This window comes from Panicum virgatum, chromosome 1K, assembly GCF_016808335.1.
Source record: "Panicum virgatum strain AP13 chromosome 1K, P.virgatum_v5, whole genome shotgun sequence".
Lineage (NCBI taxonomy): Eukaryota > Viridiplantae > Streptophyta > Magnoliopsida > Poales > Poaceae > Panicum > Panicum virgatum.
Genome location: NC_053136.1, coordinates 9,038,876 through 9,180,926, shown reverse-complemented (window position 1 = coordinate 9,180,926; position 142,051 = coordinate 9,038,876). Strand labels below are relative to the sequence as shown.

At 46.0% G+C, this 142,051-nt stretch overlaps 9 protein-coding genes, 7 long non-coding RNA genes and 1 pseudogene across 19 annotated transcripts; 11 read left to right on the top strand and 6 right to left on the bottom strand.

Moving 5' to 3' along the window:
* Positions 1-3,739: 3,739 nt before the first annotated feature.
* On the top strand, positions 3,740-5,514 carry LOC120684916. The gene is made up of 3 exons (XR_005679419.1): positions 3,740-3,961; positions 4,044-4,452; positions 4,528-5,514. It is a non-coding gene; the product is annotated as an uncharacterized LOC120684916 (long non-coding RNA).
* A 2,828-nt stretch (positions 5,515-8,342) lies between these two features.
* LOC120684687 (UDP-glycosyltransferase 73C1-like) lies at positions 8,343-10,181 on the bottom strand. The gene has a single exon (XM_039966605.1). The coding sequence runs from the start codon at positions 10,022-10,024 to the stop codon at positions 8,522-8,524; it is 1,503 nt and encodes a 500-aa protein (XP_039822539.1). The 5' UTR covers positions 10,025-10,181; the 3' UTR covers positions 8,343-8,521.
* A 10,527-nt stretch (positions 10,182-20,708) lies between these two features.
* On the top strand, positions 20,709-22,890 carry LOC120684612 (transcription factor NIGT1-like). The gene is made up of 4 exons (XM_039966509.1): positions 20,709-21,072; positions 21,207-21,854; positions 21,980-22,056; positions 22,190-22,890. Exons 1-4 carry the CDS (start codon positions 20,940-20,942, stop codon positions 22,547-22,549), a joined length of 1,218 nt encoding a protein of 405 aa, XP_039822443.1. The 5' UTR covers positions 20,709-20,939; the 3' UTR covers positions 22,550-22,890.
* Positions 22,891-47,110: 24,220 nt separating this feature from the next.
* Positions 47,111-49,571, top strand: LOC120684526 (3-ketoacyl-CoA synthase 11-like). The gene is made up of 2 exons (XM_039966408.1): positions 47,111-47,313; positions 47,808-49,571. The coding sequence occupies exon 2, from the start codon at positions 47,816-47,818 to the stop codon at positions 49,373-49,375; it is 1,560 nt and encodes a 519-aa protein (XP_039822342.1). The 5' UTR covers positions 47,111-47,313; positions 47,808-47,815; the 3' UTR covers positions 49,376-49,571.
* A 5,673-nt stretch (positions 49,572-55,244) lies between these two features.
* On the bottom strand, positions 55,245-60,986 carry LOC120684433 (serine-threonine kinase receptor-associated protein-like). The gene is made up of 7 exons (XM_039966321.1): positions 60,619-60,986; positions 59,539-59,674; positions 58,674-58,755; positions 57,345-57,520; positions 56,596-56,733; positions 56,367-56,506; positions 55,245-55,733 (listed from the first exon to the last, which is right to left on the bottom strand). The coding sequence occupies exons 1-7, from the start codon at positions 60,734-60,736 to the stop codon at positions 55,498-55,500; spliced, it is 1,026 nt and encodes a 341-aa protein (XP_039822255.1). The 5' UTR covers positions 60,737-60,986; the 3' UTR covers positions 55,245-55,497.
* A 963-nt stretch (positions 60,987-61,949) lies between these two features.
* Positions 61,950-62,884, bottom strand: LOC120684373. The gene is made up of 2 exons (XR_005679280.1): positions 62,512-62,884; positions 61,950-62,418 (listed from the first exon to the last, which is right to left on the bottom strand). It is a non-coding gene; the product is annotated as an uncharacterized LOC120684373 (long non-coding RNA).
* A 229-nt stretch (positions 62,885-63,113) lies between these two features.
* Positions 63,114-66,659, bottom strand: LOC120684249. 2 transcript variants are annotated; one of them, XR_005679236.1, is made up of 4 exons: positions 65,894-66,659; positions 65,630-65,743; positions 65,157-65,236; positions 63,114-64,585 (listed from the first exon to the last, which is right to left on the bottom strand). It is a non-coding gene; the product is annotated as an uncharacterized LOC120684249 (long non-coding RNA). The 2 variants fall into 2 exon arrangements; XR_005679248.1 differs by lacking the exon at positions 65,157-65,236 and having other exon boundaries at positions 65,894-66,634.
* Positions 66,660-67,516: 857 nt separating this feature from the next.
* LOC120684092 (26S proteasome regulatory subunit 8 homolog A-like) lies at positions 67,517-71,493 on the top strand. Its single transcript, XM_039966180.1, has 9 exons — positions 67,517-67,836; positions 68,653-68,750; positions 69,082-69,306; positions 69,380-69,442; positions 69,522-69,685; positions 69,828-69,984; positions 70,082-70,180; positions 70,269-70,379; positions 71,010-71,493. Exons 1-9 carry the CDS (start codon positions 67,620-67,622, stop codon positions 71,148-71,150), a joined length of 1,275 nt encoding a protein of 424 aa, XP_039822114.1. The 5' UTR covers positions 67,517-67,619; the 3' UTR covers positions 71,151-71,493.
* Positions 71,494-85,224: 13,731 nt separating this feature from the next.
* LOC120651194 lies at positions 85,225-86,691 on the top strand (annotated as a pseudogene).
* A 4,635-nt stretch (positions 86,692-91,326) lies between these two features.
* Positions 91,327-92,118, top strand: LOC120683999. The gene is made up of 4 exons (XM_039966115.1): positions 91,327-91,434; positions 91,541-91,715; positions 91,790-91,919; positions 91,994-92,118. Exons 1-4 carry the CDS (start codon positions 91,392-91,394, stop codon positions 92,042-92,044), a joined length of 399 nt encoding a protein of 132 aa, XP_039822049.1. The 5' UTR covers positions 91,327-91,391; the 3' UTR covers positions 92,045-92,118.
* Positions 92,119-92,124: 6 nt separating this feature from the next.
* LOC120651184 lies at positions 92,125-93,425 on the top strand. 2 transcript variants are annotated; one of them, XM_039928599.1, is made up of 3 exons: positions 92,125-92,549; positions 92,648-92,762; positions 92,900-93,425. In XM_039928599.1, exons 1-3 carry the CDS (start codon positions 92,350-92,352, stop codon positions 93,227-93,229), a joined length of 645 nt encoding a protein of 214 aa, XP_039784533.1. In that variant the 5' UTR covers positions 92,125-92,349; the 3' UTR covers positions 93,230-93,425. The 2 variants fall into 2 exon arrangements, with proteins under 2 accessions (XP_039784533.1, XP_039784541.1); XM_039928607.1 differs by having other exon boundaries at positions 92,126-92,549; positions 92,633-92,762.
* Positions 93,426-95,864: 2,439 nt separating this feature from the next.
* On the top strand, positions 95,865-97,133 carry LOC120683937. The gene is made up of 4 exons (XR_005679016.1): positions 95,865-96,299; positions 96,414-96,523; positions 96,648-96,699; positions 96,866-97,133. It is a non-coding gene; the product is annotated as an uncharacterized LOC120683937 (long non-coding RNA).
* A 28-nt stretch (positions 97,134-97,161) lies between these two features.
* Positions 97,162-98,478, bottom strand: LOC120683842. Of its 2 annotated transcripts, XR_005678974.1 has the most exons (3): positions 98,433-98,478; positions 97,628-98,350; positions 97,162-97,548 (listed from the first exon to the last, which is right to left on the bottom strand). It is a non-coding gene; the product is annotated as an uncharacterized LOC120683842 (long non-coding RNA). The 2 variants fall into 2 exon arrangements; XR_005678964.1 differs by having other exon boundaries at positions 97,628-98,472.
* A 20,727-nt stretch (positions 98,479-119,205) lies between these two features.
* On the top strand, positions 119,206-119,781 carry LOC120651177. The gene is made up of 3 exons (XR_005665977.1): positions 119,206-119,354; positions 119,436-119,501; positions 119,628-119,781. It is a non-coding gene; the product is annotated as an uncharacterized LOC120651177 (long non-coding RNA).
* A 3,083-nt stretch (positions 119,782-122,864) lies between these two features.
* On the top strand, positions 122,865-124,333 carry LOC120651173. The gene is made up of 2 exons (XM_039928580.1): positions 122,865-123,144; positions 123,254-124,333. The coding sequence occupies exons 1-2, from the start codon at positions 123,012-123,014 to the stop codon at positions 124,303-124,305; spliced, it is 1,185 nt and encodes a 394-aa protein (XP_039784514.1). The 5' UTR covers positions 122,865-123,011; the 3' UTR covers positions 124,306-124,333.
* A 1,753-nt stretch (positions 124,334-126,086) lies between these two features.
* Positions 126,087-129,413, bottom strand: LOC120683763. Its single transcript, XM_039965868.1, has 7 exons — positions 129,305-129,413; positions 128,289-129,080; positions 128,005-128,162; positions 127,226-127,387; positions 126,925-127,086; positions 126,606-126,830; positions 126,087-126,500 (listed from the first exon to the last, which is right to left on the bottom strand). The coding sequence occupies exons 2-7, from the start codon at positions 128,683-128,685 to the stop codon at positions 126,435-126,437; spliced, it is 1,170 nt and encodes a 389-aa protein (XP_039821802.1). The 5' UTR covers positions 128,686-129,080; positions 129,305-129,413; the 3' UTR covers positions 126,087-126,434.
* Positions 129,414-129,925: 512 nt separating this feature from the next.
* Positions 129,926-130,268, top strand: LOC120651172. Its single transcript, XR_005665974.1, has 2 exons — positions 129,926-129,989; positions 130,194-130,268. It is a non-coding gene; the product is annotated as an uncharacterized LOC120651172 (long non-coding RNA).
* The last annotated feature ends 11,783 nt before the right edge of the window (positions 130,269-142,051 follow it).

Here is a 142,051-nt window from a genome sequence, read left to right as displayed (position 1 = left end):
AAGTGTAACTTGAGGCTGTTTCTAACCCACAGGCCGACCGAAACACACCAGAAGTCTCGCACGAAAGCGAGCACAGAAGGTACCAGCATGATACAATCTTACAAAAATAGCCAATTATATTAAGACTTTTACAAAACAGCTTAAAATTTAAAATTTACAAATGAAAAGATAGTAGCGGAAAAGAATCTAACCTACAGAGAATTTTTACTATAGAATAAATTAAATAAATCGAGAACTACCGAAACATGAAGAAAAAGCGACACATCGAGCCCACTGATATGGCACCTAGTTAGCTCCTAAACGTGAAATAGGGTAAACAACAAACCCTGAGCAACTAATACTCAGCAAGACTTACCCGACCAGTGGGTATAACTTAGCCCACATATCTAGATATGCAAGGCTTTTGGCTGGTGGTTATCTTGCAGAAAACAGCGACTAAACTAATTCCTCATTTTCCTTATTTTAGCCCAAGTTATATATAAATTAACATAGTCTAATATTTGCATAACCAAATATAGAGAAAACATAGTGGAGCAATAAATACTAAATCATATGCTCATCAACATAGGTATAACCATTATTCCATCACAACACTACGCTGCGACGCAGTGACCAAGGTGCTCATATCCGAGAGCAACTGACGGCGAATCGATTCGATTTAACCTTGCAAGGTGGACCTAACCAACACGGCACGCGTATGCCCCGTCGGACCACGCGCACCAACTTATCCCCTCCCTGTCTCGAACTACAGAACCGCCCCACCTACATATAGTCAGCCGAGCCCTACGAGAGACCACCAAAAGTAAACTCATGCATCCCGATTCTCCGCGGCCACTCGACTCGCCCTAAGGGGTGGGTAGAAGTTCTGTACTTCCGAAGCAAGGCAGTACTCGGCTTATCGGTTTCGACTACCTCCTACTCCCGGCATGCGGTTAGTACAGTTCAAACATGATCAGCAGGACCAACAACGGCTCGGTCCTTAACCGACACAGGCGGAACTACACTTCTCCCGCCCGGTCTCAGATTCTATTCTTTATTTCATTCCAAGACTTTCATTCATAATTAGTAACTCATATATAGAAATATAAAACTATCATATATCTCGCGAGTAACCAAGAATTACTCGACTTCTACCGAACCCTATCTAGCATAGCATTTCTATCGTCCTATACATACTAGTACAACTCAAGGACACCTAGGGTTCATACAACTAGTGTTTCAAACAACTCCTAAACATAATACACAAGTAATAAATACATATCTAGGTGTCATAATTTAGATTAATAGGATGTGCATCGGGGCTTGCCTGAGGGTAACACTAAGTCAGTGCTAATATTATTTCCGGCCTTGGGCCCTTCCGACTTTGGGTCGGGTCTTTGGTTGCTTCAGCGGGTCCTTCCATCTTCTGGCGATATCCGTCGAACACCGTCTTGTGGGTCGACTCCAACACCGCGTGCTTCACATCTACACGTGTACCTCTAGCGCACCTAAATGAGGTGCAATAATGCATATGCATGAATATATATATATATATATATGAAATATTGATTAATGCACATGCATATGACACAAATTAGTGCAACTAAAATCCCCTGCTTACAAAAGAACCATACTAAAAAATGAAGTAGTTGGCGGACTGTCCGCTATGCAGCAGCGGACTGTCCTCAACTCAAACTTGCCGACCTACCAGACCTACCCACGTCTCTGGATAAACTTACGACTATACGGTGGACGGTCCGCCATCCAGTAGCGGACTGTCCGCAGTACACCTCTGCCAACTCGCCAGAACCTACAACATCTCTGGATGAATTTCTAGACTGGCTGGCGGACTGTCCGCGCCTCAGTAGCGGACTATCCACAACACACCTACGCCAATCCACCAGAGACAACGACGTCTCTGGTCGAATTTCTAATCCTAACGGCGGACCGTCCGGCCCCCCATGGCGGACCGTCCGCAGTTCACTATGCCCAACCACTAGAGACGACGTCTCTGGATAAAATCCTAGACTCTATGGCGGACTGTCCGCTATGCAGCAGCGGACCGTCCGCAGCTCAATCTTGCGAACCCCACCAGGGACAACATCGTCTCTGGACGAAATCTAATCTGACCGGCGGACTGTCCGCACCTCCCAGGCGGACCGTTCGCGATGCATAACTTTTGACCCGCGCCACAGGCGGCAGCAAGTGCGGCGGCGATGGCGGCGGCCATTCACCGGTGCCGGAGACACACCGCGGAAGGAGAAAAAGACTGGGGAGCACAAGGAACTCACCACGAATCCATTCCTGCGATCGGTTCGGGCGGAGGATGACCGGAGAAGCGGATCGACGGTGGAGCAATGCTTCAAGCGTCTCCAATGGTGACAGGCGGTGGCGGGGGCGATTCCGGCCGTAAGAAACCGGTCTGGGGGTCGGAGAAGGTGGAGGAGGTGCCGGGGAAGGTTCTTGCGCGAGGAATCGAAGTTTGGTGGCCGGAGGAGGGAGATCGACGGAAGGGGGCGACGACGGCGCGAGCGCTCGAGCTCGGCTCGGCTCTGGACGAAGTGAGGAGGAATGACAGGAGGGTCCCACGTCCATCCAGATAAATATCTGGGCGTGGCCGGCGCGGACCGTCCGCCGATCCCTAGCGGACCGTCTGCGGGTTTTTTTTCCTGGGTGTTACAGAGTGGTTAGTGGTTACTGTAACTGGTTACAGCCTGCGTCCGGCTGCGTCCGGGAGTCTGGGACCTGCACATTACCACACGTGTGTGTTTCAGGCACTGTCAAGAGCATTGTTTCCTCGAACATGTCTGCCGTGGCACCGGACGATGATCCCTCGCCGAAGTTTTCAGTGAGCGACGGCAGCTCAGGATCACATGACGCGCGCCTGGCGGCGGATGAATCCATTGCAAGTTCGGGTCACATGACATAGCAGGAGACGACAGGGGAGGGGGAAGGCCACGAGATCTGCCGCGCCGGCGCAGCAAAGGCCTACCGTGTCGGAGTGGCGCATCGCGTGGCACGCGGTTCGTTACGCGTTTGTCCTAGACAAGCGAGAGGCTATGATCAGGAGAACTGGAGAAGCGTGCAGGCTTGGTTTCGGCTCCCTTCGGCCGGGAGGCAATCCGTAGCGGCGGCGAGGCCTGATCTGGACTTATCCCAGTCGCATGATCTCTTCTGCTCCCGTAATCCTAACCAATATTTTAAATCTCCGACTAAGGCTCTTAGCTATTGACCTTCTCAACAGCTAAGCGCAGCTATAGCCGGAGATAGGTGCAGCTAAGAGCATCTCCAGTAGATTTGTTAAAATGGATACCTATCCCTAAAAACTGCCAGAATACCTAAAATCAAACTCCAGCAGATTTGGTATATGGATACCTATCCCTAAATTTTTTAGCAAATTATCTAAATTTCTCTCTCCTTAACCCAAATATGCCAAACCAAAGCTTGGATTGCTAAATCTCCTTTTCAAGCGCGGGAGACCCCAACCATCGTTTCACACAGCCGTGTTCCCCTTCCACCCTGACGCCGTCGGCGCCGCAGCCCCCGTCCTCCCCATCTTCGGCGGGCACAAGATCCATGGAAGGGGACGGGGACCTTCCTGCGGCCCCTCCGCCGCCATTCCCTTGGTCTGGCTGAGCTCCGGGCGTCTCCAATCCGAGGGTACAGCGACGCCTAGGGCTCACTGGCCGCCTCCATGTCCGGCACGCTCGCTGGTGACTCCGGTATGCCCGCGGCTAGCACTGAGGAAGGGGCTGGGGTGAAGCAGGGAAGGAAGTGGCCGCCGCGCAACCCTAGCAGGGCCTCAGCCGCCTGCAAGGAAAGGAGGACGGTCGCGGAACCGACTCCGCTTGAAGCTCCGCCGGCTAATCCGATGCGCTTCTCTGAAGTTGATGCCTCCCTATCTCAGATTTTTCCCTTCTCCATTTGCTTCATCCACCACCATGGCTACTGCACAACAGGTGTTTGGTGAAATTCCTCAAAGGTAAAAGTTCACCCCCCTGTTGCCTTTCTTACTGAAAAGATGCAAATGAATTCTGAAATTTTGCAATCCTTTGTGCCTCCAGTGTGGATGATGAGTCTTTTCTCAACATATGTGAAATAAATGAAGGAACATTTGATGATTTTGATGCAAATACAATGGATGATGAACTTGGCTCTGAGGATGAACTTGGTGAATTGCCCAAAAAGAAAGGTTCCAGGGGAGTCAATTTCACAATTGATGAGGATGAGACACTTGTGAGGGCATGGGAGGCCATTGCTCTTGATCCTATCACTGGGGATGAGCAACCTGGAGCAACGTATTGGAAGCGCATACATGATCACTTTCAGCGCAACAACAAGAGTGGTGTGTTTCGGTCTAGGATTTCTCTCACTCATCGATGGCAAACAATTCAAACTTCTTGCAGCAAGTGGGCATGATCATTGGACCAAGTTGATCGTCTCAATCCAAGTGGTGCAAGTGCTCAAGATAAGGTGAATTTTTTGTGCTATTGATTTGTTCACATGGATTTGCCTTGCTTTAGTTGTTCTAATGGATTTACCTTGCAGGTAAACATTGCTCAACAACTATACAAGGGCAAGCCTAAGAAGAAGGGTGGAAAGCCAGGGAAGACCTTTGCCTTGCACCATTGTTGGGTCTTGCTTGAGCATCATGAGAAGTGGAGGACAAGAAACAATGACATGCCAACTAAAAGTAAGAAATCAAGCAACTCTGGCTCTCCAAATGAAGATGCCTATGTGGGAAATGACCTTGATGACTCTGATGATGGTAACTCTGCTGGAAGACGAAGCCCCACTCCTAGTTCGGCACCATCAAATAAGAGGCCACCTGGTAGAAAGACAGAGAAGTTGAAGAAAGTAGGTGACAGTACATACAAGGAGTCCTTGGACACCATGATGGCAACTAGGAAGGAATTTGCTGCTGAGAGGAAAGATTTTAAGACTACAAGGTGGCTGGAGATCAAAGAAATGGAGGAGAGGAGGGCGGCGGCAGAGGAGAGGAGGGCATCGGCTGAGGAGAGGAGGGCAGCGGTTGAGGAGAGGAGGGTGGCTATTGAGGAGGCGGCCAAGAGGCTAGAACAAGAGCAAAAGATCATGTTCATGGATACAACTCATCTTGATGCAAAAGGAAGAGCATATGTTGAGCTTATGCGTGATCAAGTCTTGGCGGCAAGATCCATGAGATGATTCAACATGGGAGGTTACATGGGTGGATTTGGTTGCAATGGGACCTCCTCTGTCAGTGCTGGCCATGGTGGTTTTGGTGGCTATGGGACCTCTTCTGTCATTGGTGGCAATGGTGGCATTGGGACCTCTACTGACATTGTTGATGATCCAAGTGGTGATGAAATTGAAGAACACAATTGATGCATGATGTGTGCTTTTGGTTGAACTTGCATTTTGCAATTTATTTGCATCATTTGGATTAACTATGCATGCTGAATTTTAATTTCAAAATTATGTAATTCTTAGTGTCGTGAATTTGTGTTTGATGTATGATCATTTCGTTGAACAATATCATTGAACTCATTTGCAGTTCACTTGTGGGCTTGTGGCATGGTAAAAAAAATTAGGTATCTAGTTATACCAAATCTGCTAGAGGAGAGTACAAAACCATAGCCTAAATCTTCTCTATCCTCTACCTAAAAGAAAATTTAGGTATCAGTTTTACCAAATCTGCTGGAGATGCTCTAAGCCGTTTAGCTGATTTTGCAATATATATATGGAATACTATCATCACAATCTTCTGAGTCGCATGATGGAGCTTCAGGCTGCATTGGGTCATATTGCTAGTTGAGGAACACCCAGCTCTGATCGACCATCGGACTCACGCAGCTGCCGGCGCCGGTCACCTCCACACGAGCCGCCGCTAAAGGGCTCAGACGCCGCTCGCGGTCGATTTGCCCGATGCCGCCGCCGCCGCCCGCTCGATGCCGTCGCTGCCGCAGGTCGCCTCCATGAGCTGCCGCCGAAGGGCTCAGCCGCCGGCCATGGTCGATCAGCTCGATGCCGCCGCCGCCACTGCCGCCAGTCGCCTCCTCTTCTTGCAGTTGCAGTTGGGAGTGAAGTGTTTGTAAGCAAGGCCTCTGGGTGCTTACAAAGTGACGAGTTGCCAGTTGGGCCGGCTCCTTGTTGGACCTGGCAGGCCGCGAGTCACGATTTAGCTGCGCTAAATGCTGGGCAATTTAGCGGCTATTGCCAGCTAAATAGAGCTATTAGCAGCCAGCTTTTATTAGCGTAAAAACCTGCATAGCTTAGCTGCTTCCCTCGCCAGCAGCTATCTCCGGCTATAGCTGCAGCCATAGCCGGAGATTTATAACTTTGATCCTAACTAACACTCGAGTAAAATTATGTTTCGTGTCTCGCTCGATTTTTTTCCGTCTTGATCTCTTCTGCTCCCGTAATCCTCCTCTGCGGCCTAGTTTTGTGTCGCTGCCCGGCTTGAGCCCGCTAAGTGCGGAGGAGGTAAGCCGGTTCAGTTGTTTAATTTTCAGTCCAGCACTTTGTTTTTTCTTCTCCTGGACCATGTAACAGTCAAGTCATGCAAAAACAAAGTGATACTGCGTACAAACAAATTTGCGGGTTTATATTCATCGGATTAAAGGGAAAAAATCCTTAAGTGCCACTTCAACCACCTTGCTTTTTTATAGTTAAATACTTGTCCCTAGAGTGTGATTTTTCTAATTTCATGAATTTAAATATGGTATATATGCTTTTTGGCTCAGATCAACTCATCAACTTGTACTGTTTTTTTATGTTTCCTCTTCTTCTGGCATTAATGTGTTTAAGTAACAATTTTAATATTAAAGTTGTTTTTTATTTTCAGTGTGGCATTTTTTGGGTCAGACCAAATTAATGGAAAATTTGTAATGTGTTTTAGGTCCATGAAAAAAATACTCTTTTTATCTGTGGTCGACGAATTTCTTGTCTGTCTATGGGAGTTGCCCCTTGCTTTTTTTTAGTGATATGTAGCTAAGTTTTTAGCTGGCTTCCACCATGCAAGTCAGTGGACAAAACCGACTGATTTTTATCTTCTCATCACTCAAATATTTGCACCTGCCAATGCCGCGTGGCGCCATTCTACTGACTTAAAAAATTGAGTGACGGCATTATATATTTTTACTCGATTGTTAGGGAGTCATTTTGCGAAAACAAATACGTACACGCAGAGACTGAATTTTTCTAGAAGTTTTTGTCCACATGCATGTTCCAATGCCCAAAAGACAAGAGAAAAGGTGTTTAATTTGTCTCTCCTTTTTGCACAACTTATGAGCGTAAGATGCCAAAAGGACCTTTGGGGCACAAGATTGATGGCATGGTTCCGAAATTGCAGTTTCGAAGAGAACGTCTCGCGGCCCGGGAGTCTCGCGTCGTTTCTGTCAGGTGCAAGGGCGAATCCATCCCGCCACCAAAAAGCTTCACGGATCTTGAGCTATAAGCCCTCTTTGGCAGGGCTCCTCCACCTGCTCCTCGACGAGCTCTGTCTCTGAAGTCAGGTTGCAAGTGATCGGCTTTGGTCGACCCAAATACTGACCTATATACTACCCAATCATCTATTAATTGGTTTTAGCCTTCTAGGTTGGCCTGATAAGATCTCAAATTCTGAAACCAATGGAACCGGTTGACCCAGGTTGACCCAGTGGGTCAACACCTGCACGCCTCCTGATTCCAGTGCGCATGCGCTGTCCGCTTGCTTTTAGCTCCTGTGTGCATGCACTATCTCTACACAGCACACTATATTATCACATGCTCGCGGAGCATACATCATCAATACACAGAGCATAAAAATATTTCAAACTGAGATAACTAAGAGACACCATTGAGTTTCACAAAACCTGAATTCCAAGAGGCAACAAGTACAGAATGAAAAATACATTAAAATACACCAGACGAATGGATAGTAACACCACATTTTGAATTTTGGGTACCGGGTCCTTGAGCCGACCCACGGAAACCTGCATGGCGACTCTGGAGCCATTCGGCGGGATGCCTGAGGAAAAAAAAATGGCTCCCCGCGGCTCGCTTGTTGGTTGCTACTTGCTAGTCTTGTTCCCGCGAGGAATTAGAAGCCGCAAGCGCAGAGGTTTGGATCCCCTGTGACTGATTTGCCCACGGCTTTCGCATAGTTCCTAGACATCAACTCCGTAAACAAGGACCTTTCAGACGACACAGACTGATGACTGTTGCGCCCAGAACGCTTGCCAATAATCGGAACAAATGCGGGCAAAATGTATTTGGACAGCTTGAACGAGCGATCGGCGGTGACGAGCTCCCCGTGGTCGCCGTACTCGACGCGGAACGTCGTCAGGCGGAGCACGCACTTGCAGCCGCCAAGTACTAGCATGCTCAAGCTCAACATCGGATGGCTCAAATTTGCTTGCTCAGCTCAAAGCTAGTGCTCAAGCACAAAAATGATTTCAGCGATGAACTTGACACTGGTAAAAACACTGGAACATGCATGTATGGGATCATGGCATCAACAAATCATGCATCAAAGCCGAAAGATTCAAGAAATGTAAGACACAGCACCCCAATGATCTGATCACTCCTGTGCTTTGGCTTCACTTTGCACGAAGCTCTGTATCAGCCGCGTCAGGTTCTCGTACGAGGACCCTCCTTCCTCCATGGCCCTGCGCGCTTTCTCCCCGTACTCCCTGACCTTCCTCCTCCTCTCGTCGGCCTCCGCCCCTCCGCCCATCAGCGCCGACACCGCCCGCGCGACGCCCTCCCGCGGCACCGCCACGGCGTCCTCTTCGAATATCATCACCGGCGCCGTCGCGCCGACCGGCACGCCCACGCCGAGCACGTCCACCACCAGCCGCTCGTTCAGGAACTGGTCCTCGAAGTGCGGCCACGTCGCCACCGGCACGCCGTGCGCCATGGCCTCCATCAGCGAGTTCCACCCGCAGTGGGTCACGAACCCGCCGACGGCGCGGTGGGACAGCACGGCGAGCTGCGGCGCCCACCCGCGCACCACGAGGCCGCGCCCCGCCGTGCGCGCCTCCAGGGCCTCCAGCCACTCCTGCACCTCCGGCGCCGCCGCCTCGGCCTCCTTCACCACCCAGATGAACGGCCTGCCGGAGTCCTCCAGGCCGTGGCCGACCTCGCGCAGCTGCCTCGGGGACTTGCGCGCGACGCTGCCGAAGCTGACGAACACGACGGAGCCGGGGGGCTGCCCGTCCAGCCACGCGGCGATCGCCTCCCGGCGGCCGGCGGCGGCCGTGTTGCCGCGCGACGCCGTGGTCTCCGCGTCCCGGTTGCCGAGGCTGAGCGGGCCGACCACCCACACCGGCTTGCCCAGCGCCGCCTCGTAGCACGCCACGAACTGGGCCTCGAGGTCCAGGAACGTGTTCACGACGGCGCCGTCGGCCGTGCGCATGGCCGCCATGGCCTCGTCGCGCAGCGCCTCCGTCGCCGGGTGGATGAGGAAACCAAGGGCGGTGGCTTTCGTCACCGTAACCGGCACGGGCACTCCCGGCACGGCGTGCCTGTCTTCGTCGCCGCCCGCGGCGATGCGCTCGTGGAGCCCGTGGTTGGCGGCCTGGAGGTCGCAGAGGGAGAAGAAGCAGGACGGCCCGTGGAAGAACAGCCGCGGGATGCCGAGGCTCGTGGCCACGCCGGCCGTCCACGGGTTCAGCCAGTCGGCGATGATGCAGCTCGGGCGCGGCGACAGCGCGCGCACGTAGGCCTCGAACGGGCCGGCGAGCTCGGGCAGCGCGAAGAAGAAGTGGAGGAACTGGTAGTTGTCGGCGACCATGTCGGCGTTCTGGCAGTCGTCGGGCAGATCGCAGCCCGGCGGCGGGAAGGGCAGCTCCACGAGCTCGAGGGGCAGCCCGGCGCGCGCGGCCTGGTCGGCGACGCCGCGGAGCCGCGCGGCGTTGAGCGGCGTGGTCACGACGCTCGCGCGCGCGCCGCGCTCCGCGAGGAGGCGCGCGAGGTCGACCAGCGGGATGATGTGGCCCTGCGCCACGAAGGGGACAAGGACGAAGTGCGGCGGCGGCAACGTTGATGCCGATGCCGTGGTCGTGGCAACTGCGGGCGCCATTGCCGACGTGCCCCGTACGAGCGAGTGGCAACGAAGGCCAGGAGCAGCCGGAAGGATAGAGAATGTTGGCCACTCGAGCGGCAGAGAATTCCGACTCAACTGGAAAAGGCTTCTCCTTGGAGCCACTGAAAAATTGGTAGCTTGATTTTGTTTTCTTGCTTGTCGAAGGAGCTAGCATTTCACTTTGGGGACATTCAGGCGACAGACCCCATGTCCCCATCAGCCATTCCACCATACAAATTGGCACTTGGTTTCTGTGGCAGAGGCATGGCCGCATGACATGGCTATGCTTCCCAGGACAGGAATGCAACCCCACTGATGTGTAAATCGATGGCCATGACCCATGAACCCTTTATTGGCTTCCAAGATTGCCTTAGTGGGAGTCTCAAAAAAAAAAAGATTGCCTTAGTGGGCAGAATGCAGCCATGCACCGGTTTTGATGAGGGCACAACTCATGCATCGCTGATCGCTCCAACACGCATGGCTTCAATCAGGCAGATTATTTCGCTGCAAGTTTGAAATGTTCCAATTGCATCAAAGCAAAAGAATTGGAAAGAGGACACCCTAACTCTTCTCCTGTACTGCGTACTTTGTACTCCTTCCATTTAGGAAATAGAAGATGTTTGGGATAGCGACACGGTCTCCAAAGTATAACTTTGACCACTTATTTTTATAAAAATATTTGTTAAAAAGTGATATATGTATATTTTTATAAAAGTGTTTTTTAGGACAAATCCATCCATATGGCTTTTACTTTTTCAAACTCAATAACTTAAAAGTTATTTATGATTTATATTCTTATTTTTTTTGAAAGAAAAAAAATTATATTCTTAATGTTTGACCCAAATCTTGTCCAAAATAACATTCTCTTCCTATATAGAGGGAGTACAAACAAAGTACAGTCAAGCTGCTCAATCAACTAATGCCAACTGTGGGACGCAGTGGCGAAGCTATATTCAAGTTAGGGGGTGCAGATGCACCCCCAAAACTTTCAAAATCAGTTATTAGAAATAAATTTTTACCATATAAACAGCTCAAATTTATATATCTACAAGGTAGCTGCACCTCCCCTCCAGTTTTATCCAGCTTCACCCCTGGTGGGACGTAAGGAACAATAGCAATAGGTGAGCTTGAGATAACGAACTGAGCTTCCATTTCCACCAAACAAAAGTGAGCACGGGAAGCTGTACCCATCCTTGTATTATGAAGGCATCAAAATGGTAACATTTTCAGTCCCTGGTCTAATAGCAATCTAAAGTCAGTTATTCAGATAACAAGTTAAGAGATCATGGCAGTCTAAGATGTCAGGTTCGAGTGTTGTTGACATAAAACATTTGCATGGTTTGCAGCAAGCATACACAACCAGAGTCGTCCAAGCTTTCTAGATAAAACATTGCAAAAAAAAAAAAAACTAGATCCCTCACAGCCTCACCCCTGAAACTGAAACAAGCCCTGGTCTCTGCTCGGGCTAGGAACCTAGAGGCTGTTTGCTCTCCAACAGCTCGAGATCAGGAGATGCCGCCGCCGACTTCGCATAAAAAGCAGCGGCTATTTGCCGGACTTGCAGCTGCATTCGCCACCGGGACGTCGCCGGCAGCCGCCGTGGCTCCAGCCGTCCACCCCCTGCCGTTTGCCTCGTGATCGCCATATCTGTTTTTGTTCGGAATTGCAGCTGTGTTTATCTAGCTGTAGGTGAGATACCGTTCTTTCTTGCAGCCAAAATAACCACCGTAATGTTTTGGCCATTTACATGTCGAGATATCAGCTATTGCTTCACTTGCGTCTCAGATGTCGAGATGGAAAATTTAATTGCTGCTGTGCAAGTCGGCACAAGTTTTTATATGTAAATCAGTACAAGTTGGATTCTTTATTTCAGAATCCGATGAAATTCATTCAATTAGAAATCAAATAGCTTTTTTTCCAGATTGAGAAATCAAAATAGCTTGAATCCTCTAGAGCTCTTCCGGGCTGAAACCACCCTTTCCAAAACACCTAACCCAACTCGGCCCACCTCCTCAACACGATACAAGCCCACACATTGTACCCCCATCCGTCCTTAAAAAAATACAACTCTCACTTTCCGAGAATTCAAATAAATTTTAAATTTAATAAACTTTATATTAAAATTAATAATATTTCTAAATAAATTCAGTATGAAAATATATTAGATGATCAATCCAATAGTACTTATTTTATAATATACATATTAATATTATTTTGCATAAATTTAATTAAATTTAAAATTATTTGACTTCTCGAAAAACAAGAGTTGAACAAGAGTTGCCCTTTTCGTACGGAGGGAGTACATGTTTTGGCTTAAAAAACGGACAGCCCTACTTTTATATCACTAACCTTCAGCGACTCAACTGCAACCATCTAGCCTACTTTTGGGTAAAGCCTTCGTACGGAGGGAGTACATGTTTTGGCTTAAAAAACGGACAGCCCTACTTTTATATCACTAACCTTCAGCGACTCAACTGCAACCATCTAGCCTACTTTTGGGTAAAGCCAAAGCTTGAATCTACGCATCCCTTACACGATTGACGTCACAATAAATCATTAGACCTTTCTCAATGCAAGTATCAAATGAGTTTTACTCACATTAAATGACATGCCACGTAGGAAAAAAATGATTGCATAACAAGAAGAATAGAGTTTTATGGTGATCAAATTAACTTGGTGTACACTGTTATCAAGTGATATGAAACTAGAATAAAACTCCATTGAGAGGATTTGAGTTTCATCTACATATATTCATCAACTTTTATTAGTTATAAGGATATTTGATTGTAACCAATCAATAATTAAATGTGACCTTTTATCTATAAAATTGTGCGATAGAACTGTATAATGAGATTTCATTTCCGTATTAAGCTGATATGACACTCTTGGTAGAATGATGCTATGCACTAAGATTGGCTTTAGTGAACCATGTCATCGCCATCAAGAGCGACCAGCAACCATGAAGAAGAGCGAAGGAGAAACCACGGCAAAAAGATGCTGAAGGTGCCATCGTTGCCTTCGACACCGCTGCACAAGTTTCCACCCATAAATAAACTTAGACAACGGCATGGAAGAGTAAATTGCACTGTAGGTACTTAAACTTATTGGCGTGTAACAGATAGGTACTCAAACAAAAAATGTAACATCTAGGTACTGCATCTAAAGTTTTGGCTTTCCAACGGTACTGTCGTGACCACGCGAGCGTCCGCAGCCGACGTGGCGCTAACGCCGTAGGCTCTTTTTTGAAAACCCCCTCTGATGAAACAACACCGGAGCCGCCGTCTTCATTCTCTCGGTCACCTCGAACTCTGCTCCCCTTCTCGCCGGCCGCCTGCCCTCAGGGTTGCCACCTCCTCTGAGCTCTGCCTGTCTCCTCGCCGCCGCTTTGAGAGGGTGAGGTCCGCGCGCGGGGGGGGGGGGGGGGGGTCATCCAGTGCGGTGAGGCGCGGCGAGCCGCGCTGCGCCAACATGGCCGGCGTCCGTCGATTGGAAGGAGCCCTAGCACCATATTACGGTCAGTGCCGCCAATGCTATTCTCCTATCATGATTATGGTCTCATAATGCTTCAATTTGATGTAGAGATAGGTTTCTTAGGGCATTGGTCTGAAGTTTAGGGTTTTCGTCACTGTGTAGGGCCTGATGATGAGGAGGTCTCTGTAGAAGTACATCATGGGGGATTTTTTGTGGTTCTGATAAGGATCAGGTTTATCTGGATGGAAAGGTGGATTGGTTTGACAATTGCAAAGTGCAGCAGTGGCGTTTCAGTGCAGTTCAAGAGATCAGTGTGTTGCTAGGTTATGGAATTGAGAATGTCACTGTTTATTAGTTGTTGGCTGAGATGGTTTTGCCTACTAGTTTGAGAATTGTAGATTCAGATGCAGAAACAGCCATCATGAATCAAGTTGCATACAAGATTAACAATTTTGTGCTCTACTTTGATATCTACAATTCATTTATGGCCTTTATTTCAGAAGCTGTGAGGCATGATGATGAGGGCAGCAACATCAGTGACATTGATGACAGTGTAGATGGGGAGTTTGTGGATAGTGAATATGAAGTTGATGCTAAGGATGATGATCTTTTCTGGGACAATGTTGATGATGGGGTGGTTGATGAGGGGGCAGCTAAGGGCATTGTAGTCAGCAAAGGCAACAAGAGAAATACCCCATTTGGCAAAGAGAACATGACAACAGAAAGGCAATGGGATGAGATATCAACTGATGAGGATGAGTTGGAGTTACCTGATTCTGATGAAGAGGGTAAGGTTGGGGTTAACTTGTCCTCCTTCAGGCCTGAAGAAATTGAGAACCCAATTTTCAAGATAGGAATGAAGTTTGCATCAATAGAAAGGCTATTTCAGAACACAGTATCAAAGAGAGGGTGGAGATAAAGATGCCATGGAATGACAAGAAAAGAATCAAAGCCCAATGTGATGAAAATTGCGAATGGTACTTGTATGCTTCTTGGGACTCAAGGATGAATTGTATTTTGATCAAATCTTATGTTGGGAAGCACACTTGCGTGAAGAAGTGGGAGCTGAAGAGGTGTACTGCAAAGTGGCTTGCTAAGAAGTACTTGGATATGTTTAGGGCTGATGAGAAGATGAGTCTGACCCATTTTGGGAAGACTGTTCAGCTGGAGCTAAACCTGACCATATCTAGGATGAAGCTGTGTAGGGCAAGAAGGCATGCATGGAACATCATTTATGGGGATGAAGTGAAGCAATTCAATGAGCTTAGAAATTATGGCCATGAACTTAGGAGGACAAATCCAGGCAGTACCTTCTTTCTAACATGCCTTGATGGTTTCTTCAGTACACTGTACATGTCTTTAGATGCATGCAAAAGAGGTTTCCTCGCTGGTTGCAGGCCTGTTATATGTCTAGATGGTTGCCACATCAAGACCAAATTTGGAGGGCAGATGCTAACTGCAATAGGTGTAGACCCAAATGACTGCATATTTCCTGTGGCCATAGCAGTAGTGGAGGTTGAGTGCCTAGCATCATGGAAGTGGTTCTTAGAGACACTTAAATAGGACCTTGGCATAGAAAACACAACTCCTTGGACCATAATGACTGATAAACAAAAAGGCCTTATCCCTGCTGTTCAGCAAGTTTTTCCTGAGTCAGAACATAGATTTTGTGTTAGACATCTGTACCAGAATTTCTCAGGCCATTTCAGAGGAGAGAACTTCAAGAATCAGCTCTGGAGGTGTGCAAGAGCTAGTACAGTTGTGAGGTGGAACCAGGAGATGGACAAGATGAGAGTTCTGGACAAGGATGCCCATGCATGGTTAGACAAGATGCCACCAAACACATGGGTTAGGGCTTTCTTTAGTGAGTACCCAAAGTGTGACATCCTCTTGAACAACACTTGTGAGGTTTTCAACAATTACATATTGGAAGCCAGAGAATTACCTATTTTGACCATGCTGCAAAAGATCAAAGTCCAACTTATGACCAGACACTACAATAAGCAGAAAGAGGTTACTGAGAAGTGGGGACACATGGTCATATGCCCAAAAATTAGAAAGAAGCTAGCTAGGCATGCAGAGATGTCCAACACATGCTATCCATTACCTAGTGGCAGTGGAATTTTTGAGGTTCATGATAGAGAATGGAAGTATGTTGTGGACATTGCAACTAAGAAATGTGAATGTAGAAGATGGGACTTGACAGGCATACCATGTAGTCCTGCAATTGCTTGCCTAAAGCATGAAAGAATTCCAGAAGACTCGGTACTGCAACCCTGTTACTCAATTAAAGCCTTCCAGAATGCATACAGCTGCCAAATTTTTCCATGCTCTGCGAAGAATACTTGGCAAAATGTTGGAGGCTCAGAAGTGAAGCCTCCTAAATATGAGAAGAAACCAGGAAGGCCACCAAAGGCAAGGAAGAAAGCACCACATGAAGTTCAAGGTAGAAATGGACCAAGGCTATCTAAGCATGGAGTAACAATGCACTGCAGTCACTGTCGAAAATCTGACCATAATGTAGCAAGTTGTGCAGCAAAGAAAGCAGGAGAACCAGCTGTCCAGAAAAGGAAAAGGTCAGCTGAGGAAGTAAGGCATGAGGAAGAACATGTCCAGGTATGTGCAACCACACTGCCCCTATTTTATTTTTGAAAATGCCCATCTTGACTACATTCTGTGTTTCAGGAGGTAACTATTGAAGATCATGTTGAAAAAGAAGCACTTCTGTCCCAAGTGGAGAACCCCATGTTGTCACAATTACAAGATGAGGTACCACAAGTCTGGAACATTTTTCATTTAAATATTTGCTAGCCAAAATTGTAACCTAATGGCCATTTTCTCATTTTAAGCAGGCTTCACAGGCTGGGAGGCAAACAACAATGAATTGCCCATTGCCTCACAATGCCTACATCAGTTCCAACCTCCCTCAAGCTAGGCAAGATCACCTTACAACGGGAACCAAGGCTGGTAGGATGGTGTTGTCGACCGAAACCCACCGGCAAGCAACGACGGGCAACACGAAGAGCCGGGAGGTTGCTAGGGCGCTAGAGGCACTGCTCCCTCGTCGACGGCCCGCAATTTCCGTCACGCGCCCGGAGGATGTATGAAAATCGGGCGTGCCACCTGACCTATACCCGATCAGGAGGGTGCAAACGTGCTCCGAACAGTTTCCTGCATACAAAGACACGTGTAAACGTAAGTCCGAGCCGTGGTCGGCTCCCCGGGACGACTCTTGCATCAGCTTTGAAGAGCCGATCGAGTCCCGGTGTCAGACGGGATCTAATTGTATCCGGATATGATAAATAGAGCAAATCACTATAAAACTGCTTCAGTTAAATCTAATTGATCTAATCCACGATAGTAACAGCTTCACTGCTAGATTAGAACATCCTACACGTGACTAGGCCTAGCGAACATAACAGACAACTAAACCACAACCTAAAACAGAGGCCTAAGAACTAGCAAGAGCCGATTCCCGGAACAATCCCTATCAAGGCTAAGATAAAGCATCTACTACGCCACCGGATCATCCAATCCGTTTGCAAGGCCTAACCTAGCAGATATTATGCCAACTCTTAAGGTAAGAGCAAACCATAACAGATCAGATCTACTAAACATAAAAAAAGCAGGGTGTTGCCCCTGTGCGACTAATTCTATGCGATAAGAACTAGCAAGAGATTGAAACGTGACTGCACAGAGATAACATGAGATTCGCAGATGATAAGCAACGAAGCACAACAGATCTACTAAAAGCTATGCTACGAACATCATGATAACTAGTACTACTCGCCATAAAAAACGCTTCAGTACGAGTAATACCAAGATAAAAGCAAGAACAATACTGCCCTGATCGCAAGAAGCGATCAGGGCAGCATGGCACTTATTTGGATGGAACCCTAAGATTAGGGGTGGCGATGCGCCGAGAGTTGTTGTTTGCGAGTCGTGATGATGCTCTCTTTCATGAATAACAAAGGATACATATTTATAGTCCGGAGACTTGGGAAACAATCTAAACTAATCTTGTCCCGATTGGACTCTATCTCTAATCTCAAACTAAATCTAAGGATACACGGCCAATGTGGCCCAGACGCTCACGCAGGAGCCGATTTACAAGCCTTCCTCATCTTTTGCTTTAAGCCCATCTTGATTTCGGCCCATAAATTAACCCTGTTAATTTATGGCGATAACAGATGGCTAGGGGCCTGTTGCTAGCTAAGAAGAATGACAACAACAAAAACAAAAACAACACCAAGAAAGTGAGGCCCAGGAAGTAGGAAAGACATGGAACTGCTGGCTGACCTCTTTTGTAGATAGGATAGTTGGCTTTTGTGCACCTAAATAGTTGCCTTTTGTGTAGCAACTGTACGTGCCTCTTTTGCAGCAACTTTTGTTGCCTTTTGTGCAGTGATCATATATCTATAGGTCATATGCAGCAACTATGGTGCAATGTAGTGATGGATGTGTCATGCAAGCACCAAAATTAGCAAGTTTCTTGCAAGCCAAAACTGATCATGTAATGGATGCTATTTCACTCAAGTGTTGCCTATTTCAATTAGCAACTATGGTACATTACATTCAGTTGGTCACAAATCCTACTTTCTGTTCACCAAGATAGAGTACATTGAGGTTTTACAAATCACTTTGGCATCAAACAGGCCATTTCATTAACTGAAACCAAGATACATTACATTCAGTTGGTCACAAATCCTACTTTCTGTTCACCAACAGAATGATGACACCAAGAACAACAAACACTGCAATAACAAGAGTGCAAACAACTCCAATTTGCCCTAGGGTTACTAGCTTTTTCAGCTTTGCATCTAAGCCACCAATTTCACATAAGATTGGCACAACATTGTCTCTCCCAACACCTGCATCCACCAAGCCAGCAACTTCAGAATTGAACTCAGGCACAGGTTGCTCGATCTCCACTCTGGTGGCTCCAATCATACCCTTGCAAGAAGACGGCCCCGGGCACCTTGGATTCAGGCCCAGCGACGAGCTCCAAGACCTCGTCGCCGCACTTGGGGCATGGCACCAGTGGCAGCCCAGTCTTTTGCCCCCATTTCGTAGGGAGGAGATGGTAGCTTGACCTCACATGACGACCTGGGCAGGAAGACGAGGTACCGTCCATGGCTGCTGGCGAGCTGCGACACGGCGGCGATGGCGGACGGCGGCGATGGCTCATGGCGGAGATGGCGGACGGCGGCGATGGCTCACTACGGTGATGTCGGACGGCGGCGATGGCTCACGGCGGAGATGGCGGACGGCGCGGCGATGGCTCACGGCGGAGATGGCGGACGGCGAGGCGACTAATCGAGATGGAGGCGGGTGGCGGCGCGGCACTGGAACAGAGGAGATTGGGGAGATGGAATGGGAGCAGAGGGTGACACTGAGAAATGCGGCGGGGGTAAACATAAATAAGCCAGTGATTGCCATCAAATACCCACGGCGTGGTCACGGCAGTACTGTTGGAAAGCCAAAACTTTAGATGCATTACCTAGATGTTACGTTTTTTTTGTTTGAGTACCTATATGTTACACGCCAATAAGTTTAAGTACCTACAGTGCAATTTACTCGGCATGGAACTATGGAAGTGGAGGGGAGCGAGTGATGGGACTAAGGATACAGAGACGATCAAAACATGCCGTCCATAGCCTATAAGAAATGGGAGCGGTAATTCTCTACTAATTATATATTTGTAAAATGTAAAAATAATAGTAAAATAAAATGATAAAGCCTGACGAAACAAAGAAGAAGAATAAAAGATTCAACGAATTGGAAGCTTTTCCACTGCCGTTCACATTGCGCAACGAGGCGACGCGGGAACTGACTCACCGACTATATTGGCTACGAAGAATTGTAAAAGATATTTTACGTGCATTTTGAAACTTAGATATAAAATTCACCTCTGACTTTTCCCAAGGTGAGCAATCCACGAAGATTTTATTTGAATAAGCATTTAGTTCTCGACACTAGATTTTTCTTTCCTGGTTATAGCTCCCCTTGTTTCCAAATTAGACCTCAGTGAACCATATCATCGCCATCATGAGAGACCACTAACCATGGACAAGAGCGGAGGAGAAAACCACGGCAAGAGATGTTGAAGGTGCCGCCGTTGCCGCTCCGACACCATTGCACAATATTCCGCCTATAAACCTAGACAATGGTATGGAAGAGGAGGAAAGCAAAGGAACGGACAGAACCCCAGACAATGGTATGGAAGTGGAGCGAGCGAACTGACAGCAAAGGCATGCCGTCCATGTTCCATAAAAAAAGGGATAATTCCCTACTAATTATATATTTAATAAAAAAATAAAATTAAAGGTAAAATAAAACGATAAAGCCTCACGAAACAAAGAAGAATAAAAGATCAACGAATTTATAAATGGATGCTTTTCCATGCGGTTCGTATCACGCAACGAGGTTGACCGACTACTACCTCCGTCCCAAAATATAAGCATCTGTTGATTTTTACTGATCGTGTTTGACCATTCTTCTTAATCAAAAAATTTGTGAAAATATTATTTATTTTGTCATGACATGTTTTATCATCGTATATATTTGAAGTATACTTTAATTGTTTTTATTTTTTGTCAATCTTTTTTAATAAAACAAATAATTAAACATAATCTATAGAAGTCGACAAATATTTATATTTTGGGACGGAGGTAGTATATTGGCTATGAGGAATTGAAAAAATATTTTACGTGCGTTTTGAAACTGAGAACTAAAATTCACCTTTGGAGAAAGATAAATGGAAAATGATTGGACTCGTGGAGATGCTCGGATTCCTCCCGAATCTTCCGGTGCGTAGTCGGATGTTCGGCCGTACCCGTAGCGCGTCCGCCCAGGCCCAGCTGCCGGTGGCCCCGCCGGTAGATTCCGCATCGTCCCGATCGATCCGCGGCATCCCCCGCTGTTTCGAGCCGATTCTCTCAGTGTCATTAAAATTTTAGCCAATTTTTTAATTGTCATTGACTCCATATATTATAGATAAAAAAAATTTCTTCAATACCATTTAATGACATTCAAAAAATTAGCAAAATTTTCAATGGAATTAACTCCCTTTTCTCCCCTCCCTCCCTCCCTCCCTCCCCGTCGGTCATACCACGCGCAGCCCCACCCACCGGAGCGGACCTGGAATCGCCGCCGAATATTCACTCCACCCCCTATTTGTGTCCGTCCTTATCCAATCCACCCACCCGTCAGCCCCTCACTAGTCACGCTCCCCTCCCCGCCCCGCCTGCCGTGCGGGAATAAGCGAAGGGAAGATTCGCCCCCGACGCGACGCCCCGACCCCGATTCCATTCCATTCCCCACTCTAGCCTCCGTGTCCTCTCCTCTTCATCTTCCTCTTCCTCCCCCCCCCCCCCCCCCCCCCCCCCCGGCGACGGCGAGCGGGAGCACCGGTCGACCCAGCGCGGCGCGGGAGGCCGGGATGGACCCGACGCCGCCGCGCTCGGGGCGCCGCCGCCGACGCCGCGAGTACCTGCTCGCGCTCGAGGAGGAGCGGCGCAAGATCCAGGTCTTCCAGCGGGAGCTGCCCCTCTGCCTCGAGCTCGTCACGCAGAGTACGTCGCGTGCCTCCCTGTCTCGCTCGGGGCGGCGGCTCGCTCGGCTGCCTCGAGCTCGGTCGTCTCCTCCCGTCCCATGCGTTTGCTCGGTCGGTCTGACTGCATCGCTCAAACGTGTTCATCTCGTGCAGCTATTGAGGGGATGAGGAGCCAGGTGGACGGCGGCAGCGAGGAGACGGTCAGCGACCACGGCCCCGTGCTCGAGGAGCTCATGCCGCTCAAGCCCAGCCTCTCCCTCTCCATCTCCTCCGAGGAGCACGAGAGCGGCGCCGGTGCCGGGAAGAGGGAGGAGGCCGCCGAGACGCCGCCGCCGGAGGCCACGAAGCAGCAGGCCACGCCGGACTGGCTCCGGTCCGTGCAGCTCTGGAGCCAGGAGCCCCAGCAGCGGCCGTCACCCCCTCCGTCCCCGCAGCAGCCGCTGTGCAAGCCGGTGGCGCTGAGCGCCCGGAAGGCCGGCGGCGCGTTCCAGCCGTTCGAGAAGCAGAAGAAGCGCGCCGAGGCGCCGGCCTCGTCGGCGACCACGGCGGCGGCGGTCGTCGGGGACAGCAGCGACGGCGCGCCCGCCGACACGGACGCGGCGGGGAGGCGGCCGCGCAGCGCCGACAAGGAGACGAGCGGAGACGCCGAGGACAAGGGGAGCGATAGGAAGGACGGCAAGGGCGGCGGCGAAGAGGGCCAGTCGCAGGCGCAGGCGCCCGCCCGGAAGCCGCGCCGGTGCTGGGCGCCGGAGCTCCACCGCCGGTTCCTGCAGGCGCTCCAGCAGCTCGGCGGATCCCACGGTCGGTGAACCCCACAGCTAGCAACCGCATTATCCTACCAGCAGCTCACCAACTAATTAATCTGCCTGATACAAATGACGAAACTAAGACTAATTAATCTCGTGCCGTGTTGATGATGTGTGCAGTGGCGACGCCGAAGCAGATCCGGGAGCTCATGAAGGTCGACGGCCTCACCAACGACGAGGTCAAGAGCCATCTGCAGGTCAGCCGCCTTATCATCTCTGATGATCACCATCATGCCTTGTTAACCATAACATCATCATAGCAGCGTCTGTTCTCTGAATCTCATCTCACTTCTCACATGGCTTTCATTTCGAAAACGTTTGATGGTTCAGAAGTATCGGCTGCACACGAGGCGGCCGAACGCGGCGGCGACGGTCCAGAGCACCGGCACCAGCACCGCGCCGGCGCCGCCCGTGCCGCAGTTCATCGTGGTGGGAGGCATCTGGGTGCCGCCGCCGCCGGAGTACGCCGCGGCGGCGGCACAGCCAGCCGGCGGCAACGCGCCAGGAACGACGACGACGACCGCCGCCGGCACGGTGTACGCTCCGGTGGCGACGCTGCCGTCCGGAGTGCAGCGGCCGCGGCAGGGCCCGCCGAGGCAGTCGAGCGGGTGCTCCGACGGCCGGCGCAGCGGCGACGCCAGCTCGGGCTCGCCGGCCGTGTCGTCGTCGTCGCACACCACCTCCGCCTGATCAGCACGCCTCGCCGCCACCTTCCCCTCCTTGATCCTAGTAGGTGACTAGGTGTAGATCGATCCGACGGTACATGCTAGACTATAGAGTGAGAGAGAGACGTAGTAAATCTGAGAGTGCTTTGATTTCATGGTGCTAGCCTAGCTTGCTGCGGCTGCTTAGCTCGGATCGCGATCCATTCTGGCCGGCCGCACATCTAGGTTTAATTGTCTGGTGTTCTAGCCATGTTGTTCTGATGCGAGGATAACACTGTTTGGAGCTTCGGATCAGGCCGTGTTTAGTTCGCTCAAAGTTCCAAAAAAGATTCCATCGCTACAGTAATTCACTACTGGAAACTTTCACTTTGCCGTGCCTAGCTCTTTACCGTGAGCAACATCACAGGCACATGGTAAATCCAATATATACCGAGTGCTGGCCATAAAAATTCACGGCAAAAATTAAGCATATGATAAATTAAATTTTTGCCGAGTGCGACAAAAAAACACACGACCAAAAAACACACGGCAAATTGAGTTTTTGCCGAGTGCCTAGCTGGCACACGGCAAAGATAAATTTTGCCGTGAGCCTAGCTTTTGGCACATGGAAAAGATCAATTTTGCCTAATGTCTTTATATGGCACACGACAAATCTGATATCTTTTTTTTCTCCTTTGCCTCCTAAACTTTTTCTTCTCTCCTCATACTATATTTGGTACCATGTGTTACAATATCGTACATTTGTTGGTCTTTTTGCTATATTTTGTTAATATATTTCCTTTACATGAATATTTTAGAATAAATCCAATTTGCATTGCAAGTGCTTCGGATACTGGAATTTCATAAAAGGAAAAATGGTATTCTTGTTGTTGAGTCCATTTTGAGGCCGTGTACATAAAATGAAAGGGAATTTTCAACATCTCTAACACGAAACATGAGCACCAACGTGTCGCCGAATTATAGTTAAATTATATAATAACCAAACAAAGTCTGAAAATCATGAAATTTGTCGTGACATCAAGATATCATATGTGGAGGTTGTGAAAAAAAATAAGAATGTTTCTCACAAGTTATCACATACACTGCTTACAGAACGAAGAATCTCCGAAGAAGTTTCATAGAGTTAAAAAAGGACTGTTTCAGATTTCGAGTCAAAGTGATGATCAAATTATTGTTTGACATCAAAACTTTTTGTTAATTTTAATTTGGTTCATGTGAAATTTTAGTAATTTCAAAAAATATTTAAAGTATATTGAAAAAATATATATACAAATAGTGTATTTTCAAATATGGAGAAAAGAGAAAAAATAACATTTTTGCCGTGTGTTTAATGTGGTGCACACGGCAAACTTATCCGGTCCAACAAAAAATCCCGGCCAGGCCCAACACACACCTCCCTCCCCCACCACAAAACCCTACCACCTCTTCTCCCTCCTACCGCCGCCAGTCTCCCACTCCTGCCGCCGCCCTCCCCCTCTCCCTCCTCTCCTCTCCGTCGCAGCCACAACCACCCCTCCCTCCTCTACGCCCCCTCCCGTCGCCCAGCGAGCACCGGCGGCGCGGCTTTGGGTAGCCATAGCGGTGTAGGCCGGGAGCGGCGATGGCGTCACAGCCCGGCGCGGGCAGGAGCAGCAACGGTGTCGTAGCCCCGGCGAGGACGGGACCGCCGATGGCGGCGCAGCCCTGCGCAGGCGAGAGGGGCGACGATGGCGCATTACGGCCCGAGCGCGAGCGGCGCCGGCGGCGCATCGTGATTTTCGGGTGAATATTTGTTCGTCACGATTTCAGTGTGGATTCATGAAATTGTTTGAAGGCTTTTGTTGCTAGGATTCTTGTGTGTATCTTTGATTCATTCCCCCCTCGAATCTCTCCTGAATCTGCTCGAATTTTGAGTTTTCCCCAAATCGCGTTCATGGAAGAGACGCTCGAATTTTCATTCGATTCACAGTGGTTTCTTGATTATTTTGCGATCTTTTTCATGGATCTATTAGACCTTGTGACCTTGCATCTATGGCTCAAATCTCGTTTGAATCGGTGGAGTATTGAGAAAGTATTTTTCGTTCGAATGTTTGGTGTTTGCTTGTCTTCGTTCGTTTAATTTTTCTGTTCGTGTGCTTCAAGGGTACACCGCGGTGGCGACGGAGGCCTGACGCGAGGCGGAGCAAGCAACATGAGCAGGGCGCGGTGTTTCGAGCGGCAACTGCTGCTCCGTCGTCAGCGGCCTCGTCTGCTCCGTCTTCAGCGGCGACTGCTGCTCCGTCTTCAGCGGCCTCGTCTACGGCCTCGACTACTGCTGCCATGCCACACAACACACATCACCCTGACACCCACGAATCATCAATCCATGCCTCCATGCAAGTGATGATTGCTCTCGCAGGCCCAATCAGGTTCGTCGTGAAGGCATGGACAAGCGGCGGCGGCTAGACGAGTAGCGACGGCCTGGCGAGCGGCGGCAGCGGGGCTAGCTCGGACGGACACCCGGCGTGGCCTGGCCTGGACGGCGGCGGCGATAGGGCTGGCCTCGACGGCAGGGCTGGATTTCTTTTTTTTTATTTGCTATTATTTTTTTGCCGTGTGTCAGAAAATGCACACGGCAACCTTTTTGCCGTGTGCCCGACAAAAGGCACATGGCAAACGACCTCTTTGCCGACAGTTGTATACCGTGTGCGCTTTGCCGTGTGTTACACACGGCAAAGCTTTTGCCGTGAGTTTTTCGGCCTTTGCCGTGAGTTTTTCGGCCTTTGCCGTGTGCTTTTGGCACACGGCAAACTAGACGACTCCGGTAGTGATTTTGAACGTTTGACCGCTAATTAGAAGTCTTAAGTGTGGATAACTGACAAAATCCATTACATAACCTCCGGGTGTAATTTCGAGACGAATTTTTTAAGCCTAATTAAATCATAATTTGATAACATCGTGCTACAGTAAATAATCTCTAATAATAAATTAATTAGGCTTGTTAGATTTATCTCGCGATTTAGAACCATCCGTGTAAAAAGTTTTATAAATAAATTTCATGTAGTACTTTTAAATGTCAAGATTCTGTTTCTAAATTTTTTGGAAAACGGAACTAAACAGGGCAGTGTGAATTCACCGGAATGAAATCGGTTGGTTAGAATGAACGCGATCATCCATTGATGGCGACGAGCAAACGGATGAGCATCCTGGCGTGGATCGAGACGAAGACGACGGGGCAACATGCAGCAGGGTTTGGCGCCGCCGCGCGGTGATCCTACGGGGAACGGGAATGTTCCCTCGGCGCCTCGAATATCCCGTGCCGCATCTCCGACCGGCGGAGGAGAGGAGAATCTCAGGCGGCCACCTTACTTTTGGAGGCAATTCCCTCAATGCCATTAAAATTTTAGTCAATTCTTTGATTGCCATTAACCCCACATGTTATAGACATAAAAAAATTCCTTCAATATCATTTAGTGGCATTCAAGAAATTGTCGAAAATTTCAATGGCATTCAAAAAATTAACTCTTATTTTGTACCCGGTGGTGGTGGTGATCCATCCAACGGATATTTTGCCGATGGCCCGTCCCTTTCGTCGCCGAGGGGTCGTCCTTTCGTCGCGAGCCGGCCGGATATTCCTCGATCCAGCGGCTTTTCGCCGCGCCCAGGGGCCGTTTGGTCCGGCGGCGGCCGGGCCGGGGCTCCTCGTCCGCGCCACGACACGACGCCACCTGCCATGGCCCCGCCTTCAAGTCCTGAGTCCTGCCTCCCGACTTGCTTGCTCCAGGGCGGCCACCTCCGTAGTCCTCCAGGCAGGCGAGGTCCGATCCTGTTCCTCCCTCTCCCTCGGAAGATCTGTGCGTGTGGACTTTCATGAAAAAAAAAGAATGGAAAAACGGATTGGTTACCTACTTACCTATGATATCTACGCTTTTTTTTGAAAAAAATTACCTACATCGATCTAGATGTGTTCATGTGTGCTTGTCATTTCTGAAAATAATCTAACATCTTGCATAAAAAAAAATCTAACATCCCTGGCTCAGATCAGTCCCAGTCCCTGCTGAGTGCTGAGCCTTCTGGTAGCGATTTCGCGGCCGTGCAAATTTTGTCTTGTAATTGAAATGGAAAAAGAATGAAACTAAAAACATGAAATTCTCAGATGATTCATTTGAACTTTGCTAGTTTACACACGGTTTCACTATATATAGATGAGGAAATAATATCCCCCCCCCCAAAATACTTTTTCTGGCTTCGCCCAAGCTTATTACTTCCCATGGTTTATATGCTATCTGAAATTTGAATTCATCACATGTGTTACTTCCCATTCCCCAACCCCTTAACTTTTTTCATAAAATGTCAGTGTACCTCTTTTCCGTTTTCTTCAATGGTACTTAAATGCTTGTTGAAATGTCAATGTATCATATGCCACATCAATCAATGGTGATGATGGGCGAGGTGGTTGTCGATGCAAGCTCCACAACGCCTGCCCTAAAATTTTGAACGCCAGTTAGTACTCGGTCACATCTGATGACCATGTATGTGGTTTATTGTCTCTTAATCCCTCCGTTCCAAATTATAATTCATTTGACTTTTTTAACCTCAAATTTGATCACTTGTCTTATTTAAAAAATTATGTACTTCTTTTGTGTACCTTATTTTATTAATAAAAATTCTTTAAAAATAATTTAAACTAGACTGTGTTTGCAAAAAAAATTGAATAAAATGAGTGCTCAAACTTGAGGTATCCCAAGTTCCCAACGCCCAGTCCTAAGCATCACAACGCCCGCCCGCCTAGAGATGGCAGCGGATCGGGTTCGGTGCGGGTATCCGCGGGTTTCGGTTTTTCGGGTTTCGGGTTTGGTGTTGGTTTTTCGCCCACGGTTTTCAGGTTCGGGTTCGGGTTCGGTTTCGGGTTCGGTTTCGGGTTTTGGTTTCCACCCGTGGATATCCAATGGATATCCGAAATAAATTATTTGGAATTAAAACTCATGTTTTATAATATGTTAATGATAATTTGTTTACTTAGACTATTAAATTTATTGAAAGTTGAGTCATGAAAATATTTATTATTTGTTGCATCTTGTTTATTCATGTGAATATGTGTATATTTATCTGCGGGTTTCGGGTATTCATTCGGATTTCGGGTATCCATTCGGGTTTCGGGTATCCGCGGGTTTGGTTTTGGTGATGGATTTCCACCCGAATCGGTTTCGGTTTCGGGTTCGGGTTTCGATTTCGGGTTTCGGTTTTGGGTGCACGGAGACTCCACCCGATCCGAACCCGACCCGTTGCCATCCTTACGCCCGCCTGCCCGCCCTGAAATCTGGATCGCCTACTAGTTAGAGGAATCCATATAGGAGCAGCAGCAATTCTAATAAAATGGAGCACTGTGCCGGGCGGGGCCAGCCCACGAAGGCACGTCAGATCTATTACACACCGGTGTCAGTTCGACATATGAACAATACATAACAGTTATTCATCATTGATTCTGCAGAAGGTCATTGATGTCAGCTAACATAAACAAGCGTAGCTCTAGCTTTAACCCAGCACCGTGACAGACCTTCAAACATTGTGCTTCTTCAACCGGCAGCAGTTCTAACCTGCGGCAGACGCAGGAATTCAAGATTGGATACATAATTAGCAAACCAAACTGTCATAGCATGTAAAAAATATAGATGCATATGAAAACAAAGGGTATGTATACATGTAGTTGTTTAATCCATTATCCATACAATATCTTGAAACTACAAACAAATAAATAAAACTTACAAATGAACTCGACGAGGCGGCTCTTGGAAATGAGAGAGAGAGAAAATTCATTCTCAATAAAAAGGTAACCAAGCAATCATTCAAGTATTGTCCCCCATGCCATTTATTACCTTATTCTTCATAAAATTTATAGCTGGAAATACCCTTTCAACATTTGATGTTGCAACCGGTAGCGACAACACTAATTTTCACAAGCTTGTACACAAATGAGTATCTAGCTTCAAACACTCGCTATTTCGTGTTTATAAGGATTCGAGGAATCAGCAAGATTCCAAGCCCTAGCTTCAGTTGGAGGAAGAGGAAGAGGAAGAGAAAATTGATTGGGAATCTCGATTTCATCAATCCGTTCTGCTGTCAAAAACTCACGAAGGCTCTGGATGTGGCCCTTGGGCATGTGGGCCTGCTGGAGTGCAGGTGCTGCGATTTTTTCTTTTTTTATATTTAAAAAAAATCAAAATTTTAAAAATATATGTTCGTTTCGAAAAAATTCGAAAATATACCCCGTCGCCCTCCCAAAGAGCGACAGGATCTGTTTGTAATTTTTCTTTAATTTGCAAATAGGTCCCTGACCGGGGGCGTGTGGGCGACTGCCCCCCCCCTCGGGCGACTGGGGGGCCTGGCGCCCCCCCTCGGGCGACCGGCTCTGCCCCCCTATATAAGCCCTTGATCCTCATTCCTTTCTCATTTTAGCCCAAAAATTCCACCAAAAATCCAGAAAAAAAAAGAGAGGGGTGACGAGAAGGGAAACGGCGAAGCCCTGCCGAATTGCGCACTTGTGATCTGCAGGTAAGTACATTTAACTTATGTATTTTTTCATTGGAATTGTAGAGTAATTTAATTTAATTAATGCTATAGTAGAACCATTTAAGTAGGAGTTTAATGATACTTTAGTTACGTAGTAGTAAATTAGTTTAGAAAATTAGTACTACGCGTTTATTATTACAATTGCAGTACTATTAGAGACGTGTTTATAAATTAATTACGATTTAGAATAGAATTTCGCATATGCAGTATAGAATTTGAGTGTCATTACGTAGTTATGAATACTTATATGTTGTAGTTGAAATCCATACTTTTTTGGTAGTGAAGTAAAGAGTATAACTCAATAAATATTCTGTGATATACAGATATGTCGAGCAAGATGCAGTTTCAAGTATTTTTTTGTGACTACAATGTTTTGTATGAGCCAAATGGAGTAGACCTTTCTGCCTTTAAGTGCACATCTAGCGCCATAGATAAATCTCTGGAGAGGAGTTTTGGTTCCATATATAAATGGCTTCAGCGTGGGTTCCGTGTTGATCCGGAGACACATGTGATGACCGTCCAGTCTCTTGTTAATTGGGAGGTAGAAAGTGATTTATGGGAATTGATGACGATACACAGCACTGATGACTGGCAGAAGTACATACAAACAGCTCTAGAGCGTGGGTGGCCTCTGACCATTTTTGTTCAAACTCGGGAGAAGACACAAAATGAAATCTAACATGGTGCAAATCAAGCAACTCCGAGTATTTGAAGAGAGACCAACTATATCGAGAAAGATGAGTCAGAATAGATAGAGAACCAAAACATCGGACCACATGACCTTGCTGATGAGGGAGAGAGGATACATAGCATTGTGGACGAGATGGAGGTAGAAGACCAAACCGCAATGGAGATGGAAGAATATGAGGGCTCATCTGATGACGAGCAGTACTCATTGCCAAAAGAGTGGAAGGAGCATGGTTTTAACAATCATGTTGTAAAAGACGTACGAAATCAGGAGTGGGAGTACAGAGGGAATGAGGTAGTGTAAGGTGCAACATATCCAAACATTGAAGCCGTAAAAGATGCTGTGAGACTATGGGCAATATCATTGAAACGAGAATTTAGAGTCGTAAAGTCTGGCAGTTAAGAATATGAGGTGAAGTGTGTGAATGATAGATGTCCATGGCGAGTACATGCATTCAAGAGAAAATGGAAGTCGAACTGGAAATGTTCCATTGTGACAGAGCACACTTGTTTGCTGTCAGAAATTCTTCCCTCGCATCGCAATATATCATGAGAATTGTTGCAAAGCAAATATATGGGTAGATTACGGACAACCTAAATTATGAGCCAAAAATGATTGTTCGACACATTGAGCAGACTTACCAGTACACCATTAGTTATTTGAAGGCATGGCGGGCTAATCAAAGGGTGTTCGAGATGCGGTTCGGCACATACGAGGCATCATATGATAACCTATCACGTATGTTATCCCAGGTTGCTGCTAGAAATCCTGGAAGCTTTTATGACACATACCTCGTACCAGCCGTGACTAGGGGGCAAAACATTCTGCAACGAGCCTTCTTTTGCCTATGTGCCTGTGTTAGGGCATTTCAGTGTTGTCTTCTGGTGATCCGCATTGATGGCACATTTCTGACTGGAAGTTATAAAGGTCAGATACTCACCGCAATCGGGGTAGATTGCAACAACCAAATAGTTCCGCTCGCATTTGCATTCGTTGAGAATGAGAACTTAGACAGTTGGTATTGGTTCCTTGAACGAGTGAAGGTTCATGTTGTTGCTGCACGTCCAGATGTGTGCCTTATTAGTGATAGGCATGCAGGTCTGCTACAATCAATACTGAAATTGCAACGTGAAACTGCGACAACGCCTCCATTTTGACCCGATGTCCAAAACAGGTGGTGCATTAGGCATATGGGGGCAAACTTCTATGACCACTTCAAGGATAAGGATCTTAAGAACATGTTTAAGAGGTTGTGCACCCAAAATCAACAGAGAAAATTCAATGCATTATGGCAGATGCTTGATCAGTTGACTGTAGAGGTAGTGAAGGTAAGGGCATCAGGAACAAGCACGAGTCAGGCTGCAGAGGCTAGGGATTCAATTGAGAAGCCATTTTCACACTGGATTCGAGGTGCACCTAAGGAGAAATGGTCATTCCTTTATGATATCAACGGAATACAGTATGGTATTCAGACAACGAACCATGCAAAGTGTTTCAATATGGTTATGCGTTCTTGTCGTGCCTTTCCTCTTGTGGGAATTGTTGAGTTCATCATGTATGGGTGCATGAAGTATTTCAGAGAGCGTTACATGGCTGCAATCATAAACATCAGCAACCCCCAAATTCAGTTTTGCACAAAAGTGACACAATATATGCAACAGAAGATTGAAAATGCCAAACTGCACCGCGTCATATCGACAGGTACAATGGAGCATAGATTTGAGATTCTATGCAAGGATAGAACTGGTCGTGGTATCCGTAGAGATAGGGTGGTACAGGAGAGTTTGATTACAGTAGATGGCAAAGTCTTCTGCTCCTGCATGAAGCCTAAGTTATTGCATTTGCCATGCTCGCATCTCATTGCGGCATGTGCAGAGTCTGGGTTGCAGCCAGGAGTATTTGTTTCACCTTACTTCAGCAAGGAAGCAGCTGTATCCACCTTGGGATATGAGGTATACGGGATTGGAATAGTGGGACCTTTCATTCAGGATAATGAGGATAAGATGTTTATTCCTGATCCAGCCACTAAGAAAGGCAAAGGCCGCCGTCAGACACGTCGTATTCGGAATGGTATGGACGAGTCCGAAGCAAGTAAGGCACAAAAGCGTTGCAGCCAATGTGGAGCATTGGGTCACAATTACAATAAGTGTCCTCAGAATGCACTTCACGATGCTGCTGACGTCGGTCCTTCCGGAAATCACAGAGATGGAGCACCTCCTACGTTTTAGACGACCATCGGCGAGAATTGCTCGTGGAAGGCACTCGGTGTCATGATCCACTAGTGTGCAGTTTGTACCTATATACTAATCATGCGTGGAGTTTTTATCGAATATATCTGCAATATGTAGTAATCGTGCGTCCAGTTTGTATCGAACCTAACTGTAATATGTAGTAATCGTGTATCCAGTTTGTATCGAACCTATCTGTAATGTATAAATATCGTGTGTCCATTTTGTATGGAACATATATGTACTTATGTGTTCTCATATATTTTTGAATGCAGGTAAGGAGATGGACTCCTTGCTAGACCCAGTTATCGACTCGAGCCACAGGTCTTTCTTTGCAGCAGTTGAGCACCGAGCCCTAGAGGTGCTACGTCCTCGTCCACCTGGGGAGGCGATCTCTATACACCACGATTGGGATGACAGGTATATAATGAAATATTATTGTTTATCACTTATGTATTCGTCGGTATTCCTTTGTTTCGACAATTTTGTTTATTGCATGTTACGTGAGTCCGGTCTACTGACTCTGGGCCGTCTTGTCGATGGTGGGACAATTCAGCTCGACCTCCCTATCGGTATGGAGACGGCCGTCTTCGTCGGTATGGAGATGGCGCTCGTTGACAGATGGAGGCCGGAGACACACACGTTCCACCTCCCGTGTGGGGAGATGACTCCTACGCTGCAGGACGCGGCCTACCTCCTCGGCCTCCCTATCATCGGAGAGGCTGTAGGTCCGCGTGTGGTGGCGGCCTCGTGAAAGGATGACCTGGAGGCCCGTTTTGCCCTGTTTGACCGCGTGGAAGAAGCAGGTCCGATCAACCCTCACCCGCGAGCAGCAAGTCCTTCGAAGACCTGATTCCTACAATTTACAGTACGTATTCATTGCATATTTAAGTTTAATTATTACAATCCACATGTTGCATTGTCAGTTGAAACCATTAATCTTAATTGTTTATGCAGCCTACCCTGTTGCCTGCGGATGCCGACGAGTACAGTTGTGACCAGATCACTGGAGGCGTACCTGCTTTGGTTGTTTGGTTACATCATGTTCAACAACACTCATGGCAACTCGGTCGATAGGATTCTCCTTCCGTATGCACGGGAGATTGCGGATGGGGGACGAGGATGTACAGCCCTACAGCTGGGGTGAGGCGGTACTTGCAGCCACTTACCGTGGACTCTGCGACGGCTACAGGAAGACACATGGGAATGCTATCCTTGCGGGGTGCCCACTACTGCTGCAACTTTGGTCGTACGAGAGGCTAGCCGTTGGTCGGCCCATCATCAGCCACGAGCCTTACCACGAGGCCATGTACGGCGACGAGGAGGACGACAGGCCCACTATAGGAACTCTCTGGATCTGGCGTCAGGTACGTTCGCAACAAATCTAATTTTGTTATTCATTGTTACACGATGCATTAGCGCACTTTTAATTTTACTTATTCGGACTGCAGAGGTCCTGGGCGCATGCACAGGTTAGACGAGCATATCCTGAGTTTGTTTCGGAGCTCGACATGCTGACGCCCGAGGACGTTGTCTGGGAGCCTTACAGCCCAGAGGCTGTGGCTACCCGTGCACCAGCAGGCCTGTCGTCGCACTGCTCCACGAATGCGAGCCTGTGTCTTACTACAGCCGTCCTAGTTTACGACATCGCGGTTGAGGCATATTACCCCTGGAGAGTCATGAGACAGTTTGGGCAGCGCCAGGAGTTTCCGGTGCCCACCGCGTTGGAGCGTGTCAGTCGCCAGGACCACATGTAATTATGAATGAACTTGGCTCATACATTCATGTCGAATCTAACGATTCTTCGTGATCCACTTTTGTAGGTTGTCAAGGAGTGGCTTGTCGTGCTCTGATGATTGGCTCACCAAGATGCAGCCGTGGGTGGACCAATGGGAACAGGCAGACGAGCACTTGGTCCATCCAACAGGACCACACACAGACAGCTCCTTTAGGGCTTACCTCACCTGGTACTTACCCCGGACTCGGGCTCGTCTGGTTTATGTTGACAGTCACCCGCAGCCACACCAGGCGAGGCCTCAGGATGGCTAAACCCGGCACCACGTGGAGGCACTAGCTGGCGCGGTGAGTCTCTTGATCATATTTGCATATATATATATATATATATATATATATATATATATATATATATATATATATATATATATATATATATATATATATATATATATTCATAAGATAATTCATGTGTTACTAACTGTTCCTTTACTCAATGGATGTAGTTTCGCCTTTGCAACATGATGGAGACGGACTGCTCGACTTACCTGACGAGGGTACGTGCACAACTTGGGAAGCCGTGTGCAGTATGAAGACAGCCACGGGTCGTCCCAGGCCTCGTCGTCGTTCCCGTGTCCGGCGACCGTGCACGGGCCGACGTCTCAGTACTACACAACTGCAGATAACGTAGATATCTCTTTAAAATTAGATCAAGTGTTGCTACATATTTACTAATATCACAAACAGGATACGATCCAGCTACTTCGTTCGGCCATACTGGAATGTTTAGAGGGGCAGCACCAGTTGGCGGACTGTATCCAGGGATGGTACCGGGCCACAGATACCGGCCTACACAGGTTAGTTTATGTTTCGTATTTCGGTTCCTACATGTCATGACGAAAGACACGAGCGTACGCTAACATCCGCATTTTATGCGTAGGATTCTACCTCGATGCGGGCGCCGGACCTTCTTTCTCCTTTCGACCTGGTACAAAACACTCTCTCAATACTCTCACTAATTTACCACGCAACATATGTTGGTTTACGTTTATATGTTACGCAGGGTTTGTTTCGAGTACGTTCGTTCCAGATAACGAGGGCGTCACCTTAGACGAACTCGACAGCTTGACTCCAGACTCACCTAGCGCGCACGCTGACCCCGATGTCTTAGGGTATTCACAGCTAGGAGGAGCACCATTTGGGATCTCTCAGCAGCAGACACCGCAGCCCTCTTTGCGTCCTAAGCGATAGGTGAGGTCTCCGGATCGTCACACCTACTCCGAGGGCCATGTCCGTGCCCAGCAGAGGGTTAAGAGAGTCCGACGCCGTAGGGGTGGTTAGATATATCCGATGTTTGTATCTCTGATGTTTATTTGTAATGAGATAGCTGTGGACCGCTTATTTGTACACTTCAACGTTTGCCTCTGATCACTCTCGTATTTTCCATTACATACGATAGATGGTATGTTTATGCTTCGATGCTCCATTACGACAAAGTACGATTCAAACTCGACATTATGTACATGTCCAGTGAATGCAAGTTAGGTACGAGACATACAAGCATAATACAACATTAACAATACGAAATGCGAATACATCTTAAACCAATGAACATCATATGTTATAGATCATGGCATGAAATCATCTAGGTTGTCATCCCAGTTGACAGATGGTGGTGCTGCAGGTGGTGTAGTATGGCTCGACGAACCTCTTGCCTTTCACTTTCTCTCTTTTTTGCATCTACGTTCATGTACAGGGGGAGGAACATCATGTGTTGGAGGCCAAGGTTTGGGGGCATGAAGTCATCCATGTCGTCATCCCAGTTAACAAAAGTTTGTGTTGCAAGTGGTGCAACATGACTTGACGAACCTCATGCCTTTCCCTTTGTCTCTTTTCTGGTTCTAGGTTCATGTAAAGGGGAGGAACATCATGTGTTGGAGGCCATGTTTTGGGGGGCATGAAGTCATCCATGTCGTCATCCCAGTTAACACAAGTTGGTGCTTGAGGTGCTGCAGCATGACTCGACGAACCTCCGGTCATTTGTTCTTGCGCATGCCAAGTACTATCACCCGAAGATCTTATCCACCTCCTTCGTCTAGTTTGCAGCATAAGTCCACCAAAGATACATACCAATTTACGGAAATTTGGTATCGATTTGATAATCAACTCCGTGTCCTCAGGGTAATCCTAGCATATAATTAAACAACAATATTACTGTTTCATAAATATGGATTCCAAATGACGGACGGGATTAGAACTGAATGAGAGTTACCTTAATGTGCATCTCATACACCTCTGGCCGCATCCATATCTTTCAAGAACTTTGTAAGAATCCAATGATATTAGGATGATTCGCTAGTTCACATACTCTCATGTATATCTTCCGACATTCTAGCAGGTGTCCCTTTACGTCTTGCGTTGTAATACCTCGAAATAATGTGAAATCTTTAAACTCTACTATTTTGGACAACACCATCTCTATCGTACCATCCGCTAACGGATCCAACTTCTTACTGATAACAAGATGAGTCATGATATTAAGTATTATACTATATTTTTCTTCGGTCCATGAAAATCCTCCATAATTGGAGGCAGTCATTGCCTTATGCTGTAATATTAATAAGGTACTGTCATAATTCTATTCTCATTCATAATTAATTTTAAAAACAAGTCTGTAATAGTACTGAAATTGTAATACTAAATGAGTGTTCTAAAGCACCAAATCTAATTCAGCTAATCCGCTAATTAAATTAAATTGTTAAACAATATCAATGGATTCGTACGGAAGTTACCGGTAGATCACAAGTGAGCAATTCGGTAGAGCTTCGCCACTTTTCTTCTCCTCACCCCTCTTTTTTTTTGAATTTTTGGTGCAATTTTTGGGCTCAAATGAGAAGAGAATGGAGGCCAGGGTTTATATAGGGTGGGAGACCCCCTGTCGCCCCCACACACCCCCGACCAAGGACCTCTTTGCAAATTAAAAAAAAATTCATTAAGGTCCTATCGCCCCTGGGCGGGCGACCGGTGGCTATTTTTGAAATTTTTCAAAACAGACATATATTTTTGAAATTTTTATTTTTTTTAAATATAAAAGAAAGCCGCGCAGGTGCTCTTTCGCCTTTTTGGGCCAGCCCAATACGGGATGGTGGGGCAATACCGCAATAGCATGCTGTTTTGCTCGTTTGGGCTCTACTATGCACAATTTGGCCTATTACTTGTATACATCTCCAACCTCTAAAAAAAAACTTGTATACATCTCCTATATATATATACACACATATATTCTGGTATTTTTCTTGCAAAATTGTTGGGCGTTCAGGTACACCCATACGGCCATACCCATATGCTGTTCCGCCCCTGGTTCTATTAGAATGGACTTAGCTTCTCAAACAGCACATGTGCATGCAATTGAGTAAACATAACGAGTGTTTGGATTCAAGTGCTATTGCTTTTGAAGTGTTAACCTGCAGCACTAACTTATTCAGATAGGAGTACTTACAGAGTGAGCTAATTTTTTTCTATCTCTATCTCTACTACTAAAAAGAACGATTGGGAGAAAAAACCTTGATGCGACAAGGACCCTCCAACCGATCGAAACCCTTCAATCTCGTTCGTCCAGCGCGCCTGTTCGCCACTCCAACCCGTCGCAGAACTTGCGATCCGTGATCCCCTCTCCCCCGTCCTATGCCCACACAACAACCGCCCCACTTCGCACGGCCCGACGCTCCGCACGCCATCTCCATCTCCCTCGCCCTTCCTCGACTTCGACGCCGCTTCAAACAATCTGTCGCCGCCGACCCGCTCCGATCTGATCGCCCTCCACCACTTACGATGAGCGCCCCTTGTGTGTTTTCCCGGCGCCCTCCACCACCGACGATGAGCGGCGGCATCATCTCCTTCCCATCCTCATCATCAGACTCGTTCGCAGCCTTCCTGCGGCCGCCGCGATCATCCTCTGCGCTCCGCGCCGCCGCGGTCTTCCTCGGCCCTTGAGCATCCGCCCGGCATCCACCACCACCGACGACGAGCTCGCGTGGCGCCGCGCCGTCACCACGTGCGGCGGCATCATCTCCTCCCGTCCTCATCGTCGGAATCGTCTGCACCGCGCCCATCCTGCACGCGCCATGCCGCCGCGCTCTTCCCCGGCACACCGGCACGGCGCACCCTCACTGGCGATGACTGCCTCGGTGCTATGGTGCCAGCTCCTGGCACCACCGCCCTCACGGGCACGGCCACCCCTGCACTGCTCTTTGACGCGCCGCCCTCGGCGAGGAGGAGCTTCTCGTGCTACCGTAGCCGGTTCTTACTCCAGTACTCGTCCAAGGCACGTGGAGCCGCATCCAGGGGCAATTCTATTTATCGCGCGCGGCTGACAGCCATCGCGTCGCAGAAGTTGCTACGGAGTTCCGCTGTGTTGTTCGGCTGTTCCGTACGCTGGACGTGGCATCGATTTTTCTTTCTTTTCATCCGGCTCATCTAATACTATTTCACTTTCTATTAGGTCGGTCCATATTAATTCAACACATGTTCTCGTATCAATTCGTCAGCTACTCAGTTCTCGATTTTCTACCCAGAAGGTGATATGGAATTTGCAGGCCTCATTTTATCATTATTTTAATTTTGTTAATACATTAGGATGGACCAATGACACGTAGGATTCTCGTTTCTTTCTTCTAATCCTAATTTTACTTCTTTAATTTGATTTAGGAGTTGTTTGATTTCAGGGACTAAACTTTAGACTATGGCACATTAAAAAGAATCTTGATATTTATTAGTATTAAATGAAGTTTGATTGTAAAACTAACTGTAGAATTCTGGGCTAAACTGCGAGACAAATCTAATGAGGTATATTAATTCATAATTAATAAATTGTACTGTAGCATTACTGTAGCAAATCATAGATTATTTAGGCTCATTAGATTCGTATCACAAATTAGCACTCATCTGTCAAAAAAAATTTTATAAACAAATTTTATTTGGTACACCTAAACAGTAAGATTTCTTTTGATGTGATAGGGGCTAAAAAACTGATGGAAACAAACATAGTTTTAGCTTTTGCCTTCGTGCATTAGGTACGGGGCGTTTATTCGTCGCGCGTGTTTTTTGCGCGCCGCTGCGTCGCCGGAGGCTTTCCCCCTATTCAATTGTACAATCTGTTTAGCATCTTGAAGTGTTAAACAACATTTAGAATTCTGGAACATTTTAAAGTGTTTATAACATTTATTCAGAACTTTTTCAAATGTTCTAATGTTTCTGTACAATTCTGAAATGTTTTACAAACATATATGAAATGTTTCGAAACAATTTGAAATATTATCCAAACAAACCTGAAATATTTTTTAATCATTCAAAATATTATGAAGTGTTTAACACTATTTATTGGAAACTTTTCATGTTCCAAAACAAATCAGCATGTTCCGGAACACTCTGAAATGTTCCAAAAGAAAGTCCTCAATGTTTCAGAACTTTTACCAAATGTTCTAATGTTCCAGTACAATTTTGAAATGTTTCTCCAAACATATCTGCAATATTTTACAACCATATTTGAAATATTTTGAAACAATCTGAAATATTTGTAAACAAACCTAAAAATATTTTTTAATCATTCAAAACATTATAAAGTGTTTAACACTATTTATTGGATAATTTTCATGCAAACACTGACAGCCTGTTCGGCTAAGCTGAAATGGCTAGGCTGGAGATAACCAGCTCTAGCCAGCACCAGCCAGGGGCAGACCGGCTGATTCTGCAACCATTCATCATCTTCTGCAGGCACACGCGAACTAAGCCAACCATTCATATGGTAACACTTTTGAAAAATGTTCAGGAACACTTTTGAAAACGTTCCGGAACACTATAGAAATGTTCCGGAATTTTATGAATTGTTTCGGATTACTTTCGAAAATATCCTGACAGACTTTTTGAAAACCATATTAACGCTCCGGAACAATGTTCCAAAACACTTGTGACAATGAAACATTATAGAAATATTCCGAAATTCTTTTGAAAATAATGCAGAACACTTTTTGAATTGTTCCGGAACACATTTTGAAATGTCCCTGAACACTTTTGAGAACCATCTTAATGTTTCAGAACAATGTTCCTGAGCACTTTTTTGAATTGTTCCGGAACACTTTTGAAAAACGTTCGGGAACACTTTTGAAAATATTCCAGAATATTTTTTAAATTTGTCTTAATATTTTGAAACAATGTTCCGGAACATTACAGAAATGTTCTAGAAAACTTTTGAAAATATTGCGAAACACTTTTAAAAAATTTCGAAACACTTTTGAAAATGTTTAGGAATACTTTTGAAAATGTTCCGGAACACTATAGAAATGTTCTGGAACTTTTTGAATTGTTTCGGAACACTTTTGAAAATATTCCGAAACACTTTTTGAAAACCGTCTTAATGTTCCGGAACAATGTTCCTGAGCACTTTTTTGAATTGTTCCGGAACACTTTTGAAACACATTCGGGAACACTTTTGAAAATATTCCATAATATTTTTGAAAACCGTCTTAATGTTTCGGAACAATGTTCCCAAACACTATAAAAATGTTCCAGAATACTTTTTGGAAAATGTTTCCCAAAAGTGTTCCGGTCTTAATGTTCTTTCGGATCTCTTTTGAAAATAATGCGGAACACTTTTTGAAATATTTTGAAACACTTTTGAAATTGTTCCGGAACAAAGTGTTCCGGAACACTTTTGAGAACCGCCTTAATGTTCCGGAATAATGTTCCTAAGCACTTTTTTGAATTGCTCCTGAACACTTATGAAAAACGTTCGGGAACACTTTTGAAAATATTTCAGAACATTTTTGAAAATCGTCTTAATGTTTCGGAACAATGTTCCAAAACACTTGTGACAATGTTTCGGAACACTATAGAAATGTTCACGAACACTATTGAAAATATTGCGAAATACTTTTGAAATATTTCAGAACACTTTTGAAAATGCTCAGGAACACTTTTGAAAACGTTCCAGAACACTAAAGAAATGTTCCAGAACTTTATGAATTGTTTCGGAACACTTTTGAAAATATTCCGGAACACTTTTTGAAAACCGTCTTAATGTTCCGGAACAATATTCCGAAACACTTGTGACAATGTTCTGGAGCACACTTTTGAAAATGTTTGGAATGTTCCAGAACACTTTTTAAAATGTTTCGGAATACTTTTGAAATGTTTCCGGAACACTTTTGAAAAAGAAACACTTTAGAGAACTGTCTTAATGTTCTGGAACAATATAGAAATGTTCCGGAACTCTTTTGAAAATACTGCGGAACAATTTTTGAAATGTTTCGGAACATTTTTTGAAATTGTTCCTAAACGCTTTTGAAATGTTCCGGAACACTTTTTGAAAAACCGCGGCATTATGAAAACAAATATATCTGTAAAGTATTAAACAATTAAAATTATTTACAAAATACCCTTAAACAATTTGAACTGTTATTGAAACATTAGGAAAATAAATTTTCCAGAACATTTACAAAATACCCTTAGGCCCCGTTTGGATGTAGGCATTGAAGCTTGAAATTCGGAATTGGTATTGAGGGCATCCAATACCAGCTGTTTGGATGTTCCAGGAATCGGCATTGAAAACTCTCACCAATACCGAATAGAATTCGGCGTACCACCGCACCCCCTCCCGCAATACTGAGCTCTCCACCTCCATATTGTCTGGAATCGTCCTCCCCGCATCTCCTCTCTTCCTCCCCCTATCCCTGAGCTCCGCCTCCGCTCCCTCTTCCTCCCCGCATCCCTCTCTACCTCTCCTCACTCCCTTCTCCCTCTCCCTCTCCCCGCTCCCCTCTCCTCTCTCTTGCACGCATCTTGCAGGGCCGCCACGGAGCCGCACCGCCTGCAGCATCCCATCGCCGTCGAAGAGGTGGTGCCCGGCGCGCGGCGTGTGGAGCGAGTCCCTCTGCTGGGTCTAGCAGCCCACTCCCCCCGCGTGCGAGGCCGCCGCCGAGGCCGCCGGATGAGGCTGGGTCCGCCGTCCGCGCCGCCCCTCTGCCGGGTCTAGCAGCACCCCTCCCCCGCACGCTCGAGGCCGCCGCCGAGGACGGAGCTCGCCCGCCATGGACGCCGGCCGGAGTTCGGCGCGGAGGACGGGGCTCGGCGGCGGCGGCGCGAGTCCAGGACGGAGGAGGACGGAGCTCGCCCGCCATGGATGCCGACTGGAGTTCGGCGCGGAGGACGGGGCTCGGCCCTTTCCATGGACGCCGCCGTCGAGCTCCCCCTAGGTCGAGCTTCGCCCGACATGGATGCCGCCGTCGAACTTCCACCCAAGGTCGGAGCTCTGCCTTTGGTCAATCTCGTACCATATTTCAATTCCATTCTTTTGCATCCAAACAGGAATCAGATTTGAACTACTTGCTATGATTCCAAAAGGCAATTCAATGATCATCCAAACAATGATATTGGCATTATAGCCATTTCAATAACACGGCTGCTTTGGTATTGAACCCAATTCAATTCCAACCCTCTCAATATCTACATCCAAACGGAGCCTTAAACAATTTCACTTCATTGGATATAGTGCAATGAAGCGATTAATTTGAAGCGCTTCCGCATGCCAAAACAAAAAAATTTTGAACCGTGAAAACAACTCAGAAGTACAGAACATTTCCAAACAATTTTTATCAGAACATTTCCCAATAAATATCACTTCTGAAGCAAATGGCAGACCTAACATCCAATTAGCTTAATGGGCCGGGGCCCCAGCTTCCGTTGCCGCTCGCACCATGCTGACGCGCGTGCGGTGCGCGCCCGCCCGCGGCCCGCCCATGCTTCTGCGATGCTGTCGCCTGAACTCGCTTAAAGCTACATATAGACGCCCCCCATCCCAGCAGGCAAGACGGACGCTTTTCTCTCCGCGTGAGCACCTGCAGTACATTAAAAGTGGAACGTATCTGCTCATGAGAGAAGGTAGGCACAATGCCCTCTACATGTTTTTTTTGCTTCCCAGGTTAGAACGATTGTAGCAGCCCTATAGATTGTTGGGATTCTGTGGATTAGCATGCCTATCTGTTAACGGAATATCTATATCTTGATTTCTATGTAAGCAGCCAATCGTTCTAGATTTTTTTTTGATATGGTGGTACCTAATATGGAGTTCTCAGATGGTACAAATATTTTGCAGCTGGATACGATCGATAATATTGCTTGTAGCCCAGGCAGCTGATTGATTTGCCATATTCATTTGCTCCAACCTGTACATGAATATAAATTCAAGTTCAGCGATGAGTAGCCCTGATAATGGGTTGGAACCCGCACCATACCCAACCCCACCCAAAATTAATATATTTAGATACCCAACCCCACCCAACCCAATTAGTTAATTTCTCAACTCTAACCAACCCGCCCCATTATAAGCGGGTAACCCATAAAAACCCATGGGTTCTACTATGCTGAGGAATTTAGTGGTTCTACACTTAATGTGGGGATCACATATATGTCTAGCTACACTACTTTGCACAGAGTATATGTCAGTCATATTGACTCATCTTTAAAAATTTCAGTCAATTTCGATAAAATTTTATAGTGTGAACGCGAGGTTTTAATTCCAGGGTCCGAGTCTTGATGTGGAGCTCACGTGTAGTTCTAGCCACGCTACTTTGCACAGAGTAGCTGCCAGTCGTACTGAGTCATCTCCAACAAATTTCAGTCAATTTCGATAAAATTTTATAGTGTGAACGCGAGATTTTAATTCTAGGGTCCGGCTCTTGATGTGGAGCCCACGTGTAGTTCTAGCCACGCTGCTTTGTACAGAGTAGCTGCCAGTCGTACTGAGTCATCTCCAATAAATTTCAGTCAATTTCAATAAAACTTTATAGTGTGAACGCGAGGTTTTAATTCTAGGGTCCGGCTCTTGATGTGGAGCCCACGTGTACTTCTAGCCACGCTGCTTTGCACAGAGTAGCTGACAGTCGTACTGAGTCATCTCCAACAAATTTCAGTCAATTTCGATAAAATTTTATAGTGTGAAAGCGAGGTTTTAATTCCAGGGTCCGGCTCTTCATGTGGGGCCCGCATGTAGTTCTAGCCACACTGCTTTGCACAAAATAGATGCCAGTCGTACTGAGTCATCTCCAACAAAATTCAGTCAATTTCGATAAAATTTTCTGATATAAACACGTGGTTTTAATTTAAGAGTCCAGCTCTCACGTGGGACCCACATTTATATATAGTTATACTATTTTGTAAAAAGTATCCATTTCAATCCACCCCAACCCGCCTCAACCCGCATTTATATAGAACCCGCCCCGACCCACCCCATTAACTAATACAACCAATTTTAAATCATCCAAACACACTCCATTTCAAAACCCACCCCATAAAACTCATTTCAACCCAACCCATTAGCAGGCCTAGCGATGAGTTTAATTTGCACGGAACCCACAATTTTTTGGGATTAACTCCAGATTATCCCCGCCGATATATATGTATTTGTTCATCTGTTTGATAGGGTAATATCTGATATATAGTTCTCAGTTGCCCTGATATCCTTTGATAGAAATCTTGAATGGAACCATGGTCCTCATTGAATTGCCATGTAGCAAATGAGTCGTCTTGTCGATTGGATAATCATACTTCTCTATTGGCATATCTTCTCCTCCTTTGTCGTCTATACCAATAACTTCAGGTACGTGCTGGTTGGCCACATCATTGAGATCTATAAAGTATAATCTTGTTTAGAAAACATTATGTGTTTTGTACTATAAATCTTTTTGCTGCCCGTAGTAACGCACGGGCATAAAACTAATTAATTAATATATATTTTTTTAAAAAGATATGAGTGGTAGCACTGGTGGAGCCCAGTTAGGACCATACTGGGCTCCGGCCCCCCTTGCTAATAACAAATTTCTGAAGAGTTTAGCATATATGTGTTGTATGCATGGTACGGTGTTTTTTTAGAAAAACTAAGGCAACCCGAGGTTGCCTGAACTTTATTGCATTAAGGAGACAAAATTACAAAGCAATTTACAGGGAGCGCACGCGGGCTCTGGAGAGAAGGAGAGAGAAGAGCCTAAACAATCAATTTAATGCTAAAACTGATTTACATTACGTGGGGAAAAAATAGCTCCAAGCTTCTCGCTTTAACTGACCTGCTAGGGATGAACACCTGTTAGATCAAAGGGAGAAATCTTCACAGCACCTTGAAATCATTAAGTTGGTTTCATCGATCTTCGTGTCGAAAAACTTTGGCATTTCTACATTTCCAAATATTCTGAAAAGGGATTTACCGCCTCCGTTCTGAGGGAAGCAGGAAGCGATGTAACGTCTATTCCGATGAAGGACTAGAAACTACTACTGTAGGGACAAGCAATGAATAGATGGAAGCGATCTTCTTCTACGGAGCGAAACGGGCATTGCCATCACTATGTATGTTACAGTGCAGGAGCCGTGATCTTGTACTTAATCTGCTCCTGTGTAGTAACCAAATGAAGAACCTGCACTTATGTGGAGAATAGTTTCGCCAAATGGCTGGGCAAATGGATCATCCGTGCTCTTGAAAGGAGATGAGATAATGGTCTCTTGAGGTTGGGGTTTCGCCTTTATTTGCTCCAAAGAATGCGTTTGTCATTGGTGGATTCATCAAGTTGAAAAAATGCCATCAAGGCCAAGAGTTCCGTTAAGTCCTGGCCTCCTGGGCTGCAGTTAATTGTGGCCGAAGGGAGAGCTATAAGGTTGTGACAAAAGGAACTCGAGCAACCGTTGAGGCGTCTGGGCGCAGGGAATGTGAAAATAAGGCAGGGTAATTTTGCATGGTTGCATGCATATCCCATACCCATACATCTCACTTCTATTGGGTCTCTGCTAGAGATGTGGAAATTAACTCAGCTAATGGAATATGTATGCTTTGCCAACTGGCCCCCCTTTGGTTTCCTGTCACGCTCCGCCACTGAGTGGTAGTATGCTAAGTTTGTAAAAAAACAGAAGTCTGTATCCCTAGGGGGTGAAAAAGTTTTCACACAGCTTTGACCACTAATTAGAGGTACTAAATGAAGTCTAATTATCGAACCACAACTATTGTTGTAGCTAATGAGGCCTTTAACCATACGATTAGGAAATGATTAGACGCGGTTACTGTAGTATCATTGTAGTCAATTACAATGAAACTTGGCTCATTAGATTCGTTTCGAAAAGTTACACTCATCTGTGAAAAAATTTTACAAATAAACTTCGTTTAGTACTCCATCCATGCATTCGTTTTTTTTTTGAAAAAAATTTCATGCATTCGTTTTTTTTGTGAAATTTTTTTCGTGTTGTCATCCAAACATGACCCCTGTCAGTATAGATGCCGAGGAAAAAAAAACGGTATTGAACTGTACCACCCGATACCACACATATGAAGGCCGTTTTTTGATGGCTCTGAAAATATTTTCATAAAAACTTTTCAGCCCTTTGACTACTAATTAGATATATTAAATAAAATTTAATTACGAAACCACCTCCAGAACTATAGTACTGTAGTAGTTGCTGTAGCTAACGAGGCATTTGACCGTACAATCCGAGGATGATTAGGCGTGGTTACTGTAGCATCACTGTAGCCAATTATGATAGAACTTGGCTCATTAGATTCGTTTCGACAAATTACACCCATCTGTAAAAAAAAAGTTTCGCAAATAAATTTTGTTTAGTACTCCATACATTCCATACATGCATTGTTTTTTTTTTCAAACACGGCCGAAGCTTCGCAGTGGAACTATCCGAGTGACAGTGAGCGTTTATCTCCCGCGCGCGCGGTCCCCACCTGACGACGCGTCCGCCCTCCACCGCCGGCAACAGCTCGCCGGTCAAAGGTGCTGCTTCTAGAATGGCGGCGACGCGGCTCCACGTGCGGGCAACCAACCGTCCCCTCTCCCGCTGGCCGCTGCACGCCACGGTCCAGTCGCCGAGCGCTGACGGGTGACGCCGTGACGGGACTGACTGGTCGTGGGGCGGAGGACGGACGTGTGGAAGTTTCCGAGACGCCGGCCGGGCCGCACACCCGGCACTCCAGCCACGTTTCGCTCTGCCCACAGCTGTCTCTGACAGCTGGCCCCCATCCATCGGCCACCCCGCCCCGGCTCCGAGCGGCCGGCCCCACGTGGCCGTAGCAAGCGCGCCCGGGAACGGGTACCGGCACGCAACGGAACGGAACGGAGCGAGCAGCGCCGCAACGGTTTACCCGCCCGCCCGCCCGCGTTCGGACGGAACGGAACGTGCCGGGAAGTAACGGAGCCGGCGCCGGCCCACATCCGGCCGCCCGTTCGGCCGCCCGCCACCCCGATCCGGCCGTCCATCGGTCGACGCCGCTCGCGCGTCCGGCCGACGCTGGCAGGTGGGCCCACGCGCCGGGTTCCCCTTCCCCGCTCCCCCTCCTCGTCTCCTCTCCTCTATTAAACCCCGGCTCCGGCAGGCGGCGGCGGGGAACGAGCGGCGGCTCCTCTCCTCTCCTGTCCTCTGCTCTGCTGTTCGGAGCAGCCTGTTCCAACCCGACTCCTCCATCTTCCTTCGCGCGAGGCCTGGTGGCCGATCGGCTGGCCGGTTCCGATCCGGCGGGGCTTGGTGCTCGAGGCGATCGCATCGTCGTCATCGGCCGCTCGCGCCGTTCGATTGGTACGCGTCGAGACACCTTTCCCTCTGCTTGTGCGGTCGCGCGGCGCGTTGATCCGTCCTGCTCCCGCTGTTTTCGCTTCTCCTCCCCTCGGGATGCCCGTGCCCGTAGCTGTGCTCGTGATTTGGTCTTGGGGTCACTAGAAAGATCCGCCCTGTTAGTTTGCAGTAATCTCTAGACATTTCCGCCAGGGAATAGAAGCATATTGTCTTAGATGGTGACAGTTCCTTGGGGAATTCCCCTGTTCTTGCTCCATTTCTTCTCTGAATTGCTGCTGTTTTGCCCAGAAAAGGCGGAAATTGCGGGAAATTTAGTCCAGGCCTGAGACCTATGAGTTTTTTTTGTTTCCCAACTTTTGTTAAATCTTTTGGTAATTTATTTGATTATTAACTCGGTTCTGGTAAAATTAGGAGGATCCGTTGCGTTTCAGTCATCCAGATTTCTGCGTTGCAAATGATTTATTTTGGCGTTTTTCTGACCGAAATCTGCTTCACAGGGGGCCATATGGACAACCCCGCGCCGCCACCGAATGCCGCGGCCGGCGCGCCGTCGCCGTCGCGGCGGCTGCCGGACTTCCAGCAGTCGGTGCGTCTCAAGTACGTGAAGCTGGGGTACCACTACCTCATCTCCCACGGCATGTACCTGCTGCTCACCCCGCTGATGGCGCTCGTGGCCGTGCACCTCTCCACGCTCTCCCCGCGCGACGTCGCCGACCTGTGGGCGCACCTCCGCCTCAACCTCGTCTCCGTGCTCGCCTGCTCCGCGCTCCTCGTCTTCCTCGCCACCGCCTACTTCCTCACCCGGCCGCGCCCCGTGTACCTGGTCGACTTCGCCTGCTACAAGCCGGGGCCCGAGCGCCGGTGCTCGCGCGACACCTTCATGCGCTGCTCCCGCCTCACGGGCTCCTTCTCTGACGCCAGCCTCGAGTTCCAGCGCAAGATCCTCGAGCGCTCAGGGCTCGGCGAGGACACGTACCTGCCCCCCGCCGTCACGAGCGTGCCGCCCAGCCCGTCCATGGACGCGGCGCGCGCCGAGGCGCGGGAGGTCATGTTCGGCGCCGTGGACGAGCTGCTCGCCAAGACGGGCGTGCGGCCCAAGGACATCGGCGTCCTGGTCGTCAACTGCAGCCTCTTCAACCCGACGCCGTCGCTGTCGGCCATAGTGGTGAACCACTACAAGCTCCGGGGCAACATCGTGAGCTACAACCTCGGCGGCATGGGCTGCAGCGCCGGGCTGCTGTCCGTGGACCTCGCCAAGGACCTGCTGCAGACGCACCCGGGGTCGTACGCGCTGGTGATCAGCACGGAGAACATCACGCTCAACTGGTACTCGGGCAACGACCGCTCCAAGCTCGTGTCCAACTGCCTGTTCCGGATGGGTGGCGCGGCGGTGCTGCTCTCCAACCGGGGCGCCGACCGGCGGCGCGCCAAGTACGAGCTGGTGCACACCGTGCGCACGCACAAGGGCGCCGACGACCGGTGCTTCGGGTGCGTGACGCAGGAGGAGGACGGCGAGGGCCGCGTCGGCGTGTCGCTGTCGCGGGACCTGATGGCCGTCGCCGGCGACGCGCTCAAGACCAACATCACGACGCTGGGCCCGCTGGTGCTGCCGCTGTCGGAGCAGCTGCTGTTCATGGCGTCGCTGGCCGCCAGGAAGCTGCTCGGGGCGAAGCGGGTGCGGCGGCCGTACATCCCGGACTTCAAGCTGGCGTTCGAGCACTTCTGCATCCACGCCGGCGGCCGCGCCGTGCTGGACGAGCTGGAGAGCAACCTGGCGCTCACGGACTGGCACATGGAGCCGTCGCGGATGACGCTGCACCGGTTCGGGAACACGTCCAGCAGCTCGCTCTGGTACGAGCTCGCCTACAGCGAGGCCAAGGGCAGGATCCGGCGGCGCGACCGGGTGTGGCAGATCGCCTTCGGGTCGGGGTTCAAGTGCAACAGCGCCGTGTGGCGGGCGCTCCGGTCGGTGAACCCGGCGGAGGAGACCGCCAACCCGTGGATGGACGAGATCGACAGGTTCCCCGTGGATGTTCCCAAGGTCTCCAAGGTTTCCAGCGACTGAAATGCTCTCGACCTGCCATTGCCGTTCCTTCAGTTCAGAGTTCGCAATTCTTTGTTGGGAATTCGTCATACCGTAGATCATCATCAGCTTCTCTGACTCTGAGCTCGGGTTATACATACGTGACATTTGTTGTTGTTTCTGTTCTGTATACCACTCGTTTTATATATAGCTAGCTGATTGTGCTCAGCCCTGACAATTGTGCCTTTTTTTGCGGTTAACAATCATTGACCCTTTTGCGGTTTTGCCCTTAGGCCCTCTTCCAAAAAAATTTTTTACGGTATCCGTCACATTGGATTTTCAGACATATGCATGAAACATTAATTATAGTTGAAAAAATAACTCATTACATAGTTTAACAGTAAACGACGAGACAAATTTTTTAAGTCTAATTAATTTATAATTAGACATTAATTGTCTAATAATAATAAAAGTGCTACAGTATCAAAATTCAAAAATTTTGGCCAACTAAATAAGCCTGCTCCGTTCGCACACTGCGTTGACGAGGTACAAATGCTCAATTTCACCCTCAGAGGCGAGAAAAAAATAACGGTCAATTTCAATTTGCTTATATTTCAAAATAATTTGTCCGGCTCTTTCAGCGCGAACTATCCGAGTGTGCTGCAACTGCAGTTAGGAGACCGGCCCCAAACTTCCACCATCTCGTCCCGGTGCTGTTACATGAAACCCATCCCTATTACACCAGACCACCCACAGAGCATTACTACAATCAAGAAGAAGAAGAAGAATTACTACACTCCTAATTAAAGAGAATAGTGGACGAAAGAACTAAAAATGTGTCATGTTGTGAAACATTAAGCATGGTTCATTGCAGGTGACGATCTTATGTTTTTTTAGGATGGGGGAGCATCCGCACCTGATTTCATTGATAGGCTTTTAGGCAAGCCAAAATGCTACAACATTTGAGTTTTAGCAATTTTACAATAGCCCAACACAACACCTAGATCAGAGAGGGAAACACGCACAATTCAAGATACAAAGCCAAGACACAAGCTAGAAAGACAACCACCGATCGTCGATGGGAGCCGCCACCGAACAACGTACTCGCCGAATATATTGCAGCCGTTGCACCTCCACACCACCCCTCGTAGCTACGCCGCTCCGCTGTCACCCTCCTTCTGAGGGTTAGGCCAACAGAGTGGGGACTAAAGGCGGCGGATAGGGCGCAAACTGAAGCTCACCAGAAATGACAACCTTCCCTTTGATGCTGATGGAACCACCTTTCAGAGCGCATCCAGGCTCCACGTCTCACCATCCAACGCCATACAAGGGGAGGAAGCCTTGAAGGGGGATGGTGAAAGAGGTGGAAACACCACCTGGCATAAGGTTTGGTGGCACCACCAACAAAAAAATCGCCGACGGAGCAGAGGCGCCGAATGGGGGACACCAATCGATTTATATGTGCACATCTCCAATGTTCAAAAAGTAAGCAGTGCGCAAGACAGCAGATCCTACTTCAGTACTTAACAGTATACCTTTAAAACCTTTGTAGTCACTGAGCCATACTTGCTTTCAAGTACTCCATGACTGAGGAGCAAGGAGCAATGGACCATAAATAACAAGAAGTAGTTATGTACTGTTAGGTCTACTGAGATTTGATAAAAGCAACAAGCTTTATGTGCAATTAAATGTTCTCGAAAACTTTCTGTGGTTTGCATTACACCGTACCTCTGGGAGGTCTCGCCCTGGATCTTTCAAGCTTTTACCACGCCGAGAGTTATCCTTCGTTGCCTCAGATCTAGAAGTAATCGATCCATCTGCTACACATCATGTATCTATCTCTATACTATAAAGATCGAAAATAATTGAAAACATTTCTCACCTAGAACGGGTCCACCGTACCCCTCACGCTGGACCCATCTGTCAGGATCAAGGGAGGTGGGATGAAGAGTGACCATAAAATTCACGAGTTGGAGAACGTTTTTGCCGAAAAGCAATTGTTTCACTTACCGCAGGCTTGCATACCCGCCCGCACCTACCCGCCGTGCTTGGAAAATACCCGCCCACACCTACCCGCCGTGCTTGGAAAATCAACACCCCACCGTCCAATACTCTTTTTTGTGTTCGAATCCTTATCCATCCATGGCGACCCCGACCGTCGTCTTGGTGCCCATGTGTGGCGCCGGCAAGTTATAGATAACCTCCCCAAGCACGCATCTCCCGGATCCATATCTCCAATTTCTTATTTTCCTCCTCAATCTAATGTGGGCTAAGATACTTATTGGGCCAATCGAGCAATCAGCCATTTGCCGAGGTCGGGCTTCGAGCAATATAAGAGGTGGGCTTCCAAGTACTGAGTGCCTAGGTCTTCCCTTACTCGGGCTTGTTTAGGTCTGTCATCCCGGTATCTTCCAGAACACGGAACCGGTGCCTCTACACCCCTGCGGCTCTGCCTTCTTCCTCCCTGCTCCCGATCACCGATGCATAAATACCCGACCACATTCCTCGCGGCCGCGAACCAGTTAGCATAGCAAAGCCACCCACCCAGCCAAATTCACCACACTCAAATCGCCAGGAGAGCGAGACCGCGAGAGCGCAGCACGTGAAGAGAAGAGAGGAGGGAGGGGCGCCAATATGGCTCGAAAGAATCGCAGGCGCACGAGGAAGATGAAGACGCGCAAGGTTAGCTCACTACGCGACGTGCAGAAGTTGGTGGACATGCATGTCGAGAAGGTGAACAACAAGGCCAGCATCATCGCTCTGTATGCACGGCCTCCTCCGTGCCAGCAGCGTCCACAACATCCTGATGAAGAGGGTTAAGTTGAAGGATGTGGTGGAGAGGATTGAGCAATCCGCTCGTCGACTCTCCAGACACGGTGCCCAGGGCCGCAGGCCTTGCCGACGCCGCCACCGCACCCCGCGCGGCTCCCGCCGACCCCATCCCCATGCTTGACCCCCAGTCTTGCACCTGGCGCAGCCCCTGCTGAATTCGTCCCCACGCCCGGCGCCATAGCTCTTGCCGACCCCGCCACCGCACCCAGCGCAAGCCTCGTTAACCCCGTCCGCGCATGTAGTGCAGCCCTCGCCGACTCCACTCCCAAGCGCGACACGCCAGTCCTCGCCGACCCCGCCGTCGCACCCGGTGTGGGCCCCCGCCGATCCTTTCCGCGCGCATGGCGCAGCCCCCGCCTCGCCGACGTCATTGCACCTCGTATGCTCGTCCAAGCCACTCGACTCGTGGAGGCGGGAGATGCCTTCGGCCACATCCAAATTGGCAGCGAGTCCTAAGGATTCTGGTGCACGTCCTGCGCACAGAAATCGAGGAGGTTGGCCAAGTTATACTAGTACTGATGGAGCGGCACACGCTAGCGGCCGCGCTTGCCAACCTCCATCATCAGTTCAACTATACACAGTGTTTAAAATAATGGGATAAGCCATCTAGTGTTTGGTGTTTGTAGGAGCTAAAAAAGGATTTATCGGGCTATAGCTTAGCTAACCCATTTAGCGGTTCTGTAAATATCATATGTTGAGAAATTGGCGCTCCTAACCTTGACACCGACTTCTCTGTGGACCTTATACCCACTACACCAAGAAGACCTTCCACATAGACACTAATACGAGAGACCAACTCTATATAAGAGGTTAACTCTTTATTCACCATAAACTTAGTACAACACAAGATTCTTACATTCTTTATGTGGCTACCCTAACATGATACTACTACACTACATGCCAACCTTGTTATCTCCCACTTGAGACCTCTTATGCTATGATATGACAAGAGAGGAGGGGAGCATCCTTATTTATAGGACTCCATGGCTCATATGACTTTGTCATGTGTACATCTTCTAAACTCTTCTTAATAAAATATCTAATTTTTTTATTTTTTATGCTTATATATCCATACAAATATCTAATTTTTAGAATACTCTACATTTCACCATGAAGAATAATAACCATGGGTCATGTATACTCTCTAATCTTCTAGAAGCTTCTCACAATTATGTATTTTACTTCAACACCATGCATAAATCTATGAGTAATTTTGAATATAAACATAAAATCAAGAAACTTTCATGTACTAAAGTACATCTTGAGCTTCATTTCCTCATCATTAACGAAATACTAAATTTCATAAATAATGAAGTTCAATACTAAACTAACAATAAATAAAGATTAATTATATGATTTAGCTAGCTAAATAATCCTTAATTAGCGGCTATAACATAACCGGCTATTAGCGGATCTAGCCTTTTTATTAAAGCTAAGAGATGGATATTCTAGCTTTTTTTTCTCCCAAAGGCTATAACCATCCTCTGAAAAAGTAGCCATGTAAGCATTCATTCGAGTTGAATCCTGGGCCAAACTAAACTATGGCCCCTACACTCCAATAAACAAGGCATAAGAGAGCAACCTTTTTTCTTTTAAAAGCTGCAGCCTGAGGAGCAAGACATGGCAGGTGGGACTGATCCATTTCTTTATTTGCGAGGAGTCAACCCCCAGCGACGTTTCGACTTCTCTCTCCTTGAAGATTCGCTTACTCCAGTGGTAAATTTGACTCATGCATACGCCAGCTCTGATGAGGATTCGCTTTCAACTTCTCACTAGAGAAGCCCTCAGTACACCCGAGGTCAGGTCTGGAACATGAGGGTGGAGGGTAAGGATTTCAAGCTCCTGTGAGTTAGAGCTGATTGGAGTTGTGCAGTTGACTGAGGATTTTGCTCTTATGAATTATGCAGTTATTGGGGGTTTTGAGCGTGAAAATTGGGTATTAGCGGCTGTTGATTGGTGTGTTTGAACTTCAGTATATTGGGTAAGTGGCTGTTCAGCAATATGCATGGAGTTTGATGCATTGACCGAATAGAAGTGGGTAGAGAGGGTAGCCCGGCTAGCTTAGATGCCAACCTCTGAAAAAGGAGGGCTGGAGTTCGAATCCCAGGCGGCGCACCTCGCTAGGAGTGAGGGCGTCGCCAGCTAGGCGTATCGTAGAGAGAATCTGGCTTACCACTTAAGGTTCCAAAGAACCTTAACCCAACCTCTGGTCTCCAATTGACTGAATTGAAGTGAATAGTTACTAAATAGAATGATTTGAACAGCTATGTTCCTGTTTGCTCTACTTAATGCTTATTCTGCCAGAAACGACACAGTGGACTGCCTCCTGGGGGCTTTTATACATCTTGTGGAAGATAGTTAAGCAACTTATCTTTACAGCCCACTAAGGCCCATTTGTTGGAAAAATTGTTGAACTAATATTTCGAAAATATTAAACCAACATTTTACAAATATTGATTCAACAATTGCAAAATGTTAAACCAGCATTTCAAAAATATTGAATCAATATTTTAAAAATGTTGAACCAATATTTTTTCCTCATCTTCTCCAGCGTTGGCTGTCTGCGGCGCGGGCGACATTGGCGGAGCACATGGCGGCCTGCGCATGGTGGAGTAGGGGTGACGTGTGGTGGAGCAAGCGGCGGCGAGCAGCGCGCGGCGAAGGAGCAAGAGGTGCAGCGGAGGAGCAGGCGGCGGCGGCGGTGGGAGGGGGCCAGGGCGGGGAAGAGAGTGCTGGGAGAAAGACAGGGAAGAAAGAGGAAGGACAGGGGAGAGAGGCAGGGAAGAAAGAGGAAGCTAGAGTTAGGGTGGATCCAACTATCCAAGGGCTGTCATCGTTTGCACGAATCTCAAACACTAGAACCGAAAGATTCATAGATTTTCCACTGCCTCCTCAGCTCCTCCTGCCATCCCACATGGGCCAACTGCGTGCAACAGCTAGAAGCAGAGAGGCCCATCAAACATCTTCCGGTGTGGGGTGTGGCTTGTTTGGCAACCCGACCCGACCAAATGGTTAGAAACGAAGTACCGAGCGATACGAATGCACACTACGTTAACAAGGCACAAAAGACATTGGCCAATTTCAACATTTCAACTTGCTACTCTTTCAGTGAGAGAGGAGAGAAAAACTGTCCCGACTGTGTACTGCATGCAACTGGGATTTTTTTTTTCGAACTCGATGCCACTGAGAGTTAGGATACCGCCCCCCTACAAAATTTCACCATTTCATCCCAGTGTTGCTACATGAAACCCCCCCGTATTACAACAGACCACCCGCAGAGCATTTGACAACAGCAGTCTCCCAGCGTGAAGTGGTGCATCAGCATCACAAATTCACGACCCCTCTGCCTGCCTGTCCCTGGGAATGTGGAAGCCCTCAATCTTGCGCGCGGCATCATTTACCTCAACCTTCGTCTTCCCGTTTGCGTTTGCAGCCTCCTGCTCTTCGCTGGTAGCTGGGCCCAGCTGCCAGATTCGGATGGTGCCATCTTCCGACCCTGATGCATAAGATTCGCCAACTGGGGAGAATCGGACGCAGTGGACTGGGCCATGGTGCCCCTTGTTACATGCTGTTTCCAAAGGAACACAACCATGAGTTTGATGGGAATAGTCACACAATAATGACTGCAATAGAATGTTCTATAGATTCTTCCATCACATTCCTCAACTACTTCAAATGAGTGTGAACAACTTGAGATTTAAATCTACACATGTGAATGCTTGGAGCGATCCCATAAAAAGAAACATAACCTATAGGTGAAACAACAATAGTTGCTTGACCACAGCTGTGAAGCAGGTAGACTCCAGAAACAAACTTCTTATTTTCGAAACACCTTATCAAAAAATCAAAATGTAAACCATACAAACAGGCGCTGATTGAAAACCCTAACTGGCACTGATTGAAAAAAGAGAGCCAAAAAAAAAGAGAGGCTGGGCTCCGAGCAGAATTTCAACCACTCTTAACTAAATATAATAAAAATGGACAAAGGAACTAAAGATTTGTCATGATGTGAAACATCAAGCATGCTTTCATTAAACATGACAACCTTTACGTTGATAATTAAAATGGAAAAAAGGCTGGAAAATGAAAAATTCTGACAAGGCAAAAGTTATGGCAAGAAAATTGTAAAAGAAGTTGTAGGTAACATGAGAAAGAGCCATCCTGCCATTTCTACAAAGCCTGTTGAAACAAATTAACGTACCTAATTCTTCTCCAGTGAAGAAATCGAAGACACGAACCCACATGTCTTCTCCACCAGTGACAAATTTGTTCCCATACTTTGGTTCAAGAGAAGCTGACTCCACTGCACATGGCATATTGTAGCTCTTAACAAGTCCATAGCTGCAGAATAACAAAAAACTTTCTGTAAGCAAGAAAGCCAAGTAGCCAACACATGTCTTGGCATTGCTAAAGATACAAAAATGCCTTACTGATTTGCATCCCAAAACTTCACACTTGAGCCATCAGTTGTTGTGATAAACCGACCATCTTGGCTTACTTCCGCACTGGTCACAGGTGACTTGGTTTCAAGTGTTTGGACAATTTTTCCACTCCTTACATCCCATAATCTGTTTAGAGGCGGTACCAATTAATCAAGAAGAACAAAAATACATATCTCAGATTCAACACATGTTTTAACAAGGTACTAAAATTATATTAATCAGTCTGTTCAGCTTACTGATGTATAAAATTATATTAATCAGAGTTCTTCAAAAAGTGCGGGTAAGTTTCTAGGAACCTTTAAAGGGTAAATAGTCAATTTTAACTCAGATTCCTACTCAAATCATAGGTGTGACAGATGGATATGCCCAAACTTATTTGCATGTTGACAGACTTTGGACTGTGAGATACTTCAGATGAAGGCTTTGCAACTAAAGATTATAGAGACTAGGGTTTGCTTTCTATGGAACTTTCCTTAATGCGAACATTTAATGATTGGTCAAAATGAAATGAATTTGTAGAAGGTGAACTGAGTGATGCATTTGCATTCGCAATTTAACAGTCCAACCCCACAGAACGGCCAATTATGCCTAGCAATCTGAATAAGCGTTCAGCACTTCAGCATGCCTATTTTGTATATAAAATCAATTTCTACGTGGCAGCACTAATCACAATAGGGAATACAAAGGGAAAATCTAGAGCTAAAAATTAATACAGTTAATGGTACATCCAGACAAACCTCACACCACCCATATCTGTGCAGGAACTTAGTATAGTTTGGTCACTATGAAGCCAAGTGACAGTTCTGACAGAACCAGGTGATTTCTCAATTTCTCTTGGAGCTGCATCCGGACGGTTCAAATCATATATCCGCAAAATCTTCTCGAAACCTCCAGTAAGCAACATGTGGGTATCCTGAAGAAACATTAGTGTTTTAGATTAGGTTTATGCATGCAGAAAAACTCCTGGAGTCAATGGGGGAAAAACTTAAATCGAAAGTTAAGAAAACAATTATGTAGGGATTTAAAGAAGTTTAGGATGATCTGTTGGGTAACTTTCTAGAATTAGTCATCAGAAAGTTATTTTCAAGATGGACATTTCTAGATCTTTTTTCACAAGTAATGTAACTGGCTTCAGAATAAACCCTATACAGAATTTCAGACTAGACAAATAATTCCAGAATTTTCAGACTAGACAATATAACCGATCTTGTACAGTTCAAATTTCAGAAGGTACCTAATTGGAGAACTAGCTATAACATAAATAATAAAAGTACATATTCCCAAAGAAAGTGAAGATGGACAATCTAACAACCTGCTAAATTAGGAAATTCCAACTCGAAACAAATGAGAAGCGAATCAAATAGGGAGCTAAATGGAAACAAAACTGTACAGTACCTTAGAAGATAAGAATGAAAGTGAACTGCATAAACTTACTTGCATGTACTGAGAGTTAAGGGCCCGTTTGTTTCAGCTTCTGGCTGATTTTCAAGGCTCGATTTTGAGAAATCCAAAAGTCAAAATCGAGCCTTGAAAATCAGCCAGAAGCTGAAACAAACAGGGCCTTAGGAGGACAATGCTTTGAAAGTCTGTGGGCAACTTCAAAGTATAATATCAACTAAACCAGTTTTAAAGAACTTGTGATGATCAGATCAGGGATGTTGACATCAGCAATTCAACATGATGCTATTTAAGGTCAATCCAATCCAAAAGCAGTAATTGCATGTGTTGATTAACTTTCAGGTGCAACTATAGTGTTTTTGGACACTTCCAGCCAATGATCGCTTAAATCCTTAATCCTAGTAACCCATGCAACCAAATAAGAGTCAAAAGGACAGCTATTTTTGCCATTATCAATAACTATATGATCAGTCAGATGCTAAATGTTTAGAAGCCAAAAATAACACAGATATCACCATCATCCCCAGCCAAGAAAAAATAATTATGAATCACTACGGGAAAAGAAGAACTGATGGAACGAGGCAAAAAGGGTAATAACAGCAGCCGATGGAAGGAGTTGGTTAAGAGAAAGAAACATGCATAATGCTTTAATATGGTTAGAGCATAACCTCAGAAAAAGCACATGCACGGACAATGTGCTTGTGTTCGAAGGAGTGCAGCACATCGCCTGTCAGCGCATCCCATATTTTTCTGAAAGAGAGAGATATAATCAACAACCTATTCCCAAAAATGGAACCATAACACTCTAGGTCATATGTGGAAACTGAACTTGCATGCCATTCATGTAAACGATCCAGTGAAGTTTGGACATTCCATTTTTCCATTCAGGTAGCTAGCAGAAAATCCATCTAGTCAGCATATTATTCTAGTTCTAGTCCAAACCATCCATTCAAGGAGTTTATAATGTGTCTATTGGTAGTGCTTAACTGCTTATTTCTCGTAATTTGTTAGAATCATATTTGCTTTTGGGTAGCAGTTATTAACTACAAAATTCAGAGATAGATAACAATGAACAAATGTGATGAAAGTTTGACAAAATTGAGTGACATACTGAAACCAAATAAGGAGCCCTAATTTCTTTTGGTGCATACTCTTAAAACATCATGTACTAAGTAAATAGAGACCACCATAAACATACTACCAAGAAATTCCATCGACACTTCACGGGCAGCCAAGCATACAATGGAACAAAACTGATTTATGCAAGCCATAAAAGGTGCTGTATCTGTCTTATTAACAATAGCTTTAGGTCTGCTCCAAGCAAACTGCAGCATATATTATAAGTTTGTTTACCAAGCCATCACAACATACAACATGCCAACTATTTTATCAGTAACACAGCCGAATTGAGATAACACAACAATTATTTCAGCCAGAGATTGATAAGCAGATGGTCAATTCAGATGGGTAACTACTGTAGAAAGATTATAATCAAGGTAACACCAAGAGGAGTTTGCGGGGTGAGAACCATACGCTGAGAAGTCAGCGGAACCAGAGGCAGCACGCAGAGCATTGGTGTCAAGACAAGCGCTCCAAACAGCACCTTTGTGGCCTTGAAATGTCCCAATCCAATCTCCAGTCTCACCATTGCGAAGCATTGGATTTGAATCTGAAAACAAAACCATGTTATCAATATCAGCACTATAGTGAACAAGGAACATTAATCCGACAATAAATTGATGCTCACACAATGCAGACTGTAATCAATATCATGGGCCCCAGTAATGTATTTGGCATGCACACACTATTCCCCAGAATTTATGACATTGTTCACTAGAATTCTAGAAAAGAGCTACCGAATAGATGATAAATTTTCTGAAGGTAATTAATGCTAAAAGCTATCAGGAACTGACCATTTAGCTAAACCAATAGTTATTATAGACAGCTCTCCCGACAAAGAATCTAAATTTAAACAAAGGCACGAAGCATAAGCACATGAATACTTATTTGTCCCAAAGACATCTCTAGTGTATGAACATTAGCAGGTAAGATAAGATACATCAACTCAGTTACGCTTTGTTAAATCCGCTACTGAAACACTGACTACTGTGCGAGGGTAGCAAACAGTAAATGTATATCATTTTTCAGTAACTCAAGGGTTTATTTTGGACTCGAACGCACTTACGAAGTTTCAATGCATCATGTATAACATATTTTGGAGGTCGATTCGAATTTCAGATCACTGAACTAATTTAACATCAGGAGTTATCAGTAGTAGCACCAAACGCGAAGCCAGCTAAATGCAGTGACAGAACTGAATAGCATCCGGTATTGAAAGCTTGATGATTCAACCTGACATTCCAAACAGATTCTGAACCAATTCAAATCCAGATTCTGAACCAATTCAAATCCAGATTCTGAACCAGATTTTTGTCCATGCCATTTAAGCCAGTAATTGATTGTTGTGCTATTATTATTAAACTAACTGCACTTTTCACATCCGGCACCATCGATCATAATCATCATGCAGTTCACATTCCACAATTATAACAAACACGCACCCACTATAAGAATCTAATCAAGCAACAGGTGACGGTTTCAGGAATTACGCACCCTTGCTGGCGCTGATGAGGAAGTAGCCGTCGGGCGTGACGGGGCTGTAGAAAAGGTCCACGACCGGCCGCGAGTGGCCGTGGCACACCAGCGGCACCGCCGCCTTCTTCTTGTCCATCCCTCCGCCGCCCGGGGATCCTAACCCTAGCTTCAAGGCCTCACTGCCACCGCGCAAAACCTAAACCAGCGCGGCGCACTATTCCTAGCACCGCGCAGAAAAGGAGCAAAATAAGGGGAAAATTGGGTGTCCGCGCGGGATTGGATGATGCGGATCTTTGGTTTGATATGTACACAGAAATTATTCCTGGGCGGTGAGGGTGAGATAAATTGCAGCGATGGGGGAATGGACGGAGACCTACGGATCGAGGGGCAAGGGGGCGTTTAGTTGCCAAAAATTTTCAACTCGAAATTTGTAATTTTTTTCTTTGAATACATGTGTAGAGCACTAAATATAATTAAACAACAAAACTAATTACACAATTTGGATGTACAGGGCGAGACAAATCTTTTGAGCCTAATTAATGCATGATTAGCTATAAGTGCTACAGTAACCCACATGCGCTAATGATACGGTCAAAGGCCTCAAGAGATTCGTCTCGCGGATTCCAGATGAGTTCTAAAATTAATTTTTTAATTAGTGTCCGAAAAATCCTCCCGACATCTAATCAAATCGTTGATGTGAAAAAAAAAATTAGTTTGGGAACTAAACAGCCCCTAAGCTAAGCTAGCTAGATGAAATGGACGAAGAGGTGAAGAGGGAATTTTTTTTATGTCAGCTGGTGTCGGGCTCGCCGGCTCGCAGCTCCGGCGGCCGCCGCGGGTGCCAGCGTCGACCACGGTACCGAAGCTTGGGTAGTTTTTTTTTAACCCTTTCACACTTCATTGTATAATTGTAGAATTTATTCATGTACGTAAAGACACACACCCCTACCTACATTACGAGACCTACAACTACACAACACTAAAACAAACGTTTCCGGAAGCTTGCGTAGTTGGGTGGCTGCCGGGATGAGCAGCGTTGTGCTCTGTTCAAATGAAAGTGCAGCACGCAGCAAAAAAAAAGTGGAAAATTCGGTGCATATAGCAAAGAAAAAGGGTTTTCGGTTTTCCCCGTGCTGTAAAATGGGTAAAACGATCTAACTTTGATATAAATCGATATTATTAATACACATGTGATATTCTACACCTTATGAGTAGCTATACCTAACTAATTACTGAATGAATTTTCAATAGTAACCACTGGGTCAGTAATTTGACTGCTAGATTAGAATAAACTAGTAGAATGCCCGTGCATTTCCACGGCGGCGTAAAATATTTGTAGGAAACATAGATACATAAACAATATTATAGTTTATAATTTTTAAAAGTGGTGCACGTTAGTATATCGTACGGAGATAATACTTGGAGCCAACAATAGTCGCACAATGCTTAAAAACAAATTTGCCGCCACCATCAAACAATTCTTGCTGCGGCGCCAGCCACCTACTGCTGGGCGCACTGCACCCTCTAGGCGCCGCCAGGCATGTCTGCCTCCTCGTCGTAGGCCTCCTGGTGCTATTGCTGCCGACTCCGCATCTATTCCTCAATACGTCATACGGCATTTTCTCCACTCGTCCAGCTCCATGTCGGTGTATTGTGTTTTAGGCTTCGGCAGGAGCACGGCCTACAGCTCCAGGGCCTTGCACTGCTCCGGGTTCAAGGAGTCCGGGAACTCAACCGAGGAGTGGATGTACGGCTTGCCCTTCATGAAGGGCCTCTGGTACATGGGCATGCCCTCGTCATTAATCGCCTTGAAAGAATCTGCACAATTTTGCATCAAAATTGAGCATCGGTCAAACGTACATACAAGGCAGAATGACACGATTTTGCAGTCTTGTGTTAAGAAACACCTACCAGGCCTCACAACTTCACCAGGATTTGATTTGATCAGCAGCTGCCTGTTATCGAAGTGAGTCAGAACAAATTGGAAGCCACATAGAGATTCAGTCAAGGTCAGGGTGTGGATGGCCGAACAACCTATGTCAGTCTCACCATCGAACTTCTTCAATATGTTAGATAATGGTACCAGAACAGTATGATAGATTTAGAATATTCAGTAGCAGATCAAAAATGTGTGCAGAAATATTTAGTATAGGTGAAAAGCTTGCTCTGCCCTGCAGCGGCAGTGCTTCATAAAGAAACAACCATTTAGAGCGGAGAGAGAGAGAGCTATAGTGGGTGACTTGTTTAGCTACCATTTAGTGCAGATTTGGGGCATCAAATAATTCAAAGTGCTCAGCCATGACTGTTTTCACCAAGCAGAAAATGGAGGTAAGGTGGGGCATGCCTCACGATACCGCCAAATTGGTTGGCGTTCTGATGACCGCTGAACAATAGTTATGAAAGGTGAGTTATTTTTTAGCAAAATACATTAATTATTATTTTTAGCAATCTGCCTAAATCCCGACTGGATGTTGTCATACCCCAATACTTTTTAGTAGCTTAGCCATTGCATATACACCACAATTTGTCGCTTTTTCACTGAGCGCGCAGAGAATATACATTGTACAAACTGAAACTTGTACATGGCTCATCAGATAGCCAGAAAAGAATACATTTGCATGAGATAGGGTTCCAGATTGATATTACATACAATGTTCAGGCTAGTGATTTGTTTGAATACAACTTGAGCAGAGAATATTTCTTTCTGGAATGGCGTTCACCTTTAAGATGGTACAGACTGAGACTTGCTGAGCTACATCCGGAAGGAATAAAAATGACCACATATTTCTATAAGAGATCACTACTTTGGCCAGGCTAATTTTTAATCAAACAAGCAGTTAATTTAATCAGAATATCTGATCGATCGGTAATTTCATTGTAAGGAAGTCCAGCCCAGTAGCAGAAAAGAGAGAAATCCTAGTGCAGTTGATGAGTTCATCTGCAGGATCAAAGAAAATTTTGATATGTGCGTGATTCGCATTGAATCATCGTTCACGTGTCTACAAATCTAACCACAAAAAGAACAATTTTCCTTTCTTTCACGTATTTACTTTCTATGACCACCCACCAATCATTTATGTGCTAAGTGATTGAGTATCCAGCTACTAATTTTAGCCAGTGGGAGTGTTTCATCAGGACTACAATTAGGAAGTATCATATCGATAATTCTTGCATCTCAATGCTTCAGTCCCAAGATTAGGAATTATACTCTAATTTCATTAGACATTATACTCTAATCTCAATTCCATCACCAGAGATCAGCAGGAGTATTTATTGCTGTATTAACAGCCATAGAGTTGGCCGAGCATTTTTTAAGTGAGATATGATGGCATTTCGGTGTCCATTCCTTCCCAAAGGATAGGACCACCTAGAATCCATGAGCCCCATTAATCACTGTCCTACATGCCCAAGGTTATACTTGGTAGGATTTTTAGCGCTTTGTGTACCAATGCAACGCATGGAAATATTAAGAGAAAATGGTTATTCTTAGTGTGCAAACGTATGTGCCATGGCATTCCAAACTCATTCAGGGCTTCATTAAGTTATTTATCCACTTTGTTTCAGGTTTCAATACTGCCTAAATACTTATCTGTTCTCTGAAAAGATGGCATCATGATAAGGTTAGAGTAACAACTAAGAACCATGATACTGTCAGAACACAAAGGTTATCAGCACAATATTTGATTGCAAGTTAAGGACCCATATAAGCTAGTAGATAACATGAAGAGGAAATCATTTCTCCAGAAAAATGAAATTAAGGGCACCACATTGCATATTTCTCAGTAAAAGAATATCATAATAAGATTATGTCTTCAGCAATATCTATAGGGCTAACTGCGAATTGTTCATAACTTTTGTAAAAGAGATTTGTATTACTTGCCTTTCTTTCAGCATTGGGTGTCAAGAGATGAGCACATCATGTAAGTCTATATCCTTATCTCTTGCAGAAACCGAATGTCTATAGCATACTTCCCCCATAAGCTATCTGCAGTGTAAGAAAATCAATGTAACCCTACTGCAGCAAAGGAGTTCTTGGGAAATTAGAAGGGCTGTGTAAATCATAGCATGCTGTCTTGGGACACAAAGAGAAACATGTAAACCTACTGTAAAAGTGGTTCTTCCAAGTCCAACAGTTCACAAGATTTTGCAATCTGCTAACAGATATACGTTGGAACAAATGACACGAATCCAAGCTGTACTTATAATATGTTATTTCATCTTGGACACCCATTTCTGATAACCTGCGCATTATTATACCCACTACCAAGACCAAATGGGCTCCATGTGGAATATTACATCAAGGGATGTATTCCCTTAAAAAATTCAATATACATCTTTTTTGCCATTAACGAAACGTTTGTGCTCATGTGGAATATTAAATCAAGGGCATCATATAGGATTTCTACCGAGAAACTAAAAGAAAGGGGCAGGTATTGCAATCATCATTTGGTATGAAAGGATTAGCTGCAGGAATATAGCAATATATTCAATTAACAGAGACCCAATCCAATTCACAAGAGAGGAATAAAGCATTCCATATATTGTTCCTCATATACCTCCATGTGAGAGGAGTAAATGGACAGTCTCGTTGAGCCTTTCTTGGCAGCATGGTGCGATGCAGTCCCACAATGTGACCCTACCCAATGGATAAAATGTGGTGATTACGAATGCGACAAGCAGAGCAAATCTCTTCAATTAACCAATGTTTCTTGATTTGATTTTGCTGAGCATATAGTACTCAAAACTATCTAAAGGGGCTGCAGAGGTCAACCTTACCTTGCTTGCCCGAAATCTACCCTAATTGGCTACTCAAGTGAGCAGTTTAACCACCCCCACCCCCTTCTCCCAAAATGCTTGGTAGTATTTAAATAAATTACTTCAGCTTGAGTGAGCATAATAACCTGGCTTCAGCTGATTTCATACCACCGAAACAAAAAGTAACAAATCACTAAACTTGTGCAGACCCAATTTCTATGCCACATGGCCGAGTAACAAGCAGCAGAAGGCATGACAAGAACTGCGTCCATACCAGGGCGGTAGGCATTCACATTGGCTCTGAACTCGATGAGCACCTGGCCACGTTGAGTAGGTCAGGCCTCATGCAGGCGACCATCAGGGGTGTCTTGCCTTCCTTGTCAATCCACTGCAATCAAGCCAACATTTGCCCCGCCAACAGCAGCACATCAGTAAAACCGATTCGTTCATAGGGGCACAAATTTCACATCAGTAACTCAACCGATTCGTTCACAGGGGCACAAATTTATCACCCAGACTGAGAGACTGAGTGACATACCTTGAGAGCCAATCCCGTCGACGTTGCCGTAGTTGACCTGCTGGTACAACAGCACCTCCTAGGACTGCTGCAGCCCCATCCCCCCGAGTCACCAAACGAAGCCAATCGTCGGAGGAAAGGGGGAAGCGAGGGTCCTCTCAATCGAAACCGTCTCCCCCGCAAAAATCGAAGCAAAATCGAAGCGTCGGGCCACCCCCAACCACCAGAGGTTCTTGCGGGCGGTCGCAGCAAGGCTATGCCACGCGCGTGGGGGGCATTCGGTGGCGGCGATTGGAACCCCGGCGGGGAAGGGAACCAGCCCGGAGATCCCGCAGTTATAGGGAAGAGAGGAGGAGCGCGACGACACGAGTGCGGAGGGCGGCGGCGGCGGCATGGTCCATCGGCGGCGGCGTCCAGCGAGCGACGGAGGGCGAGGACGGGCGAGGGAAGGCGTGGGACGGCTCCTGGCGTCCGGGCTGCGGATGGGACCGGAGCGGACGCGCTGGACGGCGCCCGGCGGCGGGGTGGGAGCGGAGGCGCGGGACGGCGTTCGGCAGCCTGGCGTGAATGGAGCGGAAGCAGAGGCGAGCAGCAGCGCCCGGCTTCCGGACGGAGAGCGGAGAGCGGAAGCGCGGGTGGAGCGCGAGCGGAGGCGCAGGGCGGAGACCGGCAGCCGGGCGGAGACGCGAGAAGGCAGCGGCAGCTCACCGGACGACATGGATGGGGCGGAGAGCGAGGCGCTAGGTGCCGAGCCGACGCCAGAGAGCGAGTCTGTTTGGGGTTGGGCGACGTGGGGACGTGGGAGGAAGTACGGGCGACTTTCTTTTGTCGGCGGGGGCCGAGATTTTGATCGCGACGCACGAACCACTGTCTCTTTAAAGGAGTAGAGATGTTAAACCTAAGGTGTGAAATAGTATTACCGTTTATTTCCATCACCATCATTATTAATAATAATATTATTATTTATGTTTTTAGGTTCTACAGTCCTAATTTGGTAATAGCGGAAAACTAAAACATGCATTCTTATTGTAATCTATATATTTTAAAGATGAAAGATCTAACAATTAATTTAGTTTTTACCTTTATCTAATATTTTGATTTGGGTATATTCTGTGCTTGGAGATACTTTCCGGACAAAACACATAATGATGAAATTTCTTAACTAACTCAAGTTAAAATTTAAGCCTTTGGTAGATCATGCTGGTCTGAACTTCTTTGATGCGGTCGTAGGCACTTGAGATAGCGACCAAACAGAGTATTACGAACAGAATGGTGGGGATATTGCTAGCTGCGAAAGAAAATAATCAATTAGTTTCGTAGGATGAGGATTGTAATCTTTCAATGAAAAACTACTATCACAACCTAATATACAGAGGGCCATATTTATAAATTACCATTTTATTTTTATTTGTATTTTTACTAAGGACTCTATAACTATCACAGAAAATGTTGTTCAACGGACTTTGACAAATTTACGGTTTTCACGTGTCAGTGAAAAATTTATAAGAGAAACAGTTCCGAGCTGAGTCGGGGTGTTTTATCTGGCGAGTTCCGAGTTCCGTCTTCGAGTCCGAGGAGGCGTGGCCAACTTCCTCCCCCACGCAAGGGGGCCGACCACCTCTATAAACCCAAGCGCCGACCGGGGCGAGACGGCCAGACCCAACCCAACAAGCAAACCCACCGCTTCTGCAATCCGGGCCGAAACCTTTCCTCGAACGCAAGAAGAACCCCAACCCCCGAGCCGGCGATGGCGACGGTGGCGATGGACATCTCGAAGCCCACGCCGGCGGCGTCCGGCGACGAGGCCGCGGCGGCGGCGGCGGCGAAGGGGAGGAGCGGCGGCGGGGGCGAGGGCCTCCGCCAGTACTACCTCCAGCACATCCACGACCTGCAGCTCCAGATCCGGCAGAAGACCCACAACCTCAACCGCCTCGAGGCCCAGCGCAACGACCTCAACTCCCGAGGTGAGCTTTCTGCCCGATTACGCTCGCGCACGAACCCTAGGATCGATGTGCCTCCCAGGCGCGCAAGGCTGGTGGGGCTGGTACTGGTACCCGATTGCGTTTGTGGAAACCCTAGCTTTAGCTGTGTATGAATCCTAGCCAAAGGCATGATTTTTAGACTTGTACTAGTTACTAAGGTTCGTCGAGCTGAAATGCTTTTGGCAAATTATCTGATCTGCGAAAGATGACCTGTTGATTACTAATTAGTGGGTTATATGGGCTGAAGCTTAGCTCCAAATGGATTTCCTTAGATGTTCAATTGCTTAAGCACAAGGCTGACTAATAGTGATAAGTTCAGTTCTTATTTGTGGATATCATGTTGGTGGTAGTAGTAATTGTTGTTAAGCTGTGTTTGGATGTCAAATTTGATAGTAAATTGTGCATTGCTATTGTTTGGTTGTGTTGTCTGTCAATGACGTTCTATCACATTTACTTCTGGGGTTGTTAGGAGAATATGTCACACCAGTTTTTTACTCCAGAGATTATCCATTATTATTCAACGCCTGCCATTAGTTGACATGGTATAGTTTTGGTATTGTGGTCGTGAAATGTATGAACATGGTAATATAAACTAAATTCACCTCTAGTGGAGCACTTGCAATGTGAAATTAATGTAAGTATAGCAGCAAGTATATAGGAATACTGGTTTGCACGGTTGTACCGTGATGCTTTTAATTAGGATCATCCTGTCTCTGTTTTAGGAGCAGCACACCTACTGCTTAATTTGTGTTATATGTTTCATTCTCTAAATTTGGCCTTGCAATTTCAACTTTGCAGTTAGAATGCTCAGGGAAGAGCTGCAGTTGCTTCAAGAGCCTGGGTCATATGTTGGTGAGGTGGTGAAGGTCATGGGCAAATCTAAGGTTCTGGTGAAGGTAATTTTTTCCAGTTAAACAATGTTTTTTATGGTTTCCAGATTACATCTTAATTTAATAGCAACTGGAAGTTAGCCAACTATGCAGAATAAAAATGTTTTGTAACTCCTGGTATGCTGTGTATGTTTTTTTTTGTTGTTTCAATAATATGGCAAAGCTCATATAAACTGTCAATTATGTTTATAGCTGTGGCTGATTGGATGTTCTAGTTGCCTAGTTGTTTCTAGTTTTTCATCTTGTTGTTGGACTCCCAGTCTGAGATCTCTAAACAGGAGTTCGAACTTCCTGGTTATTGAAGTGATATTAACTTTCTATAAATGCAATCGCACAGGTGCATCCAGAAGGCAAATATGTTGTGGATATTGATAAGAGCATTGATATTACGAAGATCACACCTTCAACAAGAGTTGCTCTTCGAAATGACAGCTATATGCTCCATCTGATCCTGCCAAGCAAAGTTGATCCATTGGTCAATCTCATGAAGGTTGAGAAGGTTCCTGACTCTACTTATGATATGATTGGAGGCCTTGACCAGCAAATTAAAGAGATCAAAGAGGTTTGTTTTGAACTTCGATGTGCTGTGGATGAATCAAAATATGCACGTTCTGATTTGTGAAGTCAACTTTCAGGTCATCGAGCTTCCAATCAAACATCCTGAGCTGTTTGAGAGCCTCGGAATTGCCCAGCCAAAGGTTTGTTTCCTGAAGACCATGTTAGCTGAATTGAACTTTACATGGAAAGGGAGAGAGACTAATCTTATTTATTTTCCAGGGTGTCCTCCTTTATGGACCTCCAGGCACAGGAAAGACTTTGCTGGCACGTGCAGTTGCTCATCACACTGATTGCACCTTCATCAGGGTTTCTGGTTCTGAGCTGGTTCAGAAGTATATTGGTGAGGGCTCCCGTATGGTTCGTGAACTATTCGTTATGGCCAGGTAGGCTGACTTTTTATTAACACTTCTTTTCTGTTATAGCTGAACATTAGTTGTTTGTTTGAGTTGGATGCATGATTTTCCATATACATTTTCTGTTCTTATCTCTCAGTGTGGCCTTAATTATCTGGTTAACTATTTGCAGGGAACACGCACCGTCCATTATATTTATGGATGAAATAGATTCTATTGGATCTGCTAGAATGGAGTCTGGAACTGGCAACGGTGATAGTGAAGTTCAGCGTACCATGCTTGAGCTTCTGAACCAGCTTGATGGTTTTGAAGCATCAAACAAAATTAAGGTATGCTTCCCTTTTGGTTCCTGTGTGCTGAGTTTGCTGATTTGTAAATGTAATAGGGGAGGGAACATCTTTGTGATGTTTAAAACATTTGTTGCAGGTTCTGATGGCAACGAACAGAATCGACATCTTGGATCAAGCCCTTCTGAGGCCTGGACGCATAGACAGGAAGATTGAATTTCCGAATCCCAATGAGGATGTATGTTCTACTAATCTGTCTGTAATGCCTGTTTGATTTTGCATGATTACTTGTGCTGACCAGGGTGCTTAATCCTTTGCCCTTGCAGTCACGTTTCGATATCTTGAAGATTCATTCAAGAAAAATGAACTTGATGCGTGGTATTGATCTGAAAAAGATTGCAGAAAAGATGAATGGAGCCTCAGGAGCTGAGCTGAAGGTTGGTTTAATCTAGACTTGCATCTCATGAACTATGCACAACCTATTATTCAAATTTTTGTTTCGTTACTTTGCTTGTCCATCCATTTAAGCAGAGAATTATGTTTAGGCTTCGATTAAGTAATAGCACTGAATCATCATGCAAGCATACTCATGATTATAGACTTGAGAGTTCAGCAAGCATGCTCACAATCTCTAGCTGATGCATCTGGGGCCTCAAGTTCCATTTCATTTGTTTAATGTACTTAATCACTGTCAGTATGAGTTCAAGAATCTAAAGGAGTTTGTTAGCTGTGTGGTTTTATTTGAGCCTTTTGAACTACAGCAATGGGTCATTGAAATGTTTGCACTACAACAATCATAAGGTCCATAAAAAATTGAATCAGAATGAAGTTTAGTTTAACCTTATATATTCTTGTGACAAACAACTGGTGTTTGTACTAGAAATTTTTTAAGATACCTTCAGTTCTAACTGGGGATGGCAAACATGCTTATGTGATACCTCAAAGCCATGTGATCTTATAGTTCATCAGTCCATTGCCGTGTGTTTCAGTTTCTCAATTTGTTTGATGCACTTTCCGCTGATGCAAAGTGACTCAAATCTCTTCCCTTCCATTTTGTTTTTGTTCAGGCGGTCTGCACAGAAGCTGGAATGTTTGCCCTTCGCGAGAGAAGGGTACACGTTACACAGGAGGACTTTGAGATGGCGGTGGCCAAGGTTATGAAGAAAGACACGGAGAAGAACATGTCCCTGCGCAAGCTCTGGAAGTGAGGTTCATGCCAAAGATGCCCCGCAACCTTCACAGCCTCACCAAAGCTCGTGCCTTCAAATCCTGAGCTTTTTCCGCCTTGCCATATAGCAGTGGAATGGTGTAACTGCATGCTCCGGACCTTCGCCATGTGTCTTTTTTTTTAATAACTTTATGCCGTGCATGCCTATGTTTAAAGTTTTCTGATAACAGATGTAGTATGTTGTTGCAAAGTTAAAATTTATGGATTGGCTAGATACGGGATAATTCATTGCTAGCTCGCGATGTACCACGTTACAATGCCTACTTGGTTTGCAGTTTACCGGCCGTAGTGAAACTGCCTACTGGTCTGGTGTTTTGTCTTCAGATGGTGCCAAATGGTGCCCTGCAACATGGTAGCTGAATTTAGTATTTGCAACTCTGCTGTGCCCGTGATGTTTGGTTCCCCACAACCATAAGACCACCAGATGCTTCCAGGTGGTTGGAGCTTCCTTGAGATAATTTTCAGATTGGAATCAGATTAGCCGTTTTTAACGTGTCACTACGGGTAAGGTATGCCGCCGAGCAAACTTTAACGTGTCCTTACTGATACGGGGATGCCGCTGAGCAAAAATGAAGTGATAATGAAAGAAGGGTACCTGTGAATCACCAACACAAATAATTCAGAGAAGCTGCCCAGTTGTATTCAGAAAATTGCCTGAGCCTATAGCTGACAGGATAGCTATGAGAAGCAACTGATAAGTACAATTTGGAATGGACAAGGACACAATTACTGCTACAGTTCATTTTTTGAGAAAGAAAGTACTAAGTACAGTCAGGACTACTACGTATAGTGGACAGAGTGTTCATTTACCAAACATATGCGGATCAAATCACATCTTATAATAAGAAATCTTTCTCGGTATCAATCGTCTTGCCTCTCATTCTTTGAGAATTAGAAGGATCCTTTTCGAGATTTCTTCATTTTGAATCTGGGCTCTTCTATCTTCGACTTATTTTTTTTGGCTTTATTCTTTATTTATTTTATTTCGATTTTTCCCTCTTCCTCTATCCCCCTCTAGTACCATTGATTTGGGCTGAACGCAATGCACGCATGCACACCCCTCCCATGACCATAACAAAACAGGCAAGCCCTTCGAGCACCGAAGAGGGAGCGGGGACAGCACAGAAATTCAGATCCCGCAGGACAACATCTCGTGTGCATGGCAGCATGGGCGCAATCCGTGAGTTACTCCATACCTATCCAACCATTCACGAATTGAATATTCTTTGGCTGATCCATTTATGTCCAGGATTCATCTTGTAAATCCTTGCATTCTCAGTTTCAGGGCAGGCTATCATGCATCTGCTCTATAGAAATACGTACCCGTTTTGTATTCAGTGCGTCCTCCTACCATCTGCAGACCGCCTTCACTCCTCTGCCTTCAAGGGTTTGAACTTGCTGAGCAGAAACAAACAAATCAAGAATGAAAACAATTTATAAGAGATAAGGAAGCTATGCATCGTATCAAAATCTTTAAATTGTGACCACCTTAAATTTACAGGTAGTTCTGCTTTACAAAGTAATCGTAACTCGACATGCTGAAATCAAGCTTGCATTTTTTTTAGGAAACAGGAGGGGTGATCCCCTACTGAATATATTAAAGAAAAGAGGAGTTTAAAAGCAGGTTACAAAAAGTAGAAGCTAAAGGAACTAAAGCCGAACAAGAACAAAACAAAACAGAACCAAAAGCAAATTGGAGCAAACTATAGCAAGCTTGAATACTAACAATGGGAGTCTCGCCTCAAGCTATTCACACTGATCTCTACTGCAAAGCCTTGCAACATGCGATTCGTTGTACTCCATTTTCATGAAAATTTGGACCAGTAACATCTCAAAAGTGGTCACAAAAATAGCAGAATTATTGCAAACTCGCAACCCTGTCGGTGCAACCAGTCCGATAAAACTGAACAGCACGCATATACGATCGGCTATCCGATTCAGTCAACTCGTGGACACTGAAACTGGGTGTGTGTATGGAGAGCAAGCAACGCTGGAGAAGTGGAGAGACGCATGCCCACATGAGCATAAAAGTTTTAACGTAAACGCCACATGCAAGTGCACATGCGATTGCCCAGCATCTGCCCCTCCGATCACCTCCAGGCACATGACATCCCCGGATGAGCTCGCATGCAGGAACCCATCCCATACCCGGGGACCCTGCAAGCGTGGATGCCGACCTGTAGGGAGTGGGATCAGAGAAGAAGAAGAATTTGCTGAATTCATCAGGGAGGGCAGGATGAGTCACTCATTGGGAGTAATGTCGTGAAGATCAGAGGACGATTCATATCCCCCGAATAATTGCAGTGTAGTCTCTATCGTGCTCTGAATGTTTGGTATTTTACAGATGGAGAAAGATTTACTACTCTGACAGAGAGACAACTTGTTAGGCTTCTAATCGAAGCCACGTGGACGCGATCAGTGGAAAGTTTGCAGAAGTTAAGCGAGATGAGGTGGGCAGAGCTGAAAAGGATAAAGGAAAGACTACAGGACTGATGCATGTTGAGAGCATCGCAGGAGTGATCTGTGAATACTGTATGTAAATTTCAATCAAATCAGACAGTAGGTGGATGCGAGGAACAGATGTCTTTGCCTCTTTCTATCTTCACGTGGAGCACTCATGACTGACCATGAGGGCAAAGCTTCTGCTGATGACGTGCCGAAGGGGGGGGGGGGGGGGGGAATCTTCTGCTACATAAAACGAGGGCACAACTTCTATCGTCCACACACAGATTCAGCGATTGAGCAAACAGAGTAGCAGACTAAGCGCGGACGTTTTCCACAGCGATGCTTATGATCTGCACCACTTCAGGCTTGGTAATGGCAAATAAAATCTTGTTAGAAGAATCATTTATTTTAGCACACACAGAAGATTACGGACAGTGCCTGTACGCAGCAAGACCGCATCATACTCGAGGATGTGTCCAAAAATAAGCCAGAAAGGCGTACCGATAAGCCAAGCTTTAGTTCAGTTCCAGTATTTGTGACGGAACTGCCAAATTAAAACTCTAATTAAGCGTAATGGCCGTCATTTGAATACATCGGGCTTATTAGCTTAACGGTTTAATTTGGCGATCCTTTCTCAACCCACGTCTCGGTCGAAACATCACCGATAGTCACACGCGAAGGTGGGCGCAGATGGTACAAGCACGACACCAAATTTGAAAATACAACTAATATACATAAGACTTCACCTTAAATTTTACAAACCAAGTTTGAATAGATACATAATTTACAAACTTCGCATTACTGAAATCCGGGTCCAACCAGAGGAAAGAGGCATACAACTACCAAAAGTGTGCCCTAGGGAGATCCCTAACTAATCGTCTGGCTCCACGACCTCCAATCCCTCTGCATCCCGGCGGATGAACTTGACGCAGCAGGGACAGAAATCTACGTCTGCGTGTCCTGAAATAATTGTGGCAACAAACCTTGAGTATACTAATACTCAGCAAGGCTTACCCGACCAGTGGGTATAACTTAGCCCACATATCTAGACATACAAGACTTTTTGGCTGGTGGTTATTTTGCATAAAACAGCAACTAAAGTAATTCCTCACTTTCCTTATTTTAGCCCAAGTTCTATATAAATTAACATGGTCTAATATTTGCATAACCAAATCTAGAGTAAACATAGTGGATCAATAAATAATAACTCATATGCTCTTCATCATAAGTATAACCATTTTTCCATCACAACACTACGCTGCGACGCAGTGACCAAGGTGCTCATATCCGAGAACGACTGACGGCGAATCGATTCGATTTAACCTTGCAAGGTGGACCTAACCAACACGGCACTCGTATGCCCCGTCGGACCCCACGCACCAACCTTTCCCCTCCCCGTCTCGAACTACAGGAACTAGCCCAACGACATATGGTCAGCCGAGCTCAACGTGAGACCACCAAAAGTAAACATATGCATCCCAATTCTCCGCGACTACTCGACTCGCCCCAGGAGTTGGGTGCGGGTTCCTGTACTTTCGAAGCAAAGCAGTACTCGGTTTACCGGTTTCGGCTACCTCCTACTCCCGGCATGCGGTTAGTACAGTTCAAACATGATCAGCAGGGCCAACAACGGCTCGGTCCTTAACCGACACATGCAGAACTACACCTCTCCCGCCCGGTCTCAGATTCTATTCTTTCTTTCATTTCAAGACTTTCATCCATAAGTTAGTAGCTAATATCTGGAACATAAAGCTATCCTATATCTCGCGAGTAACCAAGAATTACTCGACATCTACCGAACCCTATCTAGCATAGCATTTCTATCGTCCTATACATACTAGTACAACTCAAGGACACCTAGGGTTCATGCAACTAGGGTTTCAAACAACTCCTAAACGTAATGCATAAGTAATAACTACATATATATGTGTCGTAATTTAAAATTAATAGGATGTGCACCGGGGCTTGCCTTCGGGTTGCTGCACAGAACTGGGGTCAGACGGGCCTTGGGCCGGGTGCTCACACCTCTCCTCCTGGACTTGCGTCGGCTGCTCCTGCGGTGCCGCAATCACCTCAAATACGGCGCCCTCAGCTGCGGATGCTACACGTATGCATATGAAGTAAATGAGTGCAGCTCAATGATGTAACTACTATACTTCAACTAGAATAACCTGCGGACTGTCCGCGCCCAAGTGGCGGACCGTCCGCCGTACCATTCTACCGACCCACCAGAGACAACAACGTCTCTGGAACAATTTCTAATCATACATGCGGACTGTCCGGCCCCCCTTGGCGGACCGTCCGCAGTTCACGTATTCAATCCACCAGAGACGACAACGTCTCTGGACAAAATCCTAGACTCTACTGCGGACTGTCCGCGCTCAAGTGGCGGACCGTCCGCAGTTCAATCCTGCGCACCCCCACCAGAGACATCGTCTCTGGACATACTTCAAGTTTCAACGGCGGACCGACCGCTCTCCTATAGCGGACTGTCCGCAACACACCTATGCTAAACCACCAGAGACAACATCGTCTCTGGACGAAATCTAGTCTGACCGGCGGACTGTCCGCGCCTCCCAGGCGGACCGTCCGCGATACATAACCTCTGACCCGCGCCACAGGCGGCAGCAAGTGCGGCGGCGACGGCGGCGGCCGTTCACCGGCGCCGGCGACACACCACGGAAGGGGAAAAAGACCGGGGAGCACAAGGAACTCACCACAAATCCATTCCCGCGGTCTGTTCGAGCGGAGGACGACCGGAGAAGCGGATCGACGTGGAGCAAAGCTTCAAGCACCTCCAATGGCAACCGGCGGTGACGGGGGATGATTCCGGCCGTAAGAAGCCGGTCTAGGGGATGGGGAAGGTGGAGGAGGTGCCGAGGAAGGTTCCCGCGCGAGGAAACGAGGTTTGGTGGCCGGAGGAGGGAGATCGACGGAAAGAGGCGACAACGGCGCGAGCGCTCGTGCTCCGCTCGGCTTTGGACGAAGTGAGGAGGAAGAGAGGAATGACAGGTGGGTTCCACGACCATCCAGATAAATATCTGGGCGGTGCCTGGCGGACTGTCAGTCGGTCCCGAGCGGACTGTCCGCGAGGCAGGTGTTACAATCCTACCCCCTAAAAGAAATCTCGCCCCGAGATTTAATGAATGGCTAAAGGGAGAGTTAGAAATTGGTGTGTACCTTGATAGGCTTGTAGCAATTCCGGACATTTAGCCCGAACAAATTCCTCCGTCTCCCAAGTAGCTTCCCGCTCGGAGTGATTACTCCATTGCACCTTATAGAAGTCACTGGTTTGATTCCGAGTGACCCTGGTTTTGTGATCAACAATTTTAATTGGGTACTCCGGATAGACAAGATCGGGCTCCAGTTGCATTTTTTTCTATATCAATCACCTTTTTTGGAACACGGAGGCATTTTCGGAGCTGAGCGACATGGAAAATATTATGAACCGCGGATATTTGGGCAGGATGTTCCAGGCGATATGCTACCGGCCCACACCGCTCAATGATAGGAAAAGACCCAACATAGCGATGGGCGAGCTTTCCTTTCACTCCGAATCGCTGGACTCCTTTCATTGGAGATACCCGCAAATAGACATAGTCTCCCACTTGGAATGTGTCGGATTGACGTTTCTTGTCCGCATAACTTTTCTGTCGAGACTGGGCTATTTTCAAATTCTCCTGTATGAATCGGACTTGTTCTTCTGCCTCACTGACCATCTCAGGGCCGAACACGCTTCTTTCTCCGGCTTCTGACCAATTCACGGGAGTTCTACACCTCCGCCCATACAACGCCTCAAAAGGAGCCATTTTGAGGCTTTCCTGATAACTGTTGTTATAAGAGAATTCCGCTAGAGGTAGGCATTCATCCCATTTCTTGCTATAAGAGAGCACACAGGCTCTAAACATATCCTCCAGAATTTGATTGATTCGCTCAGTTTGACCATCTGTCTGAGGATGACAGGCTGAGTTGCGAATAAGCTGAGTACCCAGATATGCATGCAACTGTTCCCAGAAACGAGCAACAAACTGTGAGCCTCTATCGGAAATAATTTTCTTGGGTACACCATGAAGACTCACAATCTGAGCCATATATATCTCAGTATATTGATGAGATGATTAACATGTCTTGACTGGAAGAAAGTGAGCGGACTTAGTGAGGCGGTCAACGATAACCCAAATAGAATCATATCCCTTTGACGTGGGAGGCAACCCAACAATGAAGTCCATACTAATATCCTCCCACTTCCACGAAGGGATATCCAAAGGCTGTAGCATACCAGAAGGTTTGAGATGACTTGCTTTGACTCTTCGACAAATATCGCACTCGGACACATATTTGGCGACCTCACGTTTCATCCTGGTCCACCAAAACCGCTGCCTAAGATCTTGATACATTTTGTTACTGCCCAGGTGAATGGAATACCTAGAAAGGTGAGCCTCATCAAGAATTTGTTTCCGGAGCTCAAAGTTCTTAGGCACTACTAACCGATCTTTAAACCAAAGAACCCCCCTCACTATCTCGATGGAAGCATTGCACCTGAGGATAATCCGCACTGAGCCGTTGCCTGATCTTATCCATGCCCACATCATTCTCCTGAGCGGCAATAATCTGATCTCGAAGTGTAGGTGCGAGGGTAATATTAGAAAGTGTGCCCTCAGACACAATAGCCAAGTTCATCTTCTCCATCTCTTGACACAAGGTTTCATGCAGAACTATAGCGGACACGCAGCTACAACTTGCCTTGCGACTTAAGGCATCGGCTACAACGTTAGCCTTGCCCGGGTGATAATGAATCTCCAAATCATAGTCTTTGATCAATTCTAACCACCGCCTCTGGCGCAAATTGAGCTCACTCTGGGTAAAAATATACTTAAGACTCTTGTGGTCTGAGTATATGTGAACAGGATTGCCCAGAAGATAATGGCGCCAGATCTTTAATGCATGTACTACTGCTGCTAATTTCATATCATGAGTGGCCTAATTCTCCTCATGTCGTCTGAGGGCTCTGGAGGCGTAAGCAATCACTCGCTGGTCCTGCATAAGGACGCAGCCTAGGCCCGTACCTGATGCATTACAACAAGTATTAATGGCCGAATAATATCCGGCGAAAACAAACAGAGATGAGAACATAGTCGGGACCCGTACCTGATGCATCACAGTACACATCAAAAGGCCGGGTAATATCTGGCTGAGCGAGGACAGGGGCAGAAGTCAGAAGCTTTCTCAAAGTCTGGAAGGCCTGCTCGCATTTGTCGTCCCAACTAAATCTCACCTCTTTCCTGAGTAACTCAGTCATGGGCCTAACAATTTTTGAGAACTCCGGTACAAACCGGTGATAATAGCCTGCTCGCCCAAGAAAACTCCGGATCTCTGAAACAGACTCTGGAGTCTTCCAATTTAGGACATCCTGAATCTTGCTAGGATCAACAGAAATCCCCTTGTCTGAGATAATATGGCCCAAGAACTGGACTTCCTTGAGCCAGAAATCACTTTTACTGAATTTGGCGTAGAGCTTGTGCTCCCGCAGGTGCTGAAGCACAATGCGGAGATGCTCTGTATGTTCTTCTTCATTCTTGAAAAATATCAGGATGTCGTCAATGAAAATCACAACGAACTTATCTAGCTCGGGCATGAACACCGAGTTCATGAGATACATGAAATGAGCAGGGGCATTCGTTAGCCCAAAAGACATGACCAGATACTCAAAAAGTCCGTATCTGGTGGAAAAAGCCGTCTTGGGAATATTCTCAGCTCTAATCTTTATCTGATAATAGCCAGAGCGGAGATCAATCTTGGAAAATACTTTGGCCCCGAATAGCTGATCAAACAGAATATCAATCCTGGGAAGGGGATATTTATTTTTGATTGTGACGGCATTCAGAAGTCTATAGTCCACACACAACCTGAGGCTTTCATCTTTCTTTTTTACAAAGAGTGTAGGACAGCCCCAAGGTGACGTGCTAGGACGGATATAGCCCTTATCAAGCAATTCCTGCAATTGTTTCTTTAACTCCGCCAGCTCATTGGGTGGCATCCGGTAAGGCCTCCTAGAAATCGGTGCCGTACCCGATTGCAATTCAATGGTAAACTCCACGTCACGATCAGGCGGCATTCCAGACAAATTATCCGGAAAGACATCCGGATATTCACACACCACTGGTATATCTGCTAGCTTCTTGTCCTCGGCGTGGTTCACCATGTGAGTCAAAGACACATGATCCCTCAAATTCAAAGTCATACTACCATGAATAAAGGATTTGATGTGCACAGATTGTGAGGTCGTGTCCAGAGTAACTCCCTGACCCTCCATCCAGTTCATACCCAATATAATATCTATCCTTTGGGTTGGTAACATTATCAGGGCCATAGGAAAAAAATTTCCTTGCAACTGTAGGGGTACTTGCTTAACAAACTGATTGGTGATTAACTTTCCCCCAGGCGAATGAATATGGTATGTCTTGGGCATGCTTTCAATTTTTAACCCCAATCTAACAACACACCACTTGCTAATAAAGGTATGAGACGCCCCTGAATCAAATAATACTGTAACGGGTTGTTCATTTACTGAGAACGTACCCGCCATCACTGGAGCTCCCTCAGGAATACCCTCGAGGGTGGTGTCGTGCATCTGTCCTGGCTTGAAGTGAGCCACTTGCTGCTTCTGGTTCTGCTGGCTCGACTGCTGGCCTTGCTTTGGTGGCATTGGGCAGTTATGGGCGAAGTGTCCCGATTACCCACAGTTGTAACAAGGGAACAAATTGGGGCGCACCCCCGGCTGCTGCACCCAGACCTTCTGCTCATTCTGCTGAGGGGCAGGAGGCCTGACTGTCCCCTGTAGCTGAGTGTACTGAGGGGGCCTGTATCCCCACTGCTGCGGTGGCTGGTGCTGAAAGGGGGCATGCTGTGGGCCCGACTGTACCAGGCGGAACCTCTGAGGAGCACTGCTAGAAGACCCCACAGCCGGTGACTTTCTCTCCTTTTCTGGATTATGAGCTAGATGGGCATCCTCCTGAACGATAGCCCCATTGACTAGCTCACTAAAAGTGTTGAACTTGAACATCGCCAGGCGATCCTGGAGCTTGCTGCTAAGCTTCTGCCTGAAACACGCCTGCTTCTTTTCATCAGTATCCATGTGATAACCGGCATACTGTGAGAGCGTGTTGAAGTTCTGGGCATATTACATCACATTATTGTTACCCTGCTTTAGGGCCAGGAACTCGGTGAGCTTCCTGCGGATGACCCCTGCAGGAATATGGTGTGCCCTAAAAGCTTCCTTGAACTCATTCCAAGAAAACTGAGTGCCAGCAGGAAACATACCCACGTGGTTGTCCCACCACGTACGTGCGGGACCCCTGAGCTACTGTGCTGCAAATGACGCCTTGTCGTTGTCATTGTAGGGGTACAGCGTGAACTTGGACTCTATGGTCTTACGCCAACTGTCAGCCTCCAACGGCTCATCGGCCTTGTGAAACAGCGGCGGCTGAGTCCCAAGGAACTCCTAGTATCCAGGAACAGGTGGCTGGTGGTGAGGCTCAGGCCGCGGCGCTCTGCCCTGCTGCACGAGCTCACGGAGGAGTGCGGTCTGCTCATCGTGCCCGGTGAGCATGGCCGCATTGGCCTGGGCCAACTCAGGAGCCAACTCAGGAGGGTTCGGTGGTTCTCCCATTCTGCATTCAACCATGACGAGGTTAGTTCCATCATTCAGTTAAGTTAAAACAATACCGATAGTAACTAATCCTTTCTATCCATGGCACAATGCAGAATGTAGAGCTTCAAAACAATTCTGAATGACGCTTGCAGGCGGGGCCAGGCGATCGATCGGCGCAACCGGTCGGTCTGACTGATCTGCCCTGGTCCAGCCGAAAATGGTATGGCGGACCGTCCGCAGTACATGGGCGGACTGTCCGCTGTACATAATGTCAACCCGACTCAGTTTCAACCGGTTCTGGGAAATTTTCCTTAATGTCCGGCGGACCGTCCGCTTGTCATGACCGGACCGTCCGCGCAACACATTTGAACTGCCTGACGGTGTTCTCCGGTCCGACCGACACGCTTTCACAACCTATTCGCGCTGCGCCTATAAAACCTTACGACCCACACGTCACCTACAAAGGTCCTTAAGATCTTAAACTCACCCCCATCAACTTTTACGGAAAAAATCTCAAAATCACTATACAATGAGATGCATGCTCGCCCTACATTCTTTCTAATAAAATTTTTTATGCTTTTAAAAAACTTTGAAACTAGTCATGCCCGTACCACCCTCGGTGCATTTCGGCTCTGATACCAGCTGTGACGGAACCGCCAAATTAAAACTCTAATTAAGCGTAATGGCCGTCATTTGAACACATTAGGCTCATTAGCTTAACGGCTTAATTTGGCGATCCTTTCTCAACCCACGTCCCGATCGAAACATCACCGATAGTCCCACGCGAAGGTGGGCGCAGATGGTACAAGCACGACACCAAATTTGAAAATACAACTAATATACATAAGACTTCACCTTAAGTTTTACAAACCAAGTTTGAATAGATACATAATTTACAAACTTCGCATTACTGAAATCCGGGTCCAACTAGAGAAAAGGGGCATACAACTACCAAAAGTGTGCCCTAGGTAGATCCCTAACTAATCGTCTGGCTCCACGACCTCCCATCCCTCTGCATCCCGGCGGATGAACTTGACGCAGCAGGGACAGAAGTCTACGTCTGCGTGTCCTGAAATAATTGTGGCAACAAACCTTGAGTATACTAATACTCAGCAAGGCTTATCCGAACAGTGGGTATAACTTAGCCCACATATCTAGACATACAAGACTTTTGGCTGGTGGTTATTTTGCAGAAAACAACAACTAAAGTAATTCCTCACTTTCCTTATTTTAGCCCAAGTTCTATATAAATTAACATGGTCTAATATTTGCATAACCAAATCTAGAGCAAACATAGTGGATCAATAAATAATAACTCATATGCTCTTCATCATAAGTATAACCATTTTTCCATCACAACACTACGCTGCGACGCAGTGACCAATGTGCTCATATCCGAGAACGACTGACGGCGAATCGATTCGATTTAACCTTGCAAGGTGGACCTAACCAACACGGCACTCGTATGCCCCGTCGGACCCCACGCACCAACCTTTCCCCTCCCCGCTTCGAACTACAGGAACCAGCCCAACGACATATGGTCAGCCGAGCTCAACGTGAGACCACCAAAAGTAAACATATGCATCCCAATTCTCCGCGACTACTCGACTCGCCCCAGGAGTTGGGTGCGGGTTCCTGTACTTTCGAAGCAAAGCAGTACTCGGTTTACCGATTTCGACTACCTCCTACTCCCGGCATGCGGTTAGTACAGTTCAAATATGATTAGTAGGGCCAACAACGGCTCAGTCCTTAACCGACACATGCAGAACTACACCTCTCCCGCCCGGTCTCAGATTCTATTCTTTCTTTCATTTCAAGACTTTCATCCATAAGTTAGTAGCTAATATCTGGAACATAAAGCTATCCTATATCTCGCGAGTAACCAAGAATTACTCGACATCTACCGAACCCTATCTAGCATAGCATTTCTATCGTCCTATACATACTAGTACAACTCAAGGACACCTAGGGTTCATGCAATTAGGGTTTCAAACAACTCCTAAACGTAATGCATAAGTAATAAATACATATATATGTGTCGTAATTTAAAATTAATAGGATGTGCACCGGGGCTTGCCTTCGGGTTGCTGCACAGAACTGGGGTCAGACGGGCCTTGGGCCGGGTGCTCACACCTCTCCTCCTGGACTTGCGTCGGCTGCTCCTGCGGTGCCGCAATCACCTCAAATACGGCGCCCTCAGCTGCGGATGCTACACGTATGCATATGAAGTAAATGAGTGCAGCTCAATGATGTAACTACTATACTTCAACTAGAATAACCTGTGGACTGTCCGCGCCCAAGTGGCGGACCGTCCGCCGTACCATTCTACCGACCCACCAGAGACAACAACGTCTCTGGAATAATTTCTAATCATACATGCGGACTGTCCGGCCCCCCTTGGCGGACCGTCCGCAGTTCACGTATTCAATCCACCAGAGACGACAACGTCTCTGGACAAAATCCTAGACTCTACTGCGGACTGTCCGCGCTCAAGTGGCGGACCGTCCGCAGTTCAATCCTGCGCACCCCCACCAGAGACATCGTCTCTGGACATACTTCAAGTTTCAACGGCGGACCGACCGCTCTCCTATAGCGGACTGTCCGCAACACACCTATGCTAAACCACCAGAGACAACATCGTCTCTGGACGAAATCTAGTTTGACCGGCGGACTGTCCGCGCCTCCCAGGCGGACCGTCCGCGATACATAACCTCTGACCCGCGCCACAGGCGGCAGCAAGTGCGGCGGCGACGGCGGCGGCCGTTCACCGGCGCCGGCGACACACCACGGAAGGGGAAAAAGACCGGGGAGCACAAGGAACTCACCACAAATCCATTCCCGCGGTCGGTTCGAGCGGAGGACGACTGGAGAAGCGGATCGACGTGGAGCAAAGCTTCAAGCACCTCCAATGGCAACCGGCGGTGGCGGGGGATGATTCCGGCCGTAAGAAGCCGGTCTAGGGGTTGGGGAAGGTGGAGGAGGTGCCAAGGAAGGTTCCCGCGCGAGGAAACGAGGTTTGGTGGCCGGAGGAGGGAGATCGACGGAAGGGGGCGACGACGGCGCGAGCGCTCGTGCTCCGCTCGGCTCTGGACGAAGTGAGGAGGAAGAGAGGAATGACAGGTGGGTCCCACGACCATCCAGATAAATATCTGGGCGTTGCCTGGCGTACTGTCCGCCGGTCCCGAGCGGTCTGTCCGCGAGGCAGGTGTTACAGTATTCCAGCAACTCATCGTCTCTTTGGATCTCATCTCATGCCTGCTCAATTATGATGCAGATGCGCTTCAGATCTACCTATCCAAAGCTTGGCATCTCCTGTAATGTCAGAAAAGTGCCGCGCACTTCCGCAAGCATTCGTAACCAAAGTTTTAAATCTCCGGCTATAGCTTCCGCTATCTACGGCTATATTTGTTTGAAAGAGATTTAGCTAAATTTATATATATACAATTTAGCTCTTAGCTGTCGCTATAGCCCGTTTTTGGATATAGATGGCTAAATGACTTATTCCACTATTTAAAACATTGTTCGTAACATGACGATACCAAACCCAAGAAGAGCATACCGACATGCCGATTTTTCTGACGGTTTGTCACTAACTGACTTCTCAAACTTCAGGAAACTGATCCATTTTTTTCTTCTTCTTAAAATCAGAATAAGGTGGATGAATGCTTGCTCCGTATTGGCAAGCTGTAAACCGGTTAACAACCCCTGCAAATTGATCGATTTGCTGGTTTTAGGAAGAAAAAACAAGAAACGTTACTGACTAATTATGAGCATGGACTCATGTTTTTACTTCTTGACCCTGCCAGATCGTGAAGACCGCACGTTGCCAGTGGCAGAACAGTAGATTGGTCCCAAATCGAGGTGCAGTCCGGGAGGCCTGGTTCCACTCCATTTTTTTTAAAATTTTTTTTTTTTGAAAATAAGGTTCCACTCCATTTAAGAACCGCGCCCTCCTCGCTCTGCTGCAGCCGGCAGGTAGCCACAATTGTTCGACCAGAAGGACACGATCCAAAGGGGCGGCAGGGCCTGTTCGTCTCTTAGATCGAGAGGTACCTTTGGTTCCTTGCAAATCGGAGCATGATGGGAAGGTTATCCATGGCTGCACCGGTGATGCTTCTGCTGCTCTGCGCAGTGTGCAGACTGGCGCTCGGAATCACTGACGGTAACTCGCCTCGCTGATTTGTTAACCACTGTCGAAGCTTCTCGGCGTGATCTCCATCTGATTGATGATGATTCTTGATGAACAACGCAGGGCTGCTCCCGAACGGCAACTTCGAGCGCGGGCCGGCGCCGTCGCAGCTGCGGGGGACGCGGGTGCTGGGCTCGTCGGCGATCCCGTCGTGGCGGACGTCGGGGTTCGTGGAGTACATCCCGTCGGGGAAGAAGCAGGGGGACATGCTGCTGGTAGTGCCGGAGGGCGCCTACGCCGTGCGGCTCGGGAACGAGGCGTCGATCCGGCAGCGGCTCGGCGGCGCCGCCCCCGGCGCGCGCTACTCGCTGACGTTCAGCGCGGCGCGGACGTGCGCGCAGGCGGAGCAGCTGAACGTCTCGGCGTCCGGGCAGTCGGGCCTGCTGGCGATGCAGACCATGTACAGCAGCAACGGGTGGGACTCGTACGCCTGGGCCTGGGTCACCGACGCCGCCGGCGAGGTCGAGGTCGTCATCCACAACCCCGGCGTCACCGAGGACCCCGCCTGCGGCCCGCTCATCGACTCCGTCGCCATCAAGACGATCAACCCGCCGCGCCGCACCAACAGGAACCTGGTGAAGAACGGCGACTTCGAGGAGGGCCCGTACATCATCCCGGGGACCAAGTGGGGCGTGCTGATCCCGTCGCAGGTGGTGGACGACCACTCGCCGCTGCCCGGGTGGATGGTACTCGCTCAAGGCCGTCAGGTACATCGATGGCGGCAGCTTCGCGGTGCCGCGGGGGCGGCGCGCCGTGGAGCTGCTGGCGGGGAGGGAGAGCGCGGTGGCGCAGGTGATCCGCACCGTGCTGGGGCGGCGGTACGCGCTGTCCTTCACGGTAGGGGACGCCAGCAAGGCCTGCCGCGGGTCGCTCATGGTGGAGGCCTACGCGGGGAGGGAGTCCGCCAGGGTGGCGTACGAGTCGGCGGCGTGAAGCGCGCCGTGCTGCCGTTCCGCGCCGCGTCCGCGCGCACGCGCCTCGTCTTCTTCAGCTCCTTCTACAGCACCAGGAGCGACGACCTCAGCTCGCTCTGCGGGCCCGTGCTCGACGACGTCGCCGTCGTCAGCGTGCGAACGAAGCGCCGGTAGACACGCCAAGCAAGCCGGATCGTTCTTCTTGATGTTGTTATTGCCGGGCGGCAGCGTGTGTTAGCTCTGGCTTCTCGTTGGACCATAAAAAAAAATGTTCGAACCTGGGAGGGTTCTCAAATATCAGTGGCGTAGCTAGCATTTTAGATTAAGGTGGTCCAACTTAACAAAAAATTTTATTTTAACACCATATATGTAACATGCCAATAGGCAAGTATAGAATTTATCGGTTGCAATATGATCAAATCGAAAACATATATGCCAAAGCTATAGCTGCAGAAAGAGACGGGGAAGAAGCATAAGCTAAAGGCTGATGCAGCAGGCCAACAGACCAACAGGCATAGTGTGAACAAAAGTAAAAATTAAGAAGTAAAAGATGTTGACTAAATTTCTATGGTGGGCCATGGCCCACACGGTCCACCCTCTAGCTCCGCCACTGTCAAATATATATGGTCCGGTCCTATCTCGCCTTTTTGAGGGAAGAATGTTTTATTTTATGGAGGCCTTTTCTCTAAAAAGAAGGTTGTCACGAGCTACGACGTCCAACTCCCACTTAAGAGCTCAGTTAGGGGGTATTTTGATTCAAGTACTGATATAAAAAAATGCTAAATTTTAGCACTAACTCATTAGAATAGAAGTGCTAATAGGGTAGACTAAACTTCATCCAAGATTAAAAAACTTTAGTAAGGTATAAGTACTAATATATATGTGCTAAAGTTTAGCATTTAACTTTAACCTATCCAAACAGGCTCTTAGGAAGATTTGTTGAGGTGGAATGCACTCCGGATTATTTTTGACTTAGTACTGCAGAATTACAATTTTTTCACAACAAATGGAGTGTTTTTTTTATAGCGATGCGGTTCTGTCGATCTCAAGGTCTATCAATCCAGTTTTCTAAAGGTATTGATAAGAGTAGGATGTACATATTGCATACAAATGCGTGATCTCTACTATGTTTGAAGAAAGAAAATACTATCGTTTACATTACGGTACGCAATCGAAACATTGAGGTATTCACTCGGACTCTCACGTAGCCACGTTTGGATAAGGAAGCCCAACTGCAGATACTTTAAAATCATGGAAATAGTTTGAAAAGAAATGGAAAGCACGTTTATTTTCGAGGTTGGGCTGGTCCGCGTAACACGGGCCAAGTACGGATCTTAAGCCCACGTCTTAAATGATAAAAAAATAAAGAGCCCACGAGGTTTGTAACTTCGATGAAACTTCGTGGCCCGTTAATAAATCAGCCCAGCTTGAGCATATTCGTGATTTCTCCGTCGTCGCTTGAGGCCCGTATCGATCGGGAGAGACCGAAGAGATCGGCTAGCCCGTTAGGCCCTGCATGCACCGCGCGCATGGCGCCTGCGCAGGCAGACATCCCCCCGCGCGCCGCCGTGCCCGCTACATGCCCGCCTGCACGCGCACGGGCCGGCCGGGCGCCACGCCGCGCCATCCCCCGCACGCACTTGCTGCGGCGGCATGCACGCGCCGAATTCGCCAGCCAGGCGGCAGGCTGCGCTACCTGGGCCGTGGTGGCTGGTGGCGCGGACCGCGGGCCATGGGCCAGGTCTGGGTCGCCGCGCTGCGTGCACGGCGGCAAATCAAACAACCAAGCGGATATCCACATCAAAGTATTCAACCAAAATGCAAGAGGTTGCTATCGATATAGACATTCAGATTTGTGCTAGGATTACTAGGCATTATTAATAAGCGACATGATAGACAATGATGCATCTTTCTTCAAATAACTTTCTCACTACCTCTCACCATGTAGCATGACGATTGAGGGAGGACATTGTACTTTCCATCCAAAAGACCTAGCACAATACAAAAATCCAAGTCCTCGTGCGTTGCTACGGGAGGTAAAAGATCAAATGTGGAAGATGTAAATATATCAACAAATAACAGTATTCATCGTATATAAAGTTGTCGTTCCAAAAGGTATTCTATGATCTGTATATCATACAAATCGTTCCAAGTGCTCGCGGCACCTGAATCTCGGGAGAGCAATAATGTAATCCAAAGTGTCATAATAAGTTAATTGTGCTGTTAGCAAGGTCGGGGCCCATCGCTGCCATATGTTTCTACCAACCGCCATGATAAGAGAGGAGAGGGCGTGATAGGTCGCTTTAGTATGGGTGCAAATGAGATACCTAAAGGGGCTCCTCCAACCCTCTTTAGTACAAATATTTGTACTACTTTTTCAAAATGAAATCTTATTTTGGAGAAGTAGTACAAATATTTGTACTAAAGAGGGTTGGAGGAGCACCTTTAGATGCTCCATTTGCACTTTTGCGCTTTAGTTTTCCTCTGCTCGATAAATAAACCGGTAACGTGTAGCATTGGCTAGAGAGAGATAAGAGAAGGACCATACCGTGGGCTAAGTCAAAGATGGCACCTCCGGATCACACTGTTTTCAAACTTTGTTACCGGTGTATGACCACGAGAGATCTTAACAACCGAGCTTCAGGTCAGGTGCTCTCCTGCAGCTCCCACCTGACCTGAAGCTCCCGTCCAGCTGCAGGAGACCACGACACCTCACGGTCGCGCTGCTGCCCAAGGAGTCTGGCCGTTGCGTGCGGTGCCATGCACCCTCCCAGCATCCCAGGCAGGCACTAACAAAAACAGCCACCACCACCACCCAATAATGCAGGTTTCTATACTAGTACTTTTTTTCTTTTTAGTTCCCTGTCTCGGTAACAGATCGAGCACCCTCGGCGAAAGTTCAAAGGAAACACGCCGCCGGGCACCGCACCGCACTGTCTTCGTCTGGTCGCGGTCACGGCTAGCAATAAGTTTACACCTTTGGCTACGTCTCGCTCTTTTTCTCCACGACGAGGTCGCAATCGCAAGCCCAAACCCACTCGTGCACGGCCGGAACACAAATTGCCCGTGGTTTTACCTTTTACGCTCTCCCACTGAGCTACAGGGCCCCGAAAAAAATGGTTGCCGGAAAGCGCGAGCAGATGCAAATTTCTCCCCGGCCCGTTCCTGGCCATGCAGATCGCCGCACCGAACCTCGCCGTCGCCGCCAGGCGCAGAGAGGCTGCAGCGCGGTGCGCGGCCGCGCCTGTTCTTTTTCTCCCTTCTCCTCGGGCTCGCTGAGCTCCCGCCGCGCGCGCTCTGCTGGCGAGGCAGGGTATAGTAATCTAGCTGCATTATTGGTGGTGGTCTGGTGGTGGGGATTGTCAGCGCTTGCCTGCGCCTGCGCGAGGAGAGAAGCACCGAGGCGGGCGAAGTGCGAGCGTGATGGGTCCTCCTGCACCGCATGGAAGCTTCAGAAGGGGCGCGTGACCTGACGCTCGTTTTCTGCTCTTCCTTCGGTGCAGATCTGGCGATAGGTTTTCTCAATGCCACTGGCATCTGCACTTGCGATTTGTCTGCGTTCGGAGCGGTTTCCGAGCGCTGGTTTGTGCAGGAAAGAGGAGGACGACTTCGCGTTCTCGAACAGCTGCGCCAACTACTGCCTACTGATGTGTGAGCCACTGCCAACGATGTGTTTCAGATCCCGTGTGCTCGTTTAATGCGAGCAGCATCAGATTCCATGACCAGATCCAACCAGGCTGCACAAGTAGCAGCCACACTTGTGAACAAACAAGGAGCTAAAATGCCACACGATTTCGCGGGAAAAGCTGATACTGAGACGCACGTACTTCCAAATCGGATACGAACGGCCACTCTCGTTGCGATCACGCTCCATTGCGCTCCTGGTGGGAGTAGTTTTTTTAGCTTGAATTATTGGGGGGCATTGCACACGGTTGTGGCCATGGAGAAGATTCTGTTCTTTTGCACAGCACCTCCCATTTCCAGGGTGCAGTCCCGTGCTTTGCTTTTGCTCCTCTCTGCATCATTCAGGTGCCGCGAGCACCTGCCTTCTATGATCCGTATATCATACAAATCGTTGCATTCTATGACATGTATGACAGTGTGATTTATACAGATCAAGAAGATTCAATGTTCAATTTTTACAACATGCACTGTGATTTCTATGAGCCAATTAGATTCAAAATTCAAATTTTCCCATCCCCAAGCTGTTGTATGTGGTTCTATGGGTCTAAGATTTTTATGACATGCTAGATATTTGTTTCTAGTTCAAATTTCATATTTCAGAGGAATGTGTGCCCTTGCACATATGTTTCTATGATCGCATGCATATGTTTCTATGTCATGTTCTAGGATAGATGAATCTATGATTATAAATCTAGGTTTCTATAGTTCAAATTTCAAATTTTAGAGGGAATTGTGTGCCTCTGCATATGCGTTTCTATGACTGTAAGCATATGTTTCTATGCCATATTTTCAGGAACAGATGCATATATGACTACAAATATAAGTTTCTATGATGCATAGATTCGAATTTAAAAAAAATCATAAAAAAAAATTCAAAATGGATCTCATATGATGCAAAAAAAATATCAGCAATCTAGTGGTGAAAACGGTTTGCGAACTGGATATTTGAATAAAAAGTTATCGCAAAAACTACCATGGAAAAACATCTTCGTTGATTCTCTCCCCCTCTCACCTGGCTGCTCATGGGTGCGGGGGGCAAAAAGCAGCAGCAGCAGCGCATGGCACTGGCAGCAGCAGCAGCGCATGGAGCGCGGGGGCGCATGGCGCGCGCGGGTCCGGCTGGACCGGCCGGGGGTGCGGGAGGCTGGCTCTGGCGTCACCGCTTACGTTGTCACTGTGACGCAGTGACGCTGATGAATGTACTGTGCGCCTTCGCCAACCGAAGGATGCACTGATGAATGACGATCTCCAGTCTATAAATAGTCCTGCTTCTCCCTCAAATCTTCCCCAGCTCTCCCCCAAACCAAGCTGCTGCTGCTGCCTGCTGCTGCTGCTGCGATGGGTGGGAAGAACCGCATCCTTCTGTCTTGCGTGCGATCTGGTAGGATCTGCTACTCATTTCCCCTGATGCTACTACTCAGTTCATTTCATACACCTTCCATTATTTTGATACACTAAATTTACCGTTTTCCTTTAAAACTAACCAGGGATCGCCGTAGTAGAAGATACTAGCAACACCATTAAGAAGGAGCGCAAGCTTCAGAGAAGTCTTCTTTTGGGGTCATACATCATATATCTGCTACTTGCCATTTCTGCTTCGGCTAGCTTATTTTGTGCCCCTACAAGGCTGGGTGTTCCCCTTCTTGTTGTATCCTCCACGATGTAGGTATTTTAGACCACAGAAAATTAGTTCATACCCTTTTGCTACGTTACCAATGCTTCATTCTATTTTCCAGGTTTGTTGAGGCTGCACTCTTGCTTTGCATCTTAACCACGGTTGCCCAGACCATTGCCCACATTATCAATCGTGGACCATTGCTTCCCAAGAGCCCTCACAATCGGGTTGTGGTGGTTTTACTACAGATGGTAATGATCCAAGGTTAATAGTAGATTATTAGCAGTTACAGTTGGATTATTTCATTGAAACTAATAATAATCAGGGGCGGATCCAGCGTGGGGGCAGGGGGGCTCAAGCCCCCCTACCCCCATGAACTCCATGGAAATTAGAGGAGAGGAGGAGGGAGAAGAAGAGAAAAGAAGGGAGAGAAGAAGAAGAAAGGGGGGGGGGGGGGGGGGGGCGGGAGGAAGAAGAGGAGGAAGCAGCCCCCTGCCGGTGATTCCAGCCTCCGCCACTGATAATAATCCTTATCGTCAGGCCCTATCTTTAGTACTACAAGGCGGATCTGGGGCGGTTAGCAGTTTTCAAGTGCTATTGTTTGATCAGGTTCCGAATGTGCACAGCAATTTTACTGTGCAGCTTCTCATCTTTACATGGCTCACTTCCGCGGCTTCTACCATGTATGGTGCTATTGTCTACCTCACGACTAAACTTGCAGAGCCAGAAACAGAGACGACAAAAGCTTTAGTGAATGGATGTGAAGATGTTGAGACAATTTCTCTATGGATTATTGTGGCTCACTGCTTTCAATCAGTTTTTGCGATTTCAGCCTCCCTAAAGATGATCTCTGCGCCGGATTACGACTTATATGCTTTCAAGTAAGCTATCCTTTTTTGTTTCACATTTATGAAACTGTTTCTTATCCGTCACACTGTTGATTCATAGTTAGGATTGGTTATAGGTTTCTCATTTACAGAAATTACTGCCTGGCTTTTTGGAACTGCGTGGTCTCCATCCCAAGCATGTATTCTAGATGGAGATCAGTCGCATTTCCATCTTGGTTTCACAACTCAGTTTGGTTCGGTGATTGGGTATGTATGCTCCTGTATTTTGCAGCTAATTATTGATTAAGATATCCTCTCATCAATTTTTTTTGAAAAGATTATCCTCTCATCAATTATCTGCAGACAGATGAATACAATAACTTACCTTCTGTTTTTGGAACTAGGTCATGCTGTCGCTCATATTTCGAGCATTTTCTGGCGCGGCATCAATTGTAATCATAATCAACTTTGACCTGCACGAGTGCCCAAGACTCCAGACATGTTCTATTTTCGTTGCGTCGTCGTTTCTGATGTTTGTGAGCTACTTCTTCATTCAACTGCCAGCCAGTGACGGAGGCTGGAATCACCGGCAGGGGGGCTGCTTCCTCCTCTTCTTCCTCCCTCCTCTTCTTCTTCTCTCCCTTCTTTCCTCTTCTTCTCCCTCCTCCTCTCCTCTAATTTCCATGGAGCTCATGGGGGTAGGGGGGCTTGAGCCCCCCTTGCCCCCACGCTAAATCCGCCCCTGCTGCTAGCAGTATGGGTGACTGTAAAAAAAAATACATGGGAGCTGATCTTGTAGTGGGAAAAAAACATCTGTGTCCTGTGAGGGAGTGAGCTGACCTTGTAGTGGGAAAAAAACATATTGTCGTCGTCTCTGATGTTTGTGAGCTACTTCTTCATTCATACTCTGCTTCATGTTGCTTGTGATGATGACCTGACGCTTTGCAGCTTATATTATTTTTTTACTGCACGTATCTTCGTCCAGTGATTAATTTTTGAATTATTCTTGATTAATAGTTCCTGCAGTGACAGTTTCTTCAGATGTCAATCTGCTTCTTCTTCCATGCAGTCACTGTCAGGAGATCCTAGCTAGCAGCAAGGAAGTTTGAGCAAAATGTTAAGGGCACTTTGGATCAATCTTAGTTTCATAACATATGGACATTGTACGTAGCTGTTTGTTGAAATCCACAATATGCATACTCTGCTTTCGCCAATAATAATAATAATAATAATAATAATAATAATAATAATAATAATAATAATAATAATAATAATAATAATAATAATAATAGACTCTGCATGCTAGAATTATGTTGATGCTGTGTCCGGAGAAAGACAATAGACGTCTACTTAAGCTACAAACAAAGATGTACAGAAATCAACAGCAGACTCGATTGCTTAGTTCTCACAAATGGGTCATCATACACTGCATCATAGGTTACACATCTCTCCACAAAGAGGGATCGGTTGCTAGCTAGAGTTACACAGAGTACAACAGCAAGCGAAATCACACGAGCTTGCTCCACTGTTCTGGCACTGAAGCTCCAAACACCTGGGCCAGCGCTAGCTTCTGCCTCTTGTTCACCCGGCAGAACTCTTGGCCCCCGCACGTGTCGCCATTCAACAGCCTGCGCCCGTCCTCTACCGCTTTCCTTCTCAGGGAGCACAGCAGTGCCGACGCTTCAGCTACATCATCGCCTTCACCGTCGGCTTCATCCGCTCCCCAGTCTAACTCATCATCAGTCATGCCTTTCCATGCATCCTGTGCCTTCTCGGCGCCGACCTCAGCGCCCAGATCCATCGCGCCGAGGCCCTCGCTTATGCTGCCCGGCGCTCGACCGTTGACCCCTCCTTCCCTCTCTCGCGTTGTCTCTCGCGCCGCCGCCCCCGCTCCTCTGTCCCCTCTAGCTCCTCTTCCGCCCAAGCCGCGCCGGGCAGTGAACAATACGATGATGCAATGAACAATACGATGATGCAATGAACAATAGGTGTTCTTGATAATGCTAACGTCGGTCAGCAGGTAGGCATGCTCTTTATGTAAAATTAATTTCCTTAGCAGAGGAACCATAACTTCTATCTATACTTGCTACAAAAATAATACTGCACTGCCATGTCATGTAAAAAGGAAATACACCAACTACTATCTATGCTTGCATTTGAGAAAAAAAAACTTCTATCTATGCTTGCTACAGAACGGTAGCAGAAGTTATTTTCACATATAACCATCAGTCTACATAAACGCATAGTAAGTTTCAAAATGCTAAGCTATAACAAAAATAGATGAGTAGAGGTACGCAATAGGCTACAACCAAAACACAAGAGATAGTAGACATAGACATATAATCAATGGAACTAAGTAAAGATCAGGGAGAATTATCTATGTGAGCCATTCATGACACACAAGGGCCGTTCACATCTCATAGTTCTAATTGGAATATAGAGGCTAAAACCTGCAAGCTTTACAGCCTATATAGATTCAGGGGTGTGAAATTTTATCAACTTCTTGATTGTAAGGACATTTTTTTATATAAAGATTCAGAGCCTATTATATTGATGCTACATCCAGACTTGGTAAGGGGAGTAGTGCCACCTAATGCAAGGACTAATTGAGCATAGCAGCTCCCTGTCTCATGCCATTAGAACCAGGGGCGAAGCCAGAGATTACAGCCACCGGGGTCCTCATCATTTTTTGACGGGGTCATCAACACTAAAAGCAGTAATGAACAGTAGTTTTACATAGGATTACTAAAATTTCGTCGGGGTCGCCGGACCCCAGTGGCTAGCTGTAGCTCCGCCACTGATTAGAACCGAGTTGCATTAATATGTTTATATGTGCAGGGTGTTTTTGTAGCACAACGAAAACCATCAACCATGATTGAAATATGTTTTTGCTTGGTTCTAGTAGCCACTGCGTTTCTAGATACATGACAAACATTCTTACACAGTGTAAGAAAAATATCAAGGTTTTCATTTGGCTGAAAAAACATCTGAATCTAATAGAACGAAAAGTAATGAAAAATGTGAGTGTGATTCCAAGTTGCCCATTCCATCCTTGCAGATGCTATTCAAAAGGAGCATGGTGTGCTGCAATGTTGTCAGTAATTGCTTCTTCTAAAACCATAAAAGGGGCAATAACTTGAATTAAAATGACAATTCATTCTATGCACAACTGACTCGTACTTTTTACATTTTAACCTTTTTTAAAAATAAATTTCACATTTAGACCTTTAAAAAAACTATTCTCAATTTTGAACTATAAAAGTCGGCGCCATGTCTCGTGGCACCGAGCTAGCACCTCAACGCGTGAGTCGTGGCGCCGAGGTCTGAACCCATCATCGGAGCTTGCGCCTACGTGGCAGCCTGCTCGGCGCCACCTACCAAAGCGCCGACCTCAGCGCCCAGATCCATCGCGCCGAGGCCCTCGCTTATGCTGCCCGGCGCTCGACCGTTACCCCTCCTTCCCTCTCTCGCGTTGTCTCTCGCGCCGCCGCCCCCGCTCCTCTGTCCCCTCTCGCTCCTCCTCCGCCCAAGCCGCGCCGCGCCCGAAGCCAGGCCGCACGCCCGCACCAAACCCTAGCCCCCGGGCCTCCCGGGCCCTTGCCGCGAGATGCTCCGCCCCCTGCCCCCTGATCCTCCTCCTCTGCGGTCGCCGCCGCTCCTTGCCTGCCCGCCGATACGGGCCGCTACGGTCCCTTCCCTACCGCCGCCGGCCATGGCGGGGGCTGCCTACCGCTGCCGATTATCGCGGCCGAGGGCGCGCTAGCTGTCGTCGACGGTGCCATTGCGACCGCCGCCTTCGTTCAGGTGTGTTTGTTCGATCTGGTGTCGTGTGGTTTTTGGTCTGCTACTCTGCTTGTGATTGGTGGCCGACCTAGGAAGTAGAGGAATGACATGAATGTTTGTTGTTTGGTGGATCAGGATTAGGAGCGAAGGAGCACGGGGCATCTCTACGACTCTACCTGATAATTTTGCTTGTTTCAGTTGAAACAGGATAAGTTGGGTGCATGGATGTGGATTTGTTCTCATGGGTATGTTGCCCTGGAAGTATTAATTTGACATCGTTTTTCTACTGTTATTCACTTCTGTTACAAGACCTTTTCTCTTCCATCATTTCCTGAGACCTAAGAGATGCCTTTTCTCATTATTTTGCAGCTAGCCCACAGATATTGCTTCTTGCTTCTTTTCAAATGCTACTGTCATTCTGGTAAGTCAGTGAACATAGTTGTGTGTTATCCCAGTGCATGTATAGTTGTGTGTTAAGCTTGATCGATTTCTTTGAAAGGTGCAGACATAGCACAGATACCCAAGAAAAATTGTAATGATCAGGCTGCCTGCTTCTAAATAAAACTAAGCTCTGACTCACATTGCAGCCGACTAGCTATGCTGCTGGGAGATGGCTCCAGTACCCAGCTCACAATGGCAGCCTCAACCACCAGGCAGCTGACTCCTGAAAGGCTGAAGACTACTTGAGTTGTGAACTCCAAATCTTTGGAATTATGTACATGTGAACTGCGACATGTAATTGAGATGTGAACTCAATATTTGTGCTAGGTCTTATGTGAACTCAGGATTTGTGCCAAGTTATATGTGAACTTAGTATTTGTGAAGTAAAATTTCAGGCAACAGCTTTTGTGCTAAGATATTGCATAACATTGTAAAGTGCCAATTTCAGATAACAGCATTTTCATTGAAAGAGAGTCACAATTACATTCAGAACCAGATATTACATTGTTAAAATCTAGAACCTGCATTCCTGTTACATCCACAGCTCGCAGCACTAATACACGAAAAAACACTACAACTACAATGACAATGCTGATCACCACTGGAGCCTGAACCAAATTAATTAATTTGTCCATCTTTCTTCCATCACAGAAAATGGTCATCCTCTGGAAACCTGAGCCATCAATAAAATTGGGAACACCATTGCGATTAGCTTCTGCAAATTGCAATCCAGTTGCAACAGGGGCACCTACACTCAGTTGTTGCTCCTTTGCCGCGAGTACCAACTTGTATTCTCAAACCACTTGAGGAAACCACATCTGTCCGACACCTACAACCAGGAATTCTTGGAGCCGTGAGTCCTTCCTCAAAGTACCACGAAATTGAAATAAGTAGCAAAAATCACTAACATGTGATTCATATCTTATTCATTATTTGAAGAACACTAGACCATTTGAAGAAATTTGCAGACTACACATCAGTCAGCAAATGATAGCTACGCCACATCAGTCAGCAGACCCTGTATGTCAGCCAAGAAAAAGCACATCCCAAAGCTCATATAACCAACTACTAGCGGAAGAAGGATACTGTGAGGAAATAAAATGCCCAGAAAAATTGGGCGTCCTAGCCACAATTAGTAACTGAATACCCGACTTGTCCTGTGTTTTCGCATCGATCGATGAGTTGTAATGGACAGGCTTCTTGTTCCAACCATGAACATGCCCTGAGCTGCAATGGAAGCTGCATTATATTCCAATAACTATGATTAGAAAGAAGCAACTATCTATTTAAATTCACACCTCTTATATAAGTCATGTTGAGGGCACAAACAAATAGTTGTTACATTGCAGTAGAGAACTAACTGCATGTCATGCAATCATATGAGACCAAATGAATATCAACCTTAACATGTTGATATCCAAATTGTAACCAGAACCTTATTATTTATGGCCTACGCCCAATTTAGCAATTCTTTTACATCGTTTTCCTGCATGGTTAGCTATTCTACAAGTATGCCATGTTCCTTACTCTGTCATACAGGGTCTTTCCAGTTATATACATCTGGTAGCACCTCTGATGGCCATGTTCTCTATAAAACGAATTTCATGTTCATGGCTGCTGACAAACTTCGTCTGGTTTGTACAATATTACTTTCATCAGTTCATATCCATGGAGGAGAATATATCTATGTCGATATATAAAAGGCACACTTACAAGTTCCTTTGACAGAATATTCAGAAATCTATCAATTTTTGTGTGACAGACCCGCCGAGTTAAAACACTTAATTAAGCGTAACCGCCATCATCTGAACGCATCAGGCGCATTAGCTTAATTAAGTGTAACTTGACAGGCTGCTTTCAATCCACAGGCCGACTGAAACACTCCAGAAGTCTCGCACGAAGACGAGCGCAGAAGGTACCAGCATGATACAATCTTACAAAAATAGCAAAATATATTAAGACTTTTACAAACAGCTTTAAATTTAAAATTTACAAAAGAAATGACAGCACGGAAGAGAATCTAACTTACAGAGCATTTTTACTAAAGAATAAATAAAACAAACTAAATAATTTGAGAACTGCCGAGACGTGAAGATAAGGCGCCACATCGAGCCCACCGATGGGAAACCTAGTTAGCTCCTATACTTCAAACAGGGTAAACAACAAACCCTGAGCAACTAATACTCAGCAAGACTTACCCGACCAGTGGGTATAACTTAGCCCACATATCTAGACATGCAAGGGTTTTGGCTGGTGGTTTATTTTGCAGAAAAGTGACTAAAGAAATTCCTTACTTTCAGTATTTTAGCTGCGGATTCTATTCAAATTAACTCTATTCTAATATTTGCATGGATCAACTATAGCAGATATGGTGGTGCAATCAATAATAATTCAAGGTGTTCATCATCATATGTATATAAATATACTCATCATCTCGATATAACACTACGCTGCGACGCAGTGACCAAGGTGCTCATATCCGAGAGCGATTGACGGCGAATCGATTCGATTTAACCTTGCAAGGTGGACCTAACCAACACGGCACGCGTATGCCCCGTCGGACCACACGCACCAACCATTCCCCTCCCCGCCTCGAACTACAGAACCACCCCACCTTCATATAGTCAGCCGAGCTCAATGTGAGGCCACCAAAAGTAAACATATGCATCCCGTTTCTCCGCGACTACTCGACTCGCCCTACGGGGTGGTGATGCAGTTCTGTACTTTCGAAGCGAGGCAGTACTAGGCTTACCGGTTTCGACTACCTCTTACTCCCGGCATGCGGTTAGTACGGTTCAAACATGATCAGCAGGGCCAACAACGGCTCGGTCCTTAACCGACATAGGCGGAACTACACCTCTCCCGCCCGGTCTCATATTTTATTCTTTCTTTCATTCCAAGACTTTCATCCATATTTAGTAACTCAGATCTGGAAACATAAACTATCATATATCTCGTGAGTAACCAAGAATTACTCGACTTCTACCGAACCCTATCTAGCATAGCATTTCTATCGTCCTATACATACTAGTACAACTCAAGGGAACCTAGGGTTCATGCAACTAGGGTTTCAAACAACTCCTAAACATAATACACAAGTAATAAATATATATCTAGGTGTCATAATTTAAATTAATAGGATGTGCACCGGGGCTCGCCTGAGGGTAACACTAAGTCAGTGTTAATGCTATCAAGGTCTTGGGCCCTTCCGACCTTGGGCCGGGTCTTCAGTTGCGCTAGCTGTTCCTTCTCTCTTTAGGATACATCCATCAAACACCGTCTTGGGGTTCGGCTCCAACATCGCGTGCTTCACGCTCACGCACTGTACATCTAGCGCATCTACATGAGATGCATATGACCTGAGAATGCAAATATGACATACAACAACAACTTAACAAGTACCGAGTATAAACACTACTAATTTGTACCATTTATACTTAACATTCCAAATGCAACCCGGAATATCCGGATTACTATCCGGAGTATCCAGACTCCGAAGTCCGGAGTTTCCGGGCCTATACCCGGAGTTTCCCCCAGAGTGTCCCAAACCCGGAGTATCCGGGCTTATACCCGGAGTTTCACCGGGAGTGTTCAAAACCCAGAGTATCCGGGCTTATACCCGGAGTCTCCGGGCTTGACAGCATTTTTTCCCCAAAAACTGAAATCTTGATTTTTGGCAAAACCACCCCACCAAATTTGAAACCCTCTTGAATCCTAGTTGAAGGATGCATATAGAGTTGATTGACCAAAAGAAATCACTTAGAACCTCCTAGAAACATAGATCGGGGCGGCACGAGTTGAATACCTAGGATGAGCTTTTCTTGAATGAAGAACTTGAAATCCAAAGCCTCCCCGAGGAGGAGCACATGGGGGAAAGGTTCTCCACGCCGATTGAAGCTTCCTTAGCCTTGGAATCAAGTGGAGAGGGTGGATTTGCACTCTAGGGCACTAGAGAGAGAGGGGGAGCTCATGAGGGAGAGGGAGAGCTCATGAGGGAGAGGGAGAGAGTGCACGTGAGGGGGAGAGGGAGAGTGAGCTGTGAGGGAGAGAGAGAGTGTGAGATCTCTGTTTTAATGATTGTGGGGCCCAGAGGACAAAAAATTACATGAACTAGGAACTCCATGTCCGGAGTATCCGGGCCTACGGCCGGAGTATCCGGGCAGGGTGTTACAATCCTACCCCCTTAAAGAAATCTCGTCCCGAGATTTAAAAGAAAAGCAAGGGTCAAATATTGACCTCTAGGAATTGTATCGGACTCATGAAAGTTGGACATTTTTAAAAGAAACTAAGGAAATATTTGGAAGAAGAAAAATGCTTCAAGTCACCTGCATCAGACCAACAGGGAACAGAACACCGGAACACATCAAGTCGTTCAAGTGAAATACACGGAGAGACTCTCAATGGATATTGATTAGAAAAGATTACATCAAGGATGTCTTTCCACCTTTGGTTGGAAGCTGGAACCATGATTATACTAAGTGAGTTTCAAGGAGCTGCTGTAATAAACATAGAAAGGGCATCAAGGCAAGTTTCTGCTCAAGGACATTCTTGTTCAATATCGTTTATTAATTAGGTAATATGATGCAAGATGCACATGTTACTATGCAGGTCAATGGCTATGATCCTCAGAAATTCAAACATCAAACAACCCGTTAGCACACTCTCCGAGAGCCTACCCCCTTAAAGAACAAAGGCAGAAGAAATAAATTCCAAATATTGCACAAAAAGGAATGATGGTGTAGTTTCATCCACACGTACTTAAGCACCGGCGCGCTCCCAGGAGCACAATCGCGTGGCGGCCGCACACACGAGGCCCTAGGTCCCGTCGCGGCACTATAAGTCATGGGCAAATCTCCACCACATAAGATCCCATAATAACACCCCGAATAACACAAATGGACCGGAAGAGATTAAGTAAGCGGAAAGCAGCCAGAAAACATGTTCAAAAGTACGAACACATATAGTCAGCCAAACTACCACCAATGTTTCCCTAACCTTGTATGGCCCAATGCAATGTGATGTGATGTGATGCAATAATGTGGTTGCTATGCAACAAACATGCGACCTTATTCATGTATGACGACTATACTCACGCATGATGACAACAATGAATGAAATCAAGTTTTTAATTTATTTATATTTATTTGAGCAAGAATGCAAACGGTCCACATAAGATATAGGAATCAAGGTGAGTAAAAATTAAACAATATCAATGCTAGAAGAACAACCGGATGTTCTTAGTCGTCAAGGATGACCGGGATGAATTATCTTGGAGCATTTGAAGGTATGGCCCAACGATGAGGATATACGGTTTCAAATTACCGTTGACCAAGAGTAGGAAACATTATCATCCGGATAAAAGGAAATGGTAATTGAGCCACTAATGAGTTATCGATAGCTGGTTATGAATTTGGAGGTCAGACTAAGATAGTCAACCAAGGATATCGCCTAAAGATCACATCCTTATTTCGACCCTCAAGGATAATAGCAATCGACCAGAAGACTTCATCCTCAGAGACAAGAAACACAGACCAACACCAAACTCGTATCTTTGAATTTTAGTTGTTTAAACGCGAAGATAGGTTTTGCTCAATTACAGCGCACTAATCTTCCTATTTTTCTAACCACATTAGGTTCGACATCATCAAAAGTGAAACGTGCACAGCGCACCGAAACTCATGCGGAGATACTAATAAATATCCAAAACAAAATAACATGTATGATATGATGCACGCATGACCTATACGTTCTCACAAAAATAAATTTTTGCCAATCAATCCATGGCAATATACGAAGACCATTCGGTGGCACAATACGTACTCTCACTATATACACTAGCAGTCTACTATGAACTTTTCCTACGTAAGAGGGGTTAGTGCACCTGCAGAAAAATCACAATATATATATCTATTCATAACTACTACATGGCTAGAAGTTAGTTGATATTATATATATATATATAGCCACCTGACATATCCTATGCTATATAGGGATTACGATCTAATCTCTCCTAATCCCTTAATCGCAAATCAATGTAGATTTCTGAAATTCATTTTTAGTCTTGAAAACACCAAAAATAATATTGCTGGTACCCCCTGGTGCATTTCAGCTCTGATACCAGCTGTGATAGACCCGCCGAGTTAAAACACTTAATTAAGCGTAACCGCCATCATCTGAACGCATCAGGCGCATTAGCTTAATTAAGTGTAACTTGACATGCTGCTTTCAACCCATAGGCCGACCGAAATACAACAGAAGTCTCGCATGAAGGCGAGCGCATAAGGTACTAGCACGATATAATCTTACAAAAATAGCAAAATATATTAAGACTTTTACAAACAGCTTTAAATTTAAAATTTACAAAAAAATGATAGCACGGAAGAGAATCTAACTTACAGAGTATTTTTACTAAAGAATAAATAAAACAAACTAAATAATTCGAGAACTACCGAGATGTGAAGATAAGGCGCCACATCGAGCCCACCGATGGGAAACCTAGTTAGCTCCTATACCTGAAACAAAATAAACAACAAACCCTGAGCAACTAATACTCAGCAAGACTTACCCGACCAGTGAGTATAACTTAGCCCACATATCTAGACATGCAAGGCTTTTGGCTGGTGGTTTATTTTGCAGAAAAGCGACTAAAGAAATTCCTTACTTTCAGTATTTTAGCTTCGGATTCTATTAAAATTAACTCTATTCTAATATTTGCATGGATCAACTATAGCAGACATGGTGGTGCAATCAACAATAATTCAAATAGACCAAATCGTATAATTTTTTGTAGTAACAATCAGTGTTTCTGATGAGTTGCCCTGCTTGAAAATTTCGTAGTAGCGATGATGATGATGATTGCGGACTCGTTAAACTAACATACGAAACACTGCAATTGTCAGGGGACTTCGTATGGAGCTTTGCTGCCGCTTGTTTCCCGTGGCCAGACCCAAAATTCCCCCTTTTCGCACCCAAATTATGGAGATGTTAATTATCAGGTGCCTGGAAAATTAGTCTATCTCTCAGGCAACAATTCACGACCGTCGGATCCACATTGAATCACTCCGTTCGGCTTGTCTTATTTTAGCTTCTTTCGACTTTATTTTGATTTATTCTCTCTCAAATAATACTATTGAACCTGCCGAAATCTGCCAGCCAAACACAGCAGGCTCACAGCAGTTTCTCGTCGTCAGCTCGCCTCGGCTCGTCGCCTCCGCCTACCGCCCGCCTTATTTTTAGAATAGACAGGCGCAAAAAACGCCCTGCCCCACTTCATCCATTAGACAAAACAGAGCAATAATTGTTTGTGTAGCAGTTTAGCGCAAACTAAACAAGTAGCAGCAAACCTAGGAAAAGAAACAACGCCTACAGACACTGGAACAACACCAGGCAGCTAAAGCAGTTAAACGCAAAGAACAGAACGACTCTGGAAACGGTAGATACACTTCAACACAAGGAGCCCAGCTTGACAGCAACAAGCAGGCAACAAGGGATCAGACTTCAGCAGAGTCCAGCTTCTTGGGGCCAGTTTGAGCTTCTTCATACGCCAATTGCCAAGGGGGTCCTGAGACGATCCGCCAACAAGCTGCACCATTGGTTGATATCCTCCTCCATAGATGTTGGACACATGATCATCCACTCTTTCATGATGCTCCAGAGCTTCCCAAGCACCAGTTTGATGCTTGACCACTGTTGACCACGAAAGACAAAAACATTTCTAATTAGCCATAAGCACCAAACCACTCCTGCAGAGATTGTGTTTGTGGTTTTGTATTTTTTTTCACATCAATCCATTTACTAGCCATGTCAAAGTAAGAGTTTATAGTGGAACCATTAAACTCAGACAAGCAAGCCCACATCTGCTTGGCGACAATACAGTCAAAAAACAAGTGATGAACTGAGTCTTTTTCACCACAAAATTGACATTCCAACGGTTTATGAATTCCTCTTGCTGCCAAATTATCAACTGTCATCAATTTGTTGTTGGATAAAAGCCAAAGGAACACATGAATCTTTGGGGGAACAATGACTTTCCAAACAGCAGGGACATAAAACAGGTTGCACCTCTCTGAAGTTTATGATTGCATAAAGGGAGTTAGTAGAATAAACTCCATTACTATTGTATACCCAAACTAAGGCATCGCCTCCAGGTTTATAAACCACACTCTTAACTATTCCTTCTAACTCAAACCAAGTTTCAAGCATTTCATCATCAAAGGTTCTTCTGAAGGTCAACTTAACCTCCTGGCCATCCCAGATATCAGCCAACCTACTCCCCATTTGATTACAGATAACATAAAGGTCCCAGAATTGGACAGAAAGGGGAGAGTTGCCAAACCATGTATCCTCCCAAAATCTAATCGATCTGCATGCCATCTCCCACACTCCATTTATAACCGAATTTCAGAGCTTTTATAGACTCCAAAATCCCCTTCCAGAAAGTGGAAGATTGAGTAGTCGGCACACAGAAGATATTGGGTGCATTCCTCATATATTTTCTCTTAATTACAGAATGCCAGAGCTTCCCCTCATCCTTTATAAATCTTTTAATCCAGGAACCCAAAAGAGCTAGATTCATATCGCTTAAATCAGGTATCCCCAGGCCTCCAGCCTCTTTCTTCATACTAACTGACTGCCAATTAGCTAGGTGAATTTTCCCATGCCCTTCATAGTCATTACAGAGGCAGTTAGCCATATGAGAGTTGATGAGTTTTAGTGCCCATTTAGGAAATTTAAAAAAGGACATTAGGTCTAGCAAGGCAGGTTTTGATCAGCACAATTCTGCCAGCATAGGAAAGTAGTTTCCCTCTCCAACCAGCTATTCTTTTGAGAATCTTATCTATTAAAGGTTGGATATCTTCTCTTTTAAGTTTCTCATAATGCAGAGGTATACCTAGGTAATTTATAGGGAAAGTCCCTTCAGGACACCCCAAAATCTCTACCATCCCTCCTCTTTCCTGCTCATTCACATTCATAGGTATTTATTTCACTTTTATGGTAGTTAATGCGCACGCCAGACATCCATTCAAAGCATGTCAGCACCCATTTCAGGTTTTTGACTACCTCTTCTTTGCAATCCAAGAAGAGAATGGTGTCATCTGCATATTGCAGACTTGCCACAACATTTTCCACCAAATCAGTCCCTAAACCTTTAATCAGGCTTGCAGCCACTGCTTTTTTAAGCATTCTGGTAAGGATGTCTACAACTAGGTTGAACATAATGGGGGAGAGGGGATCCCCCTGCCTGAGCCCTTTTCCTGTTTCAAAAGTGGACCCCTCAGTTTGGTTAACAGTAATGCTGACAGAGCCATTCATCAAAATCATTTTGATCCACTTAATCAATCTGGGGCAGAAACCTCTCCTTTCAAGGATATCAAGCAGAAAGGACCAATTAACTTTGTCATAAGCTTTTTCATAATCTAACTTGAGTACAGCCTGCCTTCTCCAGCCCTTGCGGCGTCCCCGCCGCCGGGCTGCACGCCACTGCCCCCGCCACCCTAATCCCGCGGCAATATACCAATTCTTGTCAGCTGCTGTGGAACATCTCTTTGAGAATGGTTTATTTGTTCCTGATGCCATAGTCGGAACTGACAATGCAACCTTGCGAATCTTGTCAAACATGTAAGTTGCAAGGGGTGCTTACCTGATTTGGATGAATATTGTGTGCACACTGTTCACAGGTCAATAATTAGGCCTTGTTTAGATCCTAAATTTTTTTTGGCAAAAACATCACATCGAATGTTTAGATCCATGCATGAAGGATTAAATATGGATTTTAAAATAAAACCAATTGCATAGTTGGGTTGTAAATCGTGAGGCGAATCTAATGAGCCTACTTAATCCATGATTTGTAACAATGATGCTACAGTAACCATCTGCTAATTATTTATTAATCATAGATTAATTATCATCATTAGATTCGTCTTGCGATTTACAACTCATCCGTGAAAAAAGTTTTGTAAATAGATTTTTTAGTACTCCGAAATAGCAAGATTCTGTTCCAAAAAATTTTCGCCAAAAGAACTAAACAAGGCCTTAGTGTATTGGATGTACCCCCAAAAAAAAGAGAAAGAAATGAGCCTAGAAGCATGTAAATGGAAATTGAAATGTCTACCTTTTGTTATCACATCATAGGCTATAGTAAATGCACCAAACTTAATATTAACTGAAGCAGAGTATTGCCTCATAGTCAAGAGACTTAGAAGCCAGAGATTGCAAAAAACTTCTCATATCAATGATTCATACCATACTTTTTATAGTTCTATCAGGTTGGATTCTATAAGAGAAAAACTCACTTTAAAAGAAAAAGCTTCTAAAAATTGCTTTGAAGAATTCTGAGGGGGATATTCCAGATTCACTGGGTGAGCTGCTGTTTATTATAGGAGCTGCAATTGCAGTTCCATGTGGTAGAAATCCTGTCATTGTTCATGGATAACAATGATGCAATTTGCTAGTGACCCAAAGGTAGAATGATAGAGAGAGGGAGAGAGATCCACAGAAATACTATGCATAATGCTAGCCTTTTTTGGGGTGGACAAATGCTAGCAATTTGCTGTTGAAAAATAGGATTGATAGGTATACGTTTCAGATCCAGTGCTGCTCAGTGTACCTCGTTTTCAGACCGGCTTCAATTATAACTGCGTCGCAACGCTTAGCTAGTTTCCTATATAGTTTGAATCACAACTTGTGCAGTTTCCATCACTGCGGCCAACAGTGTGCAGCCCAACTGAATGTGGCGGTCTGGGCGTGCTTGATCTGAAACTTGCCAACATTGCGCTCCAAACCCGGTGGCTTTGGCTCCAGAGGAATGACCAGAACAGGGCTTGGTCGGCACTTGGAATCCATGTGAGCCAAGTAGTGGAGAGTTTTTTCCGTGCTTCGACGGTGGCAGTTGTGGGCAATGGTGCAAACGTCAAGTTCTGGTTGGATAGCTGGATTAATGGCCTGGGGGTTCCTTGCTTGGCACCACATCTACTCGTCCAAGGCCTTCTCTCGCAGCGCTGGATGCATGATGTCACAGGTACCCTCCTCACCCAACCGGCAACCCAATAGTTATTACAACTCAACGTCATACTGCAAAACATCCAACTCGGAGAAGGGGCGGACAGATTCGTTTGGCGGTGGACCGCGCACGGAGAGTACACTGCACGCTCCGCCTATCGTGCTCTACATCTGGGTGCCCCCGTCATGGATGGTGCCAAGCTGGTAGGCCGAAATCCCGCTGCCACCCAAGCTCCGCCGCCGCCGCCGGAAATCCCAAAATCGGAGCTCCGGCGTCGCCACCCAAGCAATGCCGCCGCCCCCTAGCTACCTCCTTCCAACGTGTTGCAGATCTGCAACCTAGCCCCCTCCCCAATCTCTAGCCGAGAAAATTGTATATTTGGGACTCTAAACATTGTGCTTTGCAGTTTTTCCATTCCAAACATCGACTTCGTAAAAATAGGACTCCAAACATTATGCACTTGATTATACTGCCATTTGGGTTGTATTCCCTCTTTTCTTTTTTTCTTTTCATATATTTGGTAGGGTGAAATGTCCATTTTGCCCATCTATAATTGCATGTGATGTGGACTGAGATCAGACGGAGAAGCTTTGCCGCCGTACATCTGTTCTCCATCGCTACTGAGATCTCATCGCTACGGGCTGCTCGTTCGACCGCCGCATACTGCCCCACCACCGGCCGCCGCTGACCGCCAGCGTCCTGCCCTTGACGCATGTGCTCCATGGCCGCGCCTGCCGTGCCCGTGGGCGGCGGCGCTTTGGCTGCGGCCGGCGGTGATCTGGCCGCGGCCGGCAGGGCCAAGGGCCGCGGCGCTCGGCCCGTGCCTGCATGCACAATACGCAGCTTGCCTGCTAGGGGCAGCGCCGGTCATCCTAGTGGCCTGCTGCACGCCCACGGCAGCAGCAGCCTGCCTGCCTGCTTGCCGGAGCGGCGGCGCCCACGCCAGCGGCAACAGGGTGCCTGCCTGCCTGCCAGAGGCAGCGGCGGGTCAAGCAGCCAGCCTGCTGCTAGGCAGGGGCCGGCGGCAGTGCTTGCCCCGGCGATGGCGGCGGCGGCCGACTGTGCCCGTGAAAGCTCGGCTTCTAAATCTATGCAGAAGTGAGGAAGGGCAAAAGGGATAATTCACCATACTAAATACATGAAAAGAAAAAAGAAAAGAGGAAAAATACCCCAAATGACAGTATAATCAAGTGCCTAATGTTTGGAGTCCCGTTTTTATGAAGCCGATGTTTGGAATGGCAAAACTGCGAAGCGCAATGTTTGGAGTCTTAAATATGCAATTTTCTCCTCTCTAGCCATCCCACCTGTTCCCCAATCTCTAGCCCCCCCATGTGTTCCCTAAATAACAACCAAAATTTCAGCAATATTAATTTGGGGTGAGATCTTGATTGCGCTCAGTTCTTACTTTTATAGGGAAAATGTGTTTTTCTCTAATTTATTGTGCTCTGTGTGCAGAAATTCGGAGAGGGGAAGCCTTTGTCTGACTGCTATCTACTTGGGCTCCCAACGGCGTCCTCAACTTTGACCAAGCTGCCATCTTCCCCTAAATCTTACTTATCACTGGTGATTTTTCTATCTCTTAGCTATCTTGCCTTACGTAACTGATAACGGTGATGCTCTTTGCCTCATGTTGAATTTGATACTTTTATCTGCTGCAAATTTATTTGCATACCGTGACACAGTTGGTATTGGATTGGAGAAACATTATGTTTTTCTCTCATGAGTCATGAGATAAATTACTTATCACTACTGACTGCTTGTTAAATTGGTATATAAAAAAATGTCAGGTTGCTTTGTTCGATGAATCGAATGGATTCTACTTGTTTTAGTGTGTCACACAATACTGCATATAGGCATTAGTGCTTTAGTAGGTCTGTTTTAGTATTTCCACAACATTATAGATAGACTTTAGTATTTTAGTAGGACTGTACTTATGGTTTGCTCATCATTCAAAATCCACTTTTGTACTATCTGTATATGAAAATCTCCTTTTGTTTGTCTGAATCAATTTGTGTTAGTCAAAAATGGCATTGCACCTTTTTCATTCATGATTTTCTTTCCTCTCTGATTTGTGACATGATTGATAAATTGTTTGTAACAGGTTTCTCACCGTTGATCAAGTTGGCTGGTGCTGCTTCTTGGAGAACTGTGAGCTGACCTCAAAGTCTTGGACAGATAAGGGTGGCTTCTCATAGCAGCTGGTTAGTCTGTCTATAACTTCTCATATAATTGGCAGATAAGATATGGCAGATCGAGGGTGGATGTATAGTGGTTGGAAGCGTGATAGGCCATCAATTGAGTGGGTTGGAAAAACAAAAGAGTTCTTGGATCATGCCTTCTCAATTCCTGAATTAGTTGAGTCTGATACAATTAAGTGTCCTTGTTCAATATGTCGGAATTATTTCAAGCAGAAAAGGCCTAGGATAGAGTTGCATTTGTGTCACAATGGATTTAGGGAAAATTACCAAATGTGGACAGCACATGGTGAGAGGCGTGAAAATCAGGACCATGAGAGTGGTCAAGAGTTAGAACATGAGGGATTTGGTGAGACAGATCGGATGGAGGATATGCTAGTGGACTTAGATGGTGAGCAACCACCATTAGTTGATGAAAGTCCAACTGGTTTTGCACAAGCCTTCTATAGTATGGTTGCAAGCGCAGATGAAAAAGTACATGAGCAAACCTTGCACTCTAGTCTCTCTGCTGTTGCTCGTCTATTGGCTATTAAATCACAATACAATCTCTCAGTGGCATGCTATGATGATATCATGGACCTTATGCATGAACTGCTCCCTTCTAAGTTCTAACTCTAGGTTTCCCAAGAATTTCTTCCATTCAAAAAAATTGCTAGAGGGTCTTGGTATGCCATATCAAAAAATTGATGTTTGTTATAATAATTGCATGCTATACTATAAAGGTAATAGTGACAAGGATAAGTGTGACATTTGTGAGACCCCTCGCTACAAGGATGGTTCAAATAAGATTCCTTGTAAAGTGTTGCGCTACTTGCCCATAACAAATAGGTTACAAAGGTTGTATTTACACGAGGGCACGGCAAAACTAATGCGTTCACACAAAGAAATTTGCTTCTCAAGCTCTGGAAAAATGCTGCATCCATATCATGGAGAGGCATTGTGGCAGAACCGCCTAAATTATCCCGGCTCAAGTGCGCAGGCCATCACCATAAAGGCAACATTAGCTTAAACGCACTTCAAACGGAACAATTTTTGGTCTGTCGGGTAACGTCCCGATACAACCACCGATTCTAGGATCGAACAAGCATACCCCGCACGAAGGCGAGTCCAGAGATATTACAACCACAAGTTTTGCATCACAGGTATAAAAGTTATTACAAACTAGTTCTAAAACATTATTACAAGTACAAACTTTAAATAGCAGTTATACAAACCATAACTTTAACTTCAGAGTTTGAAAGCAGCGGAAAGAGACAACGACGGCTACAACACGTCGCAAAAGTATACCAAGCTAGCCCAAGCAAGGTATCACTCGCCATGGTCATTGCCGGCCGAAGACGAATCCCACTCTACGGACCAGCCAGGAGGCAAAGAGCAGGGATAGGTCAAACTAGCGACCTGGTCCTCAAGACTCATACCTGAAAAAGGGTTTCAACAGCAAGGCTGAGTATTCTAATACTCAGCAAGACTTAACCGCCAACGGGTATATTTAACCCACTTTAGCTAGACGATGCAGGGTTTGTGAGGTTCTGGTTTTCCTTTTGCTGAAAAGCAATAAAGAGTATGTCCTTACTTTCAAGTTTTAGCTTTCAAGATTCTAGTTGATTAACCATTCTATGTAAGCAACTACTATCAAATCATGGTAGAAAACTAAGCAAACATCAAGATTGATAAATAATATTGTTGCTCTTATTACTCTGTGTGGCAAAGAGATCAAGCAGTCTCATTTCATCTTGAGAGGCGGACGATTCTGAATCGAAATTCAACCTTGCAAGGATAACCTAGCACACACGTCTGGAACACCGTCGGGTCATTCCCAAACAACCGTTGACCTTTCTTTCCGGCTTGTGGATAGGGTCACTCTCCCCGACTACAGGGCTCCAAGGTCCACCCGTGCCCGGTCCACCCTTGTCCCTTGAAGTCGTAGTGTTGATCAACAATAACATTTAAAAACCTATCTCTAAAGAGAGAGTGAAAGGTATATCCACTCCCCGGTCCAATCGGCTACTAGGCTTACCGCGTACCATATTTACGGCATGTGGCTAGTACTTTCAAAAACTTAACCACCGCTACCACACACCGCGACCTTAGCAAGTTCATCAACACAGACGGGGTCTCACATAAGGTCATGATGTCGATCACAACCCCGTCTGTCGTCCTTATATTGATAACAGAAAGGTAAACAATCAATTCCTATAAAACTCGCGAGTGACAGGCAATCACTCGACTTTTACCGGTCCTATAAGCTTAGCAAGTAGTCGAACTCAAATCTAGTATTCAGTACATAGGTTCCTAGGATCATGCATCTAGGGTTTCAATTCAAATCCTAAGAACTGTAAATGCACAAGTAAATAATAACAGTAAATGATAATAATTTGAAATATAGGTTATGTCCGGGGCTTGCCTTCTCGGTAGTCGCTAGCTAACACAGCCTGGGGTTCTTCCGAACTTTGGTTCGGGGCTTCAGTTAGTTCAGCTGCGTTCACCTGGACTTCTGGATCACCTCCGTCAGACTCCGGGATCAATTCGTACGTCCCGTCCGTCAACGTAGTCGTATCTATATGGAATGCAAAAGGTGACATAATTATAAACATACTCCTGTCATGGTAAAGTTGTAGGCTAACAACTGGCAAACAAGCATAACACATGGGCAATCATTTATAGAGTAGTTAACTAACAAACCTAACTACACAAGGCATCATGATCAACAGCACAAATGATGTTGACTACTCCATAAACAAGTGGGGGTGGTTTTCTATAACAAACAAAACATAGTTTGCTAATAAATTAACTACTCAGAGTACAAACAGTAATAAATTCTGCCAAAATTTCACTAAACAGAACATAAACAAAGTAATCGACCCTGTAAAAATCATGCCATAACATCTAACCATTTAATCAGAACAAATCAATCATTCAGACAGCACATAGAACAAACTTGAATTATACAGGTCAAATTAGAACAAAGAAGAAGCTCAAAATTTAACAGGAGATCCAAACAGAAATGAACTAGCTACTGTGAATTTTTCATGATTTTATCTACACAGAAATAATTATGATAAAATAAACAAAACAGAACAACAGATTAGCAAGATTCATTTATAGCTCCTGTTCTAATCATGAACTGAGGCTCAAACTTCCTGGACAAGCTAAGCTACTCAAGAAGAACATGCAGAAATATTTTCATGATTTATTACGAAAATAAACTAATTACCATAATTAAAGTCTACTAAACAAGGATTAAATCAATTAAATAGCTACAACATAGAACTGATCATGAAATATTTATAGCAAAACAAGTGTTACATGATTAAACTAACATAAAAGTTTCACTGCAAGACATGGCTTTATACAGTAGTTAAGAAAAAGATGAAATCAACTAATATTTATGCACTAGAAACACAAACCAAAATCTACAGCAAAAACTTGCAACTAAAGCCTAACATATTATGGTTCTACTGCATAGAGATCTTCAAGAGGATTTCAAAACATCAAGATTTGCTATTTTACGAATTTCCTATGAATTTATACTGAATTTCAAAGTTTACAACAAATCCTAACCAACAAGTCCCTGAAGGCACTATTCATATGTGTCTTGGGTTTGCAGACAGCCCCCTGGGCTTCTTCGAATTCCAACCCGAGGTCCTCGGCCGGGTCAGAGAGGGGAGGCGGGGTTTGACCGGACGTTTCCCGGCGAGCGGGTCACCGGCGGCGAGGGGATCGGGTGGGAAAGCAAGAGGGGGTCCAGGAGCACCTCTAGGTGGCTTCGGGGCGGCTCGTGGCGGCTTGTGGCAGCGGCTCCGCGTAACCCGGCGGTCGGCGGCGGTCGGCGTCAGCGGAGACGACGCTCCGGTGAAGGATTGGAGGGGGGAAAAGGGTGGGTGAGCCGCGCGGGACCAAGTAGGAGCTACTGGCGGGGTTAATTTGGGGCGGGGAAGGGCGGAGGAGTGGGTTCGACGGCGAGGGTGAGCTCGCCGGCGTTCTGCGGAGCGGCGGCGGCGGTCTGTGGCGTCTGGGCAGGGAAAGAGCGAGAGAGTGAGGGGAAAAGATCAAGGAGAGCCCCCTGATTCTGGTGCGCGCGAGAGAAAGGAGCGGCGGGCTCTGTCCTGGCCGGGCCACGGCGGCGGCAAGGTGGCAGCCGCGAGGAGCTTCTGGGCGGCGTGGCGAAGGGAGGGGAGGTCCAGCGCGAAGGAAGAGGGCGTCGAGGAGCTTCTATGCGACGCGTGGAAGCTAGCAGGCGGGAGGTGGCGCGGGAGGGCGGCCCAGAGCGGTGGGCGGGCGGCGCACGGCACCGGTGGCGAGAGAGAGCAGAGAGAGACAGACACGGGAAGAAGACAGGGACCTAAACGAAATTTCCAAAATTTCAGGGACCTATCTGTAAAACATTGATAACTATTAATCTAGGGCTCAAATGAAAAAGTGCCCAACATAAAAGTTGTTCAGTTTTTCAAGATCTACAACATTGATGTTGAGCAAAAATTTATTTGATCAAAGATTCAAGAGCTAAATTTGAAAACATAGAAGGGAATTTGAATTTAAAGGAAACTTGACTTTTTCAATGAAATTTCACTTCAAACTTGGGCTGATTTGAAAAGTTTCCTACCAAGCAATAAATGCACTGAATTTTTGCAAAAGCACCCTCCACAAAAGCTATAATTGCACATTCTATTCAATTAAACTACAGAAAGGACCTTGCATAAAATCATAATTACACATAGAACCTTTTACATTTACAAAAAGATCCTTTTCCTGCAATTCAAGCATATGAGGCATGATTTGGTTCTAATTACCCTAAATTGGCTATTTAAAAACCCGGGCCGTTACAGGCATGGAAGCAATTTGATGTTGATTTCCCAGACTTTGCAGATGATGCTAGGAATGTAAGATTGGGTTTCGCCACTGATGGTTTTACACCATATAGTGTGACTGCAGCCTCCTACTCTTGTTGGCCAGTATTTTGGGTTCCATACATGAAGCGTCCCCTCATGAGAGAAGACTTAAATGTGTTACAAACATCAGTCCCAGGAGGCTGATGACACATTTATTACATCAGATGGTTCATTACCGTACAACTCTACGCGGTAGTGAGTAGAGAAGCGTCACTATCGCGAGGATTACAATCCACACACACGCAATGATATTAAATACAAAAAGAAAGTCATCAGAGTCTTGCACCATGCGGTATCTCTTGCGGTTGACCCTAATCCACAGGCAAGGCTGGGTGCAGGACGGTACCCTACTCAACGTCGTCAGGTACAAAGTTCGGATCTTCTTCTGTAAAAATAAAGAATGGGGTGAGTACAAACGTACTCAGCAAGTCCAACCACACCCACGGAGGGGGAAATAACAGAATATAATGCACAGGGTAATTCAAGGATAAGTTTAAGGTTTGTTTTGCGGAAAACAATATTTTATGCAGGGGTTCATTTGATGGAAAGCATTTTCGAAAACCAGTTTTCTTGTACCGGGTAACACGAGGGGTTGATCCACACAGGATCCAGGTTTTAAGACTGCTACCGGACTCCTCATCCGCCGTAGCACACGGCACAACTGCCGGACACATTTCCAAAACAACTCACGCCAACCCATCCCACAATAAACACTAGTTATGTGACCACACCGTAACTCGCCCAGTACCTTGGGCACGACTATTCGAATAGATTTTTAACTCTGCAGAGGTGTGCAACTTTACCCACAAGCGGGGTACCGCAACTCGATCACCTTAGTGTCGGTGCAGATGCCAACAAAGCCATTACCCACCTTAGCTAGACCTGACTAGCCATCACCGGATGCACCAAGGGGTCATTGACCTATCACACAGAGGTTTTAACTGGGGCATAAGTCACACAGAGCTAATCCCTTCTCCTTGATCACCCGTTGCTCTCAGCTCTCCTGATGGCTATCAGACTAACTAGTGGGGTTTATGCTAAGCCGTTGCCCATACAACGGTCGAGTGGTTTGCACGATAGTGGAGTTAGGTGAGATGACACACCAACTCGGTCCTTAGTGGTGACAAGATGGATATCTCCCTTCCTTGCCCTGCCACACAGGCACGAGCACACCAAGCGGCAAATCACACAGAAATGCCATCCATCCCGTCTAGACTCATCTTTCGAAAATTCCACTTTTATCCCTTCCCACACACACACCCCTTTTCTTTATAAAAACAAGTTGTATTGTGTATAAGATCCTAAGTGTTCTAGCAGCGATTAACGTCCAAACAAAACACATTCAGACATTAATCTAGGTGGTCAAGGAATGGTTATAACAAATCAAGGGGTGGCTATCCAACTGTGTTTTTAGCAGGCAAAACATATGCAATTTTGTAAAACAAGCCAATAGGTTGTGTTTATAAAAACTAGGAAAAAAACATGCATCAAAGGATGGGATTGAACTTGCCGTCTTCGAAGCCTTCGGGGAGGTCCTGGTCGAAGCACTGTCCTTCGGGCTCGGAGTCGCGGAACTGGTCCTCGTTCGCTGGCTCGCAGTACTGCTCGTCAATGGGCTCTCCTTCGTTCACACCGTGGTCTACGATGCAAACAAACAAACACACAATCAAGAAAAAGAAATAAAAGTTTTATCGTTGAGCTCGAATCGGAAATAATTAAGATATGAAGTTCGGAGTAATATTGTTGAGCGATTTCCTAATGTCCTGGCCAAAACTATGACATGAGAGGCGTGGTAAAGTTTCAGATCGATTTGAGATTATTTGGTGCATGAAATGATAGGTTATATGGAGGTTTAGGGGTTAAACAAAGAGTTAGGGACCTATTTGTAATTAATCTCGAGAAGGCAGGGGCCTATTTATAATTTTTGGAAACATCTGGGTCATTCTGGAAAGGTCAGGGGTCTATTTAGAATTAAGTTTTTATGAGGGGAGGGTTTATTTTGAATTAGAATTGTTGAAAGGGTTTCTTTTGGAAAAAATCCAATAGGGTGGAGGGGCTCTTTAACAAATAGCAGAAAGGGGAGGGGGCTATGGGCTAATGTGCCCTGTCTTCTCCCTTTTCACCTCGCTGGGAAATAGGGGAGGGGCGGTGGCGCGTCGGAGGCGGCCCGATTCGGGCTCCCAGGGCGAAGGCGGCGGCCGGGAGGAGAGGGAAAAGAGAGAGGAGGAGGTGGGGTCCGATTGCTCTACCTATCTCGAGCTGGGGCGGAGCAGAGAGGTGGGGCGACGAGAGCAGGCGGCGGCGAGCGGAGGTGGCTGCGGCGGCGGTGCTGCAAGGCCGAGGAGGGGCGCGTGGGGGCTGAGCGGGTTCGTGGAGGGGCGGGGGTGCGCGGAGTGCCTATTTATAGGCGTGGAATGGCGGTGGCGAGGGGAGGACGCCGGTGGCCGGGCTCGGCGGCCATTAATGGCGCCCCGGCATCGCGGAGTGGCGTGGCGCGCGATTCGCGGCGTCGACGTGACGTTTCAGGCAGCGGCACGGCGAGCAAGAGGGAGGCGAGCACGTGGAGGTGGCAGCGGTGGCGTGGGGCTCGGTGAGTAGGGGGTGCTGTTGCTAAGCGACGGCGGCGCAGGGAGCGCACGTGGAGCAATGCGTGGGCGGGTCCGGAGCAGGGTGAGCGGGACCGGGGCGGCAGGAGTCACAATATAATCTTCCACCTGGTGTTTGTATGAGGCAGGAGTATATATATCTTGCTATGGTCATCCTGGACCGGAACACCCAGGAAAAAACCTAGGTGTGTTGCTGCAACCTATGGTAGATGAACTATTGGAGCTGTGGGATGGGGTAGATACATGGGATGCTTCCTTGAAGCAAAACTTTAGGATGAGGGCATCATACTTATGGTCCATACATGACTTTCCTGCATATGGTATATTTTCTGGATGGAGCACCCATGGGATTTTTGCATGTCCACAATGCATGTGTGATACTAATGCATATCGACTAAGTAAAGGTGGTAAGGCTAGTTGGTTTGACTGCCATAGGCGATTTCTTCCAATAGGACATCCCTTTCGAAACCAAGCAAATGCCTTCCGCAAGAACAAGGTAGTGCATGAAGGACCACCTAGGCGTTTAACTGGACAGGAGATTAAGGCCCAATTGTACAGACTGGTAGGTGATTCTGAAAAGTTTGGCAAAGAGCACAACTGGACACATATATGCCCCCTTTGGCAGCTTCCTTACTTTAGTAAATTGTTACTTCGGCACAACATCGATGTGATGCACAATGAAAAAAATATGGCTGAAGCTACTTGGAACACTTGCTTTGATGTATCAGAAAAGACTAAAGATAATGTAAAAGCTAGACAAGACTTAGAACTACTTTGCAACCATCCTTCTCTTCATTTGTACTCACAAAATGGGAAGTGGAAGAAACCAAGGGCACCATACTGTATTGATAAGTCTGATAAGACCACAATTCTGAATTGGTTCCAAGAACTTAAGATTCCAGATGGGTATGCAGCCAACATTAGGCGTGGGGTTAATCTATTGCAAAAGAAGATTTTTGGTTTGAAAAGTCATGACTATCATATCTTCATAGAGCGTGTACTTCCTGTTGCATTCCGGGGGTTTCTACCTGATGATATCTGGACTTGTTTGGCTGAGCTTAGTTATTTTTATAGACAGTTGTGTGCCAAACAAATCAGCAAAGATTCCATATTGTCATTGGAACAAAATATTGCAGTTCTTATTTGCAAACTTGAGAAGATATTCCCCCCGGGTTTCTTTAATCCTATGGAACATCTAGTGATTCATCTTGCTCATGAGGCATTATTAGGAGGCCCTATCCAGTACCGCTGGATGTATCCATTTGAGAGGTGAGCCCAGAACTTTACATTGTACCTATTTAGTATGCTACTGTGAAGATTTACTAAATGTACTTTTACATATAGGTATATTCAGCGCATTAGAAAGAAAGTCCGAAATAAGGCTCGAGTTGAGGGCTCCATTGTTGAGGCCTGCCTTGTTGAAGAGGCTGCAAACTTTCTTTCACTGTATTTTAGATCACAAGTGCACTCTATTCGAAACAAAACACCTAGATGTAAGTAGCCAGCGGGCACAACAGCTAGTTGTAAGTAGCTGAATCTCATCTTACTTTCATGGTCAAGTGTGTTTCCTTCTCTGTGTATACTTGTTACTTTGTGACTACTAACTTTGTTATTTCCAGAATGACTACAATGAAGCCCTACAAGAAAAGTATCCAGATAATTGGCAAGAGCAATCTTTTGATGGGCAAATTGCATATGACATTGGTGGTGGCTTGTCCCATGGTCGCCTTGCAATAGGAAATGGTGCTGTCAAGAAGGCTTCAATTATTGATACTACTAAGGCAAGTCAGACAAGGCCATCAAACTCAAGGTAGATCCAAAATCTGTTCAGAAGGTATGAGGAGCAAGTCGAAAACAACCGACGCTTAACTCAACAAAATGCAATCTTGACTCAACAAAATGCAGCCTTGACTCGTCATGTGAAGCGGACTGATCGTGTAGTTGAGGTGCCATTCTATTTTTCTGTATTGTGTATCTGCAATTGAAGGTCTAAAAGGTCCATAATGTTGGTACTTCTATGCTTGCAGCTCATTGCTCAAAAGGTACAGATAGAGATACCACCTGACATGCTTGAGGAAGAAGAAAATGACATAGTAAGATTGTCATGGATCGGATTATTTTTCAATATATATATTGAGTCTGATTATTCAAACAGATTTCTTGTTAACTGAATATTCAAATATACCTGAATGTTCTTTCTTATCTTGCTGTGGATGTAGAGAGGGACTGGATATGGATCCTCTCATGCTTCAGCTAACTTGGACAGTAATAGCGATGGTCATTGAGTTGCCTGGTATGTTTGGTGATGGCTGCTATCTTTTGTTCATGGTCCCTTGCAGCATGGCAGAACCCCGCAAGCGCGAAGAGCGTCTTTTGTGTAGTATTTTCTGAGGTGGAGATATTTTGGTTTGCATCCAGCAGCTGCCTATTGCCTCTTTAGAACTTATGTACTGTACTGGTGTGCATTTTGCCATCCAAGAACCTTAGTGCTGACATTTGTTGGCATTGCAACTAGGGTATGCTGGTATATATGTAACATAGTGCTGTGAATTGTATGTATGTAACAGCAGCAGTGTAGCAACTTGTGTGCTGGGTGAACAAGCATTATTCCAGCAACTTGATGTATGACCTTTAAATCAGATCACCGTTAAACTTATCTCTACTGTGTGTGTGGATGTGAGCTAGTAGCTGGTATTGATTGATAAATGAGCTTACCTATATATATTGAAAAAATCCAGTGAAATTCTGGCAGCATTATACCGTATTACCATCACAGAAGGTCAACCCTGTTGGTTGCCGACAGAGAAGCTATTCGGTTCCCTGACACAAGATGGCCGGCGGTGAATACCTCTCCTGACGGTGAAAAACCGACGGGAAAAGTTTAAACTTTCACCGACGGTAGACCAACTGACAGGGAATCGTTCTCCCGACGGTTCACCAAAACACCAACGGGAAAGCCTTCCCTGACGGTTTCAACCGTCACGAATGCTTCCTGACGGTTTCCGTCAGGGAAAGCCTACCTTCCCTGTCAGTCTGTCCCTGACATAGCATCCATGACGGTTGCCGTGATGGTATATGGACCTTTCCGTGACGGTTTCGTCCGTCAGGGAAAAAGTTGGCTAGTGTAGTGTTATATTTTACCAATTATGTATTTATGTTAGGTTTTGCATATGGAAGACGACATGTAATTGCCAATTTGGTCTAATGTAGGTGTAGCTACCCTCACTCACTGTGAACTGAACTTCCACCTTACTGCTGTGATAGTGATTTCAGTGGAGAAGAAAATGGTACGTCTATCCTGTAATATAAGAGATTCTGATTGTGTACATGTAAATGGACAAATATGTTCAGGGGGGCGTATTGTCTGCACTTCTGTCCCTGCTTCAGCTTGAGGAGTCAAAGAAGACTGTTCTTCGTTGGGCATGGAAAGTATTAGGGATCATTGTTTTAAATATCTTTGCCAACAATTGATGGAGAAACAATAATAGACTTTACTTTTGAGTTTTTCTTTTTCTTTAGCATACACCTTCACCTTTATCTGTGACCAGTTTTTCAGTTGAGAATGAGATGTAAGAATATTGGTTGTATGCAGTCACAGAGGTCGGAACATTTCCCTCTTTTTTTTTCAAAAAAGAAGGCTCTCTCTTCTAACAACGTTATCTGAATTATCTTCTTTCGTATATATGTATTTATTTCCAGATTGCAGTATAGAAATTGAAGAGTCTGACATTAAAAATGGTAGTACAGCATCCTTTTACAGTGAAGCCTAGGTGAGTTTGGTTTACTTTATGTTGCTCGATCAAGATTAAAAACATTTACTTTACTTTACAGGTACCAGATACATGCACGGAGAGCAGAATGAATTGTGGCCTAGTAGGTTACAGGAGTCTTTGTAACACCTTAGATTCTGGCTCGAGTCCATGTGGAAGTGAATTTCTTAGAATTTAATGGTGTTGTACTTTCAGTTGTAAATGACGACATTCTGTTGATGGTGATGTGATTGTGGTGATTTCATAGATACTCATAGGGGTAGAGTTTGCATACTTATATTCATAGGGGTGGGTGGGTGCGCGTTGTGAGTGTCTGAATTGTAGTGTTTAATCGAAAAAATGTGTTATGCACAAGTTAACAATGTGACCATTATAAACCTGTTTTCTTAGTTAGGTAAGCCCTAGTTTTTGTTTTGAGGTAAATATTGTCCAATACTTGGACTTCATGCTAACTACATTTGCAACTCCTTTCCAGGTTCATTATGATGATTAATGTTCGATTGAAATAGAATTTGAACTTAGTTGTCCCCTTGGCTGTATGTACTTATTGAGTGTTCCTATGCTTTGCGTGATGCCTTGCATGGACAATGCGTACGTAAGCGTATGTAGCTAAGTTAGGTCGGATCAATCATCGTTTTTAGAAGTTTTTTAATTAGTTTGTTGATGATGCGACCATTATAAATCTGTTTTCTTAGATAAGCCCTAGTTTTTTTTTCTGAAGAAGTAAATATTCTTCAATATTTGGAGTTCATGCTAACTACATTGGCAGCTCCTTTCCAGGTTCATTGTGGTGATTAATTTGAACTTAGTTTTCCCCTTGGCTGCATGTACTTATTGAATAATGTTTATATGTTTGCCTGATATGTCTTGCATGGACAATACATATAGTAAGCACTATGAATATGATGTAGCCTCGAATTAATGCATACACTATATATAGTCCATACGTAAGCGTAGCTAAGTTAGGTCGGATCAATCATCGTTTTTAGTATTTTTTTAAAATTAGTTTAATTTGTTGACTTATCAAGCCACCATTCGATGTGATCACTGTCACTGTCACCAAATAATGCAATGCAAAGGTCGTGGTAGAAAATTGAACACAAATCCTTTTGAAATTTTAAAGCCGTATCTGGATCGCGGGATTTCCCCCCTCACTTCCTGCAGGATCAAGTGTTGAAACTTAATTAATCATCAAATTTCCACATCCAAGATGAACCCGAAATTTTGGGTATTTATGGCCTACCAATTCAAAGTTGCAAAACAAATTCTAGCAGAAATACAATTCATTAGCCTTCAAAGCACGCACGCAAAAGACCGGTCGCGACACTACGAAGAGTCCATGCCTGATAATAATCATCGTCACGATCTACGACAGGCTAGCTTAACTTGCACGCCTTACCTAGCTAGCACACCTAGCTAATCATATTCTATCATCATGAGACGGTTACTTCTCTAAATTTGACTACAAATAAAGTGAGGATTTGGCGTGCGACCGGTAACCGCATGCGTGGTTTGTCTCGCTCGTCAATGGTTGTTCATACAAGTTTCTTGGCAGGTGGACACAAGCCTGACCTTACATGCATGCCTCAAGCAAGTCAACATGCACCTTTCTACATGCGTGTAACGTCAAGGCATGCATGTTGAGATGATCGACCAATGCACGTGCATGCGAGGCGACGCGCCGGTAGCTAGGTGCCGCCGCGCGACGAGCGAGGCCGGGAACCCGAGCATCGTGCTCCGCCCGCGCCCACCGCGGGCCGCGCGCCGTGCCGTGCCGGCTGCCCAACGGAGCCGTGGCGCGCGCGATCTCCCTGCGCTGGGCTCGCCGCGCGCATGGGGCCGCGCGCCGAACTGCGCTGCGACTGCTGTCTCGATCGGAGCAAGATGGGAAGGTCATCCATGGCTGGGCCGGCGATGCTTCTGCTGCTCTGCACAGTGTGCAGACTGGCGCTCGGAATTACTGACGGTAACGCGCTGTTCTATGAAGTTTTGATGATGATGATGAGATCTTTGATCTTCGCGACCGGGGGTGAGGTTTCTTGGCGTGATCTCTGATTGATCTTTGATGAACGCAGGGCTGCTCCCGAACGGCAACTTCGAGCGCGGGCCGGCGCCGTCGCAGCTGCGGGGGACGCGGGTGCTGGGCTCGTCGGCGATCCCGTCGTGGCGGACGTCGGGGTTCGTGCAGTACATCCCGTCGGGGAAGAAGCAGGGCGACATGCTGCTGGTGGTGCCGGAGGGCGCCCACGCCGTGCGGCTCGGCAACGAGGCGTCGATCCGGCAGCGGCTCCGGGGCGCCGCCCGCGGCGCGCGCTACTCGCTGACGTTCAGCGCGGCGCGGACGTGCGCGCAGGCGGAGCAGCTCAACGTCTCGGCTTCCGGGCAGTCGGGCCTGCTGGCGATGCAGACCATGTACAGCAGCAACGGGTGGGACTCGTACGCCAGGGCCTGGGTCGCCGACGCCGCCGGCGAGGTCGAGGTCGTCATCCACAACCCCGGCGTCACCGAGGACCCCGCCTGCGGCCCGCTCATCGACTCCGTCGCCATCAAGACGCTCAACCCGCCGCGCCGCACCAACAGGAACCTGGTGAAGAACGGCGACTTCGAGGAGGGCCCGTACATCATCCCGGGGACCAAGTGGGGCGTGCTGATCCCGTCGCGGGTGGTGGACGACCACTCGCCGCTGCCCGGGTGGATGGTGGAGTCGCTCAAGGCCGTCAGGTACGTCGACGGCGGCAGCGCCGCGGTGCCGCGGGGGCGGCGCGCCGTGGAGCTGCTGGCGGGGACGGAGAGCGCGGTGGCGCAGGTGATCCGCACCGTGCCGGGGCGGCGGTACGCACTGTCCTTCACGGTGGGGGACGCCGGCAACGCCTGCCGCGGGCAGCTAGCGGTGGAGGCCCACGCGGGGCGGGAGTCCGCCAGGGTGGCGTACGAGTCGGCGGGGAGCGGCGGCGCCAGGCGCGCCGTGCTGCCGTTCCGCGCCGCCTCCGCGCGCACGCTCCTCGTCTTCTTCAGCTCCTTCTACAGCACCAGGAGCGACGACATGAGATTCAGCTATGCTTCAAATCTGTATAACTCACTAAAGAATGAATCCGTTTATATTTTTTTTTGGAAGTTTGCAGTCTGAGTTCATCTTTTTTATTCAATATACAATGTTGACATGCCTTCATATTGAAAATTTACAGTAGCTGCAGACCTGCCATTTGTTACTGCAGCCTGGAGCTTCCTGCTGAGCACTATTGTCCTTTTATTGAACTCAAGTCAATATTTCTCTATGGCCTTTGTTTCTGTGTGTCAGCTGGCGGTTACAGGAACATGAAAAATGTTGGGAAGGGTTCGATTTCAAATATGAAGGTTCAATCAAATCACGTGGTTTCTTTTATACACATACGGTTTAAAATTAATTCGTTGCAACAACCTTATGTTGATGAGCTGGGTGAAGGGACGAGGTATAAGCGTTAGATGGTTCGGCTCATTTCATCGCAAGAGGAAAAGAAGGTATCCTAGATTGATGATATCCTGTTTGGCCTTTCATGTATTTATCTACTATATTCGAAATAAACTAGTATAACTTTATATCTGGAGATACTATTTTTACAATCACTCAGTATCTGTTTTGGTTTGATTCAAATGGAAAAGATGTTGCACTTTTTGGAGAGAAAAAAAACAAATGTGATGACTTCTTTGCAGCAAAGCGCTTCACAGTCGTGTAGGTCAAAGAATGCAATTGCTGAGATGATTTTCAAGCTTTTTTTTTCCTCTCGTAATGGTGCCTGTGAATGGCCACTGAACGGAAGACAAATGTATTGGCGAGAATCATGCTTCCAAGTATCACAAATTAAACAATCAATTATGCAGTGCATTTGTTATCTTTCCTGGAGTATTGTCCAGAAATAACTATGCTACAACAACTGAACAGTGCATATTGATGATATTACTTATTTCATTGGATGAGAAGTAACGTTTTTCCTAAAATGATGGTGGGGAGCTTCATCATGTGATCTTCATTACAGAAAATGTATGTTTAGTGAAATGCAGCATGTGTTATGTGCGGTTTTGTGAGAAAGTGTTTATTTGTGCCAAACTCCTAGACAACGCTGCGGCTCTCTGTTGAAGCATTTTAGGCCTAGTTTGGACAAGCAAGGGCATGGCAACCCTGGGAAGATCTCCAATGGGTTCCCCCTCCAGGTGGGTGTTCCCTACTGCTATTTGGGAGTCAAGGGGTAGAAAATCTCAAGGAACAAAAATGGCTCTAAACAATCAGAAAAATCCTAAAAGATTCAGGGATACAAGCAAACTTGGGAGCTCATTGCATCAGTACTAAAATTTTGAAAAATACGAACCATCTACACTAGCATCCGTACATTAAATTATACTGTACTTTTCTCCATCAATAAATTTAAAAGCTATCTAATGGAGCAGTACATCATTGCAGATAAATCATTTAATCACATAACATCTCTATAGCTGACAGGAAGATGAACACAAAAGATGGATTGAAGAAAAACTATTTGATCACATAATATCTCCACGGCTCGCAGAAAATTATAACACAACAGATGGTTAAAAGGATCAGTACATCATTGCAGATAAATCATTTGATCACATAACATCTCCATGGCTGACAGGATAACCAACACGACGGATGTCTTCTAACATGTGAGAATAGACGGCTATTGACCAATCTCCTTCGCCTCGTTTGCACTGAAGACACCCGTGTGCAAATAGCACATAGTATGCATAGGGAATTCCCTTAAACATGCTCCAAACCACCAAAATACCTCTATTAATTGCGTAAGATACTACCACAACACACATTGGGAGTGCCCTGTTTTGTAGAATTTGAGTGACATGGCCATAAATAGAAGAATGGTAATGGCAATATGGCATTTTATCTGAACAGGCACATTTGCAATGACATGGAACAAATTAACCATAGAAAAATATGGTGCCCAACCTGCCACTAATATGGTAAATATTAGTGGCCTTCTATACCAGTTGGCACAGCCATAACACTTCCAACACCTAGGTTCAATAATAATAACAGACATAACTGTGCTTAAAGAAAATGAAAATTCATTGCATCATAACTGTGCTTAAAGAAAATGAAAATTCATTGCATAATGGACGACTTAGACCACTACAGCAGCATAAGAAAGATCAGAGATAGTTTGTCCTAGAGAAATTCATCAAAGGAGAACAACTGATATATTTGGTCTCAGCATGCATTTAATCGATAAAAGTTTCAAGTAGTCTTCAAAACAGCAATACCCCTGGCAAGAAACCATAAAGTTTCAAGTAGTCTTCATCACAGCAATCCCCCTGGCAAGAAACCAAAATCATACATGTGAGTCAACTGTAGCATGAGACTCCATTTTGCAAAAAAAAAAAAAATCAAGACATATTTTTCCAGAACATACACCATACCATGTAGTTATCTTCGATTCCAGCGACATCATCATCACTATCAGAGGACATTTCACTTTCACTTTCACTTTCACTAATCTCCTGATTTTTATATGGTTCAAGCTCACCATACTTTTCCAACGCAAACTTTAAGGCAGATTGTCGAATCTTCATGGAGGTACTAATGGAACCACCAGAATTATGCTTCAAGTTCCTAATCAACCACTCAGCCTCCTTTCTGATACCCTGATGGAGCAAATTAAATTGATCAAACTCATGTAAAACAAACATCAGACAAGTGTACCAGAATGTGGTTGGGTATAGGCAGGCATGCACGCACCAGAAGGGCAGCAGCAATAGGACAAGACCACTTCCGGCGTGAAATAAAAAGTTTAGCGGCAACAGTGCGGATGTTATTGCACAAGGTGAACTCATCATCGGAAAAGATACGGCGTCCATGCCTCAACCATTCAGATATCAACTCAGCTTCCATAGCAATACACTTTGAAACCATCATTTTTTTTCCGGGGCAAATAACCGATACAAGAAACTAGTGAGCCTCTCTTTCAATCATTAACACAGAATCAATATGGTAATCAATCAGTCAAACTAAAATAAACAGCCAAGAGATTGAGATGTACCTCAGCAGCATCAATGCCAAATGGATGTTCTATTTCACCTTTTTCTTCAATCGCAGTACATAAATAGGTACCAATGTAATGAGCCACTGTGCCAGCATTGGTATTAGAATAGGCATGTGAAGCAACCCACAAGGATCTCATGCTATCCTCCTTCTCCAAACACTTTCAAAGAAAGAAACCATCATTACTTATGCATATCATTCCCAATAAGTACTTCAATGACAAATGGTGTAATTTAAGTGAATCCTGTTGTGCATATAAAGCTGCGGAGCAATTACAAAAACAGCCTCGTGGGCGCTGCAGTTAGCGTCACAGCATTCAGCCCAATGAAAGAAGCAACAGTGCTGGACATAGGTTCAAACGCTTTAAAAAGGTGAAAATACCCAACGAATTGTTTCATAGAGAAGCCCCATTTGGATTGGAGGTGTCTGTACAGAGAGTATTCCGCATTGGAAGATTTGACTGTACCAGAATAGGGCTTTTCTCATGACAGTCTAATAATAATTATTTGTTTCCTATTTATTTGGCACAAAATGGATCACACGGTTGCATCCAGTGTCCGCAAAAGTACGTTAACAATAGTTATCATATTTGCTAGCACTTATAGTTGGTATGAATCATGTATTAGAGTCAGCAGTAAATTTGTATTGGGCAAATCCAAGACTTACAATTTTAGCATAATTTCTTTAAAAGAATTACAAATTTCGAATAGTTTCGTGACCCGACACAGCAATTTTGTACTGATTTTATAGAGATAAGCAGAGAATTGAGTGGGTTACCACGGAGGCAGTATCAGCAAGGGATGCAACAGGAGCAGGACCTCTATGAGAGTTGTAAAACCAGTGAAGGTAGGCATCGTACTGCAGCAAGGCAGGTGGACTTGTGTTTTTCAAGTCACAAGGAAGTAGCCTGTCCATTTCCAGTAATTTGAATTCATCTGATTTCGCCATCGGGAAGCCACGAGAGGATATTTGAAGGGGCAAAAAAAAACAGTTAATGTGGTGAACGGTAGAGGGAAATTAAGCAAACCAAAGGAAAAGATGCTCAAATAACGAATCATTACCAGGGAACTTTAAAAGCCCCAGCGGCGGTCGAGAAGATGAACCTCTGTGCGTCGCCTCAAGATTGGAGACTTGGGCAACTTGCCCTGGACCGCCCGATGCACCTTGGATGGGATGGGCATCGGATCTGATCTCGCACCTGTCCGACATTGGCGCAGCTTCAACCTTGCTCGAGGAGATTAGGGTTTGACAAGTGCGGCGCGGGGTGGCACGGGAACGGCCACGCTTAAGTTTACTGATGGAACTCCCCATGGGCGCAGAGCGCCGGATCTGGCGTCGCCTCTCCCCAAGTCGCAGTCGCACAGGACGGGGATGGGAGAGAATGAAGCGAGTCAAGCGATGGAGACGGAGAGGGAGCGGAGGAAGGAGAGGACGACGACGGCGCGACGGCTTCTCCATGGGCTCCGGCGGATCGAGTGCGTGCGCAGTAAAAATAAATGAAAGGTAAAAAATTGTATGGCATCTATTGGAACAGACCTACAGCACCCGAGACCCACAAATGGGTCGCTCTCTCTCCTCGACCCAAATCGCAGCCGCGACAGGGAGCCGCTGTCGAGGCGGGGAGCGCTGGCAGGGCGGCAGCGGTGGAGAGCGGGGCGCGGAGGAGCTGGCGGCGAGGAGGAGCCGGGATCGAGCTCGCCCTGGCCGGCGGGGTCGAGCTCCCCCTGGCCGGGCCTACCTGGGCTGCTTGGGGCTGTGGTGGTCCCCATGGCAGCGAGGAGGCGAGACGGGCGGCAGCGTGGGCGCTCCTCGCGACGACAACGACGAACAGGCGGAGCTCCGAAGGGGGGGTCCTGTGGGAAGAGGGGAAAGCAGAGGATGAGGACCGGAATGGGTCGAGTAGGATGAGGGGGTGCTGTACGTGCGAGGAATTGGAGAACCGCTTGCTGGAGACGACGAATTTCGGCTGCCGGCGGTGAAGAAGGTGGAGGAGGCAATAATAGAGGAAGGGGAAGAAATTGAATAGGCGGAGGCTCATCCTGATGTGTGACGAGGGAGGGAGGGGAGGCGCGCCGACCTGCTGCGTGGGGGAGGAGGTGCACGCGACCTGCTGCATCGGCGGTGGGGAGGCGAAGGGCGCCGGCGCTGTGCCGTCGTCGGCGGTGGGGAGGCAGGCGCAAGGCTCGGTTTGCTGTTGGAGTCTTGGAGAAGCTGAGTTTTTGGCCTCGACCCATTTACTGTGTGCATGACCCAAAACAAAGAATGTGAGGCCGTGTTTGGTTCCCAAAATCAAAATTCCAATTTTTTCCCGGCACCTGCATGGAACCTAATTAGGATGTAATTAGGTGCTAAATTGCTACAGTAATGCTACAGTAAATAACCTCTAATGACAGATTAATTAGGCTCATTAGATTCGTCTCGCGATTTACAGACGAGTTCTGTAATTATTTTTGTGATTAGTCTATGTTTAGTACTTCAAATATAGAAAGATGCCTTTTTAAAATTTTTACAACCTGCAACCAAACACGGCCTGTATCGTTATTTGGTTTCCACGGTTGGAGATAGTCTTATCCTTGCATGTACTGTACCTGACTCCTCTTCCTCCAAAGCAAAGTTTAAATCAATGTTTGATGCTGCTGTAGGTGCAATGAACCCATCCTCTTCATGTACTGTTGATGATAAAAATAAATGAAGCTTATGTTGATGATAAAAATAAATGAAGCTTATGTTGATGATAAAGGAAGACCATTCAAGGACATAAGGTGGAGTATTGATTAATGTTGTAGTTCCAACATAAATATCAGAATTCACTTTCTCAAGCATTAGTTTCATGTCTTGACTTTCTTATTTCATTCCTGATTGATAACCTTTCACAACATAATTATGTATGGATGCATGAAAACTGTATGTAATGGTCCAATAAATTGTCTAACCTGGTTCATATGTTGCCATGTTGAGGTGCAAAGATGGTGCTCCATAAGCAGCTCCCATGGGGTAGGCTCCAGCAGGAGGTGGGTGGTCCTGGCCATGAAGTAAACCTCCAAAAGGGTCATCTTCTTCATCATCTGTTGGTGGAAAGTTGAGGTCCAGACCCATGGAGGGAGGCGTGGAGTTGCTGGAGGGAGGTGTGGAGTTGTGTTGCTTTTGGAACTTGTGGTCCACACGGTTATATAGTGCCGCTGCTTTTTTGTTTCTTTGAACTTGGCGCCTCAATTTTGGCGGTCATGTGAAAAGTGCAGTGCTGGAATGTGCTGAAGGAGTTGTTGGATGTGCTTTTTTTATTGCGTGGGATGCCTTTTGTACTCCATTAATGCTGGTTGTGCTGGACGCTTGCACAGAGTGCCCTATTGATGAACTGAGGGCACATGCGTAATTTCTCCCTATGAATGTTTCTTGACTTTAAATGCTAGGAGTGCTAACATTTGAGGACGGAGTGAGTGATTGCGAGACGAATCTTTTGAGCCTAATTGCATCATAATTTAACAGTGTGGTGCTACAGTAAACATTTGTTAATGATAGATTACTTAGACTTAATAAATTGAAATATGTAATTTATTTTGTTATTAGTCTACGTTTAATAGTTCAAATGTGTGTCCTTATGCTTCAAAAATTTTACATCTAAAAAACTAAACAAGGCCTTAACCATGTTTAGTTTCCAAAAATTTTCCTAGAGTATTTATCAAATTGAATCTTCGGACACATGTATGGAGCATTAAATGCAGTTGAAAAACATAACTAATTATAGAGTATAACTGTTTCTTACGAGATGAATATTTTAAGTCTAATTAGTACATAATTAGACACTAATTGTCAAATAACAATGAAATGTGATACAGTATCAAAATTCAAATTTTTTTGCGAACTAAGCACAACCTAAAAAAGAAAGGGTTGTCAAGAGCTATGACTTCCAACTCCCACTTAAGAGCTCATTTAGTTAGGTTTGCTGAGGTTGAATTTACTCGTCCGGATTACTTTTCAACTTATATTAGTGTATAATCATAAATACTCGAATTTTGGGGTTACGATATATTGTTTTCACAGCGGAGGACCAGTTTTGTCAATCTCAATTTCTATCAATATATTCCAGTTTTTCCTAAGGTATTGATAATGTACAGCATACAAAGCGTGGTCTGTACTACGTTTCAAGAAAGAAAAAATATCATTGTTTTCAATTGGCGTTCCTAATGCTCAGTTGTGTGGGATATAGTTTTTTTTAGAACACAGTGCAACGCAGACGCTCACAACACGCACGCACACTCACTCTTATGAACACATGTACGCAAACCCTACTCCTATAAGCAGATCCGAAGGACTGGGCCGGCAGCTTTGGAGATTCCCGAAGTCACCATTGGCACTTCATTGTCGATGAAAACGTCGCTTACCACTTAAAGCATAATGTCAGAAAATTCTGAAATAAATTCAAAAAAATGCGGAGGATATAGCTAGGCTCGTCGAACAAACAAGAGCTAATTTGCTTGCCATCGAAACATTGAGGTGTTCACTCGAATTTGGATATGCAAGCCCAGCCCAAAATACTTGAATGGAAATAAGTATGAAACTAAATTGAAAGCGCGTTTGTCTTCGAGGTTGGGCTGGTCCGTAACAATGCCCAAGTAGGCGGGTTTTTTTATTTTTGTTTTTGTTTTTTACAAAAATATATTTTCGATTTGAAAATTTACAGGAATATACCCGGCCGCGGGGCGGTCGGGATCTGCCCGCCCGGCAGGGGCATTTGTGAAAAAAATTTCAAGGAGAAAATTACGCGCAGGTCCCTGGGGGGCGGTCGCCCGGCAGCGGGGCGGCCGGCCCTGGCCGCCCGGCTGCGGGGCGCCGGCCGTAATTTTTGCAATTTAGCCCTTTTGGCGAAATAATTTCACATGTGTCTTTTTTTATAACTTTTTTGCAGAAATAGACCCTGTGGCCGTAATATGTGGCGCCGCGATAACACGTCTTGTCGCCACAGATCACGGCGCCGAGGTGCCACGCACGCACAAGTAATCTAGTGAATCTTCGAATTTGCCTTTAATATTTTCAGACCTTTTCAGGAGACTAGAATACTGTGAACCACACAACAAATATAACGGTAAGAATTAAGAACTAAAAACTACATTACACAATTTAAACCATAGGAATTACATCATAATATAACGTTAATAAAACACACATCAGACATACAGTGGCATGGCAGAACCAGTTGCAACTACGGTAAACAGATTCTGAACTAAGCTAACATGCCTTATGTAATTTAAAAAAACACAACAAACACAACGATGCAGCATGTCACTAGCACTAGGTAGTCCTAGTAGCCGTACCCCCACATAGCAAACTGCGTTGAGCCTTCTCCGCAGTATCCACCCATTGCAGGTGGTGCAGGCGGTGGTGCCGGAGGGGCAGGGCCCTTCTTCTTGTGACAAGGGTAGTTGCAGTAAGTAATAGTGTATGGTTCATCCTGTGAAGCGGCAGCATTGTTGTTATCATCATCTTCGTCGTCTTTGTTACCCTCACTCCCTTCCTCGCAATGGTTCACCTTACATTCCAGATCAAAGATCTTTATCTGGAGGTACTCGATGAACTCCTGAACTGAATCAATTGGTGCAGGATCGACCCACCTGGTAAAACCACAGTTTTCTGGAGCATCTGAAGACTACAAAATAAATTTCATGTAAGGTGTCTCAATGAAGATAAAGAAATAATACAATCGAGTATTACCCATGCGTGTGGGCATTTGAAGAAACGCCGACCGCCATCTATCTCGTCTGTGTACATCTGCACTAAGCAGTCCTCACCATGTCTGCATTTTGGCCACGGTTCTCTACGATTATCGTATTGTCGAAGAGGAGTTTCATTGGTAAATTCACTCTTGTGCTGTGGCGGAAACTCAAACACTGGTTCCGGAAAGTAATCAGGTCCAAGAGGCCCCTCCCATATTATGGGGTCTCCCTTTCTTCCCCTTTTCCTTTCCCAAAACCATAGTAATTCTTCCCGCTAGACCCACATCCAGACATTGGGTATACAATGAGCTTTGATGTTTGAGTGCTGCTGGGAGTTCACAAACTTCGGAGTATTTATAGGCGCACAAAGGTCTGCTACCCGGAGTGTGGAGTGTAAATGCACCTGAAAAAGCCTACATGACAACACAGTGAAGAGTATTCAATTCTCGAACTGACTACTCGATGCATCTCTGTGCATGCAGAGCATCTAAGTGCATGCAGACTCACAGCACTACATCGCTGACGCTCGGTCGATCGTGCCTGGATGCCGCCTTCCCCACTACACACCACAGACCTTCGCTGTAGAATGACAGTTCCGTCGTCCTCGTCCGAGAGACTGCTTTGAAAGTGAGCTGGTGTGGCTGCCGTGTTGTCACATCTTTTTGAAATGGTGAAAGGGCGCTGCTATTGGGCTGTCGTTTTTTGTCACGTTTGTCTGGGCAAACAATGCGACATATAGGAAACACGTGACCGCCGTGCTGAGCAGTGGCAACCTGTGATCTCGTACTCGCAGCTAGATACACTATGGTCCCTATTTTGAGCTATACGAGCGTGTCACGAAGTTTACTCTGTATGCGATAGTCGTCATCATCGTCGGCGGGATCTCGGCCGCTAACTCCTCTCGCACCTAACTTGACCTTCATTAAATCACGGAAAAAATTCGCAAGAACTTCCCTTATTTCACGAGCATTATGGAACCCACAAACATAACAAGTTTACATCAATAATATCTATAGAAACAAATGACAAGTAAACTACCACAATCATAAACAACCATAATCCGAACAGTCGAAACAGTCCATAATAACAATAGAGAAACAAGTGCCAACAACTAACCACCCCTACCATTCCGACCTCTCTTACGTTGTGCGCGTACGTGATCTGTAGGTTAGCTATGACGTTCCGGTGGCCTCACGTCTCTAGTAGGACGGCGTAACATAGCCACAGGTGTATGCAAGCTGGGATCATCATCCTGGGCAGGTGTAGCAAACAACCGTATAGAATCGTCCAAGGAGGCCGCGTCGTTGTCTTCAGACCACCCTACAGATCTCAAAAAAATAATTTTAAGCAACATTCAATAGGTGAATGCAATTCCGTACAAATTATACTACGTACCATATGTTCCAGGTGGTGGTGGTGGTGGATAGGAAGAAGCTCCTTCATGTCCTCCTGGGTGCCGGGTCTGTACATGTGCCCATGTTTTCTGCAAAAATAAAAATTATGTGTCCATAAGAAATGTATTGAGGGAACAATGTATGACCATAGTATGTATAGAATATAAATTTTTATCGGGTCCATACCTGTCGAGAGTACCAGAGAGTCCCCATGGTGGGTCTGTCGTCCTCCGTGTCACCGTACATATCCGGCGTGTACGGTGACTGGTCAATCATGGGACGACCGATAGCAATCCTCTCGTAAGACCAAAGCTGTAGCAGAATTGGGCACCCCGTTAGGACAGCATTCCTATCATTCTGCCGTGATGCCTTGCAGAGTCCACGATATGTGCATGCAAGAACCGCTGAACCCCAACTATATAAGGGTATGACATCCTCATCTGCATCGGCGATCTCCTATGCGTATGGCAGAAGCACCCTATCCACACAGTGGTCATGTGAGTTGTTGAACATGATGTACCCAAACAACCACAACAGGTATGCCTCGAGTGATCTAGTCACGCTGTACTCATCAGCATCGACTGCCAACAGATCCGGCTGCAATGAAGTACGAACATTGAGAATAAGAAACACATGAGGTATTTAAAGCCATAAAATACATCAACACATCGTTTTGTATGAAATTGTACCTGAAACTATAGGAGCCATGACTTGGAAGGGCCTTTCGACTGTGGGCGCTCATTGAAATCTTCAGGATCAATCGTGGTGGCAACACCTGCAAAACGTTCTTCAAGATCCTCCAGCCACGTAGAAGGTACCACACGGGGCCCGACAGCGTCTCCGGTGATAGAAAGACCAAGCAACATCGCAACGTCCTGCAGGGTCGGTGCCATCTCCCCACAAGGGAAGTGGAACGTGTGTGTCTCAGGTCTCCATCTGTCAACGAGAGCTGAAAGTAGAGACCTGTCTAGCTTCACCAAAGCACTCTCAGCAAGACGAGACACAGTGAGAAGACCTGCCTCGCTCAGCCTGCATCATACAGTGCACAAATGTTAATACATTATATAACGAAATGTATAACGGATAAAAATAGAAAATAGACGACATATCACCTGGGCACCCATCGTGGGTCTACAGCAACCTACTCTGCAGGTGGACGTGGACACAGCACGTTTAGTTCTTGGTGCTGAACCTTCGCAAGGAAGGACCGGTGACCCGAGTCTATTGTTGGGTCAAGCAACGCAGGAGTAACCCCGGTCATAACTACCACTTAAGATCAAAATAATACAATACAATCACACACATCTAAATATTTCTAATAGTTCCTTATATTTCCTAAATAATTTCTAAGATTTTCTAACGATTTATAAAAATTTCTAATATTTTCTAATATTATCTTGCAATTTTTAAGATTAATTAATTAGATTGCTAATGTACTATATCAACGCTAATCACTACAAGTAACTGCACCTAAATGTACCACTAATCAGTCCTAATAATAATTAAACTGATTGCTAATCTACTATTTCAACAAAATAGTTTCTATAATTTTCTACAATTTTCTAACATTCTCTACAATTTTCTAACATTTTCTATAATTTTCTACAATTTCTAACATTTTCTACAATTTTATAATATTATCTTGCAATTTTTTTGATTTTCTAATACTTCTCTAACAATTTTCTAGTATTTTCTAATACTAAATCTAACACTAAATGTACTATATCAACGCTAATCACTATAAATAACTACACCTAAATGTACCACTAATCACTCCTATCAATAATTGAACTGATTGCTAATCTATTGTTTCAAAAAAGTAATTACAACATAATCTATTTATAAAATATAGAAAATTTTAGTTACCTACAGTCGCTGGCTTGAAAATCCGGCAGGGCTTCGCCGCTTTGCCTCTCCCTCACCTCTCCTCTCCCTCCCTCCCTCTCTTTTCTTTTTTTTCTGGATTTTTAGTGAGACAAATGAGGAGGTGAGGGGCAGCCAATAGCTTATATAGGGTTGGGGGGCCGGTCGCCCCGCAGGCGGGCGGCCAGGGCCCGCCGCCCCGTTGCCGGGCGGCCTGGAGGGCTGGCCACCCCGCTGCCGGGCGGCCGGTTCTCCAGGGACCTCGGCGCAATTTTTTGTCGAGTTTTTTTGCAGATAAGCCCCGGCCGCCCGGCAGCAGGGCGACCGGGGTATATTCATGTAAATTTCGAACACGAAAATATATTTTTGTAAAAAACGAAAATATAAAAATATAAAAATAATAAAACCGCCCCAAGTAGGATCTAAGCCCGCGTCTTAAATGATCAAAAATAAAAAAAAACTCACGAGAATTTATCTCCGTGGCCCATTAACAAACCAGCCCAGTTTCAACATATTCTGATTTCTCCGTCGTCGCTTGAGGCCCAATCGACCCGAGAGAGAGAGACGGAAGAGATCGGTTAGCCCGTTAGGCCCATGTATCTCCTTTTCCATTCTTCTTGACGTTTTTTTTCCCCTTTTGATCGGGGCTCGTTCCGTCCTTGTTCCACTTCCACTATTGTTGCTAGGCAAGTTCCGTTCCCATGCTCAGTTGTTAGGCCAGCCAGGTAGCAGTAACGAATCATTTTTGAGCTTGTCAATCGTTCAACTCATTAGTTTTTTTTAATCAGAATTAAAAAGCTGACGTGACGGGACATGCACGGGGATGCGACGATGTGCCACACGAGACGAAAGCGTAGCGGCGTGGCGGTACCCGTCTCCCGACACCGCGGAGTGGGCCGACCGGTAGCTCGTCGTGTCCACGCACACCGATCCCCACCCGAGCAGCTGGTGCAGTACTACGTGGCCTCGACCGTCGCCGTATGTGCACGGAGCTCGTGCTGCACGATCCCACCCGCCACCCGTGCCGTGAGGACGCGCCGCGCCAAGGCCGGCCGGGGCGCCGCGCCGGTCACCCCACCGCGTGTCGCGCCGCCGCCGTTTCACGTCAAATCAGAAGGCCGTCTCGCCTCATCAGTTCGGCGCGGCCGTGCCGCCGCCCATCACGGCCGGTTCATATCGGCCCGGACGGGCGCGCGCGCCGCGCAGTCAGTTGGGGGCCGTTGGGCCGTCGCCTCACCGCGCGGGCGCATGCAAGCAAGGCCGCCGCGCCAGCCGGGCCAGCCGGCCGGCGGCTGGGGGGTTTCCGGCGTACGTCCACGTACGCCTCGCGGCGTGCCGTGCCGGGGCCATGCGCGGCGCGCATGGCGCCTGCGGGCAGACATCCCCGCTCGCGCGCCGCCGTGTCGGCTACATGCCCGCCTGCACGCGTACCGGCCGGCCGCGCCGGCGGACGCCACGCCTCTGCTGGCAGCGCCGCGTCATCCCCGCACGCCGCCGAATTCGCCACTCGTCAGCTCCGGCCTCACATTACCTGGGCCGTGATGGCCGGTGACGCGGACCGGACGCGGACCGCGGGCCATGGGCCAGGTCTGGGTCGCGCGCGGCGGGATGGGGCCGAGCCGACAGGGGCGGCGACCGCGCGGGATGGCGGGGCGGGCGCCTGCCCGTCCCGCGGGGGGCTGGGTCGGATTGCCGGCCGTGTCCCGTCCGTGGGCTACGCGTGGGCCCGCCGCCGGTTCCATGCGGTCCGTCCGTCACGGAGCAAACAAAATTGGACAGGGAAAAAAAAAATCAATCAATCCCTGTACCTGATGATGGTGCCGGTCCATCAGTTTGCTCCATGATTGCACCAATCACCACGCCGCTTGCGTCAGTACTATATCCGTGGCAGAAAACACAACTTTCTTTTTGTTTTCAAAATTCAAACACAGTTTACGGGTTTAAACCTGCAGGAAAACTGAGGTAGTAGAAAGGATAGGACGGGACTTCCACGTTTCTCCTTTGTACGAGTTCGTAACCATGGGAACACGAGGCTACGTCTGTCGTCTCATCCGATTCAAACCTGTCGAGAAAAGCTCGTGCTCAATTTCACAAAAGAAAGAAAGGAGAGTGCCCTTTTGCTCATCTCTGACCGTCTGACGCCACGGCCAGGAGACAGGCCCCCTGACACGCGAAGCTTCAACAAACTCCGCGTAGGCGTAGCCCAACCCTGCCTGCCCCCCAGGTCAGGTGACCACTTGAGCTTGGCATCTTGCTGTCGCGGATTAAACATGCGGATTAAACAACAGAGCAGCAGCCCGGCCCGTAACCACTTCCCTCTGAATTTCTGATGCCTCTCCTCCATCCGCCGCCCGGCTCGGCTTCTTCTGCGCTCTTTCTTTCACTCGGCGCACACACAAAGCCAAGGCAACGAACGACCTCTGATCTGAATAAACTAACCTTTTGCCCTCATCCACTGAACACCGCGTGATCGGCATCCGGGGCCGTGTCGCCGACCCGACGGGCAAATGCGAACAAAAAGGCCTGCGATCCGACCGGCCGGAGAGCATGTTTTTGTAGTGCAGGTAGGTAGGCAAGGTCGCGTCAAAAGGGCACGCAGCAGCCGCGGTCTGAACTCTGAAAGTGCATGCCCCTGAACCCTTCTCCAAGGTCCAAGCAAGCAGCTGCTCGGATCAATTCAGATGAGACGATCAGGGCTGGCGCAGCTTCTTGTCTCATGCCATGGAAAAGTTCTTTGGCCTGTTTGTTTGCAGAGTTTTCATATATATATGGATAGTGTAAAAAAGGTTATGCAATTAAACATGTTGTTAATGAAAACATACATACTACTATGCATTAAAAATATCTTAATTCACACCGCAAAGTTATGCAATTTGGTTTAAAGAAACACCAACGACTAGACTACAAATTAAGCTTCTGGATCTGCCGCAGCCGTCAACATCTCCCTTTAAAGAAAAAGCCGAGAAAGACTATTGCATGATCAACGCCGGTCTGCGTGAGAATTAGACTATGGTTTAGTCTAAAGGACGTGGCGTCTTAGACTAACGACTACGTAGTTTCGTTAAGCTTCGAGTATGCAGTCAGGACCGTGTATGTTTTCAACGCTGATATGCTTTTGTCCAGTCAAACACTCACAATCTATCTGTACTTGCATCACACATGTATGACTATTGTCCCCAACACGGTGGAAGATGTCAACCAAGTCCAATAGTCCATCTTCTAATAATGTGTGCATCGGGTGAAAAGAAACATTTTGTTTTATAATATGTTGCATTGTCAATATAGGTAGCAGGGGAATTTCATTTTGTTAAGATAAATCACGAGCAATTTTTTAAGCAAATTCTCGTTTTGTTTTTATTTTCAGAGGCCTTCAGACTTTTGTACTTCGTCTGTCTAGATTTTACTCTTGGTTCTTCTAGAAGTTCATTTCAGGAAAATACCTAGGCTCAGATTGCATATATAGGAGAACGAGAATGTGTCCCTAGTTATGAATATGTGAGTGAGTGGGGAACATCTAAAATGATGATCAACATGATGAAAAAAAAATCTAGATGTGGTTTTATGTGGAACCGGAAATTCGATCCAGTTAGATAACGCATCATGTACAGTAACACAGCTGTATGTAAGTGGGAAAGGGATCAGAATTTAGCTTAACTGTATGTAAGTGGGAAAGGGATCAGAATTTAGCTTAAGCCGTAACCTTTCTTGTAAACTGTAATCATGAATTCACGCGATGATTGCAGAGATAACCGAAAGCGTATGCCCTTTCTTGGAACTAAAGTGAGTATGACCGAAGAAATTATTAGCGGAACCGGACCGGAGCCCCCCCTGCTTTGGACTGATTCCATGTCAAGCAATGAATCCGTCTTGTCCATTTCAACCGGTCGGAGATTAATCCTTTCCTTCTTATTGGGTGGTAAAGACTTTTGTGACAATGACATCATTTCTCCATTTTGTTTTTGTGCCACAGGTGAAGCCATCACCATGTCAATTTGGAGGTCCTAATACGTCGTTATGCACACAAGAGTTTTGACTTCACGGTCTGTAACAACCAATGCAAAAGTTCTCTAGGATCACCATACCATTTTTTTAATTCAGACTGCGACTAATGAAGAAATCAATAAAAAGGACAAATTTGAGAAGCCAAATAAGAAATTCTTACAAAAAGAATATATATCGGCCAAAGCTACGAATAACAAGAATTATATACTAGTTATCAAGAGAAATGAAACACACTACAAGAATAACTTAGATGGTGACGTTTTAACTACTGCTTCATTGTGATTCACAGCCTGAATTTGTTATTGATGGATAGATACACACTACATGCGAAGGAATTGGATTCTTTGTAAATGCTTTGCGTTTTTTCCAACACGGAGAGAGTATTATATGTGATCTACGAATCATGCAGAGTCATGCCTGCATGGACATACTCATGTGTAACTAACTAGCTAGCAAATCTGCATCTATTCTCTAGCAGAATCAGTCCATCAGATAAATGCTGATAAGAAAATGCATCTCGACTCATGAAACTCATGTAAAGTGAAGGACCTCTATCAAGTGGGGTCTTTTCTCCACCTCTTTTTGAATGATTCTGTGGCTAAGCAAGAAGAATGTGAATTTTGATATCAGATCATATGAGGCGCATATCGAATTTTTGTTTGGAATGGTAGAATCTCACTTTGGCTTCCAGGCAACACGATTCATGCTCTTTTTATCCGTAACCGCCATAGAAGTGGTGACAGTTGGTTGTTGGAGAGGGAAGATCCACTTGATCATGAGAAGAAACTTGCACGACATCGTATATATGATCTACAAAAATAGGGGCATACGGATCATGGGCTAACTTATTAATATAATGGACCGGCCAATTGATGCTTCAATGGTATTCTTCCATGAAAAAGAGAATCGTCAACATCGACTAAAATCAAATCAACTAGCATGCTTCTACGCAACTTCCAAAAAGGACAACTTTTGTGAAGTACTTTTCTCATTATGAAGGTGTGCACTATTCAAACTTTTTTCCTTTTGTCTCTCGACAAAAATCAAATTATTATTTGCAAAAGACAGTATTGGCTCGGACACTTACATATTTTACTATTATTAATTGGAGGTTCCTTTCAGCCTCCATGTGAAGCTACCTAGGATCCTAGGTGGACACTCTAAAAATAGAAAAAAAATAAAATTACCACAAAAATCAGAAACATCCGGCCATCAATCCGAAAACTCTAACATAACAATCATTATATTTGTTATCTTTCCTAATAAATTATCCATCTTTGTCATTATTAAAAATAGACTAAAGTAATCTCCTAAACATGTATCTAAGTTACCCACATCCGCTCTTATATATATAAAAATCTAAAGTAACCTCTTATTTTTTTTGTTAAAATTACCCACATATGCCATTATAAAACAATGCTAATAACTCTCTAAGTTTGCATATAAATTATCTAATTATATCATTATTAAAGTTGAAGTAACCCCCAAATCTGAATCTAAATTATATAATTATAACAAAATATTAAAATGCACCAATATAAAATTCTAAAGTACTACTTCTATGATTATTAATATCTTATTTATGTTAATATTTATATAAAAATACTACCCACGATATGTGTAACCATGCTGTATTCATGTATGATAAAAGAGATAAGAATACCAATTCACAAACAAATAGTTTAATTAAATACATATCAAATACACATGGAGGTGAGATGCAAAATAAAATCTATTGCAACTCGATAATGATAAATATGTAGTTTAGAGTACGTGTTAGAAATATTTAATAGATGAAAGAGGGGTGAGATAGATAATAACAATTATTAGCTGTAGATCTTATTTTTATATTAA

Bases quoted from the DNA above. Each gene is read 5' to 3' on its own strand.
- LOC120684526 (XM_039966408.1), top strand. From the start codon at position 47,816: ATGGACAACCCCGCGCCGCCACCGAATGCCGCGGCCGGCGCGCCGTCG.
- LOC120683763 (XM_039965868.1), bottom strand. From the start codon at position 128,685: ATGGAGAAGCCGTCGCGCCGTCGTCGTCCTCTCCTTCCTCCGCTCCCT. The intron at 126,831-126,924 runs GTGCGTGCATGC...TTGCTCCATCAG, and splicing joins CTATTGCTGCTGCCCTTCTG to GGTATCAGAAAGGAGGCTGA. The intron at 126,501-126,605 runs GTATGGTGTATG...GTTTCTTGCCAG, and splicing joins GAATCGAAGATAACTACATG to GGGGATTGCTGTGATGAAGA.
- LOC120684433 (XM_039966321.1), bottom strand. From the start codon at position 60,736: ATGGACAAGAAGAAGGCGGCGGTGCCGCTGGTGTGCCACGGCCACTCG. The intron at 57,521-58,673 runs GTTATGCTCTAA...ATGTTTCTTCAG, and splicing joins GTGCATGTGCTTTTTCTGAG to GATACCCACATGTTGCTTAC. The intron at 55,734-56,366 runs GTACGTTAATTT...CTTTGGAAACAG, and splicing joins CTTCACTGGAGAAGAATTAG to CATGTAACAAGGGGCACCAT.
- LOC120651184 (XM_039928607.1), top strand. From the start codon at position 92,350: ATGTATGGTGCTATTGTCTACCTCACGACTAAACTTGCAGAGCCAGAA. The intron at 92,550-92,632 runs GTAAGCTATCCT...GATTGGTTATAG, and splicing joins TACGACTTATATGCTTTCAA to GTTTCTCATTTACAGAAATT. The intron at 92,763-92,899 runs GTATGTATGCTC...TTTTGGAACTAG, and splicing joins CAGTTTGGTTCGGTGATTGG to GTCATGCTGTCGCTCATATT.
- LOC120651173 (XM_039928580.1), top strand. From the start codon at position 123,012: ATGGGGCCGCGCGCCGAACTGCGCTGCGACTGCTGTCTCGATCGGAGC. The intron at 123,145-123,253 runs GTAACGCGCTGT...TGATGAACGCAG, and splicing joins GGCGCTCGGAATTACTGACG to GGCTGCTCCCGAACGGCAAC.
- LOC120684612 (XM_039966509.1), top strand. From the start codon at position 20,940: ATGGACCCGACGCCGCCGCGCTCGGGGCGCCGCCGCCGACGCCGCGAG. The intron at 21,073-21,206 runs GTACGTCGCGTG...CATCTCGTGCAG, and splicing joins CCTCGAGCTCGTCACGCAGA to CTATTGAGGGGATGAGGAGC. The intron at 22,057-22,189 runs GTCAGCCGCCTT...TTGATGGTTCAG, and splicing joins AGGTCAAGAGCCATCTGCAG to AAGTATCGGCTGCACACGAG.
- LOC120683999 (XM_039966115.1), top strand. From the start codon at position 91,392: ATGGGTGGGAAGAACCGCATCCTTCTGTCTTGCGTGCGATCTG. The intron at 91,435-91,540 runs GTAGGATCTGCT...AAAACTAACCAG, and splicing joins TCTGTCTTGCGTGCGATCTG to GGATCGCCGTAGTAGAAGAT. The intron at 91,716-91,789 runs GTAGGTATTTTA...TCTATTTTCCAG, and splicing joins CTTGTTGTATCCTCCACGAT to GTTTGTTGAGGCTGCACTCT.
- LOC120684092 (XM_039966180.1), top strand. From the start codon at position 67,620: ATGGCGACGGTGGCGATGGACATCTCGAAGCCCACGCCGGCGGCGTCC. The intron at 67,837-68,652 runs GTGAGCTTTCTG...TCAACTTTGCAG, and splicing joins CAACGACCTCAACTCCCGAG to TTAGAATGCTCAGGGAAGAG. The intron at 70,380-71,009 runs GTTGGTTTAATC...GTTTTTGTTCAG, and splicing joins CCTCAGGAGCTGAGCTGAAG to GCGGTCTGCACAGAAGCTGG.
- LOC120684687 (XM_039966605.1), bottom strand. From the start codon at position 10,024: ATGGCGCCCGCAGTTGCCACGACCACGGCATCGGCATCAACGTTGCCG.